At 50.3% G+C, this 105,238-nt stretch overlaps 3 protein-coding genes across 10 annotated transcripts; all 3 read right to left on the bottom strand.

Moving 5' to 3' along the window:
• Window positions 1-2,749: 2,749 nt before the first annotated feature.
• CBX6 (chromobox 6) lies at window positions 2,750-20,265 on the bottom strand. Of its 2 annotated transcripts, none has more exons than XM_014256656.2 (5): window positions 20,138-20,265; window positions 19,948-19,991; window positions 19,735-19,800; window positions 19,457-19,523; window positions 2,750-11,498 (listed from the first exon to the last, which is right to left on the bottom strand). In XM_014256656.2, exons 1-5 carry the CDS (start codon window positions 20,204-20,206, stop codon window positions 10,581-10,583), a joined length of 1,164 nt encoding a protein of 387 aa, XP_014112131.1. In that variant the 5' UTR covers window positions 20,207-20,265; the 3' UTR covers window positions 2,750-10,580. The 2 variants fall into 2 exon arrangements, with proteins under 2 accessions (XP_014112131.1, XP_005527683.1); XM_005527626.3 differs by having other exon boundaries at window positions 2,750-11,552.
• Window positions 20,266-24,953: 4,688 nt separating this feature from the next.
• Window positions 24,954-44,848, bottom strand: CBX7 (chromobox 7). 6 transcript variants are annotated; one of them, XM_088055267.1, is made up of 8 exons: window positions 44,793-44,848; window positions 44,509-44,636; window positions 41,534-41,670; window positions 39,412-39,455; window positions 35,347-35,412; window positions 34,752-34,818; window positions 33,816-34,155; window positions 24,954-31,812 (listed from the first exon to the last, which is right to left on the bottom strand). In XM_088055267.1, the coding sequence occupies exons 1-8, from the start codon at window positions 44,834-44,836 to the stop codon at window positions 31,664-31,666; spliced, it is 975 nt and encodes a 324-aa protein (XP_087911393.1). In that variant the 5' UTR covers window positions 44,837-44,848; the 3' UTR covers window positions 24,954-31,663. The 6 variants fall into 6 exon arrangements, with proteins under 6 accessions (XP_087911393.1, XP_087911392.1, XP_087911395.1 ...); XM_088055266.1 differs by having other exon boundaries at window positions 24,954-31,815; XM_088055269.1 differs by lacking the exons at window positions 44,509-44,636; window positions 44,793-44,848 and having other exon boundaries at window positions 41,534-41,860.
• Window positions 44,849-63,971: 19,123 nt separating this feature from the next.
• PDGFB (platelet derived growth factor subunit B) lies at window positions 63,972-79,427 on the bottom strand. 2 transcript variants are annotated; one of them, XM_005527630.3, is made up of 7 exons: window positions 78,461-79,427; window positions 71,839-71,935; window positions 68,561-68,644; window positions 67,863-68,068; window positions 66,018-66,159; window positions 65,444-65,609; window positions 63,972-64,224 (listed from the first exon to the last, which is right to left on the bottom strand). In XM_005527630.3, exons 1-6 carry the CDS (start codon window positions 78,614-78,616, stop codon window positions 65,473-65,475), a joined length of 822 nt encoding a protein of 273 aa, XP_005527687.3. In that variant the 5' UTR covers window positions 78,617-79,427; the 3' UTR covers window positions 63,972-64,224; window positions 65,444-65,472. The 2 variants fall into 2 exon arrangements, with proteins under 2 accessions (XP_005527687.3, XP_005527686.2); XM_005527629.3 differs by having other exon boundaries at window positions 65,440-65,609.
• Between the last annotated feature and the right edge of the window lie 25,811 nt (window positions 79,428-105,238).

The raw sequence follows: 105,238 nt of genomic DNA on the forward strand, positions 1-105,238 counted from the left end.
TGTGGTGGCGTAAGGCTGTGGGGAGGAGGAGAGGAAGACAGATGGGGCGGTTCAAGGAAGAGGTAGAGATGAAGGGAATGCTGAGGAGGAAAAGTGGAGCTGCACATGGAGCAGTCTGGGCAAGAAACAGTTTTCTGGTGAAGAAAGCCCAAGCAACAGGTGTCTGGCCCTGGTGGTGAGGCCAGTGAGCGCTCTGGGAGGGTGAGTGCTCGGTGTGCTGGGACAAGTGGGCACTGGCTGGGATGCAAAGGAAACAGGAGCCTGCACCCCATGACATGAGGGGAGGCCACCTGCCTCCAACTTGTCCCTTGCTAACAGTGGCAGGGGATTGCACCCTGCTGCATCTGCCCCTGCCTGCTGCAAGCCCACCCCGGCAGCGCCATCCAAGGTGGGAGTAGATTGGAAAGGAACCCATGTGAGTGCTGCACCAGGCCACCCTACCCCACAGTGTGCAGATCAGGGTGGGAGAGTTATCCTTTATCTGCAACCCTGCAGAAAAATGTGCCATACACTTCTACAAAGCTTCTTGCCAGGGGAAGTGATGCTGTGCTGGGGACTTTGTGCTATCCAGGTTTTATTACCAAAGGCTGCAGGATCGTGGTGGCAGGGTTTATACCTCTGGCTGGTGCTGCTCTGGCAGTGGGGGGAAGCGTGAGCCCCTCTGCACCAGCCTGGCCCCGCTCACCCATGCTGGGATGGGGAAGGTTTGGGTATCGCAGCAGGGCAGGGCTCACCTCTCCCATGGTCCCGACCTGTCCCTCAGCAGGGACCACAACTTCTTCCCAGAGACAAAGAGGTGACAAAAATAGATTTTCACAGGGGGTGATGACTCAGACTGGTGAGTGGCCAGAGCAGTCTCCCTGTCCCTTGAATAACAATTCGGAGATCTCACTGGGCAGCCGGCCCTTGCAAGGTTGCAGCGTGGTGCGTGACAGGGTGGGGGAAAGCATTGTGGGGCTTTTTTGGTTCCTGTTCTGAGCAGAATTGGTGACAGAAGCTGAATTTAACAAGAGCTCATGGATTCAGCCCAGAGGGAGTGGGAGCAAACAGTTAAGGGATTTTCTTCTACCTAATTAACACCCAAACAGTGTCTGGGGCTAGCAGCTGTCCCCAAGGGGTGACTGCAGGCAGGGCAAGGTGGGACAAAGGGTCACCCTGTTGTGCCCCCTGGGTGAGAGGGATGTTTGGGATGTCTGGCTTGAGGGGAAGGACACCTGCTGCTCCAAGGCTGCATCCGATCCTCCCCACAGGAACCAGGCAGCTCCATCCTGGCCAGCATGAAACTCTGGCCCATTTGTGATGCTGAAGCCATCACGGTGGTGGGGTGAGGGCAGGGGAGAAGCCTTTTCTCAGGGGAGTGTAAGCTGATGTCTCTGGGGTGGAGGATTCCCTCCTCTCACGTTATCACTCGGCTCAGGAGCATCCTCAGGGCCACCCTAAGGAGATGAAAGGGCTCCTCTGCCACTGCCACTCCAAGGACTCAGCTTCACCATCTCCTTAGACCAGGAACCTTCAGATCCTGGGGACCTGCAGGTTTTACATAGCACGGAAATCATGGCTTCTTTCATTTCCAGATTTCTCAGCCCTGCAGATGTGACTTGCACCACCTTGCCCTGGTTACTGGGTCTACCTGCACCAGTGTGCTGATGCAGGACCTCACTGGATGTGTTCAGTCAGGCTGGGGTTTGTCTCTCCAGCCTTCCTTCCTCCTGCTCCAGAAAATATGAGTGAGAGTTGGCTTCATTTGGTGTTCCCAAATCCAGCCAAAAGCCCACTTGGCTTCTGAGCAAAACCAGGGGGCAGGGGCAAGGGAGGAGGGAGTGCTGGCTTTGAGAGTGTTTTGGCACACAGAAGAGGCAAGGTGAGCCTGATGGCATGACATGAGTGACACCTGGGCTGTGCTTGGCTTTGGTGGGCAGTGTTCCCTGCTGCCAGCCACGTCACCACTGCAGCAGGCCCTGCTGTAGCTTTCCAAAACTCAGATGCAACAGAAGTATCTCAAGGCAACAACTCTCTTCAAGGAGCTCACCCCTCCAGGCGAGACCTCATCACACCCTCCTGAAGGGCAGCCCTGAGGGTGTTTTGGCTGGAGCTGTGCCCAGACCCTGCCCTTTTCCCAGTACCCAGAAGTGCTGCCTTCCTGCCCTTCTCTCCTGCCTGAAGCCCATCTCTGTCCAAAACCCAACACATCTCCCACCACCAGCACTTCCCCCCTAGTTTAGCTGAGCTTTTTTATGCAGCTGCTCCAGGCTGGAGAGTGATGGATTGAATCTGGGGCTTCATTTACACACAGGGAGATTTTCCACCATATTTCTTACACCAGCTAGTCAGGAATTGCACTTAAGCATATGTTCTGGAGTTGGGAAAAGCATAAAGCATTTTTCAGCCACCAGGTGCTTGGTTGTACTCTGATCTAATTTCATTCTTAAACGAAAAAGATTCCCATTGGGAATTCTCCAAAGCACTTGGGAAGAGGGCGTTCAGGCTCCACTTGCTACGGCTTGGCCTTCCCAAACATTCCCTCTTCCCTTAACACTTCAGAATACTCCCTTGTCTTTTGTCAGAGCTCCTCTGTGTCCAGAAAGGTCCAAAGACCAAACCAGGGCTGATCCACAGTGCCCAAGAAGGCTGCAGGTGCTTGTGTTTGACTGCAGAGGTGATCCGTGCTGGCTCAGGGCAGGCATTGCCGTAGCTACCCTCCTCCCAAGCTCCACAAGTCACAGCCCACCCAAGGAAAACAACAACAGGCTTTGGAATGTAACAATTTATTTGGGTTAATTTTTTTTAAATTTTTAACTCCCCATTTCTGGCATTGATACAATATTCAAGAGCAGCAGAAAGAACAAAATGTACAAGAATACGAGAGTAATTAGCACAACCCCCACCCCCAAACCTGGAGCAAACCAGTTTCTTGTAGGAAGCACCAAGGGAAGGGGTGATTCAATCACCCTTCCAGTGGCTCTGCCTCCCACCCATCCACTCTAGACAGAGTTTAGCCAGCTGGGAACTGGATTAAAAAACAAAACAAAACTGAACAAACACTATATTTAAAATGAAAATTGCAAGACAAAAAAAAAATAATATATAGATATACAATTCATCCGTGCACAATCCTTAAATGCATTTTTTTCAAAATAAAAAAAAAAATTACAAGATACATATTTAGGTTTATTTTAAATTAAAAAAAAAGTTACCACCTTCACTCTGTATGCCAAGTGAGGGGAAATGAAGAGACAGATGGGTTGCACCAGAACTATCAGCACTCTTAGAGTTAGGACTGACCTTCTCCAAGAGAAAGGAAGGGCTCTGATGCTGCCAAAGCTCAAGCACAGGCAGAATCTGGAGCACCCAAGTACCACAGAACTCAGTGGGGTCACTCGCCTGCTCCAAGTTCAGTGTTTGCAGGAATATGCAGCATTTGAGCCTAAGCTTGGCACAGGGGAAGGTGAAAGGAAGGAAGAGATGAAGCAGGCCCCCATCCTCCACCACCGGCAGACAACCTTCTATGCAAAAAGAAAACAAATGGGGGAAAAAAAATCCCAAAGCAGAGAGTCCCTCTATTTTTAGGGAGTGCACAAGGCTTAATGGCACAGGGGAGAAGAGGAAGAAGGACAGCACACAGAGTTGATTTGCTTGGGGGAGGTGCAGACATGACAACTCTTTTCTAAAAAAAGTCATCACAACAATTAATTTTTTTGTTCCATTTGAGAACTTGACCTAAGATTGTGCCCCCACTTTGCAGCTAGGGGCTGGAAGCAGCAGGCTCCCTCCAGGGCAGCTGAAGAACAACCTATCTGTGCAAGAGCACCTACCTGCTGCTCTGCCCAGAGGGAAACCCTCAGCATCCCTAGAGAGCAGCTGGGGGGCTGCTTGGGAGCATGGAAAAGCCCCGCTAGTCCTATGAGGCCCTGAAGCCCAACCAAGTGCTTTGACCCACCCAGCCGTGTTCTGGGGATTTAATGTGAGCTCTAAGTGCTCAGCTGAACAAGGAATGAAGTAAAGAACCGAGGTATTGCAGTGGGAATTAACACTTTGCCTGCATGTCCCACCATGCCCTTTCCTCCCAGCAGACACATTTTTTAAACTTGCAGAACTCTGCATCTTGCTGCAGTTCTGTCACCTTAGCTCTTCTCTGTGCCACAGCACACTGCCTGCTGCCCACTTCCCAGCTCCACTCAGCCCAGGGGCACAGAGGGCATCCCACTCCTCCATCCCAGTGCCATCTGCTGGTGCCTGGAGGGTGTGGGCTCAAAGCACACAGCTCACCTGGGGTGGAAGGACCCTCATCCCAAGGACTGTGCTTCTGGATGACTCTGGAGTAATTTTGTTTCCCACCAGAGAGAAGCTGGAATGGACAGAAGAGCTGCCAGAGCAGGACTTATCTCCCTTCACTCCTGGAAGGAGAAATTTAGAGAAGGGAAGAAAGAAGAACTCAGGGCCCCTGCTGCATGTTTACAGGTGAGCAGGTGGGACACAGGGCACCTCAGAATGCACCACACAGAACACAGGAGAAGCTCCTGGTTCCAAGACTGACCCTGCACAGAAAAGGGTGCAAATACCTCCGACCACATCAGTCTGACACCAGGCAATGACAAAATGTGAGAAGAGCAGAGGACAGAAAGGCAAAGGTGAGGATGGAGACAGACTCCAACATCTCCTGCCATCTACACCCCCCAAAAAGAAACCATACACATTGCACTCTGGGGAAGGATTTCAAAAATAGAAGTAAAAAAAGGAAATAAAGACACTTATTTTCTCAACCTCAGAGCATTGGTGAAATGAAGATACTTCTGGGAGTTACCTGGGGAAGGAAGCACAGACAGGGAGTAGGGGATTTCTGAAGCAACACTAAGCACTCCATCTCTGCGCAAATGCCTCGAGAGTTGGGCTGCCAGCACCCTCAGCAGGATGGTCTCCTCCACCTCCATCCCCTTTGCACAGGGGAGACACAGGCACATGGCAGTGACACGGGTGGCAGAAAAACCACAGCAAGCCAAGAAGGAACAGAACTCCAGAGGCACCGAATCCCCGACCCCAAATGAACCCTCTACAGCAGATCACCTTCAGAGCGGAGATCAGGGAGGCTGTGCACAGGGCGGTGGGTGAGACGGGGAGAAAGGGGGGGAGGCTTTATATATTCATATACTTATATATAAGAAGTAAATAAGATCCCAGCTCTTGCGTGATTATTGGGCAATTGAAAAATGCAGCAAAAGCAAGCGACATTGGAGTAAAAGGATGTGCCAGGCAAGGAGGAAAAAGTCTTGTCAGAAGGTGGGGAAGGAAGCAAAAGGGAAAATAAGCACTTAGCCAAACACGCACTCCAGGTTTGTTACACCTCCCTGGGAAGAAGAACCTGCTCCTGAGCAGCCCCACTAATGCCATGGCCTGGGATGGGCAGAAGTGGGGGGGAACTCAGGACACCATCCTTCAAGCATGGCAACCTCTTTCTGACAGGAAGTGCCCAGGAAGGTGATAATCTCCAAACGCTAGGAGCTGCTGAAGCCTCCTCTACAAAGAGGGGCTGGAGAAGGGAGTGATATCCCTAGGAAGACTCAGCTCAGAGACAGCTCCTACCTGGTAAAAAGCATGATTGTGGTTGTGATTATTTTTTTTTTAATTTTTTTTTTTTAATTTATTTATTCCACAAAATCTCCCTGGGAACTTCAGTAAGGGGAGACACAGAAAAATGCTCCCTTTCTCTTTTGAAAACAGAATTTAAGCAGTGGCTCACCACAGCTGGGCCTGCTCACCACACTATTTCTGTTTTTCATCCCCAAAGGAGCTCATATCTCATTAGCTTCATGCCCCTCCAGTCTCATGCTGCTCATCATTGAGAAGAGAGCACGAGACAGGAGGTTTCTGTTCCAAGTTGAAAGCCATGGGAAGCACCAACAGAGTTTGATGGGCAGAGAGAGAAGTTCCCAAGTGCGGCCCAGGGTATGGGAAGCATCGAGACATCAGTCATCTGCCACTGCAAAGCCACTGCCAAGGGCACCAGAGAAGTCCAGACGGGAAAAGCTGTTCAAGCGTCCCTGCCTGCCATCTTCTGTTCAGACACCAACATCTGGTGGTTTCCCCCTTCCCTGCAGTCACTCCCACATGCCAGATGAACACCAGACATCTTGGACAGGGAAGCCAGCACTCAAGAACTGCCTCCTCGCTCTGAAGAATGTTCAGGCAACTCCTGCCCACCACCCCAAAGGAAGCTGGAGAAGAAAGCTGCCCTACTTGAGCACAGTCCTGTCAGGGTGTTCCTCTCTCCTCTCCACCCTAAAACGTTCCAGCATTTGCTGGCCTTGAGAAGAGGGTGCACATCCCTCAGCAATACAATCAGAGCACACAAGGCAGCTCTCTTACCTGCCTCGAGAGATCCAGCCACTGTTGGAGAAGGGGTGCTGGAATACAGGAATACACACACCAACAGGACTCAGTTTTCCGTCCTGATGTGGTGAATTCTATACAGAAAAATGCCACCGCCCATCTGGTATTGGAAGAAGTTAAGAAACTTTACAGAGGGGAGGCATATCTGTTTCCCAGGAAATAAGCCCACCATGATTAATTTTGCTTGGATATAGGGGATGGAAAAGAGAAGAGACAGCAACTTGGCAGGAAAGGTACATGCCAACCCCAAATGTTAGCAGCTTGCTGTGCATGCAAAGTAAGTAAACTGTTTCCATGTTGATGACCTGATCCACATTCTGTCAGAACGTGACTGGCCATCTCTGAGGGCTGCTCAGCCAGAAAACCACTTGGAGACTCCACCTTAGCTCACAGGAGAGGTATGGGAGGGAAGGGAACTCACTCCAACACTTGGGAGGCAAGGACGGGAAAGGTTTGTAGACAGGGTTCCTCCAACATGCAACTTGCCTTTTCAGCTCAGAGATTGCTGCTTAATCCTAGAATGCCTTTCCCTCCAGTTCAAGCAAGCCAAACACCATCCCAGACACACATGCTTCGATACTACAAAATACTCTTTTCTCTAAGGACCATCTAATACCACTACATTTTGTGCAATCACTGCATTTATTATTCATTTTTAAACTCTCTCTCGCTCTCTCCCTGTAGAAATTTTTTTTAAAACTTTTATTTTTTTATGCAAAACTAATCATTTCACTTTTTCCACTCCATCATAAAATCTCCTCTAAAAACACGACGACGAGAACAAACATGGCACAGACACAGAGAATATCTCCCTGTTTTTGTTGATTTTTTTTTTCCTAAGGGTTATGGGGAAAGGAAGGGGATACTTTCAAATAAACTCCTCCCTCAATTCCATGCCCATTTCAAAAGGCATGGATGAATCTTCTTTCCTATCTCCATTAAGGAGCAAAGGCAAAAATTCAGAAGGAGTGCAGCCCATGTAAATACAAAGGTAGGTTAGTCAGCCTCAAGTGCCTTGTCCACCTGAGGGAACTTGAGGCGACTGCTGCATTCAAGTTAGCAAACCTCTAACTCAAAACAGCACGGGATCCTCAATTCGGATCCAGAGGTTCAGGGTTTGGTTCCCACCTGGTGACCCACCCAGGGAGGGATTTGTCACACAAGCAGGTGAGCTGTGTCTGCAAGCCGGATCATACTCCTTTCTTCCTCCACAAAGAGGATCTACTGCAAGAGTTTCTCTGCTGCAACAAGTCCCCTCAATTCCTCACCGCAGGAAGAGCCTCCTTGCGGAGCATCCCTACAATGACCCACTGGTTTGCTCTTCACAGACAGTTCCCTTGCTTGCCACTCTGGAGAAAGGCAAAACCCCTTCAGTTAAACAATTCCTGCCCCTTGCCCCCAAAGAACACCATACAAGAGACACTGGGGAAAAGAATTCTGCCAAGCAACACATCTTGGCCAAAACACATTAAGAGTTTCCTATTAAAGTTCCCTTTTATCTCCCACTTAAACGCTTCAACACTTTTTCAGAACCTTGATACCACAAAACAAAACACATCACCACATACACACCAAACAGTAACTTAACGACCTAAAGTGACTGGCCGGTTTGCATCCACCCCATAAAGCAGCTCCTCTTATCTCACAGCCACAGATTAGTTCTTATTCAGAAGGGGGAGGAAAAAGAGAATAATCTCCTTGCTATTTTCCTAAGAAAGAGCTTTTCCCTATGCCTACAAACTGCTCATCTTTGAAGACGCAGTCAAATGGATAGGCTATGTTAACATAAGGGACCCCTGGGTGTGCCAGGCACAGGAAAGATGCGCGAAAGAAAACCCAAACGAAAAAAAACACCCACAAAAAATACAAGCAGGTATTAACACAGACACGCACACAAGTCCAACAAGTTATAGAAAGCCTTAGCTTGGTGAATGGATCAGGGGAGTCTCTTTCTCCCTGCCCCTAGCTTCAGCTGTGAATGAAAGCACATACCCAAAGAGTCAACTAAGCTCTTTAACCAAGAAAAAGGAAGAGGTGTACCAAGGGTGGTGCTAACAAGCACCTGGAATCCCCCTCAGACTGTCTGCACAGACACCCAACCGCAACTGGTATGAATTCACCGTTTCCCACAGCTTGGAATGCCACCCACTGCAAGGCAAGGTTTGTGGGGAGGGCAGGAAAGATTTTATTACACCAACCCAGGCGCTGGAGGCAGGGAATAGACAAGCTCTGGGCACAAAAGCCCTAATTAAGGTCAGAAGCCGGTTTATCCCTCTACCACCCCGACAATGTCCCTTGGGCAGACAAATATTACTTCCCTCCCACAAATTGCCTCCCTTCTCTCCTCAGATCACTGCAACCACAAAATCACTACTGCAGGGGAGCACTCCTGGGAGCCAGCAGCTCCTGAATATCCTTGAGTGAAAGCACCAGAGGGGCCAATTCCACTTGTGTTCACCTGCCCAGGGCATGTTTGTAAGTAAATGAGCCCTGGCATGAGGAATTTTTTCCACCCTTTTCACCTCTGCAGCATGTTATGTAGAAGTGACACCCCTCTGCCCCATCCAGGGACAGGGCTGAGAGGGTGAGGCTCTCCCACCAGTTCATCAGCACCTCTTTTCCTTGCCTCTACAGGCTCAGTCCTGTTCGAGAAGAAGAAACAAGGAGAGCAAAGGAACGGCTTCTCACCGTGAAGCTTACGACCCACACAGAAACAGAGCAAGCCAAAAATGGCAGGCAAAAAAACAGAGCTTATTTTGGATGTGAACAAAGCTGGTCAGGGAAAGAGGGAGCTTGTGGAACAAACAGCAAGCTGTGGTCTTGCTCCCTCCTACTTGCTAGGGGTGAAGAGAAGGAATTTCTACATCAGCTCACAGGAGCTTTAGGGGGAAGAGATCCAGTGCACATGCATAAAGATGTGAGAGAGACAGGTATTTCTTATGAGCACCTTTGGTTGACAGTTGTAAGGGCTATTTCAGATGCTGAAAAGACAGAGAGGAAACCTCTTCCAGGCCACCCACCAGAAGGAAGAGAGAGCAGGAGGGGCAAAGGCAAGCAGGAAGAACAAACAACCTGCCTTAGCATCCACACCTCCTTCCTTTGGAAGGAGCAAGAGGATGCAAAGAGGGCCGGGGGCAGCCTATGCACAGGGTGGGAGAGCAGCCTCATGAGGCTGGGGCAGCGTCACCGTGTTGGCATTATCTCCCCACAGACTGAAGGATCGATGCACAGCCCACTCCTGCTTCCGGCACAGAAGGACCAAGGAAAGGCATTTCTTGTGTCCCTCTCTCCCAAACTAGTGCAAGTGATGAACATCAGGAGGAAGATATGGGCTGGAAGCAGACTCCTCTTTTCTTCCCTTTCTCCTGAGGAGCCAAACAGGTTGGAAGATGCAGGAGGAGAGGTGGGATCAGGGCACCTGAAAGCACCCATACAACTGCCAAGGTAGCACCAATAGTCAAAGGAAAGGGGAAGCCAATATGAGGTGTAGGCTGCATGGGGCATCCCCCACCACCCCAGCTTTACCTCAAGCACCTTCCAGGCATGACATTTCACCTGTCCTTCTCCCCCTCACTCTGAGGGCATCTGGATCAGCTACTGCCACAAGGACAGTAGAAGAGAGGGCAGATCCAGTCCGCAGGCCAAGAGGGGAAGGATGGCAGGATGGTAGTCATGGCAAGGGGGAAACAAGAATGGAAGAGTCTGCATGCACATTGTGGGAGAAGGTCTGGAGGACATGGGCAAGGGCTCCAATCCTCTTACATCCTCCCCTCAAGGGTTTGGAGCTCCTCTTCATTTTTTGTCAAAGAAGGGGAATGAGGAAGCACAGCACTTTCCTCACCACCTGCACAGGCACACAGACACATGCTCACTCATCCCTCTGCCCCAAAGGCTCCACCGCCTGTTGGACAACACCACATTCAAGGACAAACAACCACTCCCCAGCCCCACCACAATCCTCCCCGCCTCCTCCTAGCAGTACCAACACCCAGGAACAGTGAGTGCTCCCACAGCCCCACTGACACACTCCAGCCTCCCGGCAAGAGGAAGTGGGCAGGAGGAAAGGAGGAGGAAGGGTGGCAGTGAGGGCAGAGGGACAGCCAAGGGGAGAAGGAGAACTAAGGACAGCCATTCGCACCACGACTTCTCTCAGGTAGAGCTCCCCCCACACCCCTGGAGTGGGGGGACCTGGCTGCTCACTTGCTGCCTCCTCCACCACCACCTGCTGCCACCTTCTCAAAATCCTCTGCGTTGCAGAACTCCTTGATGGTTACAGTGAGGAGGTTGCTGGTGACATCTGTGACCACCACATTAGAGCAAGGGGACATCTCAGGACGCCAGTTGCCGGCCTCCTGCTCCGGGTCAGAAGAGGAGAGGGACAAGGAGGGCGTCTGCCCACCACTGCACCCTCCCGAGGGAGAACGCTTGCTGGTGGCAGCCGACTCGGGTGGGATTGAGAGGTCTAGGACCTCTGACTCACGCCAGTCGGGGATGGCTGGGCTGAGGGTCTCAGGGAGAAGCTTTGGAGGGGAATCATCTGGGTCAGAGGAGGAGTGGGGAGCAGGTGATGGGCAGCCAGAGGAGCTGGAGCTGGGGGCATCATAGGGGGTGGAACCCATAATGAGCCCACAGGAGGCTGCCTGGGAGCCTTCGGACTCCCCCTTGCCCTCCAGAGAGGGGGTAGGTGCAGCAGACGGCTTATTGTAGAGCGAAAAGGTGCCAAACTTCATGTGGCGGATCTGAGTGCGGAGGACGCTCTCGCTGAACTTTTTGCTCTTGCCAATGACACGGTTTCGGGATGGGATCTTGGGCCGAGCCAGGCCCCCAGCCCCATTGGCTGGCTTCCCACCTTTGTCAATGACTTTGAGGTTGAGGATGATGCGGCTGCGTTTGGGCTCGCGGGGTTTCACCTTACGGTTGATGATGCGGACGGTCTCCGAGAAGGGTGAGACAGGAGGACGAATGCCAGCCCCGCCACCCACACTCCCGCCATTCTGGGGGTCTGGACGGGGCAGGGGGCGTCGGGACATGCGGTGGCACCGCCGGATGTCTTTCTTGAGCCGGTGCACTGCGGCACTGGAGTGGAGTTTGGGAGAGGAGGTACTGGAACCAGGCTTGACAGAAAAGTGTACATCCCCAATGTGGAGGGCCTCCGCTTGGGCCCGAGCCTGCGGTGGTGGGGAGAAAGAAAACAAACAGGGTCAGAGAGGCAGCCTAGGTGCAGACAGATCTCAGATCAGACACTGCTCACTTCAGGCCAAGCACTCACCAGTAGTACCAATTTATAAATTTACAAATTTATACCCAACACCAACGACAAGTACAGGTACACACCTACAAACTGTTGATAGCTCCAGCACAGCCCCCACACAGGCACAGGACTCTGTATCATTTTTCGGCAGCTAATGTTTCCCTAGGCCTGTTGACACATGCTTTTCCCAGGGAGAAACTTCTACTTCCCAGGCATGTTTCAGAGTTAAGAGTTAATGGCCTCAAAGACCCCCTTGGGGGTCTTATAATCAGTCAATGTGCACAGCCCCCCACTATCAGTACATCATCCTTGACTTGCTGAGACAGCACCCAAACTTACGTAGGCATTGTACCAGGTTCTCTACAAACTGAGCACAAGGTAAGAGGGAAGAGGCAGAGTAATGCCTAATGAGAATCACCTCTGAAAAGTGTGATAGAAGTGAGTCTTGAGGAACACAGATGGAGGCTGGTGAGAATGATCTGATGGAGCAGTCTTTGTTAAACACAAGAAACTTAGAGATCTGATTTTTAACTAGGGTCACAAGCTAGTCATTCATCCATACTGTGCTGTGGGAGCAAGGTCCAGTGTTTAAAGCCAGAGATGAGGCCAGCTGGAATTCAAGTAAAATTTAACTGCTCCTTTAAAGAAGAGATTGACTTTTGAGCACCACACCTGTTTGAAACCTAGCACTGGACCAGAGCAGGAATAGCACCCATTCAATTGCTGTGCCAGCCCTCCCCAAGAGCCAGGCCAGGGGAACAATATTTTTAAGCTCTTCTGGTGCCAAAACCTGTCCTGGTTCATGCACCAGAGACAGGAACATTTTCTGGCAGCAGGAACAACAGTTTCATTGGTAAGCTGGTGCTGTATGACCTGTGGGCATGGAAACCCAAAGCCTATTCTTACATCACATCTCATCAAAGCACTGTTGCTTGTATAGCTTATCCTTCCACCAGCACCCCAGTACTTGCCCAAACCAGCCCCCTTCCATATTCCCTCTCAGCGCTTCTCAGTGGTGACACGTCGAAGTCACACAGGCCTGGAGGGGACAGGGGAGCCACCCACCCTGCGACTGCCCATCCTGTAAGCAGCTTCCCCCACCTCGTGGGCACCGCAAGAACTGCAGTGCTAGAAGACGACAGCTGCTTTTCCTCCCCAACTTTTCCATCCCCTTGCCCCTTGCACACGCCAAGATCGGGATGGCTTCTTGCCAGCTAAGAGCTTAGCACTCAACTCCATCTCCTTTGTCACCCTGCAGGCTGTGCCTCCTACCAGAGAAATGCCTGGGGAAAAAAATGTGCGTGTAAAGGCAGGGATCTAACAGATCTAAGCGAGGGGCCCAGCCAGCCCCTTCACAAAAAGCTCAAAGTCCTGGCCCTACAGCTCCAGAGCTTTGCTGCTAGCCAGAGCCCCTCTTCTCCCACAGAGATACCCAGGGGAACCCCAGATCATCCTGAATGAGCAAAGAACAGAGACGTGAAGACATTTTGTTCCTCTCTGACTAACACTGGATGATCACAGCCTTCAGTACTACTTGTATTCTGGCTTTAAAAGGACTGCAAAAATGAGGGCTTCTCTGTCTGTACAAGAAAACACAAATGGAAGGCTCATCCTGACTGAGGACCTAGACTCCGTGTTAGCCAACTGACAAAGAAACAGGGACAAGTTAGCATAACCCCAAGGCAGGCACAGACACTCTGCATGTTAACAAACAGGGCTGTTTTCCACCTAGCTAAAGAGAAGTGTTCCCAGCACACCCTGCTGTAGCCGAAAGCATCCCAATGTCTATCTAGTTACTTTTTGTCAGCCTTGTGTGTTACTCCATGCCCAAAACTGTTGAGAAAGTAAGACACAGTTCCTGTCACAGGCACTGTACAGGCCTGAGCACAGCAACAGCACCAGATGAATTCCCTGCACCACACATCAGCTCTCCCCCTCCCATCTCATCAATACACAGCTTGGAGACACTGCAGACCCCATCAGGAGGTCACAGGCAAATGCACATTTGGGCTGTACTTGCTCCATCTTCACAGGTCCCTCTGAAGCACGTGGCAGACACAAGAACGAGCTAAAGTTTGCTTTCTGACATTACATACCAGCACAGACTGAATTAACAAATCTGTTCCTTTCCATCCTGCTCCACATCACAGCCAGCCCTTCCAGCATTGCTGCTCTTGTGCTTTGGGTTTCTCACCAATTTACCACTGCTGAGCCAAGAGCAAAATGCAACACAACATCCCATTCCAAAGTACACAAAAGAGAAACCAGGCAGAGGTTATAGACAGATGCATCACTGAAAATCCTTCTAATTGCCTACCCTCTAATTATGCCTTGGAGTGAGGAGTTCTGCCCCCTCTGAGCCATTCTGCTCCAAGTCAAATCTAACTGCCACCTTCCACCAGCACCACCTTCATCACCCACGAGAGAAAGAAGGCAGCTTCCCAGAAGTGTGGGAGAAGCAGTCACAAATACCCTCAGTTTCCTTATACACCCCAAAAACTCAAGAGCAAAGCTTCCCATCAGCCACATTAAACAAAGTGATAATGCTGGGATGGTCACTACCTGGCCACTTCAAGAGCCCTGCTGATTTTACTTTCTCTGCCTGTACACATTAATCAGCTCCTGTCCTGTTTTCAGAGAGAGCTGTCTTAGTTTTGCGCTTGCACAGCAGTCCTGGTACATGGCCTGGACTTTTCCAGTGTACCAGAACCAGTAGATCTCATTTACATGCTATGTGTCTGCATTTCCAGTTACTTCTGGGGCATTTTCTCAAGGCTGAAGCTGTTTCTAACTCATGTTTCAGCTATCTGCCTTTATTAAATTCCAGCTTGAGTAGTCTCCAGGTAGTCTACATGCAGCATTGATACTTTGGTCAGATTATTAAGAGAGGGTAAGTTAGGCCCCAACAGTACTCCCCTGCTGCTACACTGCTATCCCCAGTGACCAGCTTCAATGCTAGTTCCAAAGAGCATTATGCAAATACTCAGCTTACCTTGAGATTGTTTTTCCAGGTAAGGTTTCAAGAAAAATCGTATCAGATGCTTTATCTAAGACCAGCCCCCAGAGCTTTCTCACTTGGGAAGCTCAGTACTCCTACCACAGGATCAGGTTTATTCAGGCATCACCTACGTGAACTCGTCCCTTCACTGCAGAGGACAGGACAGAGGCTATGCCCCCCCTGTTTCCAAATTCAGATTAAGTAACTTGCTACCTTTGGTTTGGAGAAGACTCAACATTCAATTTTGTCTGCTGGAAATGCACTTCTCTCTGCTCCGGATCCATTCCTCAATCACATTCACAAGCCATATGAGGATAAGGTCTTTGAAAAACAAACCTGCTGAATCCTTTCAGCTGTGTCATCACAGTTTGCTACACGGCTCACAAGTTTTCCACATGGAAACTACCTCTCTAGGTTTTGCTGCTTTCACCCGCAGGATGTGCTCACTGCTGAAGAGGTACTCAGCATGTATACGAAGTAATTCACTCTCTGCTTACAGCTCAGCCTACATCAGGATGCAGCTTCTGGAGGCTTGCTGCAGTGCTCTGTCATGAGGGCAAGCCAATTGCTGGGATTGCTTCCCTTCCCCCTCTTCCCGTCTGGGATATGTATCACCTTTATTTATCTTGTTCAGCTCTCCCTCACTGCCCCTGGGAACTAGTGTATCTCCCCCATTCCCTACTATTTCTGAATTAAGTGTCCCTCGAGGCCCAGCAAGCATATTTGTTCATTCATTCCCTTAACGCACTGAGGCACATAAGCACGTACACAGACACGTGCTTAGAAAGGCCTCTCTTACCTGATTTGTATCAAAATCTCTCCAATTTGGAAGAAAAAAAACAAAACAAAGACCTTGCAAGGCAATGGATTTCTAGTTAATTATTTCAAAATCTTGCCAATTCCAGTGGCGCTCCTGCACCATAGTAGCGCTACTCGCTCATGAATTACTGGCTCTGCTTTGTCTTTTATTCTCCACCTGCATTCCCCCAGTCTTTGCTCCAAACAGCATTTGCAAGAGCTCTTCTTTCCCCTTTTTGGCTGCCATTCTGCCTTTTTATCACCCTCTTTCTTCTGCAGTCTTCCAAGTGACAAGGCAAAAGCAAGCCAGTTCATAGCACAGTTCTCCCAAGCAACACCACCATAAACTAAAGTTTCCCTCTGGATTGGGAACAAAATGCTACAAAAGGGGAACAGTCTGTTTTCAAATTACTCAGGATAATTTACGAACAGGGAGGAGATCAAAAGAAACCCAATTCCAGCTTTGGAGTTCAAGAAAGGGCAAAAGGACAGAGCACCATGCTGCTCAGCCCCTTCTTCCCCCACTCTCCTACTAAGAATCCCTTTGCTCTTGTTCTCCCTTACTTCTTCCTTCCCATTACCCTTCACTCCTGTCACCTTAGTATTTATGGCCACCCCGACTAGGGGTCTTTGCCAGCCACCCACTGAGCTTGCAGATTTGGGCTCTGTCTCTGAATAGCACTTGCTAGACTTTATTAGATGAGTTGGTGAGGTTTGCATTCCACACAGCAGAGAGCCTAGAGAAAAAAGCAAAATAAAAAGAGCAAACCGAGTAGGAGAAGAGAAAGATCCCTACTAGCACGTGCTACGTCTCTTCCTAACCTCACACCAATGTCCATGTCCTAAAGGATAACTTCTGCCAGACACCTAAGAAATAAGGTGAGAGCCTTACATACAGCACTGCCTGATTCAGACCGACAACTTCGTTTCCCATCCGCTCAGCACAGGGCTGCAGCACACCAGCAGCCTCACAAGAATCACAGCCTCCTTCCAAGCCTGAGCTCAGCTGTGGGAAAGTTTGCCCCTAGCATGCAAAGGATAAAGACCCATTTCCTGCCCAAAACTCTGCAGTTGAAGTTTGCGGGGGTCGCTTTCAACACCAGCCATCTTGATAGTGGGTATTACAAAGCCTGGACTGTGATGTGCCTCTGCAGTCTGATCGAAAGGGCAAGTGTTAGACAGCTCTCAGAAACAGGAGCCTGGCTTAAAAAGGCAGCAGGTGGTCAAAGATGCAGCTTTTCAAAGCTTTTCCAAAGGCGTGGGCCACTAACCTGCTGGAATGCTTTCTGCAAATCCCCCTGGGTGCCTATCTGCAACTTTTGAGAACTAATCCCAGGATAAACCTAGTCCCAACTGCAAGCTAAAACACCCACACAAGCCAAGGAACTGAATGGCAGATCAGGGCACTTATTTTGATGCCATTCTGTAGACTCAGAAGTCTTGGTTTAAGCACCGATACACATGAAAAATACTAGCGAGCCACCAAGTCAAAGGCAGACTAGTCTATCAAAGCAGTCCTAGGCCAGATTTCTGCTTAAACATCACTGCATCCAGGCCTAATCTGTTCAGTTAACAGATCAAAAGGAATATTGTTCTAACTGCCAACTCCAAACACTCCCTCTGGGATACGAGAATCAAATTTCTTTCCCTGCTTCCGAAATTCTCACTGGCAAGAGATTCTCCAGCTGAAAGAACTGAAAACACCGTTAGTAATGCACAAGGTAGAACCCAATCCCACTCCTCCCACGGCAGCACCGGTGCTGAGGGGCTGGAAGAGGTCAAATGTGTGTCGCTGGGGGTCAGAAGAACTGAGCTGCAAACCATCTCACAGTCTCTGTTGGAGCTCTAGCTGCAGTTGTGTTGACCGTGCTTTGCCTGAACAGAGCTCAAACAAGTTCACATGGGTCTGGCTCAAACAGAGTTACTTCTCTCTGCCTGGTCTGGGGTGCTATTTTTAGGGTAGGATCCGAAGTCGCAGAGGAACAGCAAGTCAGAGCACTAACAGTTCCATCAGCTCTGTTTCCCAGAGGTGCAAACCAAGTGACAGTGGTAGCACTCTGCCCTGCCAGCCTCTCCCACAACATGGCACCAGCCTTCAGGAGAGCTGATCTTGCTCCCTACCACGATTCATCTTCTACAAAGTACCAAGCCAGCTCTGCAAACCTACAGGTTTCCATTACCGCTTGAGAAGCTGGCAGAAGGAAGATGTGCCACAGAAACGTGTCATGGATGTGATTCAAAGGATGCTGCTGAATAATTCACGTTAAGTTTAGGGGGGTTTTAAAGGGTAAGGGGAAAAGAGAAGCAATGAGTGGGTTTTGAGTTCGGGGGTTGGCTGTAGTTTTTTTAAATGAGTGAAAATGAGCAGTTAATTTTTTATATGAGTGATATGGCAATAGATATGGCCGTATCACATTCAGAATCAAAAATAAAAGAAACTGATTACACATAGCATAGTCACCTCTCTACATCTCTGAACAGTGTCAGGTGTTACAAATACCAGTATTTTTTAATGCAGGCAGAGAACTATTTCAAGCTGGTGGGTTTTCCCTTCAAGTGTTCCTTTGCATTGCTAGAAATCTAAACACAAGGGTTACATTTAAAGCACTGCCAGAAAGAGGAAAGCCAGCTAGTCTGTGTTCCCTAAATACTGCATAGGAGGTAGGACATATCAGGTATGTTTGTAATTCTCAGGCTACAGATACAGAACACTGTTGGCAGAAAAACAGGTGACCAGGGAAGACAGTTCCATCAGCAAGACTTCCCAAGGATTACCATGGTCCCCTGGGTTTCACACAGAACATGAGAATACGCCTGTTCCTGCATTTCTTCTGTGTGCTTCACTATGCCCTCTCAAAGCAGAGAAGTAACACCCTACCCCGCATTGTGCTTTCCAGTGCTCATGCAGTTAAAAGTGCTGTGCTGACTTGAGTAAAGCTCCTAGTGCTGCCAGGCAAAGGGAAGTATTAACCTGTTTCACAGATGGGAAAACACACACAAAGCCTAAGTGACTTGCCCAAAGCCACAGGATGACTTGGTGATAGTGATGCTTTACTACAGGGTCCACACTGCCTGTTCCAGGGCTTCCTATCAGAATAAAACCAAGGGAACTGACAGCTTGCTCATCTGTCTGAGCTGCACAAAGGTGTGTTCTTTCTTTGCTTGTTTGGAACTTGAGATTGTGACAGTTGGAGAGGGAGGGGAGGGAAGAGGAGACCAGAGCAAGGCATTTCATCTGTAAACTAATAAATTCACAAAGCTCACATAACAGTCATGCAGCTACCGGAGTTATTAATTAAAAAAAAAAAAAAAAAAAAGGTAAAAATACAGGGCAAGAAGGCCTGCACTAGGGACTACCTTCCTTGCTCTTCTCTGAAAGCAAGCAGAGATGCTACAACATCTTGCAGAGATGCTGAGTCTATCAGGGGGAAACTGGAAACTTCAGCTGCCATCCTATGCAGAGGTGAAACACTCCTCCTCCTCCTCCCAGCCACCCCCCACCCCCTGCAAAAGCAAAACAAGCCTGCAGTTTACAGATCAAAGCATGAACCCTTCATGAAACTCCCGTGGAGCACCTACATCCTTAAATGCAATCAGAGGAGCACAAGTGGCAGCGGGATTCCCGCCTCTGCTGCCTGACCGCTCAGCGTGCTGCTAAGTTGCAGGGCACGGGTCGGATGGAACAGCCTGCTGAAAGAAGAGGGAATAGGACTGGCTAGCTCTCCACTGCGGCGACAGAAGGCCATGAGAAGGAGAGGATACTGGAAAAAGAGGCTGCAGGCTCAGCACGCACATCTGCGTGTGCTGACCGTCCTGCTGAGGCATCCGTCGCACGCACACGCGCTCTCCTCTCACACGCTTCTGCGCCTCTGCCCACCCCCCCCTTTCCTGTTGGGTTTTCCCCGCGCTCACAGAGCCAGGCATCAGGCACAAGTCACTTGAAAGTCCAGTCCTTCCAAGGGCACGCACCGGCAAGGTTTGTGAGATTTTTTTTGCTAGGCCTAAGTTATTTAAATGAGAGTTACCTTCAGCAGAAAAGTTTTAGGTTTAGGTCCTCTCTTCTTGGGCCCGTACAGTTCACGCTCTCGTTCCCTTTAGGGAATCAAATTTGTCAAGAAGTTAAAACTTTTCCCAAAGGGAAAAACAGATGCATACAAGTTAAAGGAAAAAAAAAAAAAAAGGAAAAAAAAAAAAAAAAAAAGAAAAAGAAAAGGAACGCCTGGACGCTGTTTCCCGCTCGCCCACCCAAAGCCAAACCTGCTGCTGCAGCCCCCCCAGCCCAGGGCGGGGTATGAACACTCACTTCTGCTCGAAGGCGGCGATGAGACGGGAGTCCAGGATGTTCTCCTCGGGTTCCCAGGTGCTGTACCTGCCGGGGCGGGAGCAGCGGAGGGGACAAGCGAAGCGGTTAGCGCCCAAATCCCCCCGCAGCCGCACACACAGATACCTCCCCCTCCATTCCATTCTGCCCCATCCCATGCCCCCCGTCCCCGCAGCCCGGGCGGGATACACTCACTTGATGGCCCAGCCTTTCCATTTCACCAGGTATTCGATGCGCCCCTGAAACACACGGGGGAGAAGGCATGGGGGGGGGGCGTGTGAGGCGGGGGCCCGGCGGGCGGGCCAGCGGCGCGGCCGGGGCCCGGCAGCGAGGACCGAGGTGGGGAGGGGGGGATCCCGCAGCCCCAGTGAGGACGGCCTCTCACCTTTCGGATGCGGCGCTTGATGATGGACTCGGCGGCGAAGACGCGCTCCCCCACTGCAGACAGCTCCATCTTGCTGCTCCCCCTCGGCGGCGGCGGCGGCGCCCACAGCCCATAATAATCCCGCCCGCCCGCGCGCGCCGCCCCGCCCCCTGCCCCCCGGCCCCGCCCTCCTCGTGCCGCCGCCGGCTCGCGCACGCCCGCGCGCCCCCTCCCGCCGCGGCCGCGCGTGACCCGCCCCCCCCGCGGTTCAAGGCCCTTAAAGGGGCCGCGCCTCGGGCGGGGCGTGGGGCGTCCGGATTCCCAGGCCCGAGGGACGGCCGCGCAGCGGGGAGAGCAGCGAGGGGAAGGGAAGCGAGTCCCGGCCGGGCAGATCCCGGCATGGCGGCGGTATTGCCCCTTCCCGCCTGAACGGGGCCTTTTTTTTTTTTTTTTTACTTAAAACAATGGCGGCAGCTTCTTCTTCTCCCGCTGCAGATGCACCGTCACCCTCTCTCGCCAGAGGGGAAGCAGGCAGCCTTATGCACGTACCAAGTAAAAACTAACAGTAAAGGCCCGTAAAGATGTTATTTCCTTTTTCTGTGTTTTATTCTGTTTACTTGTCTGGCGTGAGTGTGTACCAGTATAAGGTACAATTTTTGAGCCAGTGTAAGGTACTGCTAGGTAAATGGGCCAACCACGCTACATAAACCTGTAAGGAAACCAGAAAAATGTTAAGTCACATAGAGGAATTCCCTGCCCTGACTATTACTGCAAACAGCTAATTAATTTGCAGCATACTTTACACTCTCTTGCGGGTGCTAAAAAGACAAAAATCTCAGTCAAAAATCATACTCTGCGATTCAAAATGGAAGCTTACGGCCCTGCAGCTGTTTTTGTGTGGAATGCAGGGTCCTCCCTTACCTAGAGGACTTTATCTGGCCTGTTCTGCTTTCTCACCTGGTTTTTGGGTGAGAAGGCTGTGCATTTCAGATACCCTCTGTAAAAAGTGGGAGCTGTGATGAGGGCTATAGGCAATGGTTGTCCTACATTTGATGCTCATTCTAAACGCACAGTGACCAGCAAGGTACCTGCAGAGCATTGCAATCCCTCTGCTACCTGTTCCTCAGCTCAGCTGGCAGGGACCCCTCAGCCCCTGTGGCCCTTGCTAACCCTTTCTCCATGTGCACTCACCTTCCCTTTCCACCTCTTGCTCAGGGGTTTCACTCAGAGGGAATTCTGGAAATGGCTATATTATGGCTATAATATCAGTACTAGCAGGGATGGATTTCCTAAAGTCGAGGCAGGCAGGTAGGACAATGAATATTTTCCTCACTGCCTGTGATTCAGGCAAGACGTCAGAGTGTTTTGTTCTCTTTCACCTTAGCAGCTGAAATACTGCGGCCAACACAAGCTCTCTGCCCAGAGGAAAAGTGACTCAGGAGAGGATGTGCTCCCCACTGCCATGTCCCCATTTAAAGAGGGGTTAATGGAAAAGTTGCTGAATGCTGATGGAGACCATCACACAGACCCTGTTTCAGGACATGTGAACAGTTTGGAGAACGACGTGTTTCTGCAGTCAGGGACTGAACCGCAGCATGCTTCATCACTGATAATTCTACGTTTAGGTCACACCCCTCACTTCAAGAATAGGCTCTAAGAGGCCCTTTCTCAGGTGTTTGGCATCACGGGCCAGGCAAGAACAAAAGCCCAAGACTGTCACCTAGAGTGGGTCAAGTTCTTCTGGACTGCCTCTTTTCTCTGGACACCACATTTTTTTAATCTCAGTTCTTCATATGCTTGAAGGTGACTTCAAAAGAACAAGTCCATCACATCCATTGCATTTTGCTTTTCACTTTTTAAACTTTGGACATTAAGTGTTAGTTAACACCATCCACGTTAAAATTAGCATTTGTTACTGTTCACTTTGTTTAAACTGCTTTTACATTTGTAGCTGAGTGTCAAGCAACTGAGCTTTCAACCAGCAACATCATCCACCCTCAAAAGCAGGTACCCTTAAATCCAAAGGGGGAAAAGTCTTTACATTGCTACACAAACACATGTGCAGCAACCAAGAGTGGTGGCCTTGTCCCAGAACAGATGTGTGGGTCACAAATAGCATACCCCACCTCAGGACAGGAGCAAAATGCACCGTAATCCACGGACCAGAAGGGGCAGTAGCTTTTCAGAGAGCTCTATGTGCTCTTTCTAGTTCTTTTCTCCTTCCACCTGTCAGCAGAACCTTCTTTCCAGCCACAGCCACTGCTCAAAACACTGCGAGCTGCCGTTGCACAGGTTTGGCCTAACACTTTCATCTAACTTTTACTCTCACAAAGCAAAATAGTAGCAGAATATCCAGCTGTTCAGGGCATTGTTGGACATTTCCTTTGTTTCATTCACATTTCTAGTAAAACACTTTAAAAAAAGACCAACCCACCTGGGAGGACAGCTCTCCCTGAACAGCTATTGTTCACTACAGTCACTGAAAAAAAGTATTTTTCTTGCAACTGGCTTCCTGCAAAACCCTGGTGCCGTAGGATACCCTGTAACACTTCTTACTAGCACCGGGAAGTCAGTTCCTGGAAGCAATGAGCTTTGGGAGGGCAACGAGATCTTTCACATTGAAACCCCTGGACAGCGGTGTACGGGCATAGGGGGACAGCAGCAGGTGCAAGAACACTTTTGAAATGATGTGTTTTTGAAATTATGCTTGATAATGGGGAACTCACCTGCTCAAAGTCAGTAGCTGCCTCCAAGCTCATTTTTTGTGGACCTGGCAGGAGCAGCAGCACTTACCTCCAGGAGAGCAGCTCCAAGAGTTCATCAACTGACTCTGCTGCTCTTCACTCCAGTGAGGTCACTGTTAGGAGCAGCAGATTTTGGAAAGCAAATGGTCAGTCCCTCACCTATACTAGGAACAGCTGCACACAGCCCAGCCCCTCGAGCCAATGCCATGTACGTCTCCACGCAAACCCTAGGCACTATGGGCATCCAGGTAAATGTGTGCTGGAATTTCCCAGCTGCAGCTCTGAAACACACACAAGCAGTTTGTGTCAGGTCCCTTGGAGCTGACCCTCCACACCAGGTACAGTTGCCTCAGCATGGCCCAAGCAGTGGCCAGAACAACCAGCCCTCCAGCCCACTAACTTTTTGATGCAGCAGAGAGAGAAGGCCCATAGGACTTGTGCTGTGCCTACACTAGTGGGATGCTGTGATATCCCTGGGGCTTGCCTAGGAGTTCCCAAAGAAGGCCCAGCTGCCCAGGCTGCCGCTGGCTCAGGATGATTACACAAGTCCCCCAGATTTTCACTTTCTCATTTCAAAAGCGGTCCCTTGGCAAGCAAAATGCTGTGAAGAGCAGGGAAGTTGTGTGGCACTGAACAGATGGGAAGTGACTGCCATTGCAGGGGTCACATAGGCTTCATTTCACTCTGTGCTTCTCGGAGAAGACCAAACTGCTCAACCCTTGTGGTTTCCCCTTTCGCCGAGTGCCCTTGTTCTCAGGCATCCGATGGGGAGAGCTGTGCAAGGCAAGTCGGCTGCACTGCACGGATCAGAAGGGCAGTACAGCAACAGATTATCAAAAAAAAAAAGGACTTCCCAGATTAACCTTTAATCCAGCCAACACATGCATGCAAAAGGACAAGCTCTTTCTAGTACCAGCCAGCCTCTGCAGCATTGGCAGAGGTAGAAAGACACAATCTCCAGAGCAGGCTTTCCCGTAACTCTGCACTGCAGTTTCTTACAACTTCACCTGACTCACTAGCTGCTGCCAGAAAGTAAGTGGCTGGCTGGAGTCCTGCTCTGATGGCATGACTCAATTCCAGCTTCCCTGGCTCCAGGCAAGCATGATGACAGCACTTTGGTAACAGAGGCAAGACCTAACCACGCTGCCTTGGGCCATGACTGACTCAGGAAACGCACCCCATCCCCCTCTGCTTTTGTTCCAAATGCTTTTGTGATTGATACCATAGCTGCACTCAAGTGCAGGGCTCACCCCCACATTACATCTATTAGAGGTATCTCAGACAGCCCCATTCTCTTGCCCAGGTACCTTGATAAACACCTGGCCTCCCCCTCCACAGGGGATGGAGTGGGATATACCTTGAGGGAGCAAGCCAGGCACCCAAGTGGACTAAATGACATTTGGGATTTCCTCCATGGAGTTTCAGGAGTTCCAGGACTTGAGCTCCTTGGCTAAACCCTGGGATGAACCAGGGGCCAAACTGTACCCAGGAGCAGCTATGCTCCTGAAGTGGTCCCTTGGAAGCTAGCCAAACCATTGGAGACTTTGGCTTGGAGGAGGTCTGCTGTCCTGCTGGCAAGCACTGCAGAGCATGCCTGGCAGCCCAGGTCTCACCTCAAACTTTCTCCATTCCAATGAGATGCAGGATATGGAGCACACCAGCACCCTTCTGGTGCTGGCAGAGCTGTCCTGGCACCTGGCACTGCAGCCTTGTGCAAGGATGTAGAGAACTCCCTAAACCCAGAGCAACAGCCATCCTGCCATCGGCATTCTCCTCTTCAAATTATAATCCATCAAAGACCAGTCATCCCAGGTCACCCCTGGACAGCTCTAACTTACCCAGTGGGTTAAAAATTAATAAAAACTTGACCTACTCCAATCAAAGTAATGAGCAATGTCAGAAACAGCCTTTTGCAGGCTCCATTCTTCATTGATCCTTCTTTACTGATCTTCCTCACGCACGCATGCACATTTTCCATTCTTTTTCCAGCTGCACTGCATGTTTATACACCAATAGATGTGACTGTTGGAAAATAATTCAGCTGTAGAATTAAAGCAAGGGGGGGTAAATGACCACACAAACATACCATGAGGTAAATGTCAGTTCTCATATTTAATATTTTAATAATTTTGTTTGCAACATTTACCACATAAATCATCTAAATAAATAGATGCTGTACAGTCTTTTATCCATATCAGTACAAAAATAAAACCACACTTTGTGTCAAATTATACTTGAGCCTGCCCTCCCTTTGCTATTACAATCTCCTTTTACAGCACATACTCGCTCAGAAAAGGCATTATACTCTGATTGGTTTGTTTGGAATTGGTTTACTCCCTATTTCCCCCCCTCCCCAAATACATTCAATTAGTCTGTACAAAAGCTAGAAGCTCATTCTGTGCAAAAGGAAGCTTTCTGTGTGCAAAGACTCCAATACTCTAGCGTGCTGACAGGAACAACAGCAACAACTGAAGAGACAGGAACAAAAATAATCAGGGACCCTCCCCTCTAACTGACCCCATTGTGCCCCATCTTCCCCCTGCAACAGAAAGGGAGCACACCAAATCAGATGAGTCAGTGTGCGAAAGTGTTCTAACGATGTGCGTACGCTGAGGGAAAAGGTTGGTGCTGAAAACCCAACGAGAGAACTGGCGTGTTGACCCCCCATGCCATAGAGCTGACTAGGTGAGGGAAAAGGGTTCTCTGCCTTTAGCCTGCTCAGAAGGTTCTTGAGATACATAGAACAAAAGCTTCATCAAAATTATATTAATTCTTTTGTTGCTGTTCTGTTGGAGATTAGGTGAGGAAACAGCCTCTGGAGAAATCCAGCAGCTACTGAAGACAGCTTCTGGTTCACCCTCCCTTCCTCTCCCCACTCCCTTCAGAAGGACAGACATCTCCTCGTTCCTCAATTAAGCTAATAAGGTGCAATTTTTCAGACAAGAAACTCTATAAAGATGTCTCTGGAGCTGGAAGAAATGGTCATAGTTCCAGACTAGGACCAATCAAACTGAAACTCAACTTCATTTTTCCCTTTCCTTGATCAAAGGAGGTGGGGACGGAGGAAGCCAACCTGCGCCCCAATGGCAAGCGAGGGATTTAGCAGGTCTCCTCCCTTAGGGAACCCTCTGCTCCTGGCATTGCCTCCCCATGGGAGGGAGGCAAAGGGCTGGGTGACAGCTCTAGAAAAATGATAAGGAGCAGCCAGCGGCCTGAAACAGATACATCTTTTGCTTTTCAAATGCCACTTTTAGACAGACGATAAGGAGTACTTAGCACTCCTAGTGCTTTGCATTTCCAAAGTGCTTCGAAACATACTTCAGATTTAAAAGCAAAAAAAAAGCTGCTTAACATTTTGACAGATTTGCAAAAAGCTTCTTTGTGCTGACACTACATTTTCTGGTTAAAAACCAACAACAATAATAAAAAAGGTTTTCCACCTCCTCCTCCTCCAAAATTCCCCTCCCAGCCAAAACTTTGCTACCCCAGTAATGAGATAAGCTGTGATGGAGGTTCTGAACAGTCTTAGGAATTCTACCCCATCCCAACTTTGTAGCAATCCACAGCAGCCCCAAATGCTCCCATGGAGCCCCACACCTCTACCACTCCCGGGATCATCTCCCACCTGCTCCCTGCACTTCAAGAAGTTAAGGGGGAAAGAGAAAGAGGTGGAAGAGAAAAAAGGATCATCTCTACAGCAAGTGCTAGTTACAGGAAAGGATTTGAAGGGTCCGAATTCCATTTTAAGTGATTCCTTCTCTCTCCTTCCAATTGTCCTGGGGCTGTTTTATAAGCCTTCCTATCTTGACCACCTTGATGTGTGGAATCCAGGTGGTTTGACACCCAGAAGCTCACACTTTCCCCATGAGGACAGTAAGTTCAGGCACTGAACTAAATTCAGGCCTGTTGATCATAAGCTACTGTCTCAAAACGAGTTTATCATGCCCTCAGGGAAGACCTTTAGAACAAGCACGGCAAAAGCAATGTGTTCCAATGTGGTACATTTTCATGTAGAAATTACCTTGTGTAATTTGTCAACGTACACATCTTCCTTGCATTCCCAAACAGCAGAAGACTGATACATAAATGCAGCTCTCACCTCTCTGCAGGCCCATTCAGAACTCCACTCACAGATGCAAGGGATCAGTTTCACTACAAGTTCTTTGTTTATAACACACCTTCTCTCAACTGCCAGCTCACCCAAAGGCCCCTCCTCAACCGCCTAGTGAGAGCAGCTCTGAGGCAACTCTGTCCCTCCTTTACCTGACCAGCATTTGTCCCTATTATTTTCCTGGAAGAGGGAATATAAAATAATAAAGAGGGCCCATCGCCCTCTTCTTCCTAGGTTGCAGGGAGGAACATAAGATGGGTAGATACCAATCTGCTTTAAAAAAGGAGGTTTTTGTACTTTCCCTACTTTTGAAAACAAAAGCTCAAAGCTTGAGAGCAGAGGAAGAGGTGGAGAGGAGGTGGTGGTAGACTTTGCTTTGCCTAAATGTGGCTGGCAGCCCCCACTGTCTTCCACACGCTGGCCTCTGCTGTGGCTACCATGGAGGGACTTGCCTCAGGTGCCCTGCTTATTTTTCAACCTGTGTGAGGCCTCCCTTCCCTACTCCAGTGAAACCATCAAGCAGCACTAGCTGTGGCGTACAGCAAGAAACAGTACTGGGACCAAGGGCCCCCTGTGAGGTGAACAAACAATTTTATACATCCAGTCACAAAACACCAGAAGAACAATTCTGGACAGTTTCACAACACTAATAACAAAAAAAGCCATTCATTTCTCAATAAGCTTCTCTATGTCTGAGCTCTGACATAAACAAGAGTCAATTCACTAACAAATTTGGGCTTATTTTGGCAAATGGAACTGCTTTTGGGTGTTCTCACAATAATATCCTGGTCTTGCTTGGAAAAAAAAAAAAAAAAAAAATCACCTTAGTCTGACTTCACAAGCAGAAGGGCCCCCAAGCAAACGCAAGACAATAAGGAGCATGCAGGAGGCTACTTAATGCCACTATTCACGTGTTAAAACTTGCTGTTCCAAGGCATCACTTGTAAATCAGAGCAATAACATCTATTTTATAACCATCCTGGAACAGAGGCAGTCCTTTCCATATAGATTGTTTTTTTTTTTAAACACAGTGTTAACAAAAAAGGCTTTCCAGCCTCATGAACTCCCTCAGGTCTATCACAAATACAGTGAGTTCACTGCAAGATATATAAAATAAACACTTCTGTCCCCCAACACTGCTGGTAAATTTTCACATGGAAACAGTTCTAAGAATGACTATTAGAGCAGTTCTCTGAGAAGGTTGTTTCTTGTGTACAGTTCAGTTAATTTCCACTGGCTGAAGTTTATTTTTCTTGTTTACAGCCATGGAGCCAAACAAGGTATGGGAGAGTTAGCCCATTTCTATTCTCAGCCTGTGCTTCAAATAGAATTATTAAACTCAGCTTCAGCTGGATGCTATTCTGGCTCTTCTAATCAAACGGAATGCTTAACAAAGATCCAAACACAGCATCTGATTTTCAAGATATGTTAGCACAGGAGGTCCCAATTCAATTGCCAGGTTTTGGGTTGAACTGGCAGATGGACAGTATCGGGGAGAAGAGACAAACCCAGACAACTTGTCTTTCCATCACTAGTAAAACCCTCACTATACCTGCAAAGATGGAATAAAGTTAATTTTAAAGTCCCTGAAGACCAGCTCTACCAATGAAGTTTACAGTGATATGTCAGCAGACAGTATGGAACAGAGCCACATTTTTAAAAGACCAGGAGAAAAATCTTCTCAAGAAGTTCTTTGAGATAAACAAGAATTCATGAATATCAAAGAAAAAGTCCACGACAATGAAGTAACTGCTTAGTTTCCTACCACAAACTCCCCATCACACTTTCTCCTCCAAACCCACGCACATGCAGCTTGTTGTGTCTTAACCCCATTATGGTTAACTCCTCCTTGACACAAAGCAGCATGGCAGACAGGTACTTTGTTCCACACTTTGTGTAGCAAGATGATTAGTCACCAGCAGAACAGTAGACAGCCTGATCCAAAAAAATGATTAAGATATGAAGCTGTGGGTGGATCCTCTTTGAAAGACCACCACAGGTCTTTGAAAATTCCACTGCAAGAGACAGAAAGTATGTTTAAAGAAAAATGCCAAAACAAAGTGTTGAGAAGTGTCAGCTGGAGAGTGGAAAGAAAAGCAGAGGATGGAAATCTAGTTTATTAGGACAAGCTTTTTCCTGCTGCAGGATTGATATTGCTTCCAATGTCAGCCAAAGCCAGGAACTTAGTAAATAGGAAGCTTTTTTTGATGCATTTTTACACTGAGATGAAGACATGACAAAGGCACCAGTTGCTGCATTAGGATAAAGAAACCGGATCCTATAAATGCCATGAAGCTTTAGCAGGATGAGCTGCAGTTCAAGACTTTTTGAAAAATGAGCTAAAACACTACGCTTCTGCAACCATCACTACCTGACCTGCTCCAACCCACAAGAGTGGACTGGGCCATGTGGCATGTCCACCAGTCACAACAGAAGAGAGCTGCCATGTATTCAGCATATCTGGCAGGTGTCAGGAAGAGGGGGTGTGTGGGTGATGGTAACAACACCGTCTGACCCCACATCCTGCAAAAAAGGGTGCAACTCCAGACACAGAAGCCTCGCTCTGGACACCCACGTTCAACAAGCATCCTGCGCCTGCATGCTTACCTCATCAGCTTGCCCTTGCTAGCTATTGCAAGCTTCTTTCCCACTCACTCTTCCTCCCACCACATAATTCCACCCCAGCTTCCACTTCTCACCCTCTCAGATTTCTCCATAATAAAACTCCCATCTTACTTCTCTGAGAGGCAAAAGGTCAGTCCAGAAATTCAAGATCTTCCCAGCAATCCTGAAACTGCTCTGATGGCATGAAAGACAGACTTGCTCCAACAGCTCTGAGATGGAAGAAGAAATCCTAAATCTACACTGAGCTGCCATATCCTAAATGAGGTAAAAACTGCTTCTAGTAAAAATCCACAGTGGCAGTCCAAGCACTTTATGATAAGTAGATGTTTGGAGGATCAGAAATCCTAGAGCTCCCAAATTGTGCATGCCAGGAGCCAAGCCCCTCGAACAAACACATTGAGGATTTCCACAGGTGTCTTTATCTCAGAGCTAAGAAGGCTCATAGCTTCATTTTGAACAAATACAGCAGATAAGAGATGCTTCAGATGGGGTGGAGTAAGGAAACATAGTCTTTGAGGACAGTAATCATGACAGCAGCCAATGTTACCCTGCAGTACTCTGTCCCACATTTCCCACTTTAGACTACCTTACTTTTCTTGCTTTCCATTGGAAAAGGTAAATATTTAAAAAATTAAGTTATTGAAATAAAATTTGCTTTTAAAAATGGAAGAGAACATGCATGTGCAAGAATAGATGCTATGCTAAACTACCAAGTCAAAATACAGCAATTCTTCAAAAACCTCAAAGTGTCATAGGCAGTCCAGCACAAGGCATTTTTAAGTGCAAGATTAGAAATGCAGTCTGCTTTCCTTGGCAAAGATTTTTAAGTCTTCCAAGGGGAAGTTCCTATCAGTAAAGCAGTACAGGATCACAAATACTGTGAGGATACTGGAATCATGGAAGAGTATCACTCAGGCAGCACAATCCAAGAATTCTCACTGCTAAGAATCAGGAATTTTTCCCCTCCTCAAATCTAATATATGCCTTCCCCATGTGTTGTTTATTTTGGATCTCTCTATGGGATCCAATAACAGAATCTGCTGCTAATCAAGGTCCATTTCTAGCTCAGTTCTGTGCAATTCCCATATCCTGGGCCTGTGCCAGTATCTTAGATATCTCTGCAGTGCCAAGCAAAGCTTCAGTTGTCCTATTAGTCCCTCCTCCCAGGGGAGAGGAGTCAGTTTTCAACCAACTTATTACCGCAGATTCAGGGCAGGATTTGTTATTAATACTGAATTTTGCAAAGGGTAAGAAGACCCTACTTTCCACAATACATTCCTCATGCAGCAGAGCCAAGCCCGGAAATCCTGTTTAGCATATACAGAATGGTATGTCACAACTATGCTGGCTTTCTGAGCTTTTAATGAGGGCAAATTGAATTTATGTTGCCAGTTTGGATTTCAGAGATGCATTTCACTCTTTCCGCATGATCAACAACCAAAAGGAGAGAGCTCTGCTGTCTATACGGACCCGTGCTGCAGAAACTGACTTACCACAGACAGGCAAATATGCTTCTGAAGTCCTGACAGCAGGCCACAAGGAAAACAGCACTGGAGAGAAAGTCTTAACAGGCTGGAGTTATCTACACAGGTAGGATCCATCGCCTCTCACTGCTGCAGGAAGAGAGGGAGGAGGAAGGTGGGAAGAGCAATGCACAGGGATGTATCTTTATCCAAGGGATATCAATTGCAGAACAAGGCGACAGGCTAGAGATCCAGCTCTCTTTCCACCTCCACATGCCCTCTCCCCACAAATGCAGCTGCCGCCACTTAACAGGATAAAAGGGGAATTGTTCAGCTTGCTGCTTTCACATCAAGGAGGGGAGTCTTTGCCCAGGAAAGGGCTGTCAGTTTTTCAACTGGACAAAGCAATGACAAATACACACCCCCTACACTGCCCTTTTTTGCGTATCTGAAAGGGGGAAAAGGAGAAAAAAAAAAAAAAAGGTCTCTGTAAACATTTTAAGAGGAGACATTTTGGATTTTTTTTTTCTCTTACGGGATAACGTAACCCTTCCCTAGCTCCACCCTAAAAGCTCTGGTTTTGGGGAGCACTGCAAACAGAGATTCAGAACTGCGCACTCCGGTCTCGAAAGAAGCCCTCAGCCACTTGTGCTTCTCTGAAAGTGACGGTAATGGAGTTTGCTGTGATGTCTGTCACTGTCACTTCGCTGGGGGGCACAGTGGGGATCCAAGGGAGACTGGCGTCCACATCTGCTGCTGAAAGAATGGCACATAAGAGCATGTTAGTGAAACAGAGAAGGTGAGGGAGAAGAAAGGAGGAAGGGGAAAAGGAAGGATGGAAAAAGGGTCTCCTTTCTGACAAACTGTAGGTGAAATCAGCCTGTACTGAGATGTACATGTACATGTACAGAGCAAGAAAGAACATGTGCAAGCCCTACCCTTCAGAGGCTAAGGGGAAATGGAGGATCAGGTGTCCAGATACACAGTGGCATCAGAGCAGCCTATGCAGAGGTCAAAAGACCCTGTAAAACCACCCAGTTCATCTAACCATCCACAATTTCCCCAAACCCCTCATCCCATCTCAGCCCCTAATTTGGTTTTGTGTCAGCAAAGCACACTCATCCTGGTTTGAGCTCACTGTCTTCTAAATGCCCTACCCTACTGAAAAGGCAAACATTAAAATCTCTTACACACACGCTTCAGATACTCCTAGGGGAGTCAAAGGGAGCCAAGATGGAGGGTCTGCCGTGTACTGCACCTGCAACACAGCCTGGGTGTGATGCTCTCAAAAATCCCTCAGTAGTGCTGTATGGAGAAGCTGCTCTTCCTTTCTCATATGCCTCCTTTGCTCCCAGACAGCTCCATACAAGAAACCCAAGCAACCTTGCACTTTCTCACCATAAGAATAATTACCAACCCCTCTGCCACCCAAAAGGATTGCTTCCCCAAAGCCCCCAGAGACTGCCACATAAAGAGAGAGGAAGGAAAACACACCCTCTCCCTGTCACTCTACCTGTCCACTATATACCTTGTTGTCCCAACCTGGACAAAGAATGAGACCCCCTTAAGAGTGTATTTCCTGGCTTCTGTCTCAAACACCTGGGGTGTCTACTTCCCCCCAGAAAGAGTCTAACTCCCCCTAACAGTAACTGGGATTCCACACAGGCCATGTGTCAAGGGGAGAACAAAAGGAGTTTTACAATTCCATAGTGCCACTCACTCTTCTGATCCCCAAGTGCTTTAGTGCCACACACTTCTGGGGAGAATAGCCCCATACATTTCCTCACTGCTGGGATATAACACTGGGTTCCTCTGTGCTACTCCCATTGTTGCCTCGCTGGATTCTGAGCACCATTCCAGCCTCCCTCAGAAAGGAGGGAATAGTGCTGATTCCCAGAACACAGCCTTCTCCCTAAGATCCTGCCTAATCTAGCCTGGCTAACAGCTACTCCTTGCAAGGAGTAACAGGATTCCCTTAGCTACTACAAGCAGCACAAGCCCCAGTTTTCCACTCCTCAAGAAAGCTACGCCTTCAGAAGCTCTAATAATGCAGGGATAGAGTTTCCCTGGTAACTGAGAGCAACACACACATCCCACAGCCCTCCTGCACAAGATGCTGGTATCCTTCCCTCAAATGCCAAATGTGCTTGGACATCTCCCATGCCTACACTCCTGCTGCCTACTCACTGGGATCAGGCAGGAGTTACCATCCTCACTTCATCTCTCTCTCCCTTTCTTGCATAGCTCTATGGCAAGAGGCTTTAAAGGGGCGTGGAGAGGAAAGGGAAGGAGGGGGCAGGGAGTACATTGTGAGTTCCTAGCAGCATTCCTGTATGCTTCTTAAAGCAGCACTATGAGAGGAATGCCACTGTCCAAGCTTGTCCACAGCCAGCCAAAGTCCTTTGAGCCAAACAGCAGGCTGAGCACATGTGGATAATGTGGACAGAGGCAGAGTTCATCTGTCACACTTGTATGTCACCTCTGCTGTGAGGAAATTTTAAGAGGGGGAAAAACTTGCAGTATCTTCTGCATGTTTCTAACACAGGGAGGGGCATCAAGGATGTAAGACTACATAGAGCCAACAGGGCCAAAAAAACAATTAGTCTGTGCTCTTCTAACAAGAAAGAAACCTGCAAACAAGGGATGTTCTGAAGACCTGATCTAAACCACAATCCCAGGAGGATGTAACCAAGGCAGAAGGATGCAGAACATCCTTCACATGCTCCAGAACTTCACCAAAGGGTAACTGGCCTTACCTTCTTTGCTGGTGTGCTGCGTGGCCTCCCAGTCCTCAGGGCTCTGCCTGGCCTCTAGGCCCACTGCATCATTCAGGAAGAACTCATGCCTGCAGTTCCGGTTCTCCAGACTCGCCATGCGGGGGAACTTCTTCCTTGACAGTCGTAGGTACTTCTGGTTTTTGCGTTGCTTCCGGAGAGAGAATGGCAGGACTGCACTCCCAGTCTTCTCAGGGAACTCTGCCTGCCCTGTCTTGGCCCCTGGCAGGCTACTGTCTCCTCCTCCAAACCTCCGTGCAAGAGAGAAGCAGAGCTTCTCCTTTCCCTTGTGAGCACTCCTCAAGTCCATGCCATACAGCCGCTGCCAAGACACCAACGCAGCAAGGGTCAGAGCAGACATCTGATCATACAGTGAGGGCTCCCTACTGGGAACCACAAAAATATTCTTTGTTCAGTCTGTGAACATTTAGATGAGCTAGGATAAGGTGTGCTGCTTTTTTTTTTTGTTTCTCTTCCCTCTTCTACTGCCTTTAAGCTCTTCCTAATATCTGCTTCCTAGGATTGGCTGCTTTGCTTGGCAACAGCAAAAGCATGCTGAAACTCCACTTCCAACTATGGGCTACCTTTGACTTGATGGAAAGTTCAAGCTCAACATGAAACTAAAAGAACACACAAACCAGCTAACCTGCAACTACCCAGGTCCATCCTTTATAAAATCCTAGCTCAGAAAGAAAGAGCTGTTGTTTTATTTTGTTTTGCTTTTTAAAAGATAAATTAGTTTTAACCTGTTAGCTGAAGAGCTAGCTATGTGCCTGAACACTGATTTCATGTTATTGTATTAACTTGTTACCTCCAATTTTGTTTGCAACAGCAAACAGACAGTTTCCACCTCACTGAGAGCAGAGAAGCAGCACAGCAGCTAAGAAGTTAGAAACACACAGAAGAGCAAGAGGCTACCTGCAGTAGGAGGCGCTTTGGTTTGGGACCTCTTTTCCTGTACCCTGATGCACGGTCTCTCTCCTCCCTGTGAAAAAGGAATACAAATCAAACTGAGTACTAAATACCACAGCATAAAACTTAGTTGGGACTTCAACCTTTTGCAGCATAGCTACCTCGATTTCCTTCAATAAAACCCAATTGTGACCAGTGTGAGCTTGGAAAACATCCCAGAATTGCTTCCTGTAGGAGTGAAAACCTTGCAATAGGGGAATTTCTCTGACATAGCTAATCAAGGATGGGTTAGAGAAACTTCCCACCTCACATCACTCTAGTCCAGGTCTGGACCTGATTAAAACCTGAGTCTGATCATTCTCTGGCTCAGTGCTGCCTGTTCTTGGCCTCATTTCCTGAACAGTGCCAATCCAAGCTGCTTTAATTAACCCTGTCTTCTCCATCTCAACCAACACCAGGGCACAAAGATCAAGCAGGATTCATTGCTATACATCTCATCTTTGACTGAAGTAGGGACAACAGGGGCATTTTATGCATATAATGAAATAAAGACACTATTTCTTTTCCTGTGTCCAAGGAGAGAAAGAACATGCGCCCTTACTTTTCTTCATAAGCCACTACCAGGCGAGGGTCCAAGATATGATCCTCTGGCTCCCATGTGCTGTATCTGAAGAAAAACATAAGGAACAAAAAGTAAACAATATTTTAATGAAACATTCTCTCTGCAGGCCTGCTACCAATTGCAGCCCTGGATACTTACTATCTTCACAAGGGTCGGTGGGGCCTGCCACAACTTTGCAAGAGCTCTGAGGAATCCCAGCCATTCCCTCTCCAGCTTCCCACAGATGCCACCTCCCCTTCCCAAAACAGGCAGGGCCAAGCATCAAGCGACTCTTTGTACAAAAACAGGGAAGACTTTCCTCCCCAGGGCCCCCTCCACACTGCATGCAAAGCCTGTGCAGACAGTCACAAACTGTTTTTAAGTCCATGCCTAAACAGGTCTCATCTGCAGCACTCCCCTCAAATCCCACAAACACCATGGAACAATGAGGCATGGTCTGATACATCTTTCTGAAAAATAGTTCTCTCTTAATTTAGAGTGCTCAAAGAGTAAGTATGCTTTCTCACTTGCATTATTAATTCTAATCACTGAAGCTGAAAGGATTCATTTAACAGTTTAATTTTTTTCCACTGATGCCGTTCAGCCAAACATGTTGGGAGCTGGGCCCTGGGGCAAGCTGATGGCCACATGCCAACGCCTCCTCCTCCTGCTCGGCTCCCCCTACAGGTTGTTCCTACCGAGCAGAGCTCATCGACACAAAGTACCCCAACACCAACACGGCTCCCAACAGGCTCCATGCTCCTGAAGCAGCCTGGGAACAGCGTCACTCATTGCCCCAGCTCCATCCTCGACAGCCGGACAGCTGTGTCAGGAATCAGATGCTCAGGAAAGGACTGAACCCACCTAGCAGGCAACTCCAAAACTGGTTCCCAAAGAGCGCAGATGCACGTAACACTAGGGAGAAGCAGCCAAAACACTCCCACTGTGGAAGCTGAAAGAATCACAAAGTGGTCCTTGGGGTATGTTTACTTCTTAGGAGTCATGCTTGCCCAGAAAAGGTGGGTGCTCTACTATACAAATTCTAAGGCAAGAAAGCAAATCTGAATCCTCAAATGCCTCAGAACCCTAATTTTCCTGAAATATGAGATCCAGGCCTGGAGGCAGAGCTCCTCCCAGAGCCTGGGGAGGAAGACCAGAGAGGAGTCACATGCAGGTAGGTGCAAAAGGGTGCATTTGTATCAGTGGCTTTAAACAGCAAGAAAGCATTTTAGGATGTTTAAATTTCTGGATGAAGCACAGATTGCATGTGAGGATATGGGATACAGGGGTACACAGGGGAGGTGTTTTGGGAGTGCTTTTCCCTTTTACTTCTCCATTACAGAGAAGAAAGGTACTGTAATACAGGAACATTACTGGAGGATGGGTCTAGAAATGAAAATACAATTTTTTACAAAAGGGAGAAAGAAAAATATGACATTCAGATATCCCGAGGTGCACTGTACATCAGAGAGTTAAGAACAGATATGTCTTCATAACCAGCTGATCCCTCCCTTTCTCCATCCCTCATTTGCTCATGCTTCCTGCAGCAACCTGACTGTGAGCTGTCAAAGCCGAGATACTGTTTGAAAAGAGGAAGGTTTCCTCCCAGCTGCAGGGATTCTGGCACTCGTCCTACAAATTTAAGAAAAATAACACCACAAGGGGGACAAAAAGTCATTGGATTGCTTTTCATGGGCAGGAGAAGAAAAGAGATTTGCTTAAAAAAACCCGCCCTGGTGGACGTTGCCTTCTTCTCTGCAGCTCAGATTCTGGCTTCGCTGCAGTGGCAAAACACTGCATATAAAAAAAAAAAAAAACATGGTTGAGTTTGCCACGCGCGCGCGCACACGGAGCTTTATATATGGGTACACACAGCCCAGGCTGCAGCAAACTGCAGAGAGCAGGCACTCTGGAAAACACAGATCATATGATCTTCATTCCCCCTCCTTCTACTCCTCCTCTTCCCCCTCCTTTTAACTCCAACACAAGTTGTAAACAAGCTTGTAGCTAGAATCAGATTGTCACTCCTCCATTCCCTGACTCCAGCAGTGCAATCCATAAATGTGAGGTGTAGGGTATGAATAAAAATTTTTTATTAAGAAGAGGGGTAAAAAAAGTGAAATATGAATTGCATGTGAAAGCAGTAAACTACTGGCCTATCTTTATTCCCTTCCACGATACTTCCAATGGGAATGATGGGATAATAGGTGCAGAGATTACAAAGAGCAGTGCAACAAGGTTGGTAAATAAGGAAGGAAATAACGTGGGATGAGGAAACAGACACAAAGATACAAACAGCTTGCGGTGCTGCATGCCATCACGGGCATGTATGTTTAGAAACAAGGAACAGAGACTTCTAGTGGGATGAAAAGTGACTCCAGTGCTCTGAGCATCTTGAGTTTAAGTAATTCAAACCACTGAGGCAACAGTTAAAGTGAAGGCAGGCAGAAGAAAGGAAAAAATATAACAGTCTTCAGATCTGGAGTTTGGGGGAAGAGGGAAGATGCTTGGACATGCCATACATCAAAATAAGAGAACCCTGACATCACCTTGCATCCAGGGGAACTGTGTTTTAAATTCCCCAAAGTGTTTCTGTCTCCCCCAGTGTTCCAAGACACAGGACAAGGAAAGGCAGCAGTTAAGAATAAGGTCTGCTCTGTCCAAGAAACATTACGCCATGCCTCAGCCCACCTTCTTGGCAAGGGACTTTACAAGAGAAGGACTTAAATGTGTTTGTTGAAAGGAGAATGGGATAAACACCAGTATTCTGGCCAAGAGGGGATGAGGCCTCCCAGGCTCCAAATAAATTTCCCACCCTCTATCAGTGATGAAGTAAGACTTGGCTATTTGAGGCTGAAGCGGTCCAAGAAGTGACCCATGCTACATGGCAGCTGGTGCTCAACAAGTGCACAAGGTTACACTCTGACAGCAGAACACTCAAGAATAAAGTCACCCTCTCCCACCAGCACCACAGAGGGGAAGCTGCTTATCTTCACACATGGCCTATAATCATAAGCTTTAGGCATGACACTTGGGCACCCAAGAACACATTTCAGCTTCTTGGACACCAGGTACAGCCAGTCAGAACCATCCTGGCGGGCCCCGCTTTGCAGCTGTGAGGATGAACCCGTAACAAGCAGCTCCCATTGCTTAGCAACACGCAGAGCAACTGTGTGTGTAACACTGCTGTACCCACGCACATTGTGTATGTACACACACAGGCACAAACAGAAAAGCAAAGACAGGGCCCCTAGGGGGTGGCCAGGAGGCTGTTCCACTAAACTGCTAGCTGACATAGTAATATTCTCCAGTTACCTAATCCTTCTAATCTCAGTGCATTTCACAGACTGCTTAAGCACAGAGAAATTTCTCTTCTTCAGAAGCAGCTGCATTTTAATGAGAGAAGTGTCTGTAAACAGTGCACAGCAATGACAAAAAAACCCCAAACTTTTTTTCATTTTTGCAATGGAGAAACCAAAGCAAAAGCAGAAAAGGCACTCAAAATAACAGGAGGTTTCAGACAAGGAAATGAAGGCATGGTGGTAATTTTCAAAGGACAAAGATCACCTGCATTTGGCTACACTCAATAAATCTGAAACATTGCCCCTTTCCGTTGGTGGACTGCAGAGGGGAAACAGTAGGAGAGGAAGACAAGACCATCAACACGTTTTCTATTTTAAAAGACTGCAGACAGCTCTAAAAATAAAGTGGGGTCCTCTTGGTGCTGACTCAGAAAAGCAGGAGCCATTCCAAGTTCAAAAGCATCTGGATTCTTTGTTGGACTCCTAAGGAATTTTAAAACATTTGTATTTAGAAAGTATCTCAATGAAATATTTCAGTGGTGGCAAAAACCAGTCAGAATAGACTGGCACCCAGTTTTTATTCATTAGCTGCCAATTCAAAAAACAGATTTGGGTTTGGTTTGTGGCTCTTTGGTTTTGTTTATTGCTGTTGAAATGAGGGACAAGCCATTACCCATTATGAATGAAATGCTCAGTTACAGAGACACAGTGCAAGCTATTATGGAATATTAAAGAAAAAAATAGACGAGTAAACACAACTTACTTTGGGGGCCATCCTTTCCACTTCACCAGGTATTCTACTTTACCCTGAGGGTAGAAAAAGGCAGAAGAAAACAGGTGAACTATGGAACCAAATATGGGCTACAGTATGAGATGCAACCAATCAACAAAAAGCTTGTTTTCCATCACTTTATTTTCAAAACATAGCCACTTCCCCATTCAGCCACACTTTCATGTATATACCTTTTCCTCCAAAAACTGGGCACACACACAGGGACATGCTAAAACACATTTATGCTTGTACTACCATCAGCTTGGAGCATAGCTTTGCAGAAGGCTTGCAGGCAGAACACTGAAAGCCAACCAGAGAGCGTGACCAAACCATTCACACATTCACAGGCAAACGTACAAGAAGTCAGCACACATAAATGCAGGAAGATGTATGCCAGGAGCAAATGTCATATGAATTTTTTTTTTTTTTTTAAACAGAGAGAAGAAACACAGTGTATTGTAACCTATGAAGCGTCTCTGGCATGTTCCTTTCCATTTGCTACACGCTCTACTCAAACATTGTTCCATCCATCACATGCATTCATCCTTTCAACCCAAGCAACCAGCAGCTCACAGCTGAAGTTCAGAGCTATTCTTTTTTTTTTCTTTCACTCTAAGTAGAAGATTTAAAAAAAAAAAAAAAAAAAAGAAAAAAAAAAGAGAAAAGTGTAGCGCTTGGAAACTGCATTCAAGGACTCTGCAAGCAATGTGAACAACTATCAAAATATTTAATGTTATACTGAGGGGTTTGTTAAGCACTTCCCAAAGCATGGCAAAGGCCTTTGTGCATGCAGGACGACCACTCTCCAAGAGCCGCTGCTGCAGCCACAGACACCTTTACAGGAGAGCAGAGCAAGGAAAGCACTCGGTACTTGAGGCAGAGAACCACTTTTATTTTCCTCTTGGGGGGCTCATCAGCTTCCCAAGGTTGGAAAACACTGCCCTATAAGGAACTTTCCACCGGAGGATCTCTGCACACTGCATGCTTACAGGTTAATCCTTGCAACACTGCGGGGACGGGAGCGCTTCCACGAGTGGGGAAACTGAGTCACGGGAGCTTTCCCAAACCCTCTCCGGGCTGGGCTCTCCCGTTCGGTGTCACCTGCACTCATCCTGCAGACAGGCTGAACCCCAGCAGCGACAGCCCCCCCTGCGTCCCGCGGGCAGCACGTGTGTCCCCTGCCCGCAGGTGCCGGTGCCCCTCCGTGGGTGTAAGGGAACGGGGACCGGGGCACGGGGACCTGGCGGCCGCGCGCGCGCCCACCACGGCTCCCCGCTCCCGGTGCGCGGCGGGAGGGGCGGGGGGGTGTCCCGGTGCGCTCCCCCCCGCCCCGCCCCGCTCCGCTCCGCCGCTGCCCACCTTCCGCACGCGCTTCTTGCGGATGCTCTCCACGGCGAACACCTGCTCGCCGATGGCCGACAGCTCCATGCGGGCGGGCCGGGGCTGTGCCGGTGGCGGCCGTCCCCCGCCGCTCCCCCTCACACGCCCCCTCGCGCGCGGCCGCGCCCCCGCCGCCGCTTTAGAACCTGCGCAACGTTTTCCCCGGCGCGCGCGCGAGGGGGCGGGAGCGGGCGGTGAGGGAGGGAGGGCGGGGGGCGGGAGCGGCGCCTCAGGCGGTTCCCGCCCCGGCCGCGCCGCCTCCCGCCGCGGGGAGCGCCGTGAGGGAGCGCTGCCCGCCGCCGCCGAGCCGCGGCATTTACGGGCGTTTCCCACAGGAGCGCAGCTCCCGGCGATGGCGGCTGGGGAAGCGGCAGAGCGTGGAGGCAGCGCTGCGGCAGGAACCCGGCGCGGTTCCTCTGCCCGGGCAGCCGCTGCAGGTGCCTCAGCGCCAGGTGCCTGCCACGGCCCACCTTCACGGGGAAGGAAGCAGCCGAGGTTCGGCAGTGCCCGCGGTGGAAAACAACGACGAAAGTCTGAGGGCCCGCAAGCGATCAGAAAGTTTTACTAGTAAATTACACACTTGACATGGAAATTGGTATGTTAGTCCCTGAACTACTCTATAAGCACACCGCACTGGGTTTTGGAAAAAGGGGTAAGATGGGAAGGAAGAGAGATGTATTAAAGGGAGTGGAATGATGCGGGACAGGGAGAAAAGAAAAAAAAAATAATTCACCAGTCCTGGTTCCAGTATCAATCCAGCTGCTGGGATGTCAGTCCTGGTTTCAGCGTTGATCCAGCTGCATCCATCTGGAGGATGAGATGTCCAGGGTCCTGGGAGTGCCTCTGTGCCTCTACCAGCACAAAGAGGCTCTGTGGACATAGCACACATATAGCTATCAGTCATCGTGGAACAAGCAGGACCTCAGGCCACCTCTTCGAGGCAGCTAAAGCTTTTTTGGGTGAAGCATGAGAAAACAGGGACATCATGAGCAGGCATTCAGGTATCCAGGCTCCCTTGCACACCAGTCTGCAGAAACGTGCTTTTGCTTCCCAGCCACTGCTTCAAACAACAGACTGAGGGTTTTTCCTTTGAAGTCTCCTAGGAAACTTTTTACATCAGAGCAGGGGTTTATTTCTACATATACAACTACCTACTCTCCCACAAGTGTGCTCAGTCACTCCTCTGCTGTGACTGAATGTCACCAGGTGCTGTTTGCACGAAGTCTGAGACAGGCCAAACATTACTGTAAAAATGGCAAATATACAAGGAGAATGTGTTAATCTCGGTCATTTAGTCTGCAAGTGTTTATTTGCACACAACATAACGTGTCCACAGGTATGGACTGGGTAACTGGCAGGGCATTTACCCTTGCTGAAGTCATCTAAGAAATCAAAGTTCACTGTCAGGGAATGGTGACCCTTTGGATAATCATTAATCAGAACTAGTAGTTTATAGCAGGGTTTAGTATTTTAATAGCATAGCTGTTGCATATTCAAGATATCTATACTGTATTACAAAATTATTGATGATGATGATGATGATAATAATAATAGCTTTGATCTTTTTAATTCTTCCTTTCTCACATTTTGTGTCTGTGTTTTAGAGGGAATAGGAAAAATATTCAAGGTAATATTTTTTTTGTTTCTCAAAATTAAGACCTTCAGAAAAAGACGAAAAGAAGAACAGAAAAATTGTCTGAATTGCAAGGATCTGCTTGTATTCCTTTTCCTCACAATGAAATTAATTTGCTGAGGTGTCAGACTGGAAAAAGGAAGAAACCGTGCTCCAATGACCACATTAGGATAAAATAAAAGAAAGAATGAAACCCGCTAGTCACCACAAACTTTCAGTTATTATTATTTCAATTACTGATAAACTTTTGTACTTCTTAGTCCAGAATGTTTACAACTCATTATTTAATATATTAAATAATATTCTTAAGGTCAAGAATACATATAGATATATATATTAACTTTATTAATGGATACCAAAGGAGCTCTCAAAACCAAATTGACCTGCATTTTGATCACAAGCTCTAATACTCGTCTTATAAGCAGAGATATATAGTAAGAACCCACACACTTGGTATTATCAATGTAATTTCCATATGATTACTCCCTTCTTTCTTTCTGCTTTTCCCACACCAGCAACTGACCTAAGTGACGTTTAAGCAATATTTGCACCAGTTATGTCACAGCTTTCTGAAAAGTACTCCTTTGCCTGAAGGTACTTGTCACAAAATGCTAGAGTGCCTCACTGCAGCCTGGTCAGGGTCTCACGTTTGCTTCGGGTTTATTTTGCAACATTTTGGTCAAAACGTTACTTTTAAGAGCTGTTCCACCACAGTTACTTTTCATTCTACTAATGGTTATAATGTAATTTCAGTAGGGTTTGTTAGGGTTTTTTTTCTCTTTCTCATTGCCAACCAAAACCTGAGACCCGAAGGCAAAGAGCAGGAGCATTTCCCATCCTCCCATCCCATCCAAGCCCTGAATTACCGTTAAGTGAATGTTGCTAAGCCATTCGTTGGGGTTAGAAATAATTAAGACAAACAATTTAATCAATCAAGGTTTTCAGATCTTACAGCCTGTTTTAGCAGTACTTTAAAAGCCATTCTGTGATAAAAGACCTCTTCTGAAGTATATCAAGAACTAGATTACAGAAATCTCTATTGGAGTTGTTCTTGTTACCACTAATTGTACAGTCGCGCTAATATATAGCGGTGAACTCCATGTGCAGAAAACCAAAGCAAATATTGAACTTTCCTTAGTACAAATTCAGAGACCCAGATCCAGGAGGCTTTAATCAAAATTCCAATTAACTTCAAAGAGTTTTACTTGAGTAAAAATTGCAAGCAGAATCTAGTACAGAAAAAAATTACCATTTTAATTGCTGCTAGCCTGATTAAGCGATTCAGCTTCCAGTTGATACAAGCACTTACATTAACACTAAAAATTTATTAATGGTCATTTATATTCTACAAAGCCTAATCCTGCCTAAGATTTCCCACCCCCACCCCCCCCCCAGAAGACTGCAGCAAAGATTAGCATGGCTTCAAAACCACTCAGCACATCCCCGAAGAAACGCCGCTTGGTGAAGCTTCAAGAAACGACCTTGCAGCAGAAGCCTGCCCTGGCAGCCTCCGTAATGTCCCGGAGCCGGCAGCCCTGGGGAGCCGGACTGTCGATGCCGGGTGCAAGGTATCGCTGAGCCGGTGGGTGAACCGGCCTCTCCCACTGCGGCGCTGCGTGCCTAATTTTAGGCTCTAATTCTTTAGAATCTAATCTAATCCTTCTCTTTGTCATCTAAAGTAGATGTCTCTCATCCTGCTGCCCTGCGAGCACACGTCCGGCTCATTTGCACATTGCGGTTTCGGCAGGCAGCCTCCGAACGTATCGCAGGAGTAAAGAGCAGCAAACAAGCGCAGTCGGTGCTGCCCTGGCCCGGGCAGCAGCCCCGTCTGCCCCATGGAAGGCACAGGCAGGATGCACCACGTATCAGCGCAGTTAAGCCCAAGGGCACCAGAAAAACTATCCTATCGGTATGCTCACGTCAATTAGTATTTTTAATGTTAGTTTCTTAAAACGCGTGGAAGGAATGCAGCTGCCCCCTGCTGCCAGTTGGCAGAGCCTCGTCTTACCCGGAGCCCTTGGCAGCAGCAGCCCTCGAACAGTGTGTTTAGATCTGTGCCGCTGCGTGCTCCTCACCTGGCTCTGCTCCCCGCACAAGGATTTCCCCAAGCTGGACGGCCAGCGAGCCCCAGCCCAAAGCAGTGCTTTGCCTCCGGGTGTTACACAGCAGACACAAGGAAAACAAACGCGGAAGTCCTCCAGCCCTGCCGAAGGAGATAGTGGGTAGAGGAAAGATCATCTGGCCCCGGCAGAGGACCCCTGAGAGCTCTGGTTGAGGTCAGGCATGAGGAGAAATACTTTTCGTGCCATTTTGCTTCAATCTGTAACCACTTTTTGCCCAGCAGGGAGTTTCTCCCCACCTTAGACAGCATACAGCACAGTTGTTAACTGCAGCCTTCCACATCTTCAGATGTGAGCACCCAGCACTCCTCTTTAAATGTGGTCCCTAGAGGACCATTTTAGTGGGATGGTAAACCAGAATCCCAGACTGTTCCTCTCAATCCAACACACCTGGCACTTGTCCTTCAGTATAAGGTCAACCTGGTGGGGCAGCTGTTTTCCTCTGCACCTCGTCTTACAGCCAGGTGCAGCTGGGAACCACCAGGTAGATGTTTCTTCCCAGACTTCCTTGAAGAGCTCAGCTACTTCCCAGAGCACGATCAGTGCAAAAAATAGCAGCTACCACTTTGTGCAAATGCCACTGGAAGAGGGTTTGTTGTTTTCCTATATTTTAAATGATAGCTCAGTAATTATTGCACAAACCCAGTAGTGATGGTGATCAAGGTCCTGTTCCTTCTCTGTCTTCAGAGCCATAAAATCCCACCTTCTGGGAGACAGCCCCTGAACACCAGATTATTCTCTTTTTTAAGAGCAAGGGCAATACATATTCACACACTGAATCACTTGCTCAATTCAAGACTAATTCAGAGCTCACTGGGCCATGGAGCAGCTATGGCATGGTGCTTTTCCTGGGCAAGATGAGATTTGTGTCCCAACCACAACTCCTGGCTGTGTGTACATGTCAGCCAGTGCTGACTCATGCAAAATTCTTAAACATGTCCTAGTGAAGGTGCTGAAACACTGATTTCTACTTTCCAAGATAAACACTTAGCTAGAGATCAGTCTTCCTTCTCTCTGGGCCACTTTGACTGTCACAGCAAGAGTGAACCTTGCTGGTTTGGTACGCAAAACACACACTTCAGATAAATTCCTCTACAGGAAGCTGTAGTAGGATTTTCATTGCTCTGAAGCCTAGACTAGAAGTGTGGGTGGGCAAGAGAAAATAAGCGCTTTTGTGGTTTGTTTTCTTTAAAAATATTTTTGCGGTTTCAATGAAATTGAGTTTTGTTGTTTCAATTAATTTGAGTTTTGTTGTTTTAGTGAAAGCCTGCCCATCTGTGGACATATGATATGCCTTTGAAATGCCTTGGCTCCCACATGCTCTATGGAAACTTCTTCAGCTGTTCATTGCTTAAAACTTCCAAAGACTCCCACTCTCATGTGTGATCTTCTCCTGGCACTGCCTGTTTGTAGAGCATCCAGCCCTAAAAATGTTTCTTTTCACGGAGGACTATTTGCATGTGAGACAGTGTACGTCCCCTGTTCCTTCCTTTATGAAGGGCCAGAGTGGCAGTGCTCACTTCCTTCCCCTTAAAGCACTCCAAAGAATTTGAAAGATTTTGAAACCAGCTATGGGTTTAGAACTGATTCACACTTAGCTGAGGGTTCAACATCTGTGCAGTCATGACATGATTGGTGTTTGTGGTCAGCTCTGCTGCTTTGGTGCCAGAAGCAGGCTCCCAGCCTTCATGCCAGGACATGTCTGGGTTATACCCTTGGGATGCTGAATCCTGGGAGGTGTGCTCCACACATTACAGACCTACCATATTAAACCTGCCATATGCCCTGCCATGCCATGCCGTGTGAGGTAGAGCAGATTGGGCTGCTGGGAAGAGTGTGTTACAGTCCCTCCTGGCTGAGGAGAACGCTTAGCTCAGACTCTCCATTTCTGGGGGAGGGCTCAGAGTACCCGGCTGCCATCTGAGCACGTGGCTGCACTCTGTGACAGCACCTTTAAAGAGGCCTCTGATCTGGTGGGTGCCTAACCTGAGATCACAACAGAAAAGCTAAAGGGAGAAGGAAGAATGCAGTGCCCTAACTCCTAAGCTCCAGGGAGAGACTGAACTTCCCACACTGTCTGCCTGCTGTCTCAAGACAGCTCCCTGCCCTCGGTGATGGTTTGTCCCTTGGGACTCCTCATATCAGCAGAAGCCAGAAATCAGAGTGCAGTCCTGGGAGTCACCTCAGTGTCTTGCTCTCTGGATATGAGAAGGCAGTTGCTGTGACCAGCATGAAGCTTACACTTTGTGTGGAATATTTGTTCTTGACAATATTTGTCCTTGACAATGTCCTGTGTAAAAACCAATTACCAGCTGGTTTCTTCCTGAGGGAATGGCCTTTAGTACCTTGAGAGCCATTCCTGATCCTCATGCCTGACCACTGTCCTCACAAACCAAACAGAACCAAGGTTCTGCCTCCTGAAAGATGGGAGTTCATGGCTTGTCATGAACATGCTGGTGCATGACAAACAAGACAGTGAGTCCCAGGAGAAGGGTGCAAATTACAGCAATGCATGGTGTCCTGCAAAATGCTTTGCCCTGTCCCCTGGAAGCTCTATTTCCAAAAGCGATGTGGAAAAAGGAGTTAACTCTTATTTGTTACTCAGCTACTCTTGACTTCTTCTGTGTATTTGGGTTTGTGTATTTGGGCTCAGCAAAAAGCTGCTCCTCAACTTATTCACAGAACAGGGTTATTATTATCTGCTGCTTAACAGCAGGGTTGCAAGGATCAAATTAGTAATTTTTGAAGCACTGGGAGAGGGATGAAAGGCATTAGAGAGTAATAAAGTGCCCTACTAAGTGCCTTTGCCTGATTCCCTGCACACAGCAACATCCATGTGGGCTCTGAGCTGCGCCTGTTCATTAGGTGGCACTACAGGCCCAAGATTCCAAGTGTGAGAGCGGTCTCCAGAGGGCTCCGCTGGGTCTGGACAGCAGTTTGTAGGCTCGGACACTTCACTACCCTATTGGCATACATTTTTTCCTCGGGAAACATGCTGTCCTGACAAATAGTGGAAGAACACAGGCTTGGTATTGCAAGTACAAAGCAGCAGCAACTGAGACTTCTGATACAGCTGTCTGGGATTGAGGTCTCCAGCAACTGCAGGGGGAGGCTGTAACTGCTTGGGGTAAATCCCATACCTGGGACCTGCAGCTCATCCTGTTCACCCTGGTTGCAGCAAGACAGTGCGAAGGGGCTGCTGCTTTCCTCTGGACTGGGAGACAGCACAGTCAGTCCTCTCAAAGACCTCATCCATTCTCCACTGGCCTGTGGAGAGGCCTCAAGGATGTTCCAGAGACACATGAACTTCAAGGAGAGGGCACCATGCTGTTGTACCTGCTCCTTTTGCCTCTGCTGCAGAGCTGGCAGTGGTGTCCAGCACCTGCCCCGGGGCCTGGAGTCTGTGCTTTTGAGTAAAAGATCCACAACACATCTCAGGTTGTGGCTTTTCCATTGACACATCCCGAGCTGAACTCAGGTCGGGAAAGTGCCTATGTTCTCTTACAGCCCTTCCAGCCACCTTCTTCCTCACCTTCGTTTCCTTGGCATTTCCCTGGTTAAATGTTTGCACAAGTTTTGAAAGCCAGGGAGTGTGCGGGAAAGATCTGGGAGTGCTTCCCTTGAACAGTTTGGTTTTAGGTGTTTTAACTCCCTCCTCCCATGCTGCCGGTTTTTTCTGGTCTGGCACAGTCCTGGCTCAGTTAAGGCACACCTGACTTGGCTGACAACTGACACAGCTGTTCCCATCCCAGTGCTCCACTAGAGCTGAGCCTAGGCTCCTCCATTCCAGCTAGCAGCTTAGTCATTCTCTAGCCCTGGGTCAGTAACCTGCAGTCTACTCAGTGCCCCTCTGTCTGAAGCTGAAAGATAAATGCCCTTGAAATCTGAAGTAACCACGATAATTTTATTTTGAACAGGAAAATGGACTGTTTTTTCCCCTTATCTAATTGATTAGGAATGTCAAATATTCTTTTCTGTACACTATGCATGCCTCTTACTTATGTAGGAAGCAGCTGGTCTAGGGAATGAGCCAAACACTTTTTTTAACTAGAAAAAATTGAGCTTTCTTTTGGGACTTGGGGAGCTGTCACTGTATTTCATCATGAGCTGACAGATAGAATCCATCTCTCTGCTTTTCCTTCTGCGTCCTGACATGTCTCTGGGAAATGCCTGCCATGTCCCTGCTTCAAAGAAAACTGCAGGTGTCTGGGAGAATGGGGGCAAGGAGGGGTCACTGGGGCAGTCAGGCCAATGGGATGTTCACAGCTCAGGAGCCACATCTGGGCACCTGATTAACATCAGAAAAAAATCTTGGCTTTTGTCTGTGTGTTCTTCTGTCTACTTCTATTTTTGCACATTGCTGAGCAGTACTAGATGCAGCAGTTACTATCTAGAGGATGACATTAGCTTTGCATCCGCGTGACTTTCTAATTCTTTCTGTAATGGGCTTAAAATGGAGCGTATGTTCCCATTTTTCTCAGTAGACAGTTACGCTTCCCATCTGAAATTATTCAGCCTTACACTGCACTTCAGAAAAAACTTTCTTAGGAAGAGCCAGGAACTGCAGCGTAGGTAGATTTGTTTCTGAGGAAAACTGTTGCTTCAGCAAGATTGATAGGTACCAGCACCGTCTACTTGCAAAACCCAATAGAAAGTTGGCTCTCGGTACAGTTTGGCCAAATGGGTGATTGAACCCCCTTAAAAGATGTAGGATTCTGTCAGATCACTAGTCATTGGAAGTTCGTGTCAAGAAAGTTGCCAATGAATAGAATTATTTTGTGGGATAACTTGTAAAAAATAAAGAAAAAATAGATAATCAGTGTTACAGATGTCACTGTAAAGCTGTCACTACATTATGTGCCTCATCCCGAAGCAGACTGCTGCAACTCCTCATAACCATGGCCGGCAGTTTTCATGGAATCCTAGAATGGTTTGGGTTAGAAGGGAACTTTAAAGATCATCTAGTCCAACCCCCTTGCAATGAGCAAGGACATCTTCAACTAAATGAACCTGCTCAGAGACCTGTCCAAGCTAACTGTGAATGTTTCCAGGGAAATGTCATCCACCACCTCACTAGACAACTTTTGCCAGTGTTTCACCACCTCACAAAGCCTTCTATCTAATCTAAATCCAAATTTTAGTGCTGGGAGTTGGTAGTCTGTTGTGAGGGGCTGTACAAAATACATGGTAAGGAAAGCATTAAGAAGTAATTTTATCTCCAGTAATATCTCTGTTCACCAAAGCAGAGAGGAGCAATAGGTCCTGGTGGATCATTGAACTACTGAGGTTGGCATCATCTGCATGAGGTTTATACCTGAGTTAAGGGAGCAGGGAGATAACAAACAGGTGGGCTAGTGTCCTACATCTCCTTTTATAAATGTTCATGTGACTTCTCAGCACTCAGCCATGGCTGATGTCACACCATTGCTTTCCTTCCCACTTTCTGTGATACAGATGAACTTGGCAGGTTTTCATCATGCATCCCAGATGTGTACCTGGTACAAGTGGGGGACAAGATAGAGCTAGGGATGGACTTTTGCAGTCAAAATAGCACATATTCCATGTGACAGGTTGCTGTGGGAAGTGATCATTCTGATAGTCACCTTGAAAATACCTCAGTTTGTTGAGTTGGTGTGGCACTGACACAGCCATGAACAGGCTCACATGTGAGGTGCCTGTGACCAGCAAAGCCCACCACTTATCTACACAGGCCTCCAAGTCTGAGCCCTGAGGAACATTAAAAATGGTTTAAAGACCATATATGCAGCCTGACCTGAATATACTCCTTTTGTACTGTAGTTGTCTGGTGCTTCCAAGTGCCATTAGAAATGTGGATTCATGGTTGTTATCAGGGCTATGGTCAGAATGACACTCTTAAAGCTGAATATTCAGCAGTAACTGAGCTCCTGAATGCTGCTTGATGATCTTGTAAGGACAAGGGAGCTGAAAAAGCTTGATGTCACCTGGTCTGGCAGAAAACACTGCGATTTGTTTAATCAGCTAGTCAAACAACCTTCAGCATCTGCTCCCTTAACAAAAGAGGCCAAGCAACAAACATTTTCTGGATAAAAGTTTCTGCCAAGGTCTCACTGGCAGGAGGGAGATGAACCAACAGTGCTCCTCTTTGTCACAGACCTGGTGTCCAGGGGCTGCCCTGGACATAGGGGCGAATATGGACAACCTGGTTGTTCCTATCAGGCACCAGTACTCCTGTATGTACACTCTAAGTGTTTGGATTTGTCTTTTCCAGGTTTTTACTTGTGTTATCAGGAGCTGGTGAGTTGCCAAAGGTTTGGCAGCTGATAAAAACAAGTGCCTTGCCAGATCCAGGGAAAACCCCACACTCAGATGCGAGTTGCTAGTCCCAGCAACTCTTTCCTATGTGTTTTGAGGTCCCTGAGGGACATATTCTTTGACAGCACTGTTGGAGGACAAGGCATATTCTGCATGTTGAGCAAGATGGATTTTGCTGAGACAGTGGTTCCCATGATCAAGTTTAAGCAATAACTGTAGCTGTTAAATAAATCAAGAGTGGAGCTGTGCTCCTGGACTTGCTGCTGCTTGTCATACACTGGTACATTGTTCTCCTGGGGTGGGATTCACTGTTCTTGGCATTTGCCAGCTAAAAATTAAGCACCTTCAATTGAGCTGAGTGAAAATGAAGCAGTCAAACACTAACAGCCCTTGTCTCCTTCCCTAGACAAAAGAGAGTGTTGAGCACTGCCACGGCATGATTCATCCCAAACTTAAAAAATTTAAGCCAGGGAATCAAGTTCTTTTTCTGGACATGCCCATCTCACTCTGTAGATTATTGAGGGACATGAGACAGCTGACTGAGACTCCTGAGCCAGTGTTTAGACATCTGTTCTAAGACAAATCCCACTGATGTCCACCACACAGATTTGGGAATGCATGGAGGGCACAGCAAACACAGGGGTGGTACAAACATTCAGACTTCTGCAGAGCTACATGCTATGTTCTAGCTCTCCACCAATTTCCTTCCTAACTCCCACTAATCCATCTCCAGCACCTCTTTGACATGGTTGACTTTGTTCAGAAACTGTCTTTCACTGACCAAGAGGTTGGTCAGTGACATCACTTTGCTGATGAGACTGACACCCTTATAGCAGGGGACAGGCTCATCTTGTGATGGCAGAAGAACAGACCAAAACAGTGCCAAGAAGATCTCACCTTCACAAAGCATTTATTTTTACCCAGAAGACAAATCCTTACTCAGAGGCCGGAACTGATGTTTGAGCCCAGGCAATGCAGGTAGGTGGGACCTTGGATCTGGCTTTTCTGAATTGCCTCAGGAATGTCAGTGCACAAAGTCAATCCTTGAAACAAATGAGTTTGCTCAACTTCGGGCGTCAGTGGGCAAGTACACCAAATACCTACTAGACCTGCCACCTGCTGCTCCACTGCTGCATCTGTCCCTCTTGCCTTGTGCCAGGACAAGGCTGGCCAGATGAACGAGATGTTGACTGAGCGTTGAGCCTCTGGGTCCATTTTGCCCAGCAGCCTGTGTTCTCATGTAAGAAAGTAGAAATCTGAGGAGATGCATATAGAGCTGAAGTGATGTCATTTTGTGTACAAAGGCCTCAGTTTGGTTTAAAGAAGGACAACTCCTTTCTCTCTTGCACCTGTTATTTAATCAGCAATCCCAACAATCCTCAGACAAAAGAGATATGCATCTGACCAGCCCCTTAGAGACTGTTGATTGACACTGCCAACAAGCGAGAGTCATGGTATCTCAGATGGTAAATTTTTCAGGAAAGAAGTTGGAATAAACAAAACTAGTTTTACTTGGATTCCTCCGCAACACATACATTTGAATACAGTCAGTTGGGTGCCAGTGACACTGTCATTGGGAAGAGAAATCCCGAAGGAAAGAAAACTGACCGCAAGCCAAATGGGAACTGAAGAGCCAAAGTGCAAGTAACAGGGGTTCCCCTCATCCCAGTCTGGAAGCCTGGCCAGAAATGTCATGAAGGCATTCATTCCCCGTGTAATGAATATTGCTCTCTTCTTCTGTTGTATTTAATCTGGCAATAAACCAGCATGTGTGATATGGCCACTGTGATTAGTTGATATGGATGCCTTTGAAGCCTGAGTATGGTTACACAGCAGTGGTTTGGGATGACTACCTAGTTTGCCTGGAGGAGATGTTATCCTGCAAAGCGGTGGGAGAGGTCAGGAGAAGTGCTCAAGGGTCTGCTGCTCCCCATGAGAAAGCTGAGGGGGAGGCAAGCAGCCCAATCACAGGGCCCCCACTCGTCCGCAGTGCTGGGAATGGGCAATCCATGGCAGTGGGGATGAGCAGCAGCCCTGAAGTGCCAATGCTCCCGGGAGCCATTTGCGCTGACCGACCCCCACACAGCGGGGGAGAAAAACAAAAACCGGCCCAGGAGGGCCTTGTTGTGAGAAGGAAGTATTATTTAACGTGCATTGTGTTGGGAAAGGAAAACAAGGGTCCTGGCACTGGGCCAGGTCCATTGGCCTCTTTCTTTTTTTTTTTTTCTCTTTTCTATTCTTCTGGGCAATTGTTCTAGTGAGGGCATTTTTTTTTTTTAGTTGTTTTTTGCTTTGTTTTGTTTTCTTTGGTGTTTTTGGAGTTGACAATGCACGGGGTAATTTCTTGGTGCTTTTCCTGTGTTTTGGCACAGGGACTGCCCGAACGCTTGGCCATGTTTCCTGTGACAGAGATGCCGCTGCCACGTCCACTGGCACCAGCACCAGCACCCATGCATCCATGGCTTGCATCATCAGTTAAACAGGGGCTTCTCCACTGCCCCAGAGCTGGGGGGCAGGGGGGAAAGGCAGAAGTGTGGGCAGAGAGGTGAGTCAGTGTGGAAAGGCAGCACACATTTCTGCAGGGTGACTCACCAGCCCTTAGGAAGAAAAAAAATAATAAAAAAAAATTCCAGCCAAATTCTTTCAGGGAGGTAAACAAGGTCACACAGCGCTGCGAGATCCTGTTTACCTGAGACAGGACGTCTTTGCAGAGCCTGTGCTGGAAGCAGGGACATGTTGACATGATTGAGGGTGGCCAAGACAGGGAAATGGGGCTGGGGGCAGCTCTCAGCCTGATGACCCCAACTTCAGCACAGCAAGGAGGGAGTGACACCTTGCACTGGGGCAGATGCTCTGCTCTGTAGAGGCTCTCCCTGCCACCCTGTGGCTCTGCCAGGAGGGAGAGCAGGAGGAAAGGGACTACAGGGGGGTGATGGCAGGGCTGTGCTGGCACTCAATGCTCACCTCCAGCCCTTGCCATGCTAGTGGCCTCGGAAGATCTGACCCACTGCTGCCCACTTGCCCCTATCCCATCATGAGTGAGTGCTTTCCCCACAGCCCCACAGGGAAGTCCTGGTGGCCACACAGTTAATTGGAGCCCATTCCAGACGCTGACTGAGTGTTTTTTCCTGATAACAAGACGTGTGTGAGTGTATGTCGCTCATTGCTCGGGTGAATATCCTGTTCTTGCGACAGGCCAGGGAAGCGGGGGGCAGCCGGCTGGGGACAGACTGGAAGGGACACAGGGCAGTGTGCCGGGATTTCGCATTCCTGACATTCCTGTCTTGGCCTGCAACTGCAAAACAGCCCAGTGGGAAGAACAGGGCACCCACTGGATGAGAAAGCCTGACTCTCTTTCCCACTGGAGTGTGTGCATGGGGAGGACAGGTATATACAGGAGCAGAAGTTACCCTGGTGTGAACACTTGAATTCAGCTCGCAATAAGCGTGTTTCTGTTGCTCCTTCCTTTTCCACAATCTCCAACTCATCAGCCAGACTGCACCTCTCACTATAGCCAGACAAGTGAAGGATGCTTGGCATTTCCCCTAGTCCCAAGGGCAGTTGGGAACCATCATGGTGATGGAGGACACCATTCTCTTTCTCTCAGCATTGTGTCAGCACTTGGGGCTGCAGGAAACCCCCCCAGCCCTGCTTCATTCCCAAAGAAAGCACAGAGCCCAAGCGTGTCCCCTTGTTGGCTGCCTTGACCTGCTCCCAGCTCCTCCACCCTTGCAGAGCTGAGCCAGGATCAGCAATTCAAATATTTCTAGACCTTTTTTCTTCCTTTCTTGTTGTTTTTTTTTTCCTTTTTTTTCACTGACACACCAAAACAAACAGGGCCAATGCTGACCTTCGGCCAAAGCTATGTCATGATGGTTTTGTCCCACAGTCTAATCACAATCCTCGCGTCTTGCACAACCAGGTACTTGGAAAAAAGAAAGAGTTCTTTCTTCCTTTAAAGCACACCCCTGTTCCACCTACTCCAGCTTCCCACTTTCCCCTTTCACAGCCTTCTGTGATTAGGTACCTTTCTCAATGAAACAGGCACATGTCATAGCTCCACTGACTACTGAAAAAGAAGGAGAAGGAGACTCCCCAGTTCCCATCACCAGCTGTACACATGTGTTGTTGGAAGGGGAAGGGACCCCAGGGAGGACAAAGGACAGTGCCTTTGGTCACATGCAGAACACTGTTTTTGAGGAATTGAAAGCATGTAATGTCTGCAAGTTTGCAAAAAAGCACCCCAAGGATGCTCCTACATTTTAGGAAGTGGCTAGCATAGCCATTCTTAGGCCTGGACAGGCTTTTGGGAAGCTCTCGAGGGAGTCCTGGTGACAGACCTCCCTGCAGCCATTGGGAAGAAAACCTGCTGTGTGCAGTTTCCATACCCATGGCTGGGCATGCAGCAGGGGTCTCAGCCTCATGGCAGAGCCTGGTGCCTTTTCCCTGGCACTGGTGGGGTGAGGAGCTGGCAAGGTTTGGGGGTTGCTTGTTGCTTGGTTGGGGGGTGGACACCTGCCTCAAGAAGTGTAATTTTGGTAGGTCTGTGTGTTTCTTTGCTGCATTGCTGGTGGGGGAATCCCCGCAATACCAGGTCAGGGTATCAGTGGGACTGCTGTCAGCAGCAGCTAAGATGCCTCTGCTCAGCAGGCAGGCAGGTCCTCACTGTCTCAGGGCCTGCTTCTGTAAACAAGAGCTGCTGTGCATCAATCCCAATTTCTTCCCAGCATGGAAGGCCTTTTTATCACTCCCTGGGAGGGGAATAAGCCATGCTGTGCTGGGTGGAGGACAAAGCAAAGGGGGCTTCTGCACTTTGAACTCAAACTCCAGTGCTGCACAGAGGCTCCCTCCAGAGTTGTTTTTTCCTAAATTCATTACATTCAACTTCTTTGAAAAATGCCTTTCACACCTGCAGCTGAGGAGAGAGCCCTGTTATTGGAGAAAGGCAGGAAGATTTTGGACAACATAATGACAGGTGCCTTAAAAATACATTTGGATCTGTTGGAGAAATTGTGTTGAGGTCTGACACTTGCTGGCAAAATCAGTGCCATCATGAGATTGCTTGGGAAGGGGTGTGCGTGTGTCCTGTACTGCCCAGAGAAAAGGTCCAAAGGCACAAAAGCTCCAGTCACTCAAGGATTTCAGCCCAGCCCAGAGCTCCCAAGCAATCCAGCACCCTGGGAATGGGAAAACCCCAGCAGGGATTCGCTGGACTCCCAGGGGATTACAGTCTGAATGACTAAACCTGTTAGGTCACTCAAATGATCTGCTTCCTTTTATGGTCAAAATCAAGTGTCAGAAACATAGATTTCCTCTTTCATTAGAACTGGGTTTTCTTGGTACCACAAATCAGAGGATGCAATGCTAAAATTAAGTGTCTGAAAGCACATGCATAGTGTTGCAATCTTGCTGCCTTGCCTACTGGTCTGTGTAATGCATGAGTTGGGTAACAAACAATAGAGGTTGGAAATAGCCAGGACGGACATTTCCTCTTTCAGTTGCAGAATTGTTTCCTTGACTGGTGCGTGCATAAACCAGGTGGCAAAATGCTTGCCCTGACTAAGTTTCCTGGCAAGCAGAAGGGGTCTTTGGGTGAGGGGTGGAAAGGAGAGAAGGAAAAGTTCCCAAAAAGCAAATCCTTCCTTTGGGCTTTACCTTCATCCTCCCACTCCTTTACAAGTTCACTGTGTCTCGCTGTAACTGGTTCTGGCAGCTCCTCACAAACTTCTCAGGTCCTTTCCAAAGCTGCGATGGGAACTCTCGGCATCCCATACCAGCGATGGAGAGCTGAGATGCAGATGCCCATATCCCAGGACCTCTGCTAACTGCCAAAACCTGGCACTGTGACCTCTCCCGTGCAGTAACACGTATCCCAGGGAGCCAGGTCCTACCAGGACTGGGGAGCAGCAGACCTTGTTGCTCTCAAGCACTGCAGTGACCACCTCTCTTAGCCCGCAGAAGTGACAGGTGGAACCTGCTCTGGCCGAGTGCTGGCACCCAGGTCTTATGAGGCCCTTGTTTCCCTCCACTCCAGTTCCATAAGGACTGGTCATATGTGAAGTTCAGGACCCACCTGCTTCACTCACAGCTCACACTTTGACACTTTGGAAGGCCACAAGTGTTCCAAATGCCAGGGACACTGCCAGCAGCGATGACATCCTTCCTCATCTGCACCACAGCACAGACAATGGGCACAGCAGCACCATGCCAGCTCCCAACGTTTGCTGCCCGAGGGCCTCCATTCCCTGGATGGGTGTGCACATGCACCCAGATTCCTTGGAGGATTTTTTAATCCAAGCTCATAAATATTCACGTTTTCCAGCTAGGGAAAGAAGAATTCCCTGTTTCTGGCTGTCCTTCTTCAGGGATTAGTGGTGTCTGGGACTAGGAAGTCTCCAAGCACCCAAAGCTTCTCCTACACCCTTACACCCAACCTTGGTCTTTCTCCAAAAAGAGAGGTAGCTCCTTAACTCAAAACACTCCAAACAGCTAACTTCTTGCTTGGAAAAAAGCACACAGGAATAACTTGCAATGAAATATTCCACTTTCTAGGTTAGAGCAAGGAGGGAAGGGAACAGGGTTCAGTCCTGGGTTTAGGGGTTGCAGCTGGCTTTTCATCTGTGTTCAAAGTGGGAAACTGGAGCAGATTTTGTGTCCCACATAGCAACAGCATCTGGCTGCTTCTTCCTGGCCATGAGCTTTGAATCATCTACAAGACCTGAGTAAATAAATAAGTACAACAATAGGTCACAGCATACCCGGTGGGACTATCCATGGAAAAGGGAAAATACGTATCATGGGGAAAAAACTGCAGATCCTGTTCAGCTGCTCCTTTCTGTTTCATTTAGTACACTTGAAGGTGGCCATGCCGGGAAAATTATTCAATTATTCAATTGGGGGCTGTTCACACCTGCCTCAGTGGAGCCAGGAGAGCCTCATCCCAGCCAAACCTGAATGCAAGGAACACACCTTTCAGTTCTTTTACAGCCATATGACTGCATCTCACTGCAGTTGGAGAGATTCTCTGACGTGTAAAGCATCCCCCATCCCTCCCATGGGACAACCTGCACTACTGGCTGTCACCTCGCTGCAGCAGGCACTAGTCCTGCCCTTCACGGACCAAGAGCCTCATCTGGATTTGTGCATCCTTCTGGGAGGGAGCTGCTCCTCATCCAGCCTGGGATGCTGGAAAGCAGGGTCCCCTGTGAGTGAGAGGTGTGCTCCTGCTTCGCTCCACTTGCCAGAACTGCCTCAAAGTTTCCAGGGCAAGGCTATGCTGTGATTATGATGTTTTGTCCATGGCTACCAGGTTTATGGGACACCAGGGAGACCCCCTTTTCCTCCAATCCCCCTCCCTGTGCAAGCATTTTGTTTTTCTTCTTAATTAGTGGAAAAAAATCCTGAACCTGTCAGAGGGAAGGAAGGTCTTTTCCCTCTCCCTCTCTCTTTCCCTCTCTCTCTCTCTCTCTCTGTCTACTCGGTCAATTACTGAAAAACAAACAATATCCATGGTCATGGTGAAACATTTTTTCCACCTAAATAACACCTCTGCAGATTTTAAAGGCGCAGGCCACTTTGCACAGCCCCTCGCCATGAGAAATGGTCAGGAGGCATTGCAGGCACCCTGCAGAAATGCAGGCACTTCCCAGAACTTTTCCTCACAGACATCAAACCAGTGTGTGCAGTGTCACGGCAAACCCCCCTGCCCTCCCTTCTGGGAGAATCCAACACCCCAGCATGCCCAAGTCAGCTCTCCTCAGCACCCTCCCTCCCAACATGCTGTGTCCTGAAGCCTGCTGACATCCCCACCCAAGGCCTGGGGAGTCCAGAAATCCCCTCCGTGGGGGTGATGCAGGTGTGAGGAAGGGCTTCTTTCTGGGAGCACACCTTGGTGCAGTCATCAGCACTTTTCCTGTGCTGACCTCATTTGCTTTTGTCTCTGATGTTGTTGCTCACAGCTGAGGAGACCAGCAGTAGCTGACACCATCTCCTCTGCTCTGGGTCTGTGCCGAGATTCCTGCTGAAAAATCATTTCTTTTCATGCAAGAAACAGCCAAGCAGGGCCTGGGTTTGGGGACCAGAGACTGCCTTCACTGACTGCATAGGCCAGCTTTGGCCTGGGCCAAAGGTCGGGACATTTGGGAACCTGGGAGTTTCCAAAGCTGCTTGGACAAGACCTATGGCCAAGCTGCTTGCCTGGAGTTTCTGCACCATCCATTGAATTTTTGCAGCATGTGCAAAAAAAAATTCACAGCAAACATTTTGAAAAGTGCATTGACTGTCAAACCACAAACCTCCCTGCTGCCTGGGTCCCTGCCGTGCTTGGGTTGCTGCTTAATCCCTTGCAAACAGCTTTATTGAGATAGTAATAAAAAAGTAATAAAAAAAGGGGGTTGATTCCCTTGAGGCTGCCTTTACTCCAGACTTTGCCATGAATCCAAGGCAGCCCATCATGTCAGAGTCTTATCTGGAATCTGCCTGACTGGCGGAGGAAAAATAGTAGGTGAGCCCTGCCATAACTTTATATTTTGGTATCTTTAATCTCCTGGCTCATCTGCCAGGATCCACTGCTGTGCCTGTTAACTCCTTGTGTTAACCCTGTGTCTGCACTCCCTGCAGGGAGGCCACAGCTTCTGGGGTTACCTCCTGCTCCTCTTAGCACTCAGTTTTTGCGGGGCTCTGCCCTGTGACAAAATCCACAAACAGATGAGGCTGCCTGGCTTCCTTGCAGTGTCTTTTAAGATGGGAAATTCCCAAGCCTGAAACAAGTTCACTTGGTCATGGGCAGATCATGGATCAGGGAGGGGCAGCACCCTTTGGTCACGGGCTGTCTGAAGGCGAGTGAGAAACAGCTGCACGCTCAGGCAATGAGTTTTTGTTGTGGGCTTTTTTCCTAAATAGCTTCCAATTCTTCATATTTTCCTTCTTCTTTGTACCCTGCTTTCTCTTGGCGTAGCTGTCTTCTCCATCCCTGAGGCCCACCAGATATTGGTGCATGGACAGTGAGATGGGGCCACACTCCAACGCATCCCTATCCCACCCTGGGATAAAGAGGGAAAGCGCTGGTTTCCACTGAGGTGTCTCCAGCCAGGTTTGGATCGTGGGCAGGTCAGGCAGCAGGACACGGTGACCATCATGGTGGGGCCACAGCTCGTGGCAGGGAGGCAGAGAATGTCTGTATGGGCTTTGTGCCACATGGCACATGGAGAAGGCTCTTCCTTCTAGCCACAGCCAGGTGTGTGGGGAGTTTAAGCTGTTTGTATTCCTGGGTACCAATAAATTAGCAGTCAAGGGTTTTCCTGGGCCTGTTCTTGCAAACTGATTTTTCACGTCATTAACCCATGAAACAGATTTAGTGTTGCACACTGTCAATGCTAAAAGCCAGGAAGTCTGGCTCCAGAACACAGGGCTTTGCTCCTTGTGCCTGAATAGCCCCCAGACCTGCTCTCCCATCTGTGTGCCGCTTTCAGGAGCCATGCTGTCATGGGAGGATCCATTGCTGCAGCCTCTCTCCACTGCCTGGAAGGCTGGATGTGTTTCCTCCATCAAAAGATGAAGCTCCTGTTGAATGACATATCCTGAGACCGGGCCTTTAGGTAAAGCAGCAGTTGAGCAATTAAACTGGGGACAGTTGCCAAAACTCCTCGGCACCTCTGAGATCACCTGTAGCAGTGGGTTCACCAAGCTGCAGGAGACAGTTTCCAGCAGTATGCTGCCAGGATTTACTTCCTGAGCCTGGCTTTGTGGGGTGGGTGTAAATGACCTGCTCTGGCCTTGAGAAGTGGCACAGGTGCCTCCTTCCTGTGCTCCACACTGAGCTGTGCTGAATGCGCACCAGGGTGCTGTGGTGAGCAAGCAGCATCTGAGCAAGCCCCTGGACAAGCCCCTGGACAAGTCCCCGGACAAGCAGCTGCTGCACATGGGTGCCAGGCACTGGGCAGAGGGTGGCTCTGAGTGCCATGGCTCACAGCCTTTCAGCACCAGCTCATTCCAAGCTGTTAGAAACAGAGACTTGCAAAATGGGGTTGCCTGGGGGCCTCCATGGACAGGCAGTGTGCTGGACCCTGGGACACCGAGCTCTTCCTCCCACTCCCCAGTCTAGGATGATGCTCTCATGCTTCATGCGCCTTGTACCCTTCTTTGCACCCTTTTCTTCTCAAAGTCTCTGCTGACGAGGCCCTCAAGCCCAAAGAAGTCTCATGCCAAAAAAAATCTTTCTTTTCCCTGAATTATCCTCTGGAAATCAAAGTGGGGATTGTGATTTTGCCTGTGTTTTCATTCTTGGGGGCAGATAGAGCTCACCATTACTCCCTCCCTTTGGAGGATCACAGAAAACAGGTCATCACTCCAAAATGAACCATGTCCAGCAAGGTGTACACCTGTGAGCATCAAGCTTGTCCTTTAATGACATCCTGGACTACTCCTGCACACTGATGTCCCCAGGTTCACCACTTCAGCACAAGTCTCTGCTCGGACCTGTGTTCCTCACAGCTGAGCCATGGACTCAGAGCGCTGTGCATGTGCTGGGGGTATGCCAAAATTGAGGCACAGGGCAGGACCTGCCTTTGCTCCCCAGCATGCCACCCAAATGCCAGATGTGTGATACCTCCCTTGCTGGGAGGAAAGGGAAATGCAGGGGCCTTTCTGGCCAAGGGAAGGACTGCTGTTGTCTAGACGATGTGACTAAGGAGGGAAGGGGCCAACTGTTTGTACAGCTTTGGGAAGTGTAAACAGTGCTGACCGTCCCAAGCCCTTCAAAGCAGAGGAATCCGGAGACGGGATGAAAGCACAGGGAAATTCTGACCGGGTGTCCTAGCACTGAGGCGAAGGAGACCTCTTCAAGGCAAAAATCCCAGCACCTGAGTCATTTCAAACCAGCCCAAGTGAGGAAGGAGGAGCTCAGCACGGCTGAGCGTGGGCAGGGCTGTGTGTGGGCTCTCAGGACTTTCCCCGTTTTGGTTGCTTCTCTCTGCAATCTCAGAACAAGTGTCCTGAAAAGGAAACTGGATGTCCTGGAAATCCTGTTGTGCCCTGCAGTGAGCTAGTTTGGCCTCTGCTTTTCATTCAGCTCACAAAAGAAAGAGAAAATGATATTCAAGAGGTGATTTCCTTTTTTCTTTCTTTTTTTTTTTTTTTTTTTTACAACTTTAAATACAGTACTGAGTATAAATTAATCTTACATTTTTTAAAAAAAGGCAAAAAATTAAAATAAAATAAGACAAAACCTCACCATATTTACAAACCAAAAGAAACAGATTTTGGAACAGGGTAAGAAAGTGTCTTAAGACTTGGGGGCTTGAGGCTGGAGGGAGGGAGCAACGTGCTGCCTTGGCAGCGGTACGAGAAGTGCTCTGGGCTTGCAGGAGGTGAGAACTGGGTCCCTCCACAACTTGTAACAGCTCCCAGGCTGTGGCTTTGGCTACTTTCCCCATCTCCCTCCAGAGCTTTCCCCCACAAAAGGGGTGTGTGTGCGAGGGGAGAAGCGCCATGTGATTGCTCTGGGCAGGCATTTTCTTCATGTGTGCAGCACCCAGCACAGCACAACCCAAGACCCTGACTCCAAGGTGATGCTAGGAATTCCCATCATATGTAACCATTCTGCTAGTGGTTGCTGGCTATTACCTGTGCAAAGCCAGCCCTTGCCCATACAGTCCTCCTTCCTCCTCGAAGACAGGCAGGGAGTGGTGGCCCAGGAGCGACCTTACAACTGACCCTCCAGTTGTTCTCTCAGTCCTCCTCACTTAGAAGAGCTCATTTCTGTCTCAGACAGCTGCTGCTAATTGTGAAGACCACCCTCATTTCTTTCTCTGTACCTACACAGAGCTGTCCACATCATGGATCAACTTCCAATCTAAGTGGGTTGGGAACATTTAATAGGTAAGATCAAGAAGGAATTTGAGAGGGAAAATGTGAGGAAAATGATGGGAGATGTGGGAACATTGGCAGGGAAAGATTAGTGGAGGCATGGTATGCAGGACATCCAGGAAGGGGTTAAAAACCTCGTGGGAATGACATGATTCTGCTTTCAAGACCACAGAGCAGGCAAGGACAGCTCACTGAGATTAAGTCATGCTTCTAAGTTTGGCTGTCCTTGGTCTTGTTGTGGTGCCACTTCACCTCCTGCAAGGAAGTTGTGCTGGGAGGGGGTGGGGGTTGGTGCAGAGTGAGAGAAAAGGGTAACAAGAAAGAGGGAGATCAGATGATGCCTCTGCCTGCCCCATCCCCAGCCTCGCAGGCACATTTCAATAACAGTGTGCTTTTCTGCCAGCCCAGTGAAGCCGATGCATGCACGTGCCTCTGAGCTTCCTGCCACTGGGGAATGAAATCCATTTAAGAACATATATATATATATATATATTTTTTTTTTTTATATATGTATGTATAAATACACATACGCACACACATGCACACATATATATATATATATATATACACACACACACACATATACACACGCACACGTCCAGAGTGAATTTAAAAAATAATTTGAGTCCGAGCCTGGAAAGTTGAATTCTCCACCAGCATGTGCAAAGATGGCTCCCCTTGGCAGGGGCCGGGGGCGTGGAGACGATTCTGCCACCGTGTGCTCCTTCCCCACGATCCAAACACCTTCCAGTCAGCACCAGGAGCAGGGGAAAGAGGGAGTGGGGGAATGCATTTGGCTTCTTTGTTTGTTTGCTTGTTTGTTCTGTTCCCCGAGATGTTGTATACCTTAGTGGTTTTGGTTTTTCTTTTTAAAAATAAAATATACACACGCACGTTAAAAATATATATCTGTCCAGGTAGGGCGATAAAAGTCCTTAGTGCATTTTCCATCATTGGTCGCCGCTCGCAATCTCAGATTTGCCTGTTTCCAAAAGGTAGGTCCAATGCAAGAGTAGATCTCAGTGGGCCCCCCCAGCCTTATCAGAAGCATGAGGGAAAGGGAGAATATTCCCATTCTGGCCTCTGTCCATCTGTTTTTCTCCTTCTCTCGAAAGAAATTGGACCTGCTTTCCTTTTCACATTTTCCATCCTGTCCTCTGAAGCAGGGAAGGAAATGTCCTGTTCTCATCGCAAGTTCTGGCTGTTGGCATTCAGGGTTTTGTTTGTACTTTGTTCTTTTCTCTTAGGTATATATATATATATATATATATATATATATATATATATATATATATATGTAGGTCATCCTTGTCCTTTTGTGTGTGTGTGTGTGTGTAAAACTTTAAAATTATGCTAATAAATGAAAGGGAGGCTTTGGTGGGAGAAGGTCCACTGATGGAAAGGGAAGCACCAATTGCCGTCTGAATCAGACGTCGAGGCAGATGGACAAAGAGGAAAAGTTATCATTCCAAGGACCCCATGGGGGCAATACAGCAAATATATTAAATAAACCTAGAAGCGAAACAAAACCAGACACCATTAGAATATGTAACCCTTTTCCCCCTGCAGCTCCCCTCCTATCCTCTTTTCTCCGCTGGAAATATTTGTGCCAAGGAGCCAGATTAGAAGCCTGGGAGGACTTTTGACCTCTATTTTTTTCCCCTGAACAGCTTGAGCCAGAGCTGAGATTTGCATGGGTTTGTATCATTTCTACCCTGGGAACTTTAGGATGGCCAGGAGAATCCTGGGATAATCAGAGCCCTTGTAGCGCTAAGCGTGGGAATCCCAGTCTCAAGACACTGCCTGGTGCTCCTTGTCCCCAGCTCCTGAAGCACCACACACCAGGGGAAGCCTGCTGTCCCCTCTCCCGGGGTGAGGGGAAGTGAATGTGAAGTGGTGGCCCAGGCTTATTCAAGTGGCTGCAGCAGAGCTGGAACTGCTGAGCTCTGGGCCAGGGCTCTCCCTGTTGAGTTGTGTCACCTCTCTTGAAATTCAGCTCCCACCAATCTGCACCCTAACTACTCTTTCCCTCTTTTTTCCACCTTTTCCTCTCATGGGGAACCAAGGCTTAGCCTCCTTTCCCTTGTACCAGTGAAATTCTTCTGATGATGAGGGAATTACTCCTGTTTACACAAGTCATGGAGAGAAGAATCAGACCCTGGCCTGACAAAGTCCAGACCTCTTGCCAGAGATTCCAGTTCTCCTCTCCCCTGGTATGACCTTTCTCATGCACATAGGCTTCCCTCTAGGAGAGTGGTGAACCAAAAGTGTTGCTGCTTTTCAGTCTTTCTGCCAACTCAGCTGATGAAATAAAAGGAAAAGGGATCCCTAGAGCAACACTAATATTCTGTTTTCAATGGAGAACCAATAGAGAAACTAGAGCAGGAGTTGCTGCACGGAAGAGATGAATTACATGGACTCCGAGGGGATTTAGGTGTAAGGAGAAGTCAGTCTTGTTCCCTGCCTGAAAGGGAGACAGAGAAAGGAGAGGGCGGGGCCTGAGAGCAAGGATGGCTGCTGCAGGATCATTCCAACTTCGCAAAGAGCCTTAATTCCATACATAGAACCCACACGTTGGCACCCAACCTAGTTCTTCCTCCTCCTTCAGCCTAGGTTTGGTCCTGCAGTAGCCCCACACTTAACAAGTGGCCAGTGGTGTGGGAAGGGTCTAAGATGCCATGCCCCAAGAGGACATCTTTCCCGACTGAAAAAGCAGCTTGCTGTTACCTGCCTTGTGCTCTCTCTCCCCTGCCAGCACTTCTATGCTATGAGGATTTCTTTCAGCACTTTCTTATCGTTGACATGCTTGTACTTCTTATGTTTCCTCTTCTGTGCCGGCGGCCGGCGTACTCGCCGCCTCTGTGAGACAGCGGCTGTGGTGAACGCTGGTGACAAGCCTGCCAAAACAGAGGGGAGAATGTCTGTACAGCCAGGGCAGACGGCTCCTGTTGAAATATCCTTCTCCACACACTGTCAACAAAGAGCTCTGCAACAGCAGGGCCACAAGGCCTCTTTCTTTTCTTCTGTTCCTTGTCCTCTGTTCTCCACAATCTCTGCCCTCTCCCTTTTCCCACCATGCCCTTCCCCTCACCTCTCACCTTCCCCTCCTTCTTTTCCCTCAGTCTCAGCCCCTTCCCGGCAGGCAGACATCCTGGGAAAGGTCCCTCAGCTGGTACAAAGCAGTGAAGGCCCTTGGGATTCACTGGAGCTAAGCAGACTGAAACCAGTGGAGGTCTCTTTTCTCTCTCCCCAGCCCCTCTTCTCACACCTCCCTCCCTTCATTCCACTGATGCCAAGATCCTTACGTCTCTGTTCACGTGGCCCTGGACGGATGTTCCTGGGGGGTGGTCGGAACACGGCTTCACACCGACACTGCACGTGGTCCTCCAAAGGCACAACGACTTTTGTGAATTTTGGCTTCCTCTGGACAAATTCAATCTTGTTCACCTATTTGCAAGAGGAAGGCAAGCAAAAGATTAATACAGCCACGGCTCCCACTCAGTAAATTAGTCAGTGTCAGTGCACTTTAGTCCTGGCTTTCTTCCTAAAGGGTCAGAAGGCAGCTTACAGAGCCCTGTTCAAACTCAAAACTCAAACTCAAACCTCAGGCTCAGGGGTGGTGTGTATGGGAGACTCTTCTGAACATGGCAGCAGAGCAGACCCAGACCAGGCAGGTTTGGATGGCTCTGGCTGGTTTCCCTGATCCTAGCTATTGCCAGAGCTAAAGCAGGATGACTGGTTGATCAGAGACAGAAACGTGGAACATGCAGGACATGCTAGCCCATTTCTGACAGATGCGATGGCAGAGACCTGGGGCAGCCAGGATAATTCCCACAGGAACCTATAGGAAGGGCAAAAGAAGAACTCGGGTCTGAAGCAAGCTGACACAGCCTCACCAGCTCTGCTGAGGCCTGTCTGAATTTGTCTCAAGCTCTTTAATAACTTGCAGGGCTGAAGCCCTCGGCTCTTCATGGGAAAGGCGGTGCTCTGGAAATTCCCCCGGACTCTCCACCAGTGCTGACTCAGAGGCAAGACTCATTGCTCCACATCCCACCACAGGGCACAAGCTTTCTAGGGGGTCCTCCCACTCCATCAGCAGCCAGGCCTGACCCCACTCAGCTTATCTAACAACCCTGCGGTCCCTGAAGTGTTCCACAAGCTATAAATACTCACTCTGCTCTCCATCTGGGATGGAATTCCTCTAAACCCACTGCCCCCAGCAGCATCCCTAGGCCAGCACCAAAGCAGCCAGGCTGTTTATCTTTCCTTGAAAGCCCACTCCACACGCTTCAGACCACACGCTGCTCGCTAGACAAACACTTCCAGCCAAACAATAGAGAGACCTCTGTCCTCAAAGAAACCATTTCCAGGTCACTTTTTCAGGCTGGCTTTTGACCTCTCACTTGTTTTTTTCCAGAAAAACAACCCCCATTTTTTCCTCGTTCAGCCTGGCTTTTCTGAGAAAGGAATTTCCTGATGAAAAGGGCTGTGTGTGAATACAATCTCTCCCAGCCAACCTCTGCTGCCTGCCTGGGGGAGTCTCTTATGGCTCAGGCAGAGGATTAGTATGGGATGAATATCATTTTTAAACAAGCTGTCTGGGAGGAAGCTGTGAGGAGATCACTGGTAGCTGTGAGGGGAGGATCAGAGCAAGAGGTTAGCTGTCAGGTGTCTGCTGGCTGATGGAGCAGGTCAGAAGGTAAGTGTGGGCTGAGAAAGAGAAGCTGTTCCAGCACACATCTTGGAAAGAAGCTGCAGCAGCCGTGGAGGGATGGAGACTGACACTGCAAACCCTCCGCCTTTTGCATCAAAGCCAGTTCCCGCGATGAAAGAACCTCATTTCTTCTGCTCTAACACAGCAGACAAGGCCGCCTCGAGCCACAGGAAGGGCTGTGGCACAGAGCTGCAGCTGGGGACAGTGCCCTGTGGCTCTGCGTGGTGACAGTCCCCAGCTGCTGGACAGCACCAGCCCTTCCAGCAGCTGGCACGGACATCACCCATGCCAGCAGCCGCAGCGCTGCGTGGCCAGTGCAGAGGGGACAGGCGGCCATGTGAGCCCAGCACCTGGGACCCGCCCTGGCTTTGGCTTTGGGGCACAGGGATGGCGGTGGGCAGCAGGAGGAGGAAGCAGTGGCAGGCGTGTCCCCTACCTGGACGTGCCGGACGCGGATCTGCGTGGGGCGGCACTGCACGTTGCGGTTGTTGCAGCACCCAGAGCAGCGCTGCACCTCCACGCAGGGCGGCCACACCACGAAGTTGGCGTTGGTGCTGTCCACCATGTTGCGGGAGATTTCAAAGACCACCTCCCGTGTCTTGCACTCCGCGAGGACAGCTGTCTCTGCTGCTGCCAGAGCATCTAAGGAGGGCCAAGAGAGAGACGGGATGGAACGGGCTTTGCAGCTGTCACCAAGCCACTACAGCCACCTCTGCTGCAAGGCAAGGACCCCACATGGCCCTCACATGTACACACACACACACACACATGTTCTTTCTCTCTCTCCCACCCCTCCAGCTGGCTCCCTGTACAGAGCCATGCCCTGTGGAGGAAACCCCTGTACGATGATGCCTCTCACTGCAGCTCAGGCAGAAGATGAAACTTTAGTGCAAGCAAGCACCATCAGGATTTAAGGCAGAGCAGTGCACAGAAGTCCAGACTCCCTCTCCTGCTCTCCCAGGGTGAAACACCCAGCTCCCACTCCAGGCCCAGACCCTCCTTCTCATGTCTCCACACATACAGGTGCAATAAAACCTCTCCCCCTACATCTGTATCTTAGACAATTATCTGGACCACCCGCGGCTGCTCAGGTGAGTGCCCCAACAAACACAAGGTGAAAGACCCCCAGCTCACCTAGGCTTCGTCGCTCTCGAGACAGGGCCGCAGGGTTTTGATCGGGCTGAGTTGCATTCAGGTTCAGGCTCGAGCCATCCTGCTCTGCAAAGGGTAAGACATGAACCGATAGCACCAGGGAGAGGCAGGAGAAGACAGCAGGCACTCATGCTCAGATCACCAGGCTAAGTGCAGGGCCATGGGATAAGCCATGGACCCAAGACGTCATGCTAGGTGTGAATCCACAAACAAGGTCACAGCCGTGCTGTGGCAGAGATACTCTTTGCTCAGACGAGGCAGCTCAGAGCAACAAGCCTATCATGAAAGAGGGGACCCAGTCAGGTCTAGGAGAGGAAAACTCCAGCTCAAGAAAGATAAGGCCCATGTCAGGACTTTCTGGTGTCAGAGAGGAGCTGCTGAGGGATTCAGATTGGCCAGCTGAGACGAGGATTGCACCAAGGAGGATCAAAGACCAGACGGGACAAACAGAACACTTGGTGTTTAACACTGAGGTGCCTTGCTGGGATTGCTTGGGACTGAGAGAGCTGGGAAGTGATAGGGCAGGTGAAGCAGGGGATGGGTGGTAGGTGGGGTGCTTGCTTTCCCTCTCCCAACTCAGCTGCTCTAGGTTAGAGCAGTTTTATAACAGAAGAACAGAAAAATAGAGTTAAAATTACTTTTCCTCTAGGCTACTCTAAGGTAAGAGGCAGGATCTGGAGGTGGTTCAGTCAGCGATGGGAGAGGAAGACCGATAGCATTCAGGCCAGCCCTAAGCGGTCCCCTCCCACCCCACTGCTTTTTCCCATAGGAAGTGCTGAATAGAGAAATGCCCATAATCCCCATGGAGCACTCCAACACGCAGCCCCTCCTGAGCTCGGGACAATGGCTGCGCTCGAAGATAGCTCCCACCCAGCCACAGCTCTTTCCTTCTCTGACCTGCTTTAGCAGCTGAAGGAAACTGAATGGACGTCAGCATCAAGGGAGCAATTTTCTTAAAGGGAATTAGGGGCCTGTGGAAGATCTCTGTTTATCAGATGTGTGGTGGAGCAGACTTCCCTTACCTATCATGTCCCATTCCTCTTCCTCAGCCCTGCCCTAGTGCAGCCCTCTCATAAAGGGGAGCAGGGACTTTGCTCTCTGCTCAAGTCTCAAGCAGATGATGATGGACTGGGGATGGGTGCACAGAGGCTGCATTCACAAGACAGGAATCATGTGCCTGTCAATGAGCAGTCAACATCTACGTGTGATGTGGACAGACAGACACCCTTTAAAGTGGCTGGAAAGGTGGGATCAATTCTAGGCACCATTTGTCCCACCCTCAGGCAAACTCCCAAAATGAGAACTGGTAGGTTACGCTGTAGAAGGGCCTGTAGTTCTCTTTGGGCTAGAGAAGGTGTCTGGATGACTGGTTTACATGGGCAGCTACTGCTTTGTGGTCAGCCACAGTTAAAAGAGATGACTTCCACTCTACACACTTCTGTTCCTGGGTCTGCAGTAGTGCCCAAGCTCAGGAGAGAACTCTCTCGGCCCATCTGCCTCCTGGAGCTGCCTCATTCTGGCTCCTTGTGCACTCAGTGGAGGGAAGCAGCTGGGAGATGCACAGGGTGCACAGACAGCGCAGGGAATAGCTCCAGCCACTTTGGGATTATTTTGCTAACACACTAATTTGCTAATTCCTCACAGGGCAAGCAAATGTCAGTGCCCCTCAGTCAGTACCTGGGAACAGATGAGAGCCAGGGGGGTGAAACAAAGAAACAGCTATACAGCACCACTTTTTGTTTCCCTGACCAGCTTTTCCTATCTGGGACCTGAAGTGAAACCAGTGACTCAAAGCTCTGCAGCCTTCTCTCATACCCCTGGGCTTCTGGAGCCAACCAGATAAGCCTATTTTATTTCTTAATCATGAGGCTGATTAATAGCTACAATAGAGATGTATCTGCTCCTTAGACACTGGGCCATGGCAGATTGGATGCATCTTCTCAGCTGCTCCTTGCCCACCCCTCCATCCTGTGGCGTTTCATCAAATGAAGGTGGGGGCTGCCTTTGGTGCATGAGTTGATGAGAGGGGAGAAATGGGGGCAAAAAATAGCAACAACTATTGACTCAAATCTGTTAAGAATCATGTCCCTTCCTCCCCTAGGTTGTCCTTCTACACCCCAGGTCAGTACTGAAGACATTTGGGGCGGGGGAGACCAGCCTGGGACAATCCAGCAGGGCTAATTTTGGAAGTTGCCCCATTGTGTGGCTCGTGGGCAAGGAGGAGGGAACTGGTGAAGGCAGGGAGAGGCCCTGGCAGTGGTGGGGAGCCTCGTCGCCTCTTTCTAAGACAAACAATAGCTGAACGCAGCTGGTGCCCTCCCCCTCTTTTTCCCCCCCTGCCCCTCCAGGGCCGTTTTGAAAGGCAGCGGGAATGCTTTTGAGACTGCGCCAGTGGTTGGACTGGCATAGGAAACAAAAGCAGGAAATTCTGTTCCCCCGTAGATAGTGTCTCGGCAAGGATTACAAAGCTCAAAACAGACAAAACACGAGAGAGCAGTCGAGCTGGGGGGGCTGGGGGACGACGGGCGGGAGCAGGGTTAGAATAGAAAGGAATTTGCTCTGAAGAGAGCGTTTATAAATAAATTCCTGGGCCAGCCCAGCCGCCGTGGCGCGTGCTCCGGTTCCCACACGTGCCGACCCCTCCACGCTTCGCCACTCCTTGCTGCTCGCTGCACGCAGCCCTGGCCAAGTGACCCCGAGGCCCTGCAGCCCCCGGAGCTCTTATCTACGGGCAGGAGGTGAAGCCGCGCTACCCTGACTTAGCCCCTGTCCCGTAGCTCACCCATGGACACGTGCTCTGCTGCTCTCGCCCTAAGAGCCTCTGGGAGCCCGCGGCCTGCTGTGGATGCTAAACCTGGAAACTCACTCAGCCCTTTCCTCCCCTGCCGCCCTATTTCCACCTCCTGTTTTGCTGCCTCCTAAAATGATCCTTGTCCGATTCAAGCCCTGCTGACTGAGCATCTCCCAGGGTGAAGAATGGTGGGCTCAGTTCCTTGCACCCACCTTGCCCGTCTCATACTAATTTTGGAAGACAATGTTCAGACAGTTTGGAGATCTAAAAAAGCATCTAGTTGCCTCTATCTCCCACAAGTTTCATGGGGACTAAGTCTGTAAACAGCCAGGTCTTGGCTCCTGAATGGTTCCCATATTTATAATGAAGTCTATTGATAGTGTGCCTGCTGAAAAACAGAATATCCCCTCCCAGCCCCACCAAAGAATTAATTAAAAATAGAGGAGTGTTTGGTGAAGAGGAGATTTACCTACGGAGTCTATCCGCAGGGCACGCTGGAGGTCACTGATGGAGCGCACTGAGCTGCCACCCAAAATCTCATAAATGTCTTCGGGTATGGGGTCCCCCTGGCAGATGACAAAAAGAAAAGAGAGGGAGAAACGACCATTAGAGAGATGATCTGCAAATACTGTGTTGTGGAGCGGGAGCAGGGAGTCACGACAGAACCAGCTAAATGCAAAGACATGCATTGTCTTGAGTTGGCTTTTAAACCTTGAGAGCTTTATTCCTCGTGAGGGCATGAACCTGAAACCTAAGGAAAAGCAAGAGAGCCCCTCTCGCTGCCTCTCACAAAGCTGTCAGGAAACTAAAAAAGCCAAAAATCACCCCGGCTGTGCAGCAGAGCCCTGGACACTATGCAAGCAGCCAGCAATGCTTCCTTCTCCGGTGGTGTATGACTTCTCCAGGTGGCTTCTCATTCCTGCTGCCTGCAGTAAAGGCGTTTTAACAGACTTCCCTTACACTATCAGATAAAACCTTCCCAATATTTCCCTCCGTTATGAAACTCCTTCACGGCCTTTGTCAGTTATCGTGTGTGTGTGCGTGTGCGAGCGCGTGTTTTCAAACCACAGAGGCCCAATAATATACATCATTTGCATACTCTTTTTTAAAGGAAAAAAAAAAAAAGGCTGGGGTTGGAGATGAAGATTGGCCTTCGCGGCTGAGGCTGCCCCAGCGTGAGCCCGCGGTGAAACCACAAAATCTGCAGGGAGGTGATGGGCTGAGGAGCTGATTTGGAGGAAGAAACATATGGGAGTTTGGATGTCATTGCACACCAGCAAGAAGAAGCCTTGAGTAAGCAGGTTTAGCAACATCAGACAATGGCCCAAATACAGAGTGTGTGCAGGCAGGTGCAATGCCATCGGTCTCTTGGGAATTTTACTCTGGCACTAGGCTAGAGCGGGCCCCAGTGACAGCACTTAATAAGAGTACAAAGGAGCGGTGTGGGAAAGCAAGTGCTGATTAAAACATACTTCCGAAAGACTAGAAAAAGAGACAGAGGAAAGTACTGGCCAAAGTGTTTGCTTAGCTCCCAGCTCTCTTCATTCAGGGCTACTCAAGTGGAAAAGCTTCTCTTTCAGCCGGGTGCTGGATGGCGTCTGAGGCGCAGCCCTACGCATGTCCCTGTAACTGAGAGGAGAGCTTGGCTTGTGTGCCTGTGAAACACAGGGATTTTCGTGTGGGTTTTTATGGACAGTTGGTGGCGTGTGTGTGGTCCTCCTACTGTACAGCTATTCCCTCCCTGCCTGCGTTCAGTGCAGAACATTTTCCTTCTGCTCACAGCCGAGAAAAGCCACCAGGCAGGTGGCTAAACATTGGCTTTAAACCTTGAGGGCTTTGGCCCAAACCTGCAGCCACTTTTGGATGGCTGCTTGTGCCTGGCACTCTCTCACACGTGCCTGTCCTTGGCCACCCACCGCTTGCTTCCATAGTAGGACAACAGGAGTGCTCCCTCCTCAGCCCTGCCAGACCACCCTCCAATACTGTAACTTAAACTGGGATGCAGTGATGTGAAGGTTGCTGCAGCCCAAAGAGGTTCAGAAGCCTCCTGAAGAGAGCAGAGCAGACAACACCAGTGTCCTAAACCTCCACAGCCAGATCCACCAGACAGCTTCAGTCAGACCCAGCTTTCCTGCCCCGCTCCACCCCTGTCACTGTCACATCTCACCACAGATCTGGCTGTCCGCCTGCAGCAAAAAGCAGATTTTACGTCCCCAGGCATTACTTCCTCAGTCTCCGAGGGAGAGGGAAGCAGCGTCAGTGATGAATGCACAGCGAGAGAGAGACTTGTATAATTCAGGGATCACTGAATAGCTGTGAAATGAAGATGCCTTCTGACATCTCCTGCTGCGTGAGGAAGAGGGGGACCAACAGCCCAGTGCTGGAGAGGCTCTGCAGCACTTCCCTGCCTTGTGCCACACACATTTACTGGAAGAGAGATCATTTGCATTTCCCAGTACTTGCATTCAGAGCTCAGTGCTGGGTGGTGAAATTGCAGGCTTTCAATGTTTGCACCTGTCAGCTAAACGCGTTTGTGTACAAATGCTGCTCTGCACGGATGCCCCTGGACCTTCCTGACACTTAATACATGTAGGAAATGGAACTTTATTTTAAACTCCGGCACTTGCTGGGGGGAGAGCGTGGGCAGGTGTTACGAGTCTTGGTGACTTTGGAAGCGAGCTGGGAGGTGTCACCTTGCTAACTGAGCAGGGGGAGCAGATATGAATCAGGGATTGAAAAACGCAGGCCCTCAGGAGCCGTAATTCTGATGACTGCCTGTAGCAATAAACTCCACTCCCTGCTCACGGCAGCAGTTTTAGATGCCAGTTTTTTCTTGTTGCAGATACTACCAGCATGGCTATGGTGTAACACCAGCCCACACGGCTCATAATCCTGTCCTCCTCCCCCATTTTTGTAAGGCAACTCTGCAAGTGACAACTGCAAGTCTGTGAAGCTCCTTGTTTTACCCTTGTAAACCAAGGCCAAGGCTGGCCTAAGAGCAGCGGCAAACCTGAATTGCCTTGTCCTTGCTCCCTCTGGGGTCTGTCCCTGGGAACAGCCATGCCTCTGGCCCCTGCCCCAGCCCTGTGCCTGGCAGGTCCTGAGATTGGGCACCACACACTCCCAGGCTCGGGGCACTCATGGGATGAGACACAGGGAAGCAGAGCTCCATCAATCACCTCCACCTAATCCCATGGGGTCAGAAGGTAGAGGAGCACTGCAAGAGAGGTGGGATCCCCAAGAGACCAGCCCAAGCAGCTGGTGCTTTTCCTGCTTAGCAGCTCCTCTGGAGTTATTTGTCTAACACAGGTTAACAATCTCCTTTTTTAACTGTGCGGCAGATCAAAGAAGACTTTTGTCTCAATGGACTCTTGGCTGGCTGTCAAGTGCCCCGAGGCCTGGCCTCCTATTCCTGCGAGGCCCTGAATTCTTAGAAGAAAGTTTGTTTTTCCCTCCCTCCCTCTGCTCCCCAGGTCCTGACTCTGAGTCGCAAGGGCACCCCCCAATCTGCCAATCCTTTGGCAGGAACCTTCACTTCCCTTTCTTGTGCTGGTTGCTGGTGCTTGAGGGGCCATGGCACATCTGACAGAAGGCAGCAGAGCAGCTGCTGCCTGCACTGTGGCTGTGGCTCTGTGGCCTCAGCACATCAGCTTTGCTCCCCTCCTCCCAGATGTCCAGCAGCACTGTGTGGCCACTGCAAATAAACGCAGGTGCAGCAATTCCCCTGTGCCCGCTCCCCACACATGCACTCTCCCAAAATCTGCCTCCTCCCTAGCCCCACCACCTCTCGCTCTGGAGTTTTTGCCCAACTTCTGCCTTTGAGCACCAGGGATGCTGAAAGGTTCCCTTGCCATCAGCAGCTGCCAAGCTGGTGCAGAGAATACGCAATGTCCACACCCTCTGGCGAGGGTTTCACAGTCTTGCCTGAAGGTAGGCACAGAGGAGGAGGAGGGAGCAAAGATTGTGCAACCAGCAGGGAAGGCAGACCCTCAGGGCTCAAAGAAATCAGACAAGGATACTCCCGAGGTGAGGACTCCTCCAGTTCCTTTTTCTAAGCTGGTGTTACTGCACATAGAAGGACAGAATGGTATCAGCAGCACCAGTTTGTGAAGGGCAGGGAGGCACCCACCTATTCAGTCCTCTGCACAGGAGAGGAGGACTTTCTGAGCACCTCCACACCGACCATGGCAAAGGATCTTGGCAGCAGGGTGTCGAGTGATCAGCCAGGCAAAAAACCCCAAACAAACAGCATTTTTTAATTCCCTCTGAAGCTGACGTGTGGACCCTGAGGGGAGACTCCGCCGCATTCCCTGGCAGAGGGCAAGACCAGCAGCACCTGCCACCAGCACTCCCCCGGCACAGGGCTTCCACCCTTCCAGCACCACTCCTGGCTACAGGAGGACCCTGACAAACGCCTGTCAGAGTACTCTGCAGCAGGTACAACCCTCTTCACGTGAACCCCCTCCACTTGGAGTCGCAGCTTATGTTTTCCCCCCTTAAAATAATCAAACAACATTTGATCTAGTCCGTGTTCCTAAAATACAGCCAGACCTACCCACCCTTTTTCCATTTCAATGGGGACTCCACTGCTCCTCCTCACTCCCCCCACACCTCCCCTGAGAGGCTGGAGGCATTTCCACTCCCGGGGCTGGTTGTGTACCAGTAGCTCTGGAAGCAGCGCAGGAGCCCTGTCATTCCCTCCTGCTGCCGCACATCAGCTGACAGTGAGAGGGAGGCAGGGACGACTCGCCTGGCTCCTTCCACCAGCTCACCCCAGACGTGTCATCCATCCCGGCTTCCACTGCTTTGTCCTTGTCACTGCCTCGTGCTAGGAAGACTAGGGAAGAACGCCGGAGCCTTGCAGCAGGAAGACGCAATGGGGAGCTGGGCCGAGGCTATAAGCAAGCACCCGGCCGCACCCCATTCCTTGGGAATTCCAGAAAGCAGTGCCAGTGGGGCTTCACCCCGGCACAACCACCCCTGGCTCGGCCCATCTCTGTAAATGTTGCAAGGCAACTATTACAGCCCGTGGGGCAAATGCAAATAGGTTTAGCATCCTCGCTTCCCAACTGGCAAATACCTTCCCGCTGAGGCTTGTACTCCCTCCGGCTGGAAGAGCTCCAGGGCCCTCCAGCTCCAGATGGGTGTGATCAAAGAGGGAGAGGGACTCAGGAGGCTCCATCTCTTTGCTCAGGGCCTCTGTTGATCTGGGGAGCTACTGCTCCTCATGCACTTTCTCCGGCAGGGCTGGGAGGATCTGCAAGCCCCATTCAGAGGACGACTCTGGTTCAGCAGCCTGGTGGGAGCTGCGCTGTCTGTGCCTGGTGCAGAGGGTGCCACTCACTGCCCTCAAAGTAACTGAGCACTGGCTGCAGGCTGAACCATCTACCCAAGCAGAAATGTTCTTGGTTCTCCTGCCATACAGTGACAAATATCACAATTCCTCCCATGAAACCTCGGGCCAGAATTACCAGACTCTAACTCTACTAGGCTGTCATAGAGCTGTGCAGTGTCTCAGTCTGATTATGGCAACCGAGTAACAGCTCCTTGGGACCGGAGACTTCCATCTTCACCCTTTCCCAGTGGCAACCCTAGCTGATGTTTCATGCTGCCTGAGAGAAAGAGATCTGAGCCATCCACAGAGGAAATACCATCCTCTGCCCAAAACAAACATGACCACTGGGTAGCCCACAGCTCTAACTGCTTCCTTTTGCGGCTTGGGCAAGGACAAAATGAGCCCATAGTGAGGTGACGTGATGTTTTGCACCCAACTTCTTCTTTGCATCCCATGAGAGGTGCACCCACCTACCCTGCCCAAAAATGAGGAAGGAAAAGAGAAAAATGATGCAAAGAAGGGAAAGTTTTGGTGGAAGGTGGTTATTTCCTGCCCCTGACAGTCAAGCTGCAGATCCAGCCCACAGTCCAAGCGCTGTGTGGGAATGTTAGGGGTTTTCTGAGCCCCTCAATCTGCATGCAATCAGATGATGAAATGTGACAGCAGAGGTAAAAGGATTTGGGGGTTTGGGGCTCCTTTTCCTCCACCAGGGCTGGGGATGAAGCTTCAATTTCCACACAGGGAAACCAAAGCAGCTTGGGGTGGTCATTCAAATCCACCACCTGGCCCTTACCCTCCGCTGGGCTCCTTCCTGAGCAGCGCATCCAGGCCTGCAGGGCACGATGCTTGCATGACCTTGGAAGCACAGCGGGCACTCCCCTCCTGCCCCTTCCCCCAGCTGGGCACACACCTTGCTGAATAACCGTGCGGGCTGCTCAAAGTGCGGTGCCTCTACTCACACCGTCCCTTTCCTCCCGCTTTCCAAAGCTCCACGCCCTTTCTCCACTGCCCCCCTGGCGATGCCAGGGTGGATTTCACACTGTGCGTTATTCCAGAGGTGTTAAGTGGGCCCTGGTCGCTGGTGCACCCGCGCTGCCATGATGCCAAGATCACCGGGTAGGGTGAGAGGCTGGAGGGAACCAGCGCCCACCCCGGGGTGACAGCCCTGGGCGAGGCAGGGCAGGAAGCTGCGGATTCTCCGGGGCTGGCCAGCAGCATCCCTGCTCCCACATTAACCAGGGTCTCCTTCAGCCTGGTCTCCCCTGACCCTGCAGCCAGAGGCAGACACGGGGGTGGGTGTATTCCCAGGCGAGCCCCCCTCGGCATGCCTGTCCTGACGGGAGCCCCTGCTCCAGCAGAGTGCCCGCTCCCGAGGTGTGCCCGCTCCAGAGGTTTGCCCGCTCCAGAGGGGTGCCTACTCCAGAGGTTTGCCCGCTCCAGAGGGTGCCCGCTCCCGAGGTGTGCCCGCTCCCGAGGTGTGCCCGCTCCAGAGGGTGCCCGCTCCCGAGGTGTGCCCGCTCCAGCGGGCGCTGCCCTCCGGGCGGGGGGTGGCGGTCTCCGGTCGCCATTAGCGCTGCCGGGCCCCGCCGCAGCCCTTCCCGCGGAGCGGGGCCGGGACCGCGCCCCCGGGCTCCGCGCCCCCGCCGCTCCCGGGCTGCGCCCGCCGCACCTGCCGAGCGGGACCCGCCGCCGGCTCTCCCCCAGCGCGGGGCCGGCAGCTCGGCAGCACCGCCCGCTGCCCGCGGCGGAAACTCACCTCCATGCGGGCCAGGGGCAGCGAGAGGATGAACGCGAAGACCACGCCGAAATTCATCCCGACTCCAGGCCCCGCCGGCTGCGGGCACATGGACGGCGAGCCCCGGGAGGGAAGCGCTTCCCGCAGACAGCCCCGCGGCCGCCCGGCCTCAGGCATCGAGGGCGCTGCGCGTTCCCATGTCCCCTGCCAGCCGGGAGGAGGTGGGAGAGGCGCAGGAGCCCTTGGAAGAGGACGTGGAGGTGGAGGTGGTAAGGGGAGACAGAAGTAATTCGCGGTGACTCGCCTGCCTCTGCGCTATCTCATAAGCCCGGTGGGAAAAAAATGCAGTCTCTCGGAATTATACACATCCAGAGTCTGGGTCCCCCTTGCCGCAAGGGATGCTTCAGCGGTGCCTTCGGCTAGGTGGTCCACATGCTATTCTTCCGCTTGGTTTTCTTCCCTTTAAAAAAAATGTGTATCTGTAAAAGCTTTTACATGCAGGTAACAATGTCTCAATGTTCTTAGAAGAAGGTGCGCAGAATAATAACTAAAAGGAAAAAAAAAGTTTTCCAAAGTTTGGTGTGAAATCCAGAAAATGAAATCTTCTTCCTTAAGTTGTCCTCTTCTTAAAATGCTCCTTTCCTTCCTTTTGGCCACTTGCTTTTCAGAGAAAAGTTGCCAGTGTACACTGAATTTCTTCCCCTTACATTAGACTCTGGCTCGCGTGCCTTCTCGTTCCAAGCGTTGGCAGATTGCTTGGACGGGAGGTTTGCTTTGGGTTTGGAGACAGGTGAGAGCAAATGATTTTGCTCTGGGTTGTGAGCGTGTGTTTGTGTGCGTGCGCTGAGCCTTGACAAGCCTCAAAGTGGAGCCACTGGTGCTGCCTCCTGCACTCTGCTGCAACAAGAAAGGAAAAACAACAACAAAAAATTGCAGAAAAGGTAAAAATTGCCGGAGAGGCGAGTGAGCCGACGGGTCTTTATTTTCTGCGAGCTGCAAGAGAGACTAAGCTGGCACTCGGGGCTGCTCCTTTTATGAGGGAGAGGAGATGGGTGGAGCATAACTTGCCATCCTCCTCTTGGCCGGGTATCAAGGAACAAATCTAGTGAGGGAGTAGCAGTTCATTGCTGACAAAATAAAAAGTGTGTTAATTTAAATGATAAATTAATTAAAAATGACTAATGCTGCAGCAACCTGTATAATGTGGCTTTAATATCGCGTGAGGAATGGGGACAGAAATTCCTGCCTCCTCGGCAAGAGATAAGAAGAGAGGAGTTCCCGGCACGGTAGTTTGTTATTTTTTTTGGCCTCAGGTTCTCGCTGTTTCAGTCTGGAGCCCATTTCTCTAAGCTCCACTCGCTGCCTTCCTTGCCCTGCTACACCACTAGCTCCAGGGAGAGAGATGACTTTAATCTTACATCTCTTTGTGTGCAGGGAAAAAAAAGAAGCCAGAGAAATTTACACATTGCTATAAGACAATCTGGTGTTGCTTGTGGCACCCGGAGGTATTTTGCTGCATGATTATCTCCACAATGCAATAAACATCTGAAGGGAAATTAAGAGAGCAGATATTTGCTGTGGGGGGGAGAGGGATGGGGAGGGGAAGGCTGCTAACAGGTGAGTTCAAGAAAGAGTCACATCCTGTAGAAAAAACACCCTCTCACGTACATGCGAGTGATCTCCCGGCACCGGCTCGCACACTCGCGGAGCTCACTCCAGGCACGACCAGGAGGGATCTCTGCACCATCTTTGTGCAGGCTCGTATCCACCGATACATTCCTGCACCGTCATGCACCGCAGGCGCTCGGCAGGCATTTGCTCTGAATCCCAAGCATCTTCCCTGCTTTTTCTATGCTACGCACACGCTTCTGTTGGAGCCGCTCGCATGCACAGCTACGTGCAAATTTTGTCTCATTCACACATCCCTGGGCATCCATGTGTTCTCCTTCACTCTCCCCCTCTCTCTTCCCTTCTCACATACATACACCCACTGGCATACCGGTGGCCTCATCTCACAGCATCACACATGCTCCCTTAGACTCTCTGCAAGTCTCCCCGTGTCTCTAAAACACAGGGTCTTGCACCAGCACTCCCGTAGGCACCATCCCAAGTGTCTGGGTGCAGGAGGAGCAGCCACTGGAGCTGAGCAGCAGGCAGCCCCCCAAATGCTGCTCTGTAGCAGGCGCCTGACAGCACCTCCCAGCTTGGCTAGCTACGCCCCTGAACCTGACTTTGGTCTCATGGATGTGGGTGTTGGTCAGGAAGCACAGGGACACGAGGAACACTGGTGGGGGTCCTCCACATAGCTTTCTTAAAATAGCCCGAGTCCTCTCAGGCAGCATGTCAAGGTGATGTTGGGTCACCTTCGTTCACCCTAACCCAGAGGGAGAATGGGCAGATTTCTCCACAGCTGGGGAGATGTTCAGAGCCGTGTCAACTCAAAGCCCAGGCCATCTGAGGTGCACAACTGCAGGGATAAGGAGGGTCCTGGGAGTCCCTCAAACCGCGTCTCAAGTGGCTCGGTTCCAATACTGGAGCTCAAGGGGGAGGAAGTAGAAATGCAAGGCATACCTTTACTCATTTCCACCACCCGAGACCTTAACAAGACTTTATCTTTGATGCTACAGCCATGTTAGCCCTGTCCCACCCCAAATTCCTCAGGAGGCTCTTAGAATTCCCCTCATTCTCCATCCTGGCCCGCCAGCAGCGTACCAGCCATTTCAAGTGATGATAACTTGGCTCTAACCCCCCAGCAGGGTGGAGCTGCAACCCTGATGTCCACCTGGGTGCTGAAACAACTTTTGAAATCTGTAGAGGGCTTCAAACAAAAGGTTTTAAAAGGGCCTCGGTCCATCTCTTTCCAGATGGTACCAGCCAAAGGAACACTGTAGCCTTGGGCTCCTTAGCAGTGTAGGATTTGAGAAGTCCTTCTGTCTTTGTAGAGGGATCTGAGGACAGCTGGGTCCTGAATGTCCACGACCCCGTTATGTTTTTAAGGTTCCTAAGGGGTCAGTGGAGGCCCAGGGTTCTCTGCCCTCGAAACAGCTGGCGTGGCTCCAGCACCAGCACACCACCGGTGTGGGGAGTCCCCCACGCTGTAGTGGCTGCCTGGCCAGGACAGAACAGCCTGCGTGTGGGAGGGCTGATCAAATTCCTCAGCAGGGAGAGATATTGCTGCCGGAGAGGAGAAGGTCTCAGCAGAAAGCTAGCAGGGACTGCTGCAAATTTCTCGCTTGGTAGCAACAAGAGCTGCTGCAGGGCCTGATTTTGGGGGAGATATGTGCAGTGTGCATTTATCTTTTTTTTTAAATATCCGGCTCTATTACATGCTAGATAGGATGGAAATAGAGTTATTTATTTTCATGTGGATGATGCTGGGCAGTTTTTAGAAGCTCAACATCAGAAACAAAAACCTAGTCCCTGTTGAACCTCCAGACAGCAAGGAAGAGGATGTTTGGAATTTGACTAATCATCTACCTATGACCCTGCCTGGAAATAGAGCAAAGTGATACTCAAGCTGCTCAGGCTTCAGTGGTTTTTCCTTACTCTTTCTGTTTTTAAGACAGGGACAGATTTTTCTCTAGTGATGCCTTTAGACTGGTTGGGTCAGTCTCACTGGCACCGAGTTCAATAGCGGTGCATGCACCCAAAACTGCTGTGCCTTGAGTCTGCTGGGGGCTCCTTTGATTCTCTTACTTCTGTGAAATTAGTTTGACATCTGTCCCACAAACCCCTAAAACTAATGGGGATGACTGGATCTCCACCTCACCTGGCCTGGGGGGTAGGCGTGGAGGCCTGCAGGGCTATTGGTGTCCCAGATGTCACAGGATAAGAGTTTGAAACCACCATGCCATATATTGGGAAGGTATTTTGAGGCTACATGAAGTGTCTGGGCCATAAAAATGTCCCATTAGAGCATCACAACTTGACAGGATCTGGTTGCAACTGCGCTAGCTGGCAATGGCCCTGCAGACAAACCACAACAAAACCATATTTCCTAAGAGCCTGCACCAGGATTTCTTACTAAAACACTTTCACCACCACTACATCTCTCAAACCTGCAAACAGCTGAACTCGTCTCCCTGGTTATTCCCTTATCACTAGGGAGGAGAGCAGCACGTGTCCGAGGACAATAGGCAGTTCCTTGCTGCAAGGCTGCTCTCCCCTCATCTCATGTTGGTGGAAAAAATGATCGTACTAGCCACCATCCACAACGGCATGAAGTGAGGGGTGATTTATTTTTTTTTTTTTTAATTTATTACATATTTTTTTTCAGAGGGGGTAGAGAATTATGAAACAACAGGAAGAAAAACAGGGCTTACAATGGAAAGCAAGGCTCAGTCTGAACAGCTGAGATGTCTCAGCCTCTCCATGATGAGTCCTATTTTGAAAACAATCAATGGAAAGAAATTAGGAGGTGTTGACAGCCAACGTGTAGTCAGCCCGCCCACTCAAGGTATCTAACTTAGGTGTTGCTGCTGCTCCGGTCTCCAAGTTCAGGAGAAGGATGAGCAATCCTTGCGCCCACGCCGTGGGGCTGCCGCAGCCGTCAATGGAGGGGAGACGCGGAGGCACCGAAACGAGGCACCTAGAGTAAGCTTTACACCTCGTTTACACCTCGTTTACACCCGGAGATGCGTTCTGTGGGCGAGCTGGTTCTACACGGCAGCCCCCGGGCTGAGTGGGGTTTATCCCGAGTGTCCCGGGCGGTGAGGACGGGGTTATTGTGTGTAGCTCACACTGTCTTTTACACCATTTGCCCCAGAGGTGCTGACACGGGACCTGCCCCGACTTCCTAAAGACTGAGTTCAGTGTAATGGAGGAAGAAGGAGGAAAGGAGAAGAGACACCAAAGGAAGGAGACAGAGACAGGCAAGGAGCTCGGTGTTTGTATTTGGCGCTGGAGAAAGGCATAGCCTCGGGGTACCCAGGGCTTGCATAATTTGCCTTCCCGCCCCTGGCACTGGCAGGGAAAATGCTTTCCAAGGATGAGTAAAGCCCTGAGAGAGCCAGCGGCTCCAGGGGAAAGGGAAGGTGTCACCTGGGGAGCAGGCGTTTGATGGGACCTGCCAGGCTTTCCCTGGGAACCACCCCCCTCTGCCTGTCTCTCTCCGTCAGAGGGATTCCCCCAGCCCCTCACCACCTCCTCCATCTCACCCATTCCTGGCAGGAACCTGGCGGAGAGGAAAGGATGGGGAAGGGGGACGAGCACGCAGGCACAGGCAGAGGGCAGAGCCCAGCCCCTGACAAAGGCGGAGAGGCTGGTGCCGGCTGTGCCTTCATGCCCCGTGCTTTGAGGTGAAGGAGAAGGCAAAGGCATTCCACATCTCTGCGGATGTGCAGCTCGAGCAGGATTCAAAGGGAAAAGGCAAGGCTGGGGGGCACTGATTTCCCAGCACTTTCCCGTGTGCACACACGTTCCTGCATCAAGTGGGGAGGAGGGGATGCAGCCTTCCCTGATCATACTGCCATGTATTTCTCCCCCACCCCAACCCCCAAGTTTAGGGTAGAAGGGAACAATTTCCTTACACTGGCAACCATCCATTATGTCTATGGATCTGCTCCCCACCCCATTCCCCCTCTCTTTCCTGTTTTGATGAAAGGAAAAAATGTTCTGCTTTCCTTCTTTATTTTTCCAGACTGGTGAATAGCACTCGAAAGGAATTTCTCTCCCTCCCCCCTTCCCCTCTCCCAGTATAATAAATATATACGTCTGTGTGTGTGAATGCACCACACATAACAGGTCATCTGTTGTTTTTCAAAAGGCATATACTATTTTTGTTTCCAAATTGATTAGGTGGGCAGCGGTCCCCCTTTCCACTGGCACCACCCCAAACACCGCTTCCCCTGCCCTCGCCCTCTGCCACTCACCATGTCCCCATCCTTTGCCCCTGGGTCCGCAGCGAGCGGCGGTGGCGGTGGCAGCAGCGAGAAGGAAGCTTTGCTGAGCTGGAGTAAAAATAGCCCCAGCAGTTACTCAGCTCAGAACGTAACGTGACTCATGTGAAACGAAGATGAGGGTCGAAAACCAAAAGCAAGCAGCTCTCTCCCCCTCGGCCCCGCCACCTGCTGTTGCTGCTCACGTCACAGAGCAAAACCCACTCAAAGTGCTCCTCGCTGGGGGTCAGGGCATCAGCCGCGATGGAAAGCCCCGCTTGCGCTACCTGCAGGAGCCGGTCCTCTTGCCTGCACCCATCTGGTGGTACTGACACCAGCAGCAGGCGGATTTGGTGATGCTGAGGCAGACTTTCAGCTCATTTAATGGCCCTTAAGCAGCGGGCCCCGAGCAAAACTGACATCCCACTGATACAGGGAGCCGAAGCGCTCTGCAGCGGCACTCTTGTATCAGCAGCTGGCTTTCGACAGCACAAATGCAGCCAGGCACCCCAGTTTGCTGTGCCTGCCCTGGCCTGAGCCTGGAGAGACGAGCGGGGTGGTGCCCACCCACAGCACACCGCTGTCACCGGGCAGGGTGCCCCCCATGCCGTGTCGGGGACAGCTTTGCTCCCTGGGGTGGCTGGGAGAGCAGCACGCCTGGCCTGGCAGGAGGCAGGCCGCCGCTATCTTCTGGCCTGTGTAATAAAGGAGGGAGTTTAAAAATAGACTTTGAGCTGCAATGCCGGAAAGGCAGTGAGATGTATAGAGCGGGTGTGTATTTATCCTACACGCCCTGCGCCTGCCGCCCCGCTGCCGCGGGGACCTGCCCCGGAGCAGAGGCACCGCTCGCCGCCCGGCCCGCGAATGCGGGGCTGAGGGGAGCCCTGAGCTCTGCTCCACAGGTGCCAGAGCTGCTCAGAGGTGCCCACCCACTACCCCATCCCCAAGGCATTTGGAGCTGTGGGGCACGCGCCTCTCCCCCACGCCAGACCAATACGATGTGCGGCTCCTCCACCCCCCGTGTATCCAGACAAAGTGGCATCTCTCAGGACAAAGCCTTTCAATAGATCCCCTGCCCTCTGCCCTCTCCTGAACAATGAGAAATCAAGGAATATTGTCCGAGCTGAATAAAAAGATCTAAATTTAGAGTGTCTGATGTGTTCTTGGTTTCCTGCCATAACTCCCCTCCTCCCCAACCTCCCTCTTCATTGCTTGCTTTGCCTTATGCACAGAAAGGTTTCTGATGGGGTGAGATCACCACCAAGACCCTGTCTCCCCAGTGATGAGACAGAGGGGAATTCCAAGTTTGACTCTAGTCTCTGTTTTTGTAAGACAGGGAGGAGGGGAACACACTGGTTTTTTCCTCACCAGCTTAGATGTGCAGAAAAGGGAGGGAAACCTAAGATCAGGAGAGAGGAAACTCTCTCCCACTTCAGCCTCCTCATGTCATGGCCCTGACCTGCCCCAAACGCTGTCCATATGTTTCCATCTGCTCATGGCATCCTCTCCTACAGCTCTGCCATGGCAAGTACTCAGAGCAGCGCTGCCCCTGTGCTGTTCCAGCCCTCAAGCCTGTAGGACCCTCACTGGCCTCCCACTTTCCCCATGCAGACCTGGCCAGAAGCAAGAAGCTCAGAAAGAGCAAATAAAAGCAGAAAAAAGCCTGATACAACCCCCAAAAATGCCCAGAGTGGAGGGAGAGGAGGGGTGTTATCCAGCAATGTACTCCAATGTTTAAACAAGGGACTCCCTTGGGTTCCTGCCTGATAAGTCTGGGTGTCAGGGGAATCTACTCATTTGTTTTCTTTTTTAAACAAAAAGGCCTTCCCATAACCACAGTGAGGAGGGAGCCAACACCTCTTGACAAACAGACAGGTCTTAAGTGCACACATGGGAATCCTTTCAGCCTTGCTCCCGGAGAGGAAAAAAGCCTAGACTGAGTACTGACCACATTGCTCAGTGTCAGTGGAAAGGGAAGCATGGGCCAGCAGCATTTTCTGCACAAAGATGGACACCAGTAGCTAACTTGTTTGCCAGCATGTCTGTGGGGTGTCTGGAGGTGCAGAGATCTTTTCCAATAGTGGAATCCAGGCAGGTGGGCTGAGAGACTGACTCAAAAGCAAGGAAAACTTTTCTCACCCTCCTTTGGCTTCAAGCGGTGTCTCCCAAGAGCTTCCTCTGACCCTCCCCAGCTTGGTCACTGAGTTGATAAGCAACTGGAATGGTGGAATGGGACTTTGAGGCCAGCCAGGCCCTCCCTGCTTTGGTCTCTTTCCCTGGCTGCATAATGTGTCTGGGGGGATTATGAGTCTTTTTTATTACTATTATTGCTAATTTCCCTTCTACCAAGCATTCAGGGAGAGGCTCTTTAGAATGACAGCATACCAAGTGTACCAGAGCCATTGCTGGCACGGGAGAGGAGAAGGAGCAGCATGAGGTGATCACAGGGAAGGGGAGAGCAGCCACAGCCCAGCCAACAGAGTGTGAGCCTGCAGAGAAGCCAAGCAGGGCTGGACCCACTGGGGCAGAGAGAAATGCTCCCCTTCCTTCCCTCTCAGAAAGAGTGAACAGCACTCAGTGTGGGACTCAGCAAGTGAGAAGGAGAGCTGGGACCCCTTTGCTGCTGGCGAGTGAGTTTAGTGCCAGTTCCCAGCTCGGAGGGATTGGCAGTGCTGGAGGCTGGGGAATGGAAAAGTTCAGGTCTCCAGTTCCATGAGCAGCTGCTGCCAGAAAGCATCAGACTAATGGATGCAGCAGGGTGGGAAGGGAAAAAGCAGCACTAAGGCCCCTGGAGAGGAGGCTTCCTACCATGCTCTGGCTTGTCACCAGCAAGAAGAGGGCTGTTCCACAAGAGGGGACACTCCAGGTGTCACTCCAGCCCAGGTGTGACCCCGCTGTTCCAGGTATAGTTCCTCTATACCTAAGCAGAGACAGAGACAGGGCTGGAGATGATGTGACCCACAAAACAGATGTCGAGTCTGTCTAGGAAAACTGGTCAGTAAGCCAGGAGAGCCAGGGCCAGGAACAGGCACGGGTATACCTCCAGAACAGCTGGGGCTAAATGGAGCATAACATCAAGGTGTGTTCTCACACCTCATGGAGGTCTGGGCTCCGTGGACGGCTCCTTGTAAAATGCCTTGGCTGCTGTCCATTGGATAACACACAGCAGGGTCATGGAACAGGGTGAGGATGGTGGCACAGGACCAGTTTAAGGTCACAGTGTGGGGACAGGGAACTTGGAGCCAGGTTGGGATCATAACTTGGAAGCAGTGCGGGCACATGAGTGTACTTCAGAGACACAGAGATTAAAAAAGATTCCCAGAGGCAGGCAGGCATGGGGAGGGGTGCCAATCCCCACTGTGGAGAGCCAGGGAGCGGGAGGGGGCCTGGGAAAGCCGGTGTTGAGAAGCCACAGGGAGAGAACAAGGGATGCAGTAATACCCTAAGGTCACTAGGGAAGCAGTGGGGTGCAAAGTCCACAGCCTTCACTGAAGAAGGAGGTGTGGGTCCGGGTCACACACAGCCCAGGACCGGGTTCCAGCACAGCTCGGGACTGAGGAGAGCTCAGCTCAGGCCAAGCACACCCCCAGCATGGTCCCACAGGTGGTCACCAAGGTGACAACAGGGACAAATTCCAGTCCCAGCCTTGGACTGTCAGCAGCAGCAGGAGACAGGGCTGAAGACAAGGCTGCCCCACGGGTCCAAGGTGCATCCTGGAGACCAAGCTACCACCAGCTGGAGACTGGAGTCCACTTGGAACAACCAGTGAGGAAACCAGGACAGCTGGGGACAAGGCTGGGCACAGATACAATGACAACAGAGCTCAGGCCAGGAGTGGGTACCTGGACCTGAGCTTAAATGCAGCTTACATGGGGTGAGGGACCCAGGTGAGCCTGCCTGGGGCCACTTAGCCCCTCCAGTGTGCTCATGGCACTGCCAAGCGTTAGCCATCCCCAGGACAGGATATTTCCAGCCTCTTTAGGGTGTGGGACCTGTAAATCTGTCCCTGGTGAGGCTCACCATCTGGGCAGGATGTTGATTACCTAAACCAGCCAGAGAGAAAAGAGGCTCAAAAGCCAAGACACACCTGAGCAACATGCAGTCAAGCTGAACCTTCCTTGCCTGGCCTCATCCTTCTTTCCCTCACTCTCCCTTACTCTCAGGAGTGACAACACAAGATACTGCCCCCATCTCAGAAACCTATGCCAAGAAACTTTTATTTTTAAATTCACAAACAATGACCAAGCAGCTGGTCCAAGGCTTTTTTTTTTTTTCCTTGCTAACAGAGTGGAAATTATATATATATTTAATTAGCTCATCGGAGCTAAATTTCCCTTCCCACCATTCTTCATTAAAGGCAGATGTAAAATGACCCCCGACTCCAATCTCTATTGAAGGGGGTGTGACCCCTCTCCATCTAACAGAAGTTTCCAGAAAGCCAGTTTCTCCCATCCTGCCTCTTTGCTTTGTCCAATTGTTGGTAGAGGGAGCCAAGAGTTTAAAATGCCATTTTGGCTGCCTCTCCATTATCTTGGGCAGACGGAGGGTTGAGATACCTCAGAGAATGGAAAAATCCCGATAAAGGGCTGTGGTACAGATATACCCTCACGTCTCACCAGCTCTTGGACCCAGCTGGGATCCAAAGATGCTTTCTTGCTGTTAAAAAAAACCCCAAACTTTTTTTTTTTTTTAAATACCAGCCATCTCAAGCTCTGGCTGGACTTGAAGTAGAGCCCAGCCTGCAGGTGTTCAGCTTCTGCACCCAAATGTAAGTCCTTCCCTATGTGCTGGCCGTGTGCCATTCCAGGGCAACTCTCCTGACCTCAGAAGAGGGGGCTGCCTGCCACCTTCACGGACACCACGCTGCCACCAGTGCCACCAGTGCCAGGAGAGGACCATGGCCACTGCAGGGGGACTAACACAGATGTGTGCATTCAACCACCTGAGGCACATCAAGGGGACACAGTATTCTCTTCACACCTCTGAAAACTGTGTTGAAACCTGTAAAACCCTGTGTTTTCTTCATGTTCCCCTGAAGGTATTCTCTGAAGGCATTGTTTTTTTTCTCCAGGCCCCTTTTTTGAGGAAAGGTACTGGACTGACTGACTGTCCTGGTTCCTGAAGTCCGGAAGTGGCAAAAGGAGCACGCATTCCCTTTTTGCTGCCCTTGCCAACCTGCCCAGATATTTGTGTGAGCAACAGGAGACAGAATTCATGGCACACACACCCTGTACAACCACTGCTCCTCACCTTGAGAAGGGCCTTGTGCTCCAAGGTCCACCACAACCTCCTCCTCCTTTCCACCGAAGTGGCCAACCAGAGATACCTGAAACATGGATTTTGGTACCTTTGCTATATCTCTATCTTTCTGCCATCTTTCTTCTCGTTCCCTCCCCTCCCCCTGCAATTATTTATGACCTGGATCTGGACTTGTCTTAACTAAGCAGAAGATAATAGCATGATGGATGCTTCTAGCATGTTTGGGTGCCACACTGACCTGGGCTTGACTCGGAGCCATTGCTGGTGGTTGGCTCTTGCTTGGAGAGGCACCCTCCAGGATTTTGAGGTAATGCATATGCTGTGAGTTAGACCCCTCCAGATGCCCCAGACTCCCCAGTCAATCTGCTTGGCATAGGTCCAGGACAGGACATGCCAGATGGACTGTTTTGGACCTGGCAGCAAGTCTGGGCTTCTCTGCATGGTTGTGGACCCATACTGGAAATGCCTCAAAGTTTGGGAGTTGTTTGATCACTGTCTTAATCTCCTTCAATGTTTGAGCCACAATAGAAGGTCAAGACAGACGTAAAGGCCGGCTCCTGCTGCTGCTCCGGAGTGACTGCAAATAGGTCAGACTTATCTCAAGAAAACACAGCTTTAGGAATGGCATGGACCCTCTTGTCCACCTGTCTGGCCTCTCCTTCTCCCTCTCCCTGACTCACTCCCTGCAGGACTCTCTGCAGGACTCAGGGCCACAGGAATCTCAGCAATGCTGGTCACACAAAGCCCTCTCCACTGACAATAGCTCCTTCCTTCCTTCCTTCCCCCATTCCTACTTCCTTACCCTATTCCTTCTTGCCCCTCTGGAGCTCTCACACATTCCCAAAGCTGCTCCCAGGGGTTTCCAGAAGCTCCTGAGCAAAACACCCTTCCCACCCCCCTCCCCCAGCCATGCAGGGCAGCCAAGTGGGTGCTTTTGGGGAGGAGGGGTGTCCCTACGATGCAGCTCTGCTTGGGAACAGACATATTTACATCTCTGTCTGTGACCGAGGGTGTGGTTTCAAAAACTGGCCCAAGTCACTCGGAAAAAAGCTTCTGGAGAAAGCAGCTCTCTTGCCTTCTCCCCTCTCCTTCCAGCTGTGCATTCTCTTTTTTTTTTCTTTTTTTTTTTTTTTTTTAATATATATATATATATTTTCTCCCTGGTTCATCCATTTTGCAGGGATTGTTTTCAGCCTGATCAGCTCCAGCTTGCCACCCTGCCACCTGCTCGCTCATGCTGACAGAGGAAGCTGGAGAAGGCATGGCCAGGCTGGAGGAACCAGCCCCTTTGCTGTCAGCAAAAGCCGAGACCAGCAGAAACCAATCCTAAAACCACTCACTCCCAATCCCTCTCTCTTCATACTGGGAAGTATCGGCACAGTTCTGTGGGATATACCTACCGGTGGCTCTGAGCAAAAGATGCTCCACACATCTCCAGAAGGGCACATAAGTGTGTGCAGGAAGATTTTTGCCATAAAATTTCTTACATGGGAATGGATGCCATGCCAGTGGCCTGAAGGTTCTCTCTGGACTCACATGTGCCCCTATATGGGACACATGGCCTGTGGGATTTTCTGTGTTTCTTATGGGAGCAGCCATACGCAACTTTGCCTTTTCCTTGTCCCCGTGGAGTTTGATGGGCCTGGAGGTGGGAATCAAACCCACACAAGCTGCTTTGTTCTTCTGGGACTCGGCTGAGGGAAGTGAGTCTGGAAGAAGCAGCAGGGTTGCTATAAGCCTCTCTCTTCTCCCCCTCCTCCTCAGCCTGTTTCCTGACACAGTTCCTATATAGGACAAGTTTCTGTTGCAATCAGCTCTTAGGTTAATGAAACCCTGAATTAACCCCCCTTTTCTCCCACCTCTTCAGGGAAACTGCCCAGCAGGAAAAACAAATCCTGGGTATCTCTTCTCTGCTCTGAGGGAGGTACATTCCCAAGGACATGTGTGGGAACTCAGGCTGGAGTGGCCTGCAGGTTGAGGACCAGTTGATAAGGACCTTTAAACCTTTGAACCCCACTGCACATAAGAGCACAGGGACATTTACCGCTCTCAAAGAGGATGGTAGGAAGAGGAGGGAGAGGCAGGCTTGTGTAATTGGGATTCCTTCATCAACAGACAGTAACCCCCAGGGCAGCAGCAGATAAGGGGCAGTGAGATCTTTCAGACATTGCCAGCAAGGTGTTGGATGGCCACAGACACCCTGCTTCACTGGTGGTCTGAAGGGCAACCTGGCTGACTGGCTTGGAATAAAACACTGGGTTTGGAGAGAGGATACTCCCTTCCTCCCTGAGCTTTTCTGTCAGGTGCAGGGGGACTCCAGCTGCTGGCTTAGCCAGGGGTGGTGAGCACATTTGGAACTTGCCTATGCTGGACTGATCAGTCCGTTTTTCCAACATGGAGTGTTTCCTCATTTAAAGTTTGCACTGAGGTTCCTGCCTGATTCTACATGTTCCTACTGATTCTACATGTTTCCAGAGCTATTTTTTTTTTACCTTTAGCACTGATGGAAATCACCAATCTAAAGACTTCAGTACATTAATACTATGTATGTGTATTTCTGCCTCTTCTTCTGGATTGGGAGGTTGCAGTTCAGCTTGTGGTGGGGCTAGCAAAGTCCCTCTGCCTGTAATGTTCATGCAGGACACTGAGGAGCAGGTCTCCCTCTCATTTGCACCTTTACTGCATCCTAGATCTGAGTGATGCTGACCTCCTTCTGCTGAGAGACTGGGCTTGTCAGGAGCGAGGCGTTCTCTGCTCCTGTTTTAGCTCCATGCAGGGATATAGCAATGGGCTCTGAATCATAAAGACCTGTGATTTTTTTTGCCGAGAGGTGGTGCTGGGTATAATTGTCTAACTTGGACTGATGTTTCTGTAAAAATGCAGGGAAGCTGGAAGGGGCCTGGGGGAGGGACCATGAGTTATACAGAACAGATCCTTTGGTCCTGCCTGGCACTAGCACTTTTAGCAACAATGGTAATATTCATCATCATCATAGCATTCAGATAGCAATTTCCATCTTGCAATTGCTGTGTGTGCACTGACTCATTTACTTTCCCTGGTGAGACAGGGAGGAATTGTTAGCCCGTGGCTAAGATGTGGGGAAACAGACATCCCAAGCCCTGCAGAGAGGGTCAGTAGTGGGGTTTAGTTGATAAAATGGTCTCTGCCTCCTAGCTCCACATCCAAAAACTCTGTGTGAAAAGCGCCTACTAAAACGCAGCTACACCGTGTAGCCACAAAGGACTCGGTGAATCAAAGCCTTCATCTCTCCCAGACTACGTGCGACTTTTATTTCCCCTAACAGAGCTGTTTCGGTGCGTGGGCACATGGGAAGGATTTTGCCACCACTGTAAGCTCCTAAACTCCTGCTATGGGCTTTAACTTCTAGCGCTGAGTCTCTGGCACCTTGCAGTGGGACTAAAGGGGCTAAGAAGCGTATCTAACCGCGGAGCCACCCGTGTGACGCACAGGCCACCGAGCGCCATGGAAGGCTGGCTGATGGCTAAAGCCTTTTTCCCAGGCCGGCCTCCCCCGCTCCCAGCTGTGCCGGGCAGGACCCTCCTTGCCACCATGGGACCGCTGTGTCTGTGGCTGTGTCATCGCTGGCCAGGCCTGCACGGAGTCAATAGCAGCCATTGTCCCGGGAAAGGTCACCCGAGCCAGGCACGCAGGCTGCAGCGAGCGTGGAGGCTGTGCTGGAACAACCGAGCACGGGGAAGGGAAGCGGGGGCAGAGGGCAGAGGGGGATGAGGGGCTAGAAGGGACAAGGATGTCGGAGAAGGTCTGGGTTGCCTCCTGCTTGGGGGAGGTTTTGCGTCTGCATTCAGCGTGGAACTGGCCGATTTCCACAGGGTTAAGCTTGCATTTGTGTGGGCAGCACCTGGACCCTTGTTGGGAAACATCTGACACCATAAAGCTCAGGGCTTTCCTCGGCAATCTGCTTTTCCCATAGCTGGCTGTGCTTTTCTCTTCTTCCCATCCTGAAGGCAGCGCTTGCAGGGCTTTAATGACTTTAGCACCACACCTACAGCCGGCATCACCTAATCTCCTCTTACACGTCTTGTCCCCAGACAAGTGCCGTGATTTACTCTGTCTGACCTCCTGCTGTGCCACACAGTGAAGGAATGTCCTCTGCACTGGATCCCATCACCTTTATCACTTTTATCATCCCAATGAAGTGCTACGTGCATAGTGCCAAGGATTTTTTTATGCCTGTTGAGCAAGACCTTCTCTCCCTGGCCTGTTAACATTGGGTCATTTGTGCTTCTTTCTGAAGCTTCACAAAGAAAGCGGGGCTGGAGCCTTTCTGGCAGTCATTTCCTTTCCCCTCATCCCAGCTCTCTGGAAAACACACTGGAATTTCAGTAACAAATATTCCTCCAATTTCACGTTCAGATGTCTGGGTCTTGAGTCCCACCCTGGTTTCTGAAACACAGGGTTCACCAGTCCAGAATGGGTGTCTGCCTCACCAATTCCTGTGAGGATATCCATGAAACCACTCACAAAGTCAAAGCAATTGCCAGCATTTTTTCCTAATCTACTCATAGTTCTGTAGGGTTTTACTCAATGCTCTGGAAGCATATGCCATTGGGTGATCATCTTGCATTTGAACAGCTGCTAATCTCTGCAAATTTGCATGCACCGGGTTTTTTTCGTCTCCTCAGTTAATCTCAAGGCATTTGGTTTTGGGGTTTCTGTAACAAGTATTTTTTAATTTTCGAAAGCAATTCTCATTATCAGAGGGATCACCCTGGGACAACCATTCTCCAGGGAGAATAGAACGGAGATAAATTAGAGATGCGTTTTATTTTAATTCATTTAACATGCCCAGGATGAGCTGGAGGGTGGGCAGGGCAGCAGGCAGGGAGAACGAAAAGTGAGAGCAGTTTGCCCCTGGGTACCTCTTGAGAGAGCCTGGCTCATTACGTTATGAGACATCCTCATTTAGGAAAGATCACAGACCTGGGTTTTGCCCCAGACCCTGTGGAACCTCGCTGTGCCCCTGGACATGCCTGCAAATCTCCACAAGGCTCCTCTGCTTTGGGATCCTTCTTCACAAACTTCCCAACACTCTGCATATCCTTCTTCTGCAAGACAGGGGAATAAAGAATAAGGGGGGGAAGCAGAGCTACTCTTCCAAACTCTGTCTGCAGAAGGAGGTCCACCAAAGTGTGCTGCCAGCAGGAGACCCTGGGAGTGCAGAGTTCTCTGCTTGCATGGAGCTGGTAAAGCCTCCAAAGCCCGACTGCCCCTGGCTGAGCCTGCTTGAACCTGCTCCTGTGCTCTGCCAGGCTTCTCTACATTGGCACCGTCTCCTGCCCAACAAAAAATAAGGGGACTTTCCCAGGTATTCTCCTGTAACGGTACCAAAATGAGGCAGCTCTGAGAGCAGACTGTTCTCAGCTACGAGTTTCCCTCGTGTTTCCCCGTTGTCTCCTGCCTTCCCCAGGCCTGGCTCTGCAAGGAGCCCTGGTGGCTGCAGTTGTTGGGGTCAGAGTCGCTCTCTTTGGCTGATACCTTCTTCAGGCTCCAGTTACGATTTCTGATCCATTTGATTCCAAATCAGCGTATCAGCCACGGGTGTTTCTAAACTCTCAAGTCCTTCAGACACATGTTTCTTTGAGACACCTCAATTACCAAGGAAAGGGCCGATTGCAACATCCAACATGGGAAAACAGAGTGGAAATATTTGCACTTTCTTTGACTTTGGCTCTATGATGGCTCTATGATTTTCTCCCCAACCCTGTACTGAACAGATTATTTTATTTTGATTGATTTATGACTACTTCATTGGAGGTTTGCCTACCTAAAATCCCCAAGGCGCTGTCAGAAAAGGACAAAAATTAAGCAAAATTAAATATTTTCTTCAGTGTATTCATAATCCTGGGATCCTGTTTCCAAAATGAAGTGGTTTGGAGTAATTTGAGATGTCTTAGAGAATCTGAGACACATGAAGGGGGCTGGCAGATCTGCCACGGAAGTTACTGGAGCCCAAGACCGTCTGGAGTAGCAGCTGGAGGCCAGGCAGGATACACTACTGCATCTAAAACGAAACTGGAAACCAGTATTTGGGCAACTGCATCAAACCACAGCTGAGTGAGTTGTGAGTGTATCCCCAGCTCGAGAGAAACAACCTCAGGATGAAGACAAATCTGAGAACTGAATAAATGTGGCACTACCAAGCCTTGCAAGCACCCTGTCTTCTCTGCCAAATCAAATCCGGTTCTTGCACTAACACTGAATCGAGCTGCTTGTCAGATCTGCTACAAAATAATTTCATCCCCGCTCAGGCTGGCCATCTGTTCACTCTTCGGATTCACATGATTTTATGCCACCGCTCTGTAACCTGATGATCAATAGCTTCGCCATTTCTGGCAGCTGGTGTGCTGCATAAAATCTTTCCCAAGCGCTCTTCTTACAGGGATGGGTGGAAGGGGCCTTGAGATTTCACGATGATGTCAAACAGCACTTTCTCCTGCCTCTGCCAGAATGGAGCGTGGGTCTCCTTCTTGTCTGCCTCTCCCCCGTGAGGTGTCAGGGACTATTTCAGCTCTTCTGCCTGTCCTGAGGGCCTTACTGCCACAGAGGCATCCAAGCAAGCCTGCTCCCTCAGCCAGCGAGCCCTGCCAGCTCTGCCTCTGCAGAGGGCTGATTGCTTTGGGTCACGGTGTGGGCACCCTGTGACTCGCTGCAGGGCTGCTAAGAGCCTCAGTGACCTGCTGCTGATCAAGGCTGAGCTGTGTCACGGTCATGCGGCAGGCACTGTCTGCTCTGGCACCTGGGCGAGTGCTGGGAGCACACGGAAGGCTCAGGCATGGCAGGGAATGTGTGCCTGAGGGTGTCCGGCGAGCCGGGAGCCCCCATCACATCCCCATGGGATGGGAGTAGGGAAGGAGAGGCCCCCTGAGGAACAACGGAGCATTGAGCTGCTGCCCTATCTCTCCGGGGTAAGGGAAGCGGAAAGGTGATAAGAGCCCTCTCAGATGAGGAGTTCCTTCTCACTTTCCCCTTTTTGTTTGCCTTCCATCAGAGATAATGTGGGTCCTGGGCAGCTTACCTGGATGCTGAGCTGCAGCAGAAGGGGCAGCCACAGCCACACCCGGACCTGCCCCCCTGGGCACCCCTGGAGCCACGGCTGACGCTTTCTCTGGCGGGTTGCCACAGGAGCAGTCCAGCCATGGCCCCTCTCCTTCCCCAGCGTCTGACCTGTGTCCTCGAGTCCTCTTGCATGACATCCCACCGATTTACATCAGTGGCTGCAACCTGAGGAGCAATTCGGAAAAAGGGAGCAAGATTATGGGCAGTAAAGCCGAGGCTGATAAAGGTGGCAGAATTATTTGGGTAGCATTTCACGGCACAGGCACTAACCTACTGAGAGGGAGCAGGAAGCATTGGAATACCTGCCCATGCTGTCCCCAGCCTGGGCTGGGCAGGCTTTGTATGGCCAGGCCATGACCTTAATTCTCAGAGGCCCTGAGTCTGTCTGCTGCCCCCACAGATGTGATGGGCTTGAACTGAGCAGAGCTCTGGGAAGAGAGGCACAGGGAAGCAGCATAAGTCCTTTCTGTAACTATATTAACAATCTCCAGAAGGAGAGGCTGATTCCCAGCTGGCTTTTCTAAACCAAACCACTCTGACTGCTTAATCCAATCCCCTTGTCCTCTGCATGACACAGCCCAGAAAATCTTGCCTGCCAAGCCTTTCCCCCAGCCCATGTTTTTGTGGCTGTGGTGCCTCCAGTGACCAATCCTTGCCATGTAGCACAGTGAGGTACAAGTATGTTACGGGATCCCTGGGAAGTGGGAGGAAAATGGGAGACTTGCAGGCAGTCAGACCCAGTGTGGCTGGCCCCAGGCCATTCCCAATTTTCTGAAGACAGGCTCAGCTGCACAGTGCTTGGGAACCCCAGAGCTAGGTTTGCCTCCTCAGCAGATGTGACTGACAAAGTTTGTCTGGAGATTTGGGCTGTGGTGGTGTCCCAGCTCCACACCTTCCTGCCTACACCCCCTTGACAAGAGCTGGGACATTGGTCATTGAGTCTGGCAGTTTGAGAGGGATACCCTGCCAGCCTGAGGTGGGCACAGACATCCAGGCCAGGGTCTACCCATTGGTGTGAAGAAGTAAATGAGAGGGTGAAAATACAAAGAGAAGAGCCTGGGTGATGGAGAAAGAAGACCAAAGCTTGAATCTGGTGTTTTAACCTTGGCCTGGGCTCAAACATTTTGATCCTTACTCTGTCCAGAGGAACTTCTGGGAATGTCCTGTTGGTGCTGCAAAAGATCACAATTTGAATTCAGTCCTTTTAGGAAGGGATTTCCTAAGCAGAGCTTCCAGTGAGATGGCTTGGAGATTCCTCTGTCCCCTGGATCACCAGTCCTTGTCACTCCGTGATAGGCAATGCCCAGTCCCCTGTGGTGCTGTAGCTGGGACACATAGGCTGGGATGCCCAGGGATGGCCTTCTGATCCCTCAGCTACCCTGGCCTCTGATTCATTCCTGCTGTTTGTTGCCAGTCCTTGCCAAAGGGAAGGCTGAGGAGAACATGGGAAGAGAGGGTGACTCATCCTTAAAGCCCAGGTGGCCGTCCTAGCTGAGGGACACCTGAGGGCTTCCAGCATCACAGGAAAGCGGTAGGAAGGGCAGTCATTCCCAGAGAATGCAAAATAACGGCAGGAGAACAGGGTTTCCCTGCTGCATTGTGTGCCTGTGCATCTGGGAATCTCATCAAGCCCACGCGGCAGAGTGAGCTCATAGCCAGGGTGGGAAGGCAAAGCCAGAGCCTTTGTCTGCCCTCGAGTCCTGTCCAGCCATTGCTTTGGCTCCCTGTTGTGCTGCCAGTGCTGGTAACTGCTGAGTGGCATCACCCTGACCCACTGGTGCTGGGATGGGGAGGTAGGATGGTCCCCAGGAAGTGCATTCCTGAAAGTGCAGGCATTCCCTCACCAGGATCTGTCACCTCCCTGCCACAGCCACGCCCGTGCCAGCACCTCCAGAGACCAAACGCTCAGGGGAAGAGGGGAGGACACATGACTTGGGAGAGCAGAAAAAAGGGAGGAGGGACAAGGAGGTACGGATGAGGGCAGTGGAGATGGTGGTGCAGCCAAAGGAAGCTGGAGCCAGCCAGGGATAGCTTGGGGCTGGGTTTTGGAGAAGTAGATGAGATGGAGGTGGAACCACTGCTAAGGAATACTGTATTCGACCTGGCAATTGAGATAGATTGTACACAAGATTAGAGGTCATGGAAAGTGTATTACAAGCTCTGCGTTGCTTTTATTCACTGGAGACTGTTGGAAAAACAAGCAGGAAGGCAGCACAATGGGTCCCCCAGCTACCTCAGCACACATTTGAAAGACAATGGAGAAAACTATTAACTCCAAGAGTCCTCTATCCTGTCTCCAGTAAGATGCATTCCTTGTTTGGCCTGGATAGGAACTAGGGATCAAACAGACAAAGACAATTAAAAAAAAAAAAAAATCATAGAAATTTCTTCAGGGGGAAAGAGGGGGTTGGGTAGAGGGGAAGAATGACACAAGCTGCCAGGATTAAGCACAGCCTGAGTAAGGGCCTTCAGCAGATGCTGGCTGGCAAAGGAAGGCAGGTTTGCACATCGTCTGGTGCTGTGGGATCTCTCTATCCTAGATATGGAATACTTTGTTTTGGTCTGGCTGCTGGCTCCCAGCACTCCCAGCCAGGCCTGTAGAGCGATCCCATCCAGCCCCACAGGGGTTCAGGCACTGGGGAGCAGCAAGGAGGGTCCTGGGGACCCACAGCTTCTCTTCTTGCTCTGGCACTTGGCCTTGACTGGAAGAACAAGGTCAGAAGCATCCTTGCTTGAGGTCTCCTCAAAGGTGTCTCCAGGAGGGAAATTTGCATTCTGTCACCTGCCTTAATTAGAGAGATTATCTAATGAAATTGCTCTTCCATCATTATTCCTCTTTCTGATAACAGATGGTGGCTTTCTTTCCCAGGAACCAGGAAAGCTGTGCATCTCTCAAGTTCTGCCACACTCTTAATCATGACCACAGCCCCCTCTCTTTGGATAACCATCTTTTCATTTCACAGGTCTCCACTGTGGATTTTAAGGTTCAAATAGTCCCATTTGTCCATTGGGTGACCAAAGGGACCCTAAGGGGCTGCACCACCTTCCCTGTCTGAGGTGACCTGAGTCCTTCAGCCATAACTTCTCTGCTAGACAGAGGTAGGCCAAGAAGCATGGGCACAGCCCCTCAGGACTTCTGATCCCTGTGCTGGCAGGGCTTCTCCCACTTCCCTGGGAGAGCACTGCTGGGGTCCACAGTTACCTGAGCAAACTCTTGCTCAGATGGGCAGTGGATCTGGACAGGCTATTGTGCTTGAAGGGCTCAGCATGTTGTTCAGGCTGGCTCCTGCTTCCTCTGCTGCTGCAGCACAAGCCTGTTTGCTCTTCCAAACCCCTAAAACCCATCACATTGTCTCTCTGGCCTCTTGCAGGTCAGCAATCTCATGACCCTGCCATTACACTACCCCCCCCCCCCGCTTGGGCTTAGAGGGTTTCATTTGCTGCTTCTCATGTTGAAATGGAAAAAAAGGGGCAGGGGGAAACCAGCACTGTAATCAGAGGAAGGCCAGGAAAAGTGATGGAGCTGGGAAGGAGCTTGGGGCAACCTCTTCTGCTGCAAGCGACCCTCTCACCACTGCTCCTCATGGAGCCCTGGGGAGGTACTGTCACGTCTTGGCTCTGGAGGAGAGGGGATATCCTTAACATCATTTCTTAAGGTATTTTGGCCAAGCATCCTGTCCCCTCTTCCTCTCCCTGAGTTCCTGTCATCTGCAATGACCAGTGACCTCAGCTTGCACAACAGGTTGTTGAATTCAGAGGTATGAGACCATGAGACCTCCCCACGGTTCCTTCTGGGCCTGTGGGCTACTTGGTTCATTTCCTAAGTCTAGAAATAACCTGTTATTTACAAAGATCCATTCCAACCTTGAAATTAGCATCCTCAAGAGTGCTGTTTTTGTTGTTTTGACTCATATCCCCCCCTTCCTACCTCAGCCTGGAAGGTCTCAGACCCTAATTTAACCATGGGTTGATGGGGTGCTGTGAGGTTGCAAAGAACTGGAGAGTCTGCAGTTGAACAGAATGTCCCTGGAGAAAAACAAAGGTTTTGCCATTCCCTACCTTCCCAGCTTTCCCTCACGTACCTCAGCAATCCATTTCCATTGCCCTCTATCCCTCAAGCTTGCTTTTGGGGATACCTCTGTCCCGGGAGGTACTCTGAGCACCTACTCAATAGCCAGCATGGTTGCTGAAAGAGAAGTCTTCCCTGATCCAAAAAGACCCCTGCTCTAACCTCCATTCAGCACGTGCCCTTGCTGATCTCCCCTTCCTCTACATGCCCTTCCATGTGTCCTTTTCCAGCCCTGCTCCTGGACACTCATGACAGTGCCAGGTTTGTTCTGCAGTAAAATGTGTCTCCATCCCTGCTCTCCAAGACACCCCAGCCCCTGATGACATCCTCCTCCCTGGGAGCAGCTTAACTTGATGATTCCCAGCCCTCCTGAACTCAGCAGCCTCACCCCTCCTCCACCACTTGCCCCAGGAAACACTGTTCAATATGAAGAGCAGCAGTGCTGGATCCTGCTTCCAGATCGGCATTTATCTCATGCTGGGCTCCATCCCTCAGAATCCAACACACATCCTTAAACCTTTTGTCTTCTGCATAAACATCTTTGCCCAGGCATTCTAAGGGGCCAGGCAAGAGAGGAAGCAGTAGTCTCCAAAGAGCATGAAGCCTTTGCGTCATGGTCTTACCCCCTCATCCTTCACAGATGTGAAGAAGTCTGGCTGTGCAACACTGCATGAGGCACGGGGAGCAACACGAGGTATGTAGGATTGGAATGCGTGTGAAAGGCCAAGATGTGCCGGTGAGAGATGCAGAGCATCGGTTTCCTACATCCTGAGTCCCCAGTTTCCCACCTGAGTCCCACAGAGCATCCCACTGGACACCCCACACCTGCAGCATCCTCCCTGTAACTGGAAGCTCATGAGCCACCCACTCACCATGGCTTTCCCTGCCTCCCCAGGTGGCCAAGCCCTGCCTGCAGGGCAGAGCTGGGCTTCTGCATTCACATCTGCAGAGTGAATGTGGCCCATCCAGGAGAAAGAGCAGGTGTGGATAAATCTGGAGCATAAGGAGGCAGAAGAGTCCTTGCAGCCTGGAGGAAACCAGCTGCCAGTGCTGGGGTAGCTCAGGGGAGGCAGCAGCAGCAGAGCACAGGGCAAGATTGCAGGAGCTGGGGGACACTCAAATGAGGAAGTTAGTGAAAAGCATCTGGAGATTTGAGGTCAGGTAATTCCTCATATAGCAGTTCCTGCACCGCTCTGGGAACGGACAAACAAGGCCTTCCTTCCTCCCAGCTTCCTCCTCCTCAGCAGCTCTCCTTTTCAGGAGAGGCAGGCAGCCAGCCCTCTCCTCCCCCATCGCTGGCTGCATCCCTAGGGGTGACCCACCTGGCCGGTGCTCCAGGGCCCCGCACACCTCCCTGCCCTGCGTGGGACGTGTGAGCCGCGTGGGCACAGGGACGCGCCCGCGGCTCACACAGGACAGCAAACGGTGCTGTCCCGCTGTGGCACAGGGTGGCCAGGCAGCAGCTGGCACTGCTTTGGGCAAAAGTTGGAAAGCACCTGCTGGCCTGCCAGTGCAGTGAGGTGTGGCTGCTATTTTAGGCTGGGAAAGCACAGGAGAATGGATCTGAAATCTCCCTGCAAAGCTGCGGTGGGCACTCAACCAGGTGTCAGCTCCAGCACTGGCGAGCCCAAGTGGTGGTGCTATTTTAGGAATGTATTCTTTTTCTCTGCTAGGCTATTTTTGGAGGCTGAGTAGGTACCAAAAGGACCCAGAGCCGTTGCAGATAAGGGTCTGATGACATTTTGATGCTTATGTTCCAGCCGCACACACTGCTCACGGAGGCAGACCCCTGGGGATTGCAGGCACTCCTGGCAGTAGCAGCAGCATCCTGGCTGTGCTGCCCTTTCTGCAGGCAGCAGGGTAGGGGTGCTGTAAGCTGCTCCCCAGCAGTGCTGCCCCAAATGGTCCCCAGTGTCCCACAGCATCACTCAGCTTCATGCATCACTGATGGGGGAAATCCTCCTCCCTGGCTCTGGAGCAGGCACATGCCATGGGAATGGGGTTATGGAAGGGAGGGGGGGTCTACATCTGATGGAGCTGGAATGGGCTGAAGCCACAGAAGAATCTGAGATGTAAACGCTGCCCCTTGTAACAGAAAATGTGTCTTCATTACTTACAGCTTTGGTACGCATCCTCTTCTTGGAATTCAGGATATGGGAGCTGGATGGGGGGAATTACCTTGGAATTACAAGTGTGTTGGGGAGAAGGCTGTGTCCATTGTAATCACACTCCACTGCCACATGCAAGGCCAGGACTTAGGGAGCTCCCCAGCCCAGCCTGGCTGAGGCACTTGCAGCCAAATCAGGCCAGCAGCTAGGAGACCCAAGGGCTTTGCTCTCTTCTGGGAGAGTGGATTTCCTGCCCCAGAGCCACATGAAAGATCCCTTGGCTCTTGGGATGCAGCACTCCTGACCTGCACCTTTGAGAGAGAGGAAGCACATGGGGGCTTCCTTAGGACCTGAAAGGTGCCATGGATGGGGATGAGGACAGGGACAGCTTGTGACCCTTCCAAGCAGGGGCTTGCATGCTCCTCCTGGCCCTGGGTGAGATGGATGCCAGGCCCTCTGGCCTTTTTACTCAGAGTTTCCTTTTGTGCCTGCAGGACAGAGGGCCTGTTGTGCGTGCAAGGCGCAGGGACAGCCCCCCTGGCATTTGGGGGTGCTGGAGGGGAGAGCTTTGAGGCAGCAGCGAGGCTGGCGCCCACGCTGCCATCGAGTGCCGTGCTGTTCCCATGGCCACCCTCACCAGCCAAAGCTTTTGCAGCAGCTGGGGATAGAATAGAGGACATCCCCCAGGTCACCCCCTCCAGGGCTCCTCCATGGCAAGAACATCAGTGTTAGTTGGCAGCTGCCTCCTCTCCTGACCTGGGGACTCCCCCGAGGTCTCTCTGCACCCCAGAACTCAGTGCAGGAGGAGATGGAGGAGCAGTGTGCTGGAGGGATGTGAGGTGTGCTGTATGCTGGGACTAAGACTACTTGTCTGGGCTGTCTCCAGCACAAGCCCTTGTCTAACTCCTTCTGAATGTCTTTGTTCCCCTCAGTGGCGTCAGCAGCTCTTCGCTCCCTCCAGGAGATGATTCTGCTTCCGTCGCTAGAGTTTCCTGTGTTTCTCCCCCCTCACTCCCCCTGGCCTGTAGAGCCAGGCAACACCAGCACAAAAACAGGATTTGAGTGGCTGGAGAATTATCCTGATAACAATGACCAAGGAGACAGTCCTCTGGACGGGACCCTCCCTAGAGTCAGACCTCCAAACAGCACACACCAGCCTTTGGCACCCCCTTCCTCCCTGCCCCTGCAGCTACTTGTGCACAGGGGAGATTTCAGGCAGGACACCCAGAAAGGGGAACTGCTCCATGCCAGCAGGTCCTTCCATCCCCACACCTTGGCCATGGTGGCCAGGCAAAGCAGCTCTGACATGTCCCCAGTGTCCCCAGTTGCTGTCCCCGTCACCAGAGCAACAAGGTACCATGCTATTCTCTCCCTTGCCAGCCCAGCTCCATTTCCCAGGGAACAGAGCATTTTTGGGGAGCAGGCAAGGGTAATTGCAATCTGCCTTCATCCATGAATAGAGCTGAAGGCAGCTCTGCCTTACAGGCAGGACCAAGGGAGCTAATGCCTGCAGACAAGTTCCCATGCGGCAGCAGTGCTGTGTGTCCACCTCTCCACCCCAGGCATGCCCAAAGGAGAGCTGGGATTACTTAGCATCCTACATGGAGATCTGAAATTCAGGGAACCCTCACTCACGGCCCAAAATATTTGCCTGGATCTTCTGAAGGAGGTCCCACCCCCAGCTGCTGGCCACCACTTCCTGACGAGGAGCTGCCGCCCTCCCAGCGCGCTCCTGGAGCCACGGGGGAAGCTTTGCCCACTCCATCCAAAGCTGGCCAGCACAGCTGGGCCAAGGGAAGAGGGGCCCGAGCGAGCCTGGCTGATGGTGCCTGGAGCGAGCGAGGAAGCACATGCACAGACTGATCTGCTGGCAGGTCTGGAGGCAGCAACGAGCACTGGGAAGGAGCTGCAGAGCGATAGCGCAGCTGGAGCCTGGAGAAGGTGCATCTGCAGCCACGCTCCAGCTTGTTGAACAAGCCAGGTCTGTGTCTGCACCGCCCTCCCCCTCCCAGGTGCTGAGCTCATCCCTGACCGAGTGCTCCCTTTGCCTCTCACGGCAGGGACCTGCAGAGTGGGGGACAGCAGGCACTGACTCTGTGTGTGCCTGAGTGACACCCCCTGCCTTTATGGCCCGGGAACCTTTCCACTGTGCCCCGTTCTGACACAGCACCCGCTACCCACTGGGGCTCTGGGTAGCTCGGAGGTGGTGCAACCCGAGAGAGGTCCTAGAAATTGAAGAAGTTCTGCCTGCTGCAGCATCCAGCAAACACCAGACTTGCAGAGCTGATGGAGGGTGCGAGATGCTGCCTCCAGCCTTACTGATTCTTCCAGCCCTACTGAACCTTCCAGCCTCAGCCCTGACCTTGCTGTTCCAAGGGGAGATCGCCAC

Source organism: Pseudopodoces humilis, chromosome 5, assembly GCF_049639895.1.
Source record: "Pseudopodoces humilis isolate 2021_Gansu_Grassland_sample_001 chromosome 5, ASM4963989v1, whole genome shotgun sequence".
Classification (NCBI taxonomy): Eukaryota; Metazoa; Chordata; class Aves; order Passeriformes; family Paridae; genus Pseudopodoces; species Pseudopodoces humilis.

Excerpts from the sequence above, each read along its gene's own strand:
- CBX6 (XM_005527626.3), bottom strand. The coding sequence starts at position 20,206 with ATGGAGCTGTCTGCAGTGGGGGAGCGCGTCTTCGCCGCCGAGTCCATC. Across the intron at positions 19,524-19,734 it reads ATCGCCGCCTTCGAGCAGAA|GGAACGAGAGCGTGAACTGT; the intron begins GTGAGTGTTCAT and ends GATTCCCTAAAG. Across the intron at positions 11,553-19,456 it reads CTAAAACTTTTCTGCTGAAG|GCTCGGGCCCAAGCGGAGGC; the intron begins GTAACTCTCATT and ends CCACCACCGCAG.
- PDGFB (XM_005527630.3), bottom strand. The coding sequence starts at position 78,616 with ATGCCTGAGGCCGGGCGGCCGCGGGGCTGTCTGCGGGAAGCGCTTCCC. Across the intron at positions 71,936-78,460 it reads TGCCCCTGGCCCGCATGGAG|GGGGACCCCATACCCGAAGA; the intron begins GTGAGTTTCCGC and ends GTCATCTGCCAG. Across the intron at positions 68,645-71,838 it reads CCTGCGGATAGACTCCGTAG|AGCAGGATGGCTCGAGCCTG; the intron begins GTAAATCTCCTC and ends TACCCTTTGCAG.
- CBX7 (XM_088055266.1), bottom strand. The coding sequence starts at position 44,836 with ATGTGGAAGGCTGCAGTTAACAACTGTGCTGTATGCTGTCTAAG. Across the intron at positions 39,456-41,533 it reads TGATACTGGAACCAGGACTG|GGTAAAGTAGAATACCTGGT; the intron begins GTGAATTATTTT and ends TTCTACCCTCAG. Across the intron at positions 34,819-35,346 it reads GTAGTGGCTTATGAAGAAAA|GGAGGAGAGAGACCGTGCAT; the intron begins GTAAGGGCGCAT and ends CCTTTTTCACAG.